General features: G+C 27.5%; 5 protein-coding genes across 6 annotated transcripts; 2 read left to right on the top strand and 3 right to left on the bottom strand.

The window, feature by feature from the left end:
* Positions 1-2,752: 2,752 nt before the first annotated feature.
* LOC107162887 (DUF1676 domain-containing protein Osi23) lies at positions 2,753-14,023 on the bottom strand. The gene is made up of 3 exons (XM_015510028.2): positions 13,699-14,023; positions 7,372-7,478; positions 2,753-3,545 (listed from the first exon to the last, which is right to left on the bottom strand). Exons 1-3 carry the CDS (start codon positions 13,965-13,967, stop codon positions 3,250-3,252), a joined length of 672 nt encoding a protein of 223 aa, XP_015365514.2. The 5' UTR covers positions 13,968-14,023; the 3' UTR covers positions 2,753-3,249.
* A 1,672-nt stretch (positions 14,024-15,695) lies between these two features.
* Positions 15,696-18,529, top strand: LOC107162898 (uncharacterized). Its single transcript, XM_089219921.1, has 4 exons — positions 15,696-16,142; positions 16,777-16,963; positions 17,330-18,177; positions 18,261-18,529. Exons 2-3 carry the CDS (start codon positions 16,786-16,788, stop codon positions 18,100-18,102), a joined length of 951 nt encoding a protein of 316 aa, XP_089076047.1. The 5' UTR covers positions 15,696-16,142; positions 16,777-16,785; the 3' UTR covers positions 18,103-18,177; positions 18,261-18,529.
* Positions 18,530-23,334: 4,805 nt separating this feature from the next.
* On the top strand, positions 23,335-72,998 carry LOC107162896 (corticotropin-releasing hormone-binding protein). The gene is made up of 7 exons (XM_015510039.2): positions 23,335-23,468; positions 50,799-50,874; positions 51,124-51,284; positions 57,621-57,831; positions 70,437-70,618; positions 70,856-70,958; positions 71,492-72,998. The coding sequence occupies exons 1-7, from the start codon at positions 23,403-23,405 to the stop codon at positions 71,626-71,628; spliced, it is 936 nt and encodes a 311-aa protein (XP_015365525.1). The 5' UTR covers positions 23,335-23,402; the 3' UTR covers positions 71,629-72,998.
* Positions 72,999-74,148: 1,150 nt separating this feature from the next.
* On the bottom strand, positions 74,149-81,152 carry LOC107162895 (neprilysin-11-like). Of its 2 annotated transcripts, XM_015510036.2 has the most exons (17): positions 80,935-81,152; positions 80,424-80,582; positions 80,147-80,221; positions 79,871-80,079; positions 79,593-79,796; positions 79,419-79,526; positions 78,056-78,197; positions 77,843-77,960; positions 77,382-77,478; positions 77,082-77,258; positions 76,783-76,883; positions 76,375-76,433; positions 75,621-75,672; positions 75,458-75,529; positions 75,256-75,388; positions 74,697-74,861; positions 74,149-74,374 (listed from the first exon to the last, which is right to left on the bottom strand). In XM_015510036.2, exons 1-17 carry the CDS (start codon positions 81,074-81,076, stop codon positions 74,198-74,200), a joined length of 2,190 nt encoding a protein of 729 aa, XP_015365522.2. In that variant the 5' UTR covers positions 81,077-81,152; the 3' UTR covers positions 74,149-74,197. The 2 variants fall into 2 exon arrangements, with proteins under 2 accessions (XP_015365522.2, XP_015365523.2); XM_015510037.2 differs by lacking the exons at positions 75,458-75,529; positions 75,621-75,672 and having other exon boundaries at positions 75,256-75,392.
* Positions 81,153-82,047: 895 nt separating this feature from the next.
* LOC107162908 (uncharacterized) lies at positions 82,048-118,471 on the bottom strand. Its single transcript, XM_089218753.1, has 8 exons — positions 117,841-118,471; positions 94,835-95,044; positions 90,368-90,484; positions 90,218-90,295; positions 89,050-89,297; positions 88,681-88,828; positions 87,044-87,153; positions 82,048-86,153 (listed from the first exon to the last, which is right to left on the bottom strand). The coding sequence occupies exons 1-8, from the start codon at positions 117,890-117,892 to the stop codon at positions 84,846-84,848; spliced, it is 2,271 nt and encodes a 756-aa protein (XP_089074879.1). The 5' UTR covers positions 117,893-118,471; the 3' UTR covers positions 82,048-84,845.
* Positions 118,472-136,256: the final 17,785 nt, after the last annotated feature.

Below are 136,256 nucleotides of genomic sequence, written 5' to 3'. Positions count from 1 at the left end.
AAACTTTGATAATATCCGTTTGTATAGATAATGTAAACTAAATGTAATGATTTAAAAATCATATAGAATTTTCGAAAATACATATTGTGCGTGTCGACTGTCAAAACATTCTAATATTGTTTGGTTTAAAGTAGACAATAGATATATATTTATATGAGCTTTTAAAGTATCTAATATCAAAAATTAAAATTTTAGATGTTAAGAGAAATATTTTATTTCTAACTCAAATTAATTTTAAAATTTTCGTGATTATGTCGATTTTTTTCAAAATCCTAACTTAATTTATTCTGAATTTACGCTATATATTTTTTTTTAAATAACATTAAGAGCAACCGCCTTATGAGACTTTGTATTACATTTTCAAGTTTATTCAAATATTGAAAGATCATTTATTGAAGAAAAAAAATTATTATTCAAAGTTCCTAATTTAATAAAAAAATAAACTAGCTATAGTAGGGTGAAAAAAATTTCAAGATGCCTAATATCTTAATATCGGTAAAAATGGAATACCGTGTAGAGGAAAGTGGTCAATATGAAGCAGCCCTATCCTAAATTTTCAAAATGTAACCTAAACATAAGGTTTGGCTATCCTGGTCATAACCGTGTTATCTCCCCTTGTCATAACCATGTTACTTTCCCTTGTCTCCTTTACATCATCAGCTCATTCCGCCCATTAATATTTTTTCTCTTTGTTTTTATTTGTTCATTTAAAACTTTTAAATAACACCTCCATACAACTTCGTCTCCTCACCAGCTACAACACCTGCGTCGCCGAACTCCATCGAAAGTTCGGTCACCCCGTGGTTCGTGTCGCGAGCTAAACGCCGCATCTATACGAGACCCAGTGGAGCCGGAGGAATCCGATGCGTTGTTTATGGTGTGGACTGAACATATTTAAATGAGTTATGACTTTATGAGTGTATAAATTAAAAATATTATTGAAAATTACATATGAGTTCTGTAATTCTTTTAAAAATCTTCTTAAATGGGAATTTTTGATTTATATGAGCATCATAATAAATGTAGGTATTCATTATATTACATTTTTATCATTATTATTTCTTAAGTATTTAAGACTTTTTTTTTTTCCGTTTGAACCGACAGCAGGGGAGGATCTGTGTGAACATTACTACTCCCCAAGTATTTAAGACTTAATGAAGAATATTATACATCGGGTGTATGTAATAGAAAATTAGGAATATTATTTACTAAATATATACCTCTGAATGTTCAATAAAAATATGTTCAGAAGTTTTTTTTATTACTAAAAGTAAGTGGTAGTAAAGCTATTTATAAAATAAGATTTAAATAATTATTGTTTAAAATATTTTGCAGTAGTACCTTGTAACCTACTGTACAGCAGAGCGAAATCCACGACTTACCTACCCGATTTTTTTTCTTTTGATTTTCAAATATCCAATACTATTCCAACTTATTAGTCCCTAAAATATCCAAATTTTCGTACTACACACATAGCCCCAAATCAGTCCAATCTAAATTATACATAGTAGGTGTACCTATCAATTAATAATAATATGTATTTACAATAAATAATTTTATTTAAATAAAGTAGAACCTCTATTTAACAAATTTAAAGGTTCTTTAAACAAATTTGTGGAATAGAATTTTTATTGAAAAAAAAAAATTTTTTTATATATAAAACTCATATTAAGTGTACAAAATGCATGAAAATAATAATACATTAATACATAATATCAGTAAATAAATAAAAATAAATTTAAATTACCTATATTAAGTATGTAAATTATAGTTTTTTTAAAATTCTTTGTGGTCGAAGAACTTACTGATATCCTGTATTAATATTGTTGTTTTATAGAATTTATAGAATATTATTATAAAGGTTTAATGTAAATAACACACTTTTAAATTTCATACTATTACACACTGAATTGTTCGTACTACACACAATTTTAGGGACTGGAGGTACACTATATAGGCATGTAATTGTGTAGCAGAACGGTTCTCTCTTTTTAGTGGGGAAGTTTCTAATATATTACAAAAAAGAATGAGTTTGGTAACTGAGTGGGGCCTCTTTACAATATATTTTGTATGGTGAATGGAATTAAACTAGTTAAATAAAAGAAAATAACGAAAAATCGTTATTCCAAAAATTTATTTAAGGTATATCGTCAATATCGAGCAACAATGGAATTAATAAAAATAGTAATCAGTATCTAACGTAGTTATAGGAGATGTTTTGGATGTTCACACTCTTATCGTTACTCTCGCCTAATTTTGTATTATTTATATTAATTTTGTACGAAAACTGTAAAAACAAAAACTTTTAATACATTATAATTTAGTATACTAGGTATATGTATTATATAATAATAGTATTAGTACTATTATAATATATTATGTTATTTGTGTATGGCATATTTAACGTTCATATACACCTACAATTGTTTTGTTATTTCGTTGCATAATTCGTTTTTAATATTATTTATAGTGTACAAGTTTCAATATCAATCATAGTTTTATGTAATATTGTACATTAGTACAATATGTAAAAAATAGATGGAATAGTGATGAGTGGAGCCAGTGGAGTGGGAAACCCCCCACCTTCTTTTTATTAATACGGCTAAGCTGCGTTTACCTTTAAGTATTTTTAAAACTACATCACTACTGACGATCATTTTGGAACAGTGTAAATTCAATAACGTTACATACGGTATACAATTTATAAAACTTATAAATTAATACTTTATTTAGGAATAACATTTTTCGGTGTTTCAACACAGTTTATTCATCTACGATTTAAAAAAGATTAATTTTGTCACAGTTTAAGGCAATAAGTAAGTGACCACTAGCTAAATAGACTACATAAATCTTACAGATAGGCATTTAACAAAATAAACAAAAACAGGAATTTGGGGTGAAGTTCAATCAAACGTCAACATGTCCAATGTAAGATTGACCGGTTACTACATAGTATTATTATATTGACAATAAATTAAATAAATAACGGGTACAATATTTTACGTACCTACGACCTATCTATGGCTAATATAAATATAAAATAACAAATATGGTATATATATATATATAATTGTTAATCATCATTCAAACTCGTCTCATGTGACATAATATTGTATTATAATAATGTATAATAATATAGATTATCATAAATTCACGGGGATTGAGTTTCGAATGGACTCATCATATTATACTTTGCCAAGGGCCGGCGGCGCGAAGTCTGATCACGCGTGCTGTGGTATTATTGCGATTTCAGTGCGCGGTGTACGACGAGTACAGCGGACCGGCGGTGGTGCGGTGCGCCAGTAGCGTCCGCTTCCAGTGGTGGTGACCGGCCGCCGGTGCAGGTGGCACGTAGTACTCGTATGAGAATATCTTTTTGATGTTGCTCATCAGTGACACCATTAGCGCCATTTTGCTGACCAGCAGCGCTTTGCCACCCAGCGTGGACATGAACATGAAGCCCATCGGGATCAGGATTGCCGACATGATCATGTACGTGCTCACAATGATCGGAAACACCCTCCGATAAGCGTGACGTCTGCGCCCTGACGGGGAAAAAAACAAACATAATACGTGTCAATATTATTTGTACAAAGTCTGCGGATCACCCCCTTGTATGAGAACCGAGCAGGATTCACTAAAAGTATTTATTTTTTTCCCTTTTCGAGATTTATTTTAGATAGTTCATTTCAACTATCCCTGCTATGATTTACGCTAACGTAGCGGCCACTATTTTTAAAATTTTTATATTATAATGCTTCGTTACGTAAAATGTGACCACTAACTATGAGTCACTATGGTTATTCATTTAGCGGAAAGTTTTAGGGCCCATTAATGTAACTAGCGAAAGGAATCCATAGAATTACAGATGGGTATATTTTTTGATCTCAAACTTTGCTAATTCTGTATTGTGATAATTTTGTGTCATCAGTTAGATTTTGTTTGCATCATCATTTAAATTATAAATTGCACAGTGCATTTATTTAATGTTTTTGATAATAACTTAATTTAAAATGAATGATGTAAATAATTTTATTGAGTTTATTGATGATTTAAATAATTTAGCCGAACAGATGACGAATTTATCTATATATTTCGTCTTTCAAAAATTTGTGTAAATTATACATATTAAATTTAGGTACTTACAGGAAAATTAGAAACAACTACTGACAGGTAAATGTTAATATTTCAGTCCCTTAACAGTAAATTTGTATTGAATATACCTGCCTAATAATGGCTAATAACCAGAAGCCTAATACAGTAATACCTATGACATATTTTATTTTTGGGAATATGGTATTAGCCCCAATGAATAACGTATTATTTACACTACGCTTTTATGCTCTGGTGACTATGCTTTTATCAATGGTATATATGTTTGGTGTAAGTGTGTTTTCCGCAAATTGTACCTAGTTCCCAGTTGGTTTTAATTATAGGTAAAAGTAAAAATTAAAAAATTGCATTAGTTTTCAAAATAATAATTACAAAATTAAAAACAGTAACTATTTTAAATCAATTTATATTTAGATATTATTTATAGGTACCCATATGATATTATAATATTAAAATAGTTTAGCTGTTTTTAAGGCTATTTACAGGCATATCGAATTTTCATTTTTTTTTTTTTAATTTGATTTATCATTTATGTTAAATATTTTTTGTTTTATTAGTATAATTAAAAATCAAGTTTTATAAAAAATGCATTATTTTTATTAATATTTCCTTAAAAATGGAGACTGACAAATTTCTGTACATATAATCTTTCTTTCGTATGCAATGATTTATCATTGAATTCAAATAATTAAACATATCATTACACAGATATCTATAATAAATTATTATACATATCTGTGTATAGTTATCAAATTTTAAAGTTAATTACGTTTAATTATTAGTTAATAGTTGTCACAACTGCTGATTGTTATGAATCAATGAAAAGCATTTTACTTTTTATAATTTATCTAACTCCTAGTTGGACTAACAAAAACATAGTTTATAATGTTATAGCCTAAAGTCTCCGCTACGCTAAACCTTCTGATAGCTTATTAACTTTCAGTTAAATAAAATTTAGCTGGACATTATAATAACGGCCCTTATATTGTAGTATATATGACTGGTACAACTGTTATTATGATTTTCAATTATGTCCACCTTGGTTCGGTGTATTAAAGAGTAACATTTAACACTTAACTTAACTTCAATATATTATAACTAGTGTTAAAATTATGTTTATGTATATTGTATTATTGTATATAAATTTCTGCAATGATTATCAAACAACACCACAATAACACGACGTACCTACCTACTGTGTTTTCTATGTCATTTATATTTGTATTAGTGATATCTTATATGTTAAGTTTAAAAGGGGCTGGAGCATAACATGTTTTAAGGAATATTATTTAGAAATTTCATATAGCATATCATACATTTTGGCTAGTTTTTCGAGTAAACTCAAAATTTTGGACTTTATAAATATTATTAAAAACTATTGACATCCACATAATATTTTTTTAAATATTTTTAATACAGGTACCTAGGTAGCTTCAAAAATATAAAAACAAAACCTATGAGGCAGGCTAGAATAGTAGAATCTATTAAAAACATCGAATGGATGGGGGGTGGCCACTGACCACAGTAAAAAATGTTGAGAAACACTACCCTAAATAATATTTTATCATTTACACTTGATAATAATTGGTCATTTCACTTTCATATAACAGAGTAAAATAGATTCTTCTGAAAGTTAAATAGTGTCCATGTTACGCGTTAATAAGGAGAAAACAGTGTAATTTAATCAATTCTGTGGTGTTTTGAACGGTAAGTGTAGTTATGTGGGCAGTGGGCATACATCAAATCAGGACGAAACAGGTGGCCAGATTATTGCAGTAGATATACAGTGTGGTTCATGCAATAGGTCTAGACACTTTTTTTCATTAAATTGGTGTGCGGCCGGCCACTTAAGTGGATACGACTTATATTTACACTTTATTGAAACTACACAAGAGAAATATCGCGGTTTTTATAATGAACTTGGACAAAGGGCATAGAATTTTCATGAAATTACAATAGTAAAACGTTTTTTCGAAATTTTTTTTTATGTTTTATAATTTTAACATATTTTCTTGTTTCATATTAATTTTTATAGAATTATTTATATATTTATGTACACCTTCATAATTTCTATAGAATAACACTGTGAATCACAGCGTTATAATCATAATTTATTATACATTATTCATTATACACACACACAGATATATATATATATATTCGTATAAATTAGATTTTTCACGGTGGAGCGGCAAATCTATATTTTCACAAAATCTGCAGCCCACCAGCTGTGAAATAAACAGAAACGAATACTAATTTAAAATGTATTACTGTAAATAAGAATCAATTCACAAAAAAATACAATAATATCAAATATATGATTTCTATTAAATTGCTTATTTTGGGAGTGTATACCTATTAATTTTTATTAAATATGTTTCGTTTAATATTTGTTTAAAAAAAAATAATTTGTATTAGTATTTATTTAAAATACTTGGATGTACAAACTAGATATGCAATAACAAAAATGAAAACATATTTAAATTTGTTATCGAATTTACAATTAATTTTAATTCCATATAATAATTAATCACTGTTTAAAAATATTTCATTTTTGACATTTTGAAATTAAATTTAAGGAAAAGATAAGAGTTGACGTTTGGAAAAGTGTGATTGTCAATATTAAGTTAAATTCATATAAAATTAAAATACATTTTTAGATTTCATATCACTTTATTGGTTTTAATCGTTTCGTGCATGTAAAAAATAGGTAAGTTTCGTCAAAAAAATTATCCTGTATAAAATGTATTTAATTAATTGGAAAATATCTAATTAATTGCGTTAAATTAATTAAAAATTTTTCATTGTAGTATTACAATAACAATCATAGTATGATGTTGCATATTATAGTTATATTTAAAAAGGACTTCAAATGTCTTCTGTTCATAAAAACGATATGGAAACTAATTTAATTTACATAATATAAAGTATTGCAATATCCATTACTTATATCATATTATACCCATATTTCCACATCCATGCATCACTCATAGACTTGGTAGGCAAAGTTTATTTGTCTATATAAAGTTTATTTTCTGTAAATATATGTTGTTATATTAGCATAGAAATGATTATACTTGTGTGCGTTTTACATGCATGCTATTTTGTTTAAAATACGTAGGTACGCAAGCGGATGTGATGTATTGTACATTTTAGCATTAATTAGTTTGTTTGAAATTCTGTAAAATTTGAATATGCACCGTAATATTAAGAATCTATAATAATATGTATATTAATTAAAATATTACTACAATATACCTTCAGTGGTGGCGTTATTAACCGGTGTCCATAAATCAATTTGCAACGAATGACTATCGATGAATGAAACCATTCTGTTGATTATGTCGAAAGTATGATTCTGGTAGCTAAATATAAAATGATTAATTATTAGTATGTGTATTTTGTGCATATTTCATATACACGTGAATCAGTAAGAATCAATTTATTAATTATATTAATTATTATTATTAATTACCATAACGGGACAAACTTGGAAATAATAACAGTATATTATATACTCCAACTTTAAGAACTTACTATCTATCTCGACAAATATCGGGTATTAAAAATGAAGAGTAGGCTTAGAAGTATGGAGGCTTGGAGTTAAAGAAGTTTTGATATCAGAGAATACTATTCTATAACTTTGCATGTACAACAGTTTCGTATAAATTCTGAAAAGGCTTCTTTCTACTGTATTGATTTTGAATGCCAATACGGTTTTCTAGGTAGGTACCAGCTATATGAAAACCATTATGGTTAATGGCATTTTATGATGAACCATAACGATAATAGGATTTTATACAATGAAGCTATAATGCTGCTACTTAAAAGCCATTATATTAAATATAAATTTAATTATTATCGGTAGCTCTTTACAGTAATAAATCGATTTTTTAAGATACAGCTAGCTGTGTTCTGTGTAAAATAGGGTTCCAATATCAATGATAGGTTTAAAAGTCATTAAACACACTAAATTCATTAAATAAATATTATTGTTAATCACGCAACATACGGCGTGAACACTGATAATTAGACGAAACTCCACAGTCCAGGGCTTTATTACACCTGCATTTCACTGTCGTATTTATTGTCATTTTATTCAGTACTTTTCAATCTCGTAACGCTTTTCTGGTCTACTGTTATTTATAAAATAAGAATATTTAAATTTTTGTTCTTGAGCATTAATATCAAATGTTATTTCTGTTTGAATTCATTGAATGAGAGGTACAAGAATACAGGTTACATAATTATGTAAGTACTTTTATAATTGTAATAAACTTATAATAAATTATTATGCTGTGAATATATTGAGATGAATGACAAAGTACTTATAGGTATAATAAGTTAAAATGCTTAAACACCTGACAATCTGTCATTAACAACGAAAATATAATATTTGTATAAATTATTAAAATAACAAAAAATAATAATATTTCTTACTTACATATTATTTAATTTCATAAATATTAAATTTATTTAAAACTTATGTTTCTCATTATTTTTTATGCCACTACAGCACATGAATGTGTCTTGATTAGATAAGTTTGTTGTTCAAACTTCAAACATATTTAAAATATTTAAAGTATTTAAGTATTTTTAACAACAACTTAACTAATAATGATTACAATAATTATCTGTTATAAATGCCTATTTTTAAATTTGATTTAGATATATTATTAATTCAGGACTAAATTGGTCCGATTTTTAAAACAATGGTAAAAATTATGAATGCATAAATCTTAGTATATTTTTTGATTGTAAATAACCTTATTCCTTAATGATCAAATAATAATATTCTTATGCATATTAGGTATACGAGTATAGGTAATAAAATGAATACAGTTTTAATGTTTCAAGTTAAGAAATCCCTTAATGCTCTCATGCTATTTAGATAATTTTCGATATCATATGAAAAGTGATTTTATAGTTAGTTAGTTTTTAAGTAAACAAATAACTTAATATTTTTAAAAAATATTCACGTTTCTGGAAATTAGTTGATTTGGTATCAAGTTATAAGTAGTTTGTATTTGGATGAATGGAAATATTAGATCAGCATATACATAACATTATAAATGATATAATTATGCATTTGGGGTACCTACACTTATTATGACACTCAAATCCTATCATCTAAACTTTTAATATCTACACGTATCTAACAAACCGAAGAATTTAATATTGATATTATAGAGTTTCTAGAACGAGAAACCTACAAAATAGTTTCTATTTAGTTCGATAGGTACCTTATATCTTATTTATACTATATCAGAATGTTTCTAATATTCTATTCACACTCACAATAAAAGTAAATTTTATATAGCTGAAGGACAGCAAGAGTAAGTTTTATCATATTTTGATTTCAGTATTGAGTTGCTTGGATTTATTTGTTGTATAACAAGTGGGCAAAATCCAGCAATAGGCGAATCGAGTTAAGTTCACCCATAAGGGTACTTATATTACTTATAATTAAATAATATTGAGAATCCTAAAAACGTAGGTATATCTTATGTAGTTATTTATTTAAAAGTATATTTTTTTTTTATATCCTAATTATTATCAGTTTTTAAATAAATTGATTTTAGGTGGTCTGGAAAAAAATTATAGTCAGTTATTATTTTTGACAATAGTTTAAAAAATACTTGATGACTAATATAGTATGATAATACCAATGAAATGAGCCATTTAAAAAACAATTTTACTTGGTACTCCTTTAAATTATCTTCCTAATTGTGCTTCCACGCTATACTAAATATAATAAATCTGTAGCATTCCTCGCTTCCTTTTTAATGCACAAGATTATTTCGAGAAAATGCTTCTCTTAATTCATTTTAACTGAAAATCCATATTCTATATATAATTAAAACTAATCATACACTCGCACCTACTTTCTATCAGTTTTATTAAATTATGTTTTATGTTATCATAATTAATACAATTTGTATATCTCGAATTCTCAAATGTAGCTCTATAATTAATTATTATATATATTAAAATATAACTTTGAACAATAAATAAATCAATCAAAATAGTTCCATTTTCATTATTTGTTATAATAGATGTCTAAATGTCCAATCACGATGCTTTCTACTGTGTAATATTTTAAACACTGTTATTATGCAAAGAAAGAAATAGGTATACTGTTAATTTCATAATTCTTTTCTTAATTGAAGTTTCGCTCTGATACCTAATAGATACACACTTCTGCGTGTATTTGGTGGGTAAGGCGTACCTATATTTAATGTTCAAATAAATTATAATTTATTCTGTGAAATCTTTATTCATTTTTATACATTTTATAAAATTATTATTTTTATTTTCAAAAACAATCTGTACAACAAGCACATTTAGTAATTTTGATATAGAATATAAACATAATTTTTTTTTTAAAAACAACAACTTTTAAGGAAGTCACCCATTGGTAACACCTAAGAACTTATAGTTGGATTTAGATCACTTAAGGAGATCTCGATTCCAATTTCGTTTGAGCCTTCGAGGGGGGTTGCCTGGGATATGCAGTGAAGCCATATCTTTATTGAGAGGATTAGTACTGGAGTTGAGTTGGGAGTGGAAACGGTGGTCATTTTATAAAATAAAAATAAAAATATGAATGGTTAGATTCGTTTAACATATTATCTTGGAAATTGGGATTAGAAATTTTGTGTAAATAAAGTTTTATAAGGATCACGAATATTGAATAGGTATGTAGGTATTTCCATTAACACTAAATTATTGTTATTCAATTTGAATATTAATAATATAAAATAATTATGAAATATATTAAAACGCAACTTATGTATAATTGTATAATTTTAACGTCTAAGTAGAAGTCTTATTCAAGTAAAGTAATAAATAAATAATTGTTCAATGAACCTTACCTATACAATACATAGTTGTAACCGTTTTAGGTACTACACTATTGATTTAATATACCTGCATATAGTTATTTTTAATAATGTATTATTAAATGATGCACATTTTCTAAGTGTGACATTATTTTCTGTACTAGTAATAAGTATAATATTTTACTAAAACTCATCGTATTAACTTGCGTCTCGTTAAGTATTTTTTAGATTAAATAAAACATTATAAAAAACTAACAGAAGTTTAATCTATATTATGTTCCTTAGTTCTAGTGGTTAATTTTTCGCAGGCAATCACACTATACTATATGACTTGGTATAACTTTACCTATACCTATATCTGCGGTTGTATGCATATAAAGTATTTTATCAAATTTCTCTCTGGAATATCGCTGTGTTATTTACGGAAAAAATATCGTGGTTGATTTTATGTAATTTTTAATGATTAACATAAGATTAATAACTGAGTGAATTTTATGTTAAAAATATAGTAGCACGGAAAAAGTAAAAAAGAGGCCGGCGAAACTATTTTAATTATGTTCAAGACAAAGGTTGTTATTGGTTTAGAGCTACGTGTTTTTATCGATATACAATGTTTACGTGCACAAATATTATTGCCTTTGGAGTATGGGAACCTTATATACAGGGAAATAAAATATGTACATCGTACATTATTATAATATTATGTATAACTGTATAGGACGAGTAAAATAGACCACATTTTATGACGGATTTCTTGTTTTTTTGGTTCATTGAATTTGTAATTAATATTTTTGTGGAACTACAAAGAATCAATCATAACGTTTACGAGATATGAATTACTGAATTAGAACTTGTTTAAATAGATGCAATATAAAATTAAAATACAAGATATTTTTTCATGACATATTATTTATATAATTATATTAATTTATAAAAAAAACTATTTAATACGCAGTATAAACAGAGTTAGACAATTGTATTTTGAACCTCTAACAATTAGGTATATAAAGTATCGAATATTTCATATAAGATTTTTATCGAAAGATACTCAATATACTTGTGATACAATTCTGTTTTTTACCATAAAAGTTGATACTAAATAATTATATTACTATCAAAAATTATTAACATGTAATACAATTTTACTTGTCACAGGTGATTTTTGGTAGGCTGTTGTAAATTATTTTAAATTTTTCAATCAATTACCGAAAAATCATAATTTATAGTTATATAATATGTGGTGTATAAATGTATAATAGATATATTATATATATATATTGATACATGCACATTTAATGCGAAGCGAATTTGTCTCATTATTAATGTTATATAGGTACCTATAGTCAGTTATTTTTAATAAATTTGTGACTGATTGTGTTTAAATGTATTGAGTATCTAACTATCTAAGTAGTATTGTTATACTCCAACGCCAAGTTTTTAGTATCTAGTATCTCGATAATTGCTTATTGTGTATCTTTCCTAATCCTGAGTGTTCAGTGTATTCACTATATACTGGAGATACTCGAACGGCGTCGCGGCTACGCGGAGCGTGGTGAGAGTTAATGAAGGGAGCCACGTAAAAGCACCGGAAACCAACATTAATTTAGATATTGTATATTATATTATTAATTATAATCATTATGAAAATGATGACGAAACATATTATCACGTGGCAATTCGAAGTTATATTTCTAGTACTAAAAAGTCGCTGTTATTATCACCCACATATTGGCCATATTGTATCTATATATATTGTTTTAATTTTTTTATAATAATAATTTGGGAGCCGTTAAGATATTGCAAACGCACAAAGAAGCCGCGGGAATTTGGTACGATTTGTGTACCTAACAGATCTAAAATGCGTAGCTATAATACCTACATATGGAAGTGTGACATTACTATGCAGTACCAATAAACTTAGTTTACCCAACAATTGTAATTTTTTGAAAACCCTATCGATATACATATTATATTCAAGTTTTTAGTAATTAGATCTTCTATGGTGGAAGGGGGAGTAATATGAATTTGTATGTTCACAGCCAGCTTTTACGCGGTAGAAAAAATTGTTCAAGTGGAAATGTTCCGCTCCGAGAACACCGATTTACCGCGTAACACAATACGGTGATTACACAAAATTGTCCATCTATTTGCCACTTGCATAAAAATATTTACCGTATCAACTATTTTTTTAATAGATTTTCGGTTTTTTTTTTTAATTTTTATAAAAAAAGTTTATTAAATAATTTGTGTTCTATACTTGAAATATTATTTTTATAAAAATTAGCGATATTTTATTGAAAAATTAAAAAAAAATCGAAAATCTAATAAAAAAATAGTTGATACGGTAAATATTTTTGTGCAAGAGGCAAATAGGTGGACAATTTCGTGTAATCACCGTATTGTGTTACGCGGTAAATCGGTGTTCTCGGATGGGAACATTTCTGCTTGAACAATTTTTTCACCGCGTAAAAGCTGGCCGTGAACATACAAATACATACTACTGGGGTAATATGGAACCCTCGTTTAACACTCTAATCCTGTGAATACGCGTGACTTCAGTGCTATTGCGTGATTTGCAGGGCCTATGGCAGTACATACATAATGGACTTATAATTTTCATTACTTTACTAATTGGGTATAAGCACTTACATCATTCGTTATTATTAATAATATTTTATCATAAAGTCCTTATGGGTATTTATATTTAGACTGCTGCAGGATGGTTAATGTGATTAATTCTTACTTGGCCGATCTGTCGGTCGTTGCGGTGGTCTTGACCAGCCGTATGCCGTCGGCTATCTGCAATCGGTCCGATCGTTCCAACAGCCTGAATGTTCTGGCTACATTTTGGGCCACACACTGTGGCCACTCGGCCGCACCACAACCATGGAACCAATCTGACAGCGGCGGTTGCATCTGACCAAGTTGTTGTCCAGCGGACGTCGTCACATCCGCCGCCACTGCCGCCACCGACGCCACTAGCAGCACAGTAGTTGCTTGTAACCGATTCATCTTCCGTGTACGGTCACTGTGCCTCAGACGGCCGTATTTAAATCGTATGCACACGATGATCGGCAGCGATCGCGATCGTAATGTGAATAATCACCGCCATGACGAACACGATTTATTTTATTTAATTTATATAATTATACAATCGTCGCGTACGAGTATAGGAATCTACCTTATAATTGGTAGCCAGTGTACCCAGTCGGATAGTTTCCCCGTCGACGTTTCCGGTTCGATTGTCTATCGGTCCGTGGAAAATTATTGACGTCGAGTTCAAGTGTTTTGTGGACTTCGTGTTACACACACGACACACACACACACGCTATATTGATAAACCAATATAACATTTGTATACTTGTTATTAATATTATTAGCCTAATTACCGTTTGTCCAGAAAATTATGTACATAAAATCATCGGTGAAAATCAGGGAGACATAGCTAAAAACCAACTGAATTATTTCCCTTCATCAATATTGTCCAAAATGTCCATTAAAATAACACTATATACACTATACACTGTATATGTACAAAATATTAACCATATTTAAAAGTGGTAAATATTTTTTTTTTCTAATTAACCTCTCATGATTAGAGATATTTTTATTTTATCATTTCTTTGTAACAACTGAAAATCCGATAGAAAACACTTTTGTTATCCTTTGTTTATTTTTTAATTATAAAAGTTGACGAAAAAATTACTTAAAACTTTACAACAAAAACATTATCCTTTATTCATTGAAAAAATGTTCTTTGTGTTTTGTGGCTAATGGAATTATATTTTTTTAAAGTTTTTTCAGCACTTTTAGCGAATTAACTATAGCTTGTCATTTTGTTTTATCGATTTACAAACAAACCAAAAAGCGAAGCATAAGCTCTAGTTTTACTTTTCTATACGTAAACTTAATAAGAGGGTCTATTAAACTCTAAAATTAAATGTTGTCATTATTTATTATCATAATGTAATAATATTTTATTTTATAGGTATATTACTCAATTAAAAATCGACATGTTAAACATTTTTATAGATGGTTACCTAACAAAATAATAGTCAACAGTGTGATAATAATGGCTGCTATAGTAGCCTATATATTATAATAATATAGATAAAATTAGTAAATAATATCATTAGGTTTAAGTATGTAATTTTATGTAAATAAAATATCGTTAGATAATATTTTGAATATAACATCGGTAATTGTATCTATATTTGGTAACAAAAACGCGGCAGACAGATTGACACAGCAGATATAAAAGGTATTCAGATTCTGTAATTGTAATTGTACATACCGTATATACTGTAATATACAAATTCTAACCCAACAAGTAGCAAAAATTACTATCTTATATAAGCTTAAATCGCTTACCTATCTGTTATTGTTGCTAAAATTATTTTACCAAATATTTCCTTGATATAATTAATAACTTAATTATTTTTACTCTAATTTTTTAAGTTCTATGTGAACTTTATTGGTACCTTGGCAGGATATTAAGTAAGGTTAGGAATCAACGTGATCTTTCGCTAGACAGGGATTAGGAACATTTATAGACAACAATTTTTGTGCAGGGGATGCTCCCTTCATCAAAAGTCTAGCCCTAAAACCACCGCCGTGGTTATGGGAATATTATGAATGTCTATTGTATTTCTAGTCAGCTATATGAATATATCGCTTTACTAAAACCAAGTGTCCAATATGGTGTGGGATAACATGCCTATTAATATATATACACACCTAATGACGTCGAATCGTTTAACTGTCCTTTCTTCGGTTGCCAAGTTTGTTGCAAAGTATTTTAAATATATTTCAAGCCAAAACGGTGACATTATTGTTCGGGTGGGGGCATGATCGCTTGGTTCAAGTATTTGGTTTTCTGCCATTTAGAGAAAATTAGGATCGGGTAAACGAGCAGAATAGTCACATATAGGATGTACCACTAAACCATATTGGAAATTATGTTTCTATCTCAATCAGCCTGACAGACTGCGACAAGTTTAAAAGTTTCCAAAGTTATTTATGTCACGCTTTAAAAGATATATTTTTATCAAATTTATTTCTTCTATTTTAATGATTTAAACCAGAAATGTAAATTTGATTAGGGGTACGACAGCACTGCGAGAATTTTTTCTAGTGAATATTCATAACGGAAGCAGAACTGAAACCTACGCTGGACGGTACAGTATAGTAAGGAAAATAAATTTAATTTCGATAAAACTTATGATACATTGATACATTATACTTGGTGGTTAATAGTTATGCTTATGTTGTATAGTTAATATTAATTTTTATTATTTACTTTTTGAATTGACTGCAACAGAACTATGTGGATCCAGTATACTGGTCTCATCAGCCATGATTTTTATTGTAGTATGGTATGGTTATATATTATACTGATTTATACTTATCATCATTTTTATTTTCGATTTCATTTTAATAATAACTGTGCAATTTACATAATATAAGAACAGTATGTAACAGAAATACCTGACTATTTATATATTATAAAAACTATATAATATACAACGAAAAAAAAAACGGAATGTATGGAGAGACTGCAGTTCAAAAAAGATGGGGGATGGAAAAACTATAATTATTTTACAGTTAGGTACATTATATAATATTGTAAAATATACCTTTTATTATTCCTATTTAATATTAGAACATTCAAAATATTTCAAATATGTTATTCAACACTTAAAATATTAATTAAAATAATTTGAACCCTTTGGATATGCAAAAAACCTCTTCCCTTGCATATAGTGGTGGTTGGATTAATTTGTTATACTAATATATTATTGAAATATTAATTGTTTTGCAGAGCTGTACAATGTTTCCCTTAACCAAGCTAGCGTACTATGTTTGTGATGACGACGAAAGAGCATTTTATGACGATTTAGAGACGTTAAAAATCGATATTCAACCTTGTTGTGTCGATGTATTGAGTTACCTAAAGAACGAGACAAAATCAAATATTATATATGACGATATTGATTTAAACAATTACGGTAAATGTAATGAATAAGTAGGTAAATTACATGGCCTGTACGAATATAAAGGTTAAAGCGGTATATCAAACTTAATATTGTCACACTATTTATGCCCTTATTTATATAACTCGACCACGGACCAATATTACTAATTTGTCGATAAAATCGAAATCGCCTTTATATCTCTTAATCCAAGCCTGCGCACTTACGACATCGATCGATCGTATTAGGATTTAGGGCAAATGATAATAACGCTCGTTAAGGGGGGGAGGGTATTTTGAGCTCTGCAAGTGCTTATTCAAATTGTAGTCCTAAGGCTTTAGAAAGCTTTTCCTAAAAATGTTGATATTATAGTCAAACGTCATATTTTTTTTTTTTTTGAAGGGTCAACCGAAATCTTATCCCACAACAATATCATTTCAAACCATCATCTCGTGTCGAACTCGTTCAAAACTACGTCGTCCAGCGAAAACGACAAATATGATACAGCCAACTCAATGAGCGAAAAGGCCGCAGCCAGTGGACATCTGGAATGCTTGGCATTCGCCGAAAGTCACGGGTTCCCATGGACGCGAACCATATGCAACCAAGCGGCCGCCAATGGACAGCTCGAGTGCCTCAAGTACGCACGCGACCGGGGCTGTCCATGGGACGTGTCGGTGTGTGAGTTAGCCGCGGCCAACGGTCACTTGGAGTGCTTGGAGTACGCCCGGGAACAGGGTTGTCCATGGGACTCGATCGTTTGTGCGAAAACGGCCGCCCGTGGCCAACTCGAGTGTCTGGCGTACCTCCGGGACAACGGGTGTCCCTGGGACGAGTACACGTGTGAGATGGCCGCGGCCGGTGGGCACATCGACGTCCTTCGGTATGCGTACGAGCACGGCTGTCCCTGGGACTCGGTCACCTGCCAGGAAGCCGCGGCAAACGGCCACCTATCGTGTCTGGTGTACGCCCACGAAAATGGTTGTCTCTGGGACAGTATGACGTGTGAAGCGGCCGCAGCCGGCGGCCATCTTCAATGCCTAATGTACGCGCACAATAACGGCTGCCTTTGGGACATGTCAACGTGCGACGAGGCTGCGTCAAACGGGCATATGCAATGTCTGGAATATGCCCAAGAAAACGGTTGCTATTGGGACGGTAAATTGCACGAATGAGATAGAAGGAAGGTACTTCCATAGATGTGTAATATATTTTATTATATCATAATTTATGATCATCGTGAATATTAGGTAAATGATATAGCTCATACAATTTATTTTTAAGCAAATATACTATGTAAGATTAATAATAATTGTAGGTATTTGTCTTTTAGGTTTTTTTAGCAACTTGACTGGACTTCGAAAAATCTCTATATTATCATTTTAACGGTTAAATGTGAACCATGAAGTTTTCTGTGATGACTTTTTTATTAATTTGGTCGTGAACTCTGAAAACAGTCAACACAATTGCCTATATAATTGGATTTCGTTAAAAAAGTGAAACTCAATTTTTTAAATATTTTTGTTTGCTTGCAGAATTCGATATTCTAGAGTGACAATAAATAATGTATTATGCTAGGATTTACATAATACTAAACAAATAAATAAGTATTTTATATTCAACTTATATGCATTATGTTTATGAATAATAATATTCATTTAATTATGATGCCATTTAATTACGATGGAAGTTATTTTAAAATTATAAAAAATTACTAAAAATATTTTTAATTTCATGTTCTATTTAAAATTTAAATGTAATACATGGCGTTTAAGTAAAGAGATAATTAAAATTGTATTATTATTAATTTTAACTGTTTTGCTGATTAATAAAATACCATATGCCCCTTTGAAAAGTCTTAAATACGCCATTGTAATCCAATTAATTATATTTTATACTTTAATTCCTTACTTGTTCAATAAATATTCTATATTTCTATGGCTTCAATTAAATTCACTTTGATTAAAATACGAGGTTTAACGTTAATTTGAAATGTATACATAATAATTTATTATTCTGATTCACATGGAAATATTGCTAACACTATTTTTTATACATTTAGTATTAACTATCGTACCTACTGCAATGTATCATAAAATTATATCATGTGTTTATAAAAGGAATCTAATAGGATATGGAACAAATTTAAAAATTTAAAAAAAACTATAAGAAATTATGGCTGTCTCCCAATAAGCGATCTACCACTGAAAATGCGGGCTACCAGAATAGACGTGGTTATTATACTAAATTATAGTATTTCAGAGACCAGCACGGATAGGCATATGTGGACATGTGGTATAAATAAAAATACCAACAAATATTAAATATGATAATAATAATAATAATGATGTGGTACGGTACGACCCGTCGCTAATGAGGCACGAGAAATCCATCCATACTCTAATTGTTTCGGACAAGGTAATAGACCATAATCTTGCAAGTATTTAACACTCGAGGCCTCAGTTAAAAAAAAATTATAAAATTTTTTTACAAGCATATTTAGTTAAAAAATAATATCATTATGAAAAAATAAGATAAAAGTGATAAAACATAATATATTTAAGTAGTAGATAATAAACTAATAAATAATAATGATGCGGGATTCTCTACTATAGGTAGATATAACACATGAAATTGGTAGACCACATACTATAGGTACTCATACTTATAGTTAAGTACCTAGTACGCAAAAAACAGGTAGACCGCATATTGGGAGATATTAATGTCTGTATCTAACGATTTTCGAATTGTTAGGATTTTATACATTATAGCGAAATAACTGCAAAGCACGATAATGGCCGTATGGTGTCATATCCATTGTCTGCAGTTTTTGGACAGCAGAAGCGCCAGAAGCTATTGACATGCATGCTGTTGTGTGTCTCTGTCTCTATACTCACTTATAACAGTTATAACGATGCAATTATCAGGGAATATTAAATGCCCGATCGCAGACAGTTGCTCCATTCGATTATCCGCATTTGACTGATGCTTCTTTTTAAGCATAGTAAAGCCGTAAATCCAACTTTCAAGCTGAGGAAATCAGCTGAAATAAGAACAAGTGCTGATTTTTAGTTACTAATCCTCGCCTCACATGCACGTATTTCTCAACCAACCGAAACCCCCTATAAAATTCTAATGATCATAGTACTTAAGTTCAATAAAAAAAGCTCCTAGTCCACAATGTTGATGCTCACCCATCACATGGTTGGTTACGGCAAAGGCGTAGGTTTACAGACTTTCTCGCATAGTTTTGGCGATGAAATTTAGGGCCTACGAACGGGCCCTTTGGTTTCGATTGAGTTGTAGGAAGTCAACTGGAACCGATAGCTCTCGAAACAGTATAAGTACCTATGCGGCTATGCGGGAAACGGCTGCCGCGCTGATCTTATGGTACATAGACCATGCACTGACTAACCCATGAATAATATTTTTAAATCACAATAATATAACTAAAATTGTTATTCTTGATTATTTAAAATACAATTTTATCTAAATTTTTACTCAGTACAACTATATAAAAAAAAACTGTGTTTGTATGGTTTTTAGATTTATTTTGCCGCAGAATTAACTACTTACGTGGATCTTGTTTTAAACTTTCAATCTTTAGCTATACAAGTTATACGTTTTATAAATTTTTAACAACTAAAGAATTCGTAAATGTTCAATTAAATACATTTTGTCAAAATCGAACTTTAAAAATTGTTCTTAAAATAATTTTTATTTGATAAAAAATTAAAAACTTTTAGTTTTACAAAAGACTTAAAGAGTGTTTATTATTTTAGATTCATGGTTAAATAAAAAAAAATGTTATTAAAATATTTTTTAAATATTGCTTTATCTAATTACTAATTAGAATAGTACTTTACTATTCCCGAAGTCAAGCTTACAAAAAAAAAATAATAATAATAATAATAATTTTTTTTTTTTGTAAGGTTTTACTTTGATTTTATTAGCTTACATAACATTTTTTACTTAAACAACGACAAATATTAATGCAGCCTGCGAATTTCGAATATGATTTTTATTATAAACTTGGCCCGGCATAAGTGATGTAAAAAAGACAATTGTTATTAGTGATTTCGGCTTTGAGTTTCCTTGCACACTTTAATATTCAACTCTTATTAAATATTAATAAATGATAGCATACCCATAATTACTTTGTCATCAAACAATTTGATTTAAATAAATACAAACGGAAATCTATACTGAACAAAATGCCTTAATGAACATAAAATAAAATAATTATATACTTCTTCCTGCATTAATCTTAATACATTTTATATTAAATAAGCAATTAATATAACATTAAATATAGTTACACAATAAATTGCTTACACGATATTTTAAATATTAATAAATGAATTTATATTAAACGAGAATCGCTACTTTTGGCCGTCTGAGAGGAAATACTAAACAATGCTAAACCTAACCATAATTAAAAATATCGAAAAAGTCACTGTTTAGCAGGATTCAACTTTCAAATGTACCTGGTCACTGTAATAGATCATATAGGTAAATGTGTTTAATGATAAATCATTAAATTAATAAATCAGTAAAAGTATTGTGACTTCTAACTATGACAGCATAAACACCCTGTATGAACATATTAAAAAAGTAATATTAAGTAACAGTTTAAAAATGACACCGTGTCGCATCAATGTGTCTACAATCAATCATTACATGTAAAATCACTATATTGGCGACCGAGTGCCACACTAAACGGTATTTATTTATTTATATTAAGCCTCGGCGTCAAAGGCCATTGGCATTGGTTTACAATAGGTTACATAATATATATACAATTATTTACAGGTTATATACAGGTTACATACAATTTATAAGCTTGGACTTAATTATAAATTTTATCAAATTATTAATATTGTTTGGGTGTAGGGCTTCTGATAAAATGTTGGATACACCTGCTTCCCGTTTGTCCGTTTCGTATATGCGGCATTCGGATATGATGTGTTTAATATTGTGAGAGGAATACCACAACTCATTTATTTATTATTGACTATCTGGTAGTGTATACTATAATAGTGTCTATAGTGTTCTACTTAATGCTAGTTAGCCAACTACCTAGACATACCTATTCAGAATGTCTACATCCTGGTGATTACTATTTACTTGTTTTTCCAACCTATAGCTTTAAATAATAATTTAATATTATATAATAATTTATCTATTATATTGATAATCATGGGCGTGCGCATCCCGTTAGGTCGGAAGGGGCCAAGGCATATAGGTTCTTGAAAAAAAAATAATTTTGATTTACCCGTCACATTACCCGCTATAATATAAGACATAAATAGCATCATCCACAAAAAAAGTTACAAATGTTTTTTTACAGCCTATAGTTGGGTTAAAGATTTATAACGGGGCATCATGAAATAACATTTGTGGATAGTTAGGCAAGCTCCCTATACCATAGATGTTGTGTACCGAATGGTGAGCGATTTCGAACAATATTACATTTTATTATCATCAATAATATTGTCACGGCGATCGTCGGTTATCACGATCGATTCGTTATCGACACGACGTACGTAGATTATACAGTCACTTATTGACCACGAAAAGCTCACTACGGTAATGCGCAACTCGTCTTACGGATAGTATCTCGTAGTATTATAATTATAATTATTTATTATTTTTTAGTAATATATTATACACAAATGCGTAATACAGTCCACATATTATAAATAAACGCAATCTTTACTATTTATTTATTTACTTACTCACCACGACCCAACACGATAGATTAATAATTTAATAATTTAATTTTTCTAAATATTTAATTTGGCAGGTTAGGCGTTATTAATAATGTTTCGTTGAATAAAACAATCAAAATGCATATCATAAAATAAGACGATACTACTAAGTAAACAATTTAAGTCGCAATGTACAACAACTAGATACTAACAAGTATGGTAGTACTGCTCGATGGGTGGGCTATGGTCACCATGCCGACCACCCCCGTTCGGACGTCTATAGATTAATAAATGTAATCATGTGGAAATGTAGTAAAAATTAAATTTTAATGATAGAAAATAAACTCGGAACGCTATAAATAATATAATATTATATCAATATACATTTTATACCTAATTATAATCGTTAGAAACACAAGAATGTTCATATTTAAAAGCAGCAATTTAAAAACGCTTTTCCCTCTCCTCCCGCCGATATTGTAGGACAATTTTATATTACAAGTTATAAAATACTGACATAATGTAGGTAAGTAATATTATGTTATTGTAATATTGTGATGTGTGGTACTATCTTCGGGATGACAAGGTTTTGCGACCGCGTGCCGTCGCCCCCTTTGCGTCATCCAAGAGGGGTTGTTACTCGGGGTGGGTGGCGATGGTAGCGGTGGTTGTATAAAAGGGTAGTCGGCATTTGGACACTGTCATTTGTACCGAAACCACGTATCGCGGGACACGTTCGTCGGGAACCACACGTTTTTACCACCATGAACCATCTGTTGCTGATTGTCGCCATCCCAGTACTCGCTACCGCATTCGCCGCTCACGTTCAAGTACGTGATACAATAATAATAGTATAATGATATAATGAATTAAATTTAAAAAAGAGAGTTGTAATATCATATCCGTTTTTTTGTTTTTTTCTTTATTACATGGATGTCAATAATCGTGCTATATTTACTGTATCGTTGTTGATGTTGTTGTTGTTGTTGTTATTTTTATTATAATAACTACAATTGCCATAAAAAATTTAAAACAGACATTTTTCGTAGACGTTTATATGGGTAAAAGCTTTATTTATAATTTTATATTATAAGACATATTAATATTACACCCATAATAATTCATCAGATAGCTTAATTGTGCAATTTCCGATTTTAAAGGGTTAATAATAGTATACAACATAATATGATACATCAAATAAATAAACAATGGTTTGTTAATAATAACTAATAATACTAGTTCGTATGAAGTATAGACTATTTAATATTTAACTTAAAAGGCCGTTCAGATTTACATAATTAATAAGAGTTTGCAGATGGTTTTATCAAAAATTTTAAATTTTTAGGTATAAATATTTTTTAAAATTAAAACTCTTAGGTAACTGATACTTTTTTACTCTATAGTTTATTATGTGTTTAAATCTAATTATTTTTTATTTGCTAATAAAACAAATCAGCGATATAGTATTTAATTTTATAGTTTAAAATCTAGATAAATGGTCAAATGTACGAAATACGAATATCAATTAAATTTTGATGAAAGTAAAATACAGTTGTCAATTTATTATTTATTTTCTTCAAAAATCAAAAAATAAATTACGTTAAATTGTTTTGTTCGTATTTATAATATAATGAAACTTGTAAATTAATTTTAAATAATTCAAAAATATTGACATAAAACATTAAACAATGAATTTATGTTAATTATTTTCATCATAACATCATGAGTTCAAAAGTTGGTTTTTAATGTAGGTATAGAAAATAACACTTTCAGAATTTTCACTTAAGACTTTACGAAAATTCACATTATTAAATTATTCAATGTTTTGTTTTTAACTAGAATTTAAAAGTTTATTTAAATAGTGAAGATTGATAACATTTTCTATTAACTAACTTGAATAGATTTAAAAGCAGTTCAGTAAAAAATATATAAATTTAATAGTTCTTAGTTGTATCTATTCTATAGTTATCTTATGCATTCTTCAAAATAATTATCTGACATAATAGGAATATTCTTTGATAAATCGTTGGAGACAATACTAACTTTATACAGTTTTCGTATCTATTTTTAATACTATTTTATAATTATTAGTATTTTTTTAGTATATTAGTAATACGGTAGAATGAACTAATTTTTGTCCACATTTCGTATACATTTTAGTATCATGTTTAATGTATTATACTTATTAACATACAACTCAATACCAATAAACGTCTTAACATTTTAAAACTGTATTATTTAAAATTTATATATTTTCTAGTCATCTTTATGATAAATATTTTTTGTTTGAATATCCAATGTTGTCAAAATTTTAACATTAAAAGCTCATAAAAAAATTTGATTTTTATAAAAAAAAATTTCCTGTAATTTTTTGATTTTCCTAATTATTTTGAAAAGAATTGAAAATTTTGTACTTTTGACTCCCTTAGTACAATCCAGACAAAATTTGGTGTCCGAAACCACTCTCTGAAGATTGAAGCTTTTTTCACTACAACATGTTTTTTCAGACAAAAAGAAACCCTTTTTATAGAACCAACACATTAGTAAAATGTTTTGCTGAGAATCTAGACATTTGTATGCCTAAGAATATATTGTAATGATCTGTCTTAAATACAAGAATATATAATTATTTTTTGCAATTATTCTTCCACTTCTTTAATCCAAATTGTCAAGGTATATAATTAGAAAAACATAACTACCTAACAATGGTATTTGTTCAAAACCATATTTTACTCGACTATTATAGATAGATAGGTTGTTACATACATCCATACATGGTGTCAAACAGAGGTGCATTGCATTTAATAGGCTTATGTTGTGTTAATTATATAATAATATTATATAAACTTATCTAATTCTCTCTGTAGTATAAAAAGTTGATAGAAAAATATAAATTTAGAAAAATATTATGGTCGAACTATAAATTGGTTTTTCTATTTATTTTCGATCAATTAAGAGATTGAAAAAAAATATTGATCCATCGATGTGTTTAGCGTGCAGTGAATGTTAGTGAAAAAAGTATTTCGTTATATTTACTGTGTACCTACTTATAGTGATGTTTACTGTTGAAATAGGGTTTAGCTAAGTTCCTATAAAATAATAGCTCTTAATACTTATATTTCTAATACTACCATACATTATATATAGTGTATTATAAATCAGAGGTCACCAACCAGACAATCGTGATCGATTGGTCGATCTTTAAAGGAATATTAGTCGGACGTATATTAAAAGTTGATTAGGCCAACTACCAATATCCGTTGATAACGTGCGTAATAATAAACAGATTTTTAGATTTTATTTAAATAGTGTCTAAAGTATTTATTATAAAATAAAAAATACAATTGAAAAAAATATGAATATTATTTTGCAATTTATTATTATTTTGCATGTACCTAATTATTTAAATATTATTTCAAACTAAATAATGGTCGATTATCGCAAATTTAAGATTTTTAAAATGGCTCACTTGTTAGAAAATGTTGGCGTCCCCTGTTATCGTTGTTGTATAAATATGTATATTATATATTAGTTATACTACATCATGACTATAATTTATTTTTTAGAATACCTATTCTTACTTACTAAAATAAATAATATTCATAGTCATACTAACTGTTAATATTTTGTAAAAGAAACGTACAAAAATATTATAGAATAGATAGGTAGGAACTTATTTTCAAAAGTATTTTAGTGCTGATAAAACAGGTAATTGGGTTTTGAATTGAAATACAGATACTTTTTGAACAAATATTTTCTTAAACTTATTTTTATCGTATCTTCACCAATTTGTGTTCAAGTTATCTAGTATGCCTACATGGTATGTACACATAGTGAATTTACTGAATTATATAAATTGTCATTGAAGTTTGAATACAGTGATGAACTGATGAGAGGAGGATTTCAGATTATAAAGTAGTCACCTACTCTTATTTTGTGATTAAAAATATAAATAATAATAATAGATTGAATAGTTTAAAAAATAATTAGTCACTTTGAAAACTTGTTTTGATGCACATCTTTAATATTAAAAATAATGAACTGTAAAGATAAATAAAATAAATACTGACCTTCATACAACACGATAATTTGTATTTAAAGTTTAAACAATAGTTTATAAGGATAATTTTTTTTTAAATTATTATAATATGTAGGTAGTATAATCATAGAAATATACTGTTAAACTGTTGGTTTTTTGCCATGACTAAAATTACAGACATATACTATACGATGGTATCCGGACATTTCCCCCCCCCCCCCGGACATCACCCCCATTTTTAATTATTTATCTTCGAATATAAAATTATTATTTTCAACACATATATTTTTTAGTCTTTGCTCATATTTATTTTTTTATTTTTGTAAAAACTGTTTGTTAACTAAAAAATCTTTAATCTTAATTTCAATAAATAAATAATTAATAATATTAAGTATAATATACGGTAAAAATATAATTTTAAATAAAAGATTGTCTAAATAATATAATATAGTACAATATAGTCAAAAAATCCGACATAAAAAAAAAGATTGTATAAACAAAATATATTTAATAACTAATACAATTATTGGCTGAAAATTCTGACTTTAAAATGATACAGATTGAAAAAAATTCTTTATTTCTGATTCATTTGTTATTCCTAAACATATATTTTTTAGTCTTTTTTAATTTTTTTTTTTTTTTTTGTAAAAACTGTACCTTTTTGAATATTTAATAATTTAATATTTGCTAGGGAATTTGATATCTGGGAGTGCTTCAATGAAAATCCAAATATTTGGATGCTGAGTTCTCATCAAACTTTTAAATTTATTTTTAATTTCGATAAAGGGCATAGCGAAGGATGCTTTTTATTACGAATTCTTCTTAGTGACCTTTTGACCGATTTTTCTTCTGTTAATAAAATCATTGCTTCGTTTGATAAATTGGATGTTTCTACTGCGAAAAGTCTGGAAGGAGTATCAAAATGGTCTTGGGCTTTAGCATTCATATTCAACATGACTTTTGTTACTTCTACTTTTGCTGGAGATGGTGGATGGTTCTTGTGTTCAATATTTTTCAATAAATTTATAATCATTTGATCAGTTGTTACACTACCTTTACAATTTTTCTTTTTTTTTCCACACATTCCTATCTAATTTTGTTATTGTCGAGATTTTTTTGTTTTGTATACATATAGTCTTTAAAAACAATTTTTAAACTTCCTCTGTCTGGTTTAAGAATTTGTATTTTATCCATGATCACAAAAAAATGTATGACAATAATTTTTATTTTAAAACGTACTCGTATATAACCACTATAACCACTAAACCACTACTAAACTGCATTGAACAGTTTTGATATAAAATTGACTCAATGCTCATGACGATGTAAGATTTTATCTTAATAGTCTTAGTAATTGACTGGGTTTTGGACAAAATTTTAGATTTTAATGTTACCCATCTAATTCAATATTAGTTTACTACTATTTTACTTTTATTTAAAATTATATTTAATCTAAAAAATATGTATTTTATATTCGAAGGTAAATAATTAAAAATTAAAAACGGAGGGGGGGAAATGTCCGCATTAAAAATATATCCGTGGTGGGGGGGGAATGTCCTACTACGCTGAAAACAATCGGAGGGGGGGAATGTCTGCCATTCCTATACGATATAGCAGCCTATATAGTTAATAAAGTATAAATTAAACATAATATTATGCTGTAAATTTAGCAGAACAATAAATAATGGAACATCTAATACATTTTTCAAAATAATTCCGAACAGTTGATACAGAATATATTTTTGAAAAGAATATTTATTTATTTAAGTCTCGGCATCTAAGGCCATTTATTGCAACAACTCAGTATATTAGTTATAAATATAATTAATATAATATGTATTGAAATACTTTAGTTCAAAAACTGTATAACACATACACACAACTTTTTAGGAGTGAAATATACTGCATGTAGGAGAGTAATGATATTTATTTTTGTTTCTTACTAAAACTATTTTTATTTATTTCAGTGGTAATCACGCCATATTTGACGGGCAATGCTCTAATCAAAAAATCTGATTTTACCATTTAATATTAAAGAAAAATCCAACAGGGTTTGACTTATAATTTCAGACGATAACACCATGACGGTCATATACTATGATTTATCTATAATACTACACCTACAGTTGAATTAGGTTTTTAAACTTCGTATTTCCAGTCAAACATAGTGTGATTGACATAAGAAGAAAATATGGGGGAATAGACGAGAAAAAATATTCCTACAAGTTTGACAATTTTCCATCATAAAATATTATTTTCGATATAAATATAATATATAGGTACCTTACCTACTATATAATGAACTGAATAAGGTTTAGTAATAAAAAACCAATAACTGTAGTTGTTGAAAGTTATGAATAATGATTTCACTTTTATTTTAAATGAAATATTGATTAAGAAGGTAGGTTATATAATTAATTTGTACTGTAATGCACCAATAGATAAATTTGAAACTTTTGTGCTTAATTTTATTTGATCTTTGTTTGAGTTCCAATTATTTAACTGAGTATCTTGAAAATTAATTATCTCGTAGTTACTTATCGAAAATGACTGGAAATAAATAAAATAACAGTTTTTTAGCTGTAAGTACTTAATATTTATTTAATGAAAACTAATTATTAAGGTATGGTGTTTTAAAACATGCATAATATAATAAATGTCTACATAATATATAATAGAAAGTATCGTAGTAGTTATTATCTATTTATGTACATAAATATAAAGCCTAATAAAGTTTTTCCTGTGTTCTATATTTTTGGGTGGTAGGTTGTTAGAATTTCAGCTTCAAGCTTATCATCGTTTTTCGAATATGACAATTTACTATTGTTACACAATATACAACTAAGAGTATATTATTTAACTGCGTACCTACAATAGATATTTAAAAATGATTAAAAAACAAAGATTTGTCAAGATTATTTAATTATAGTTTCATTGTTAAATATTATATACATCAGATTAATTCGTTTTTAGATTCCTAAATTTAATTATTTTCAATATTGTTTTTAAAATAATTTTTAGAATTAAAGTTTATTGATTGAAATACATCTATAAACTAGGAATTTAGCATTTACTATTTAAAATTCTAGGAGAGTAGGCCTTCCTTTTTTTACAATTAGATAAAATAAAATGTTTCATACTTTTAAATTTTATTACATACTCTACCTCTAAATTCAAATCTATAAGTTTGTTATTAAAACACTTTTATGTCTCAAAAAGTTAGATTAGGTTCCTAAGTATGCTAGGTTAAATATGTACCTAATGTTAAATGTGTCCATATTATTTGTAATTTGTAATTCTCTTAGAGGATTAAATAAATCTTTAATTACATATTATACCTATAACCAACCTCTGTTTCGGTTACACTTATAAAAATATTTTTATTTTCTCACTGTTACTCCTAATGTCGACATGCCGTTTCTAAGATATAATGTTTCCTTTGTTAACTTTCATATAATCGCCATAATAACCGGAAACAATATGTCGTTAAAAGAGACGTAAAAAAATATTAAATAAGATGGGGACCTTTTGCTATTTTATTTACGTTGAGAAACTTTTCAAATTAATAAAGTAAATAAGAAACACACGTCATCATGTCTTACGCGTTACGCTAACAAAAGAATCAACCAGAAGTTTTTACTGTTCTCGGTGAAAATTTATTTATCTAGGTGCGAATATTCTTATTATTAGAAACTTTATTATTGTTAAAAAACAATTCTACTGGAATATAATATGTTGTAAAAATAGAATTTTGTGTTGAATTGCTTCGTTTGTTATATAGAACAATATTATGTCATTAGAACTAAAATTATTCTTAACGCATTTTCTAGACCCATTATTATTATGTTATTAAAATTGTTCGAGAATGCCGGATTCTTAATTTAATTGTATTGTACTTAACTATTCTCCTGTACTTTTAACTTGTAATTGGTGAGCTGTATTAATTTTTATGTTAGTATAGCTAATAAAAATAAAATAAAATAGAATCTTTAATGTGGAAAAGTTATTGTATTAATACTATATGTATTGATCGTATTAAATAAAATTAAAACTATTACAATTTTATAAACATTTAATAAATTAATAAATACTTATTTGTAATAACTGCCAAATAATGTAGTGGAAAATTATTCTACTTTTGTCCTTCGTTCACACTTCAACAACTGTTGTGTAGTTATGTACATAATAGTGCTCTACAATGTATGTATGATGTGAATGTCGAGTGATCTTTTATACTATTAGAAATTATAATTGACCCTGTATGATTATCAACGAAGATTCGTAGTAATTTCAAATTTAAGCGCGTGTATGTATGTATTATGGATACGTGTATGTGTATGCATAAGTATATGTCTATGTGTATATATGTATGAATATATGTATGTATGTAACTAAGTAGATAGAAGTACATGTTTCTATAAATTACTACTTGTGACCTATCATTTGTGAAATTTCTAAGTCTTAAATTGTTCCAAAGAAATTGAAACGTTTTCCATTTCTTTGCACAATTATAGTTGATTGTATAAGAAAAAAATATTGGTGATTGTATTTTGAATAGAGCGATTCAATTAATGAATGTTGAGTTGTATCTGGGAGACCTGAATGTTAGCCAACCAAAACGAATGTGTTTACTGGATGAGCTATAATTATTTTAAATTTAACTCGTTCAGCCTAATAATGCGTTGTAAACGTTTTATTATGGTATCCATTAAAATTTAAAATTAAATTGACATATTATTTTCATTATCGTAATAGTTTTTTTTTTATGATTATAAAATATGTAATAATGTAATGTACTTGAAAGTTGAAAGATGTAAAGAATTAAATAAATTATGCGAAAAACGATTATATTGGACAAATATTTTTAATATATATCTAGGTACTAGGTACGTCAAACAATATAGTCGATACTATAATATAAACACTAATAAATCTGGTAAATCATGAAAATATGTAGTTTTATTATTTAATGTGCGCTCAAAACTAAAGAGTTTAAAAAATATATAATATAATAACATTTTATACATATTTAAGCGCAAACTTTGTTAATTCATTTTTCTTATTAAATCAACATTAAAAGAAATTTGTCTTATCTATAGACAATAATCAAATTAACCTTTCATGAATTATTTTCAAAAGACTTGATATCTTAAATAAAATAAAGTATTGAGTTGATATATTTTCAATTAATAAGCTCAGCGGCGTACTTTGACTGTGAATATTTAATGAAGTATTATTAAAATTACTTAAATAACATAATATAAAATGATTAGTTTTATCAAATTTATTATATAAATAATTTATAATATTTAAGTATAGGTACTTTATTTTTTAAATAATTTCAATTCTCAATTCTCATATTGAATTTAAGTTTTAGTTGCATAGTGTACGATTAATATTCATTGTGATATTAAAAAATTGTATATTTCTTGGATGTTTGAGTTTAAATAAAAATATTCATTCGTTTTTAAAAATAATTAAAACTATACTACCCTGTTCTTTAAAATTTAAAAGCGCATTAATATTAAAATATCTTATTCGTGATCTTGACTCTGAGCCGTTTTGCAAGAGTTTTTTTATGCATTAATTTCGTGTGTATGCTTTTGAATTTTTCCATCAGTATGATTGGTCCATAAGTCCATTAATCTTTTGAAATTATTTTTCTGATTTAGCTGATGTCTACGTTTACAGTCTAGTTGACATTGAAAATATTGAAACCATTTTGGTAAGAATAATGGAATAAAGTGTACATATTATATAAATGTCACTCAACACGCAAATCGTGTTGCTAATAAATTTTAGTGGTTGTTATTTTTCGTATACTTAATAAAAAATTTACTAGACGGTGACAGGTTCATATAATCATATTTATACTATTTATACGTTACGTTACATTATGTAATATTATATATTATGCAGATTTATCATAAATATAAATATACATATGTATATAACGTTTTTATATACGTTTGGTATTTGTTTTGACCTTATTTGAATTCGATTAAATAATTTTATGGCGTCATTTGTTAATAATTTTATGTAAATGCATAGTACGTCAACATGAAGGTTTTAGGTGTACAATGCAAGTATAATAGCAATATAGACGCAAGTAGACAACTGATGATGTTATGATGAACCACCAAGTTTAATCAATAACAATCTATTTCGGCAACATCACATCTGTGGCTTCAAGATTTTAATATTCACTTAAACGCGACGTTATGGCGTTTCGCAGCATTTTTCTTGGGTGGTTAAACCTATTACCTTCTTCTCAAATTATTATTACTTTATTTAAATCCATATTTTTGGCCAATTATTTTTATCACCTTGCTGGATGGTATCTTCTTCACTATATTTTGTTGAAGATTTAAAATTCAATACGAATGTTTATAATAATAAAATCAATTTTATAACATATGCATGCATATGTTTTAAGAGAAATAAGACACATAAATTAACATCGCATCGACACGGAAAAAAACTAATAAACTTGACCAATATCCACTCTGGAGTGCATAAAAAACCTAGGTGGAAAATAGCGATTATTGTGAACGGACATTGTCAGTTGCAGATTAAAATATAGAATATTTAAAAAAAAAAACATAAAATCTACGTGGTACATTTTGTTTTTTGAACCGTGCATGTTCTACACTTCTATGCAAAAATATAGCTGTTTACAAGACTCTCTGTTCGGTGTTATACTATATTATGTTATTTATGCATAAAAATGTCTCGCGCAGCATTGGAAAATGCGTGGACCGTCTGGCATCAAATGGAATATGGGCGCTTTCATGTCCCGGAGCGTAGTAATACATATACACAACATAATATAACATAATAATTTGCATGCATAATAAGCCTCAAGCACAGGGATTTTAAAGGTAAAATCCACTGCCCGCACTTTGTTGTACTATTTATTTTATTAATTAGGATAAGTAAAAAGATCCTACGGGGCCATTTGTCATTTATATACTCGTACATTATTACATTTCAACATACATAGCGGGTGCCTGAGAGGTTGTTAGAAATCCAATTATTTCTAGAATCATAACGGTCATACAACAATTAATAATATATTATACTAACTGCCACAGACTATGGTTTGATATCAAATAGCATAACATTTAGTTTGTATAGTTGTACATGATATCTCATTATACTTATAACATGAGCCATATGTGGTTAATCTACTTTGTGAATTTTAAAATTACGTTCTATGATTTTAATGTTTGTTGTATTTAATATATTCTGTGATATTTATGGATAATGATTGGTTTTACTATGATATTATGTTTTTTGCTAAAAACATAAATAGGACAGAATGACTATTAACAGCGGTGATAAAATATAATAGCATACATGTCATAAGGCTGTTATTGACAATTTACAAGAAATTATAATATTATAATAATATAGCGACAATATCATAAGAACTATAGAGAAATATAGTTTGTATTAATAATACTAAAAATAATAATGACGTTTTATCAAAAGTAGTAGCTGCATGGCTATTACGGAAAAACGTCATGAGAACGGACCTGTTTTAATCAAGATTGTAATAGATGTACTTGTAGGTTGTAATAAATTGAACCTGTTGAGTAATGAATTATAAACGATTTTAGCGATTTAGTCTTAAATTTATTAAGATTGGAACTTCTTTATGTACGCTTACAAATTACAATACGCACAAACCAAGGGGAATCTGCGATTATTCTGAGAACTTTACTTAGGAAGATTTGTATTATTTTTTATATCAGTAGATGCGCATTTATCCCAAATTTGGCATATATATGTGGAGGAGCTATAAGTGTAGGATTTGTTTGTATTTTAAAAGAAAGCATTTTTCATTTTCTATAAATATTTTATTTTTATTTTATACACCTAAGGTAAAATGAAAGGTACTAGTACACTTAAAACATTTAGTTTAAATATAAGGTTTTCTAGAGCCTTGTGTCAAATTTTATGCTAAGGTATTTTGGTCTAGCGTTGCCAAGGTATATTTTTGTTATCAAATTTTAGATATGTGGAATTATGGTAGCAATGTAGGCTAAATATAAATAGGGATACTAACCACGAAAGCATATTTTTCGTATTTCCAAATAACTACTTGAAGTCTAAAATATTCGCAGAATATTAATATTAATTTTAAATATTATATAAAAGGAAAGCAATGTTTGAATCATTATGATTGTTGACCATCATTTAAAAAATTGAAAAATAAGGGTTTTTATGTTTTTTGTCATAAGATTTGAAATTTTTTTAGCTTTATATTTCCCAAGAATTGAATACAAACCCACTTTCAACATAATTATAAATTAGTGTTATCGTAAATATAAAAATATTTTTTAAGTGTTGTAAGTTTGAATTAAGGTGACTTTTTCATGATTTTATAAGTTTTGGAAATGTTTTTATAGGGTGTTTATGTTTGGAATCGTTTAAGTGTATAATTTCTGAGTAACTTTACATTAAAAAAACGTTCCATTAATTCTAAGTATAGTAAAACAATTTCCGTTCAAATTCATTTTTTTTCGTTTCAAGTTTGTTATAATAATACACCATTATCTCGTGCTTAAGTGACTAGAGTGAAGCGAGACGAATGTTCTCAATATCCCGTCTCTGTTTCCTGTCTGGTTTATTTTTTTGTCTGTGTCGATGCAAATTTTAAAATTGAATTTGGTCGTAATATTATTGTACTTGACTGGCTGCAATGAACAATTATTATGGAATATATGTACGGATAATATACATATATTGTGTTAGCGGTTGATAATCAACTGTTCTATTTAGTATTTTTAAAATAAAATACACGAGATACTACAGTGTCTGCATTTAAACGATAATAATATAGGAAAACGGTATAAAATATGCTGAAAATTTTGTTAGTGTACTCATTCTTCTTGTCCCCCCCCCCCTAAAAACAAAACTATGTATAATATAATACACACATTAAAACCGTTTAACATAAAATGTATTCACCACTTTATATCCACAACTACTAATCTGTTCTGCATGATTTAAATTTGACAACCTTAGCCAATAAGGCAAATTAAATCAAAAATATATCAATGGTTCAAGTGGCGGTAAAACTGATACACTCTCCCTTCTCTTCCAAATAAAAGTTCCTCAACTTTCCATTCGTCCCATCGGCCATCGGTCGTATGTTGTCTCTATAATCGTGTTACGAATTATGGCCATAATCATCTACTTGCATCTGAATTTCATTTTTCAATCAGTTCTCATTCTAGTTTATATTCAACACTACTTCATTGAATTATAATTGTACCCTTTATTGAGTCATATTGGGATATATTAGTTATAAATAATAATAAATAAAAATTTAAAACACATTGCGTTAAGTTAACTACTTTCTAAAAATAGTACGTCTTACAAATGTTTAACGGTGTCTTTTTTACCCTTTTTTTTTTGGAACGAGAACACTAAAAATGTACTTATATTGAACAATAAATGGATTATGTTTTATATATAAGCAACTTATCAAAAATGTTTTTATTTTTTATACATAAAAACATTACACAGACATCACTGCCACGTCAATGGTGTATTTTATAATACAATATAAAACCTAAAGAATACAAAAAACTTTTACCTTCACTTCAAAACAGGGACAAGAAACAATAATAAGATTTTTTATATTCTATATATTGAGGCGGAGGAGTATACTCGAGCTCGAGGAAACTGAGTTCTTGCCTCAGGAAATAAATACGCGTCAACAATGTGTCAGTATTGTTGTGAAAACATCGAAGAAGAAAAAAACTACAAACACGAAGACAAGTAACCTTTAAAAATATGAAACTACTAATAATGCGCTGCCATATTTATATACACAGCTAAATAATGCGATTTCCATAAATAATCGTCCAATTAATTACATGAACTCATTATTTACTTATCTTAAGCATTACAGGCAGAACCCAATTACATTATTGCTAGGTACTATGATGTTTTATTTTTATTGTTGAACAAATTCATATAGGTATATCGTTATTTATTATTCCACTCAAATTTTATAGATTGGCAACAATGTTGAATTTATCTTTCTTTTTAAATTTGAATTTACAATTAATAGTATTATGCACCCCATTAAAAATGTTATCTCAAACTCTCAAAGCTATTATTGTTATTTGTTTGGCAATATTACAACGTTCGTTATCCCTTAAACAAGCACACAAAATAAAAATAAATTGTATTTAAATTATTATGAAATTCTCAACCATTTTTGAACTAAAAATGATTTCATCAAAATCTAATGTAAAAATATATATATATATTATTCAAAGAGCTATTGTGGTAGGTATTTTTAAAATAACAGCGTAACGTCACTGTGCCGGTCTCGTTATCTTCGCCTATCTTACGCGTGTACAAGTAGCTAGCTCATTTTACACAATATTTTATTTTTGATGTTTGATTTATGTAGAATTATGTGATTTATCGTGTTAAAAAGATAGAAATATCTAAATATCAGAATTTCAATAAAACTTTTGGTTTATATAAAAACACTAAAAGAGATATTTTGGTTATTTACGTTATACTGTAGTTACAACGACACAGCGCGTTGATTTATATGATAAACATTTTAAATATTTAGACATGTTAGAAAAATTCTGATTCCACTAAAGCTTTCTGTACATAAAAACACACGTCATACGCATAACAAAAATTACAAAATTTAGGTAAATGTATTGTGTGAAGCAAGTAACATTTATATGTATAAAATAGGCAATCACCGTGAGCCCTGTTTAATGACGTCACGCGTCTTTTTCAATTTCTTATAACTCATTGAATAATATGAACTGAAACATTAAATCTATTCCATTAGTCTTGAAATTGAACATTCTTTCAAATAAAAAAACTTATTTTTTGTGTTTTGTGTTATTTTTTAATATGGTTATTGTCTTTTTTTTATCTATGACAGTAATAGAAGATATTTCAATAGTAAATATATTTAATATATTATATCAAAATAAAGTTGACTTATTTATACTTTCAAAAGATAGTTGGGCATTTTATTATCTATTCCAATCGTTGACAGCGCCAAAGATACAAAATCAGAAATTTATCAAATGATAAGTAATACAATTAAAAGAGATTTGTGGATTAATGGATTGATGTTATTGACTAAAGAAATAGCAGAAATGGACGCGCTCTTAATATCACTACCTTAAAAGGCAGACTTTTTTTGAAATGTGGTCTGGAACTTGGCTTTTTTTTCATTGTTAGGTGTTTATTGGACAAGTATTTGTTTGCTAAACATAGCAAATATAATATGCATGTTGTTTGTTGTCAAAGTACACTAAAGTTCACAAGTAGTTAGTGTCTCTGATTCATTAATTTATGTAACATAACATTATTATAATATACTTGTATGGAATACACTGCTTTTAAGAACAGAAGACTTGTTGAAATCTGATTTCTTTTTATTAATAACTCATATTTTTCAACTCACGACACGCGACAATGCAGCGTTACTTATTATCATTTTAATAGGTATAAAATATATTATTTTAAGGCTCATGCCTTTAAAATATTTAAGTGAATTTGTACATGAAGACATTTAAGCAATGAAAACATAATATTAAACTTTAGTATTTATGGTAGGTATTTTTTTTTTTTTTACAATCAACTTTCTGTAGTTAACTTTAAGTGATCTCGTAACTTGCGTATTATTATTTTTTTTTTTTATTGGAATAAAAGGCTTCAACATCACAGGTCATTAGCCTAAAAGTAATTATAAGTTAATAATTTTATGGGGAGACATTTCTATAAAGGGGGATGTAAAATATGTTATGTACAATTATTGTTTAATATTCTGTTGTACCTTGTACGTTTGCATATAATATTCAAATGGGGTTTTACTTTGAGCAGTTAAAACAATATTGAACAAATAATATTGACTGTATGAAAGGATTTATGTTGAATCTCTATAGATGAATATAAATTTCTATAGATAAGAATAAAATGTAGAGATTTTGCCATTTAGTTAACATTTATAAATTCAAGAAAACGATATAATTGATTATAGAATTACCATTTTTTTTTTTTTTTTAATACACGTTTTTAATCTTATTGATTTATAAACGTTCTTAATAAATATAATATATTTATTTAAATACTTAAGTATATACCTACTATATATTAGCAATGTTAAAAATTCTCAAAGATGATATTAATTCCGATATGTATTTTTTTTATAAAATTTGTAAATGATATTCGCTTTAACAAGCAATAAGTATTATTAAATAATTATTGATGATTATTGGATACATTAATATTAAATTAAATTACTTGGTAGTTTAAGCTGTTTAATTTGTATCATTTTGATAATATGCCGTGTTATTGCATTATATTAAGATACAAATCTAAAAAAATCTAATATTAAATTATTATTTTCTGAAAACTTAAATAAGTATTTTAATTTTTAATTTTTGGTTCGTATGAATATATCGGTATTTGGTAGTTGATCGATGTAAAAACGTACCAGTGGAAAATAAAAATCACATTTACGTTTGAAGATTTGTCATCATATACTATTTACAGTAACATAATTTAAACGTAGCTATCTTCATAAACAATACCTACTTACATCAATAAAATATTAAAAAGGACAAAATAAATTGAAACATTTTTACAGAGCAGTATTTTATGATTATTTTAAAGAGTAAACCTTAATAAATTTTATTAGGTGCTGAAATACTCTTACTATAAATGCGTAGAATATATATTTAGTACCAAAAATGTTTCATGTTGTAACTCATACGGGCAATATAATATAAAAACCATCTTGATTTCATATTTTATTGAACGTTGAGGTATAAAATTGATTTTTTTTTTACTGTTATCTCTTAAAATATATTATCCGATTTCCGTATATTTACTTAATATTAATAAAACACCTATACGGCTATACCTATAGGCTATAAGTAAATTAATATGATTAAATTGTACTTATACAAACTTAATTAAATCGGTGAACTGATAAATCTTACAAATACACGAATTACGACATATTCAGGCAGTTGGCTAAGTTTACGAAGAGTGAAATCAATTAGAAATAAATAAATAGTACCTAGGTATTTATTTAAGAAGGAATCCTTAGTAATATTTTTCTTAATTTACAGTTTATGTATCGTAATATATTATATGTATATTAATAATATATTATCAATTATTATGCTTATGTAAGAAATAGTTAAAAGTTACATTAACATATTTATAAATAAAATTACTGATTTATTTGGTACATTGCGTTTACAAGTAGGTAGGGTACTAACGTGCAACGTACTTAAATAATATTATAAATGCTGTCAGTGGATAACCATATAGAACCTTCCGTGAGTCAAAGAACAGGTGTTTTCTCATAGTGGCCCAAATACAAAATACAGTCCTATAACTTATAAGTGTTGTTCACTATTATAGGTGTCTGGGTATATTGATAAAATATTAAATTCTCTTTGAAATTAAATCTCTCGAATAACCAAATGAAATACCAAACTTCTACACTCATCAAACACATACAAAATATTCCTCCACTTTCTTTAAGAATTCAATAGACTTATTTACACACAATATAAAATAATTGATTACTGATTAGTGATTAATGATGATACTAAAATTCAGTTCAAATTAAAATGAAATATGTTAACGTGAACATTCATTAGATGCCTTTAAATTTGTTAATTTTCCCAAGTAATTAATTAGTGCAACTTTATTGTCCTACCTTATCATCATTTTTGTATGTAAAATAAAATACATCACTAGCATTATGTTCATATATAATTTTAACTCAAACTACTGTGTAAAACTGTAAGCGTTACAGTTTTTTATGTACATCTATAATATTTAAATTAATAAACAATAAAAAATATAGTTTTTCTGATTTTGATACGGAACATGAGTGATGCTATCTATTGATTTATTTATAACGCATGTTATTTGTCTTTAAAAAATAAGTGTTACATAAGATACTTACAGTACTACAGAACAATTTTTGGTACGTATAGGTTAGGTTAGGTACGTATATTAGTTACGTAATCTAACTTGATAGCGTAATTTTGGTATTCAGCCACAGACAAATTAAAAGGTTAGCCCATTTTTTAATAGTTCATATACATCTTTTGACAGATAAGTACTCAAATAAAATTAAAATTTTATTCGTGGTTATTGATTAAATTTAAATATACATAATATTGAGAACATAATATATAATGTAGTTGCCCAGTTACAGTGTGAAATCAATTATTATTAATATAGCCATAGATAGATAACACAATTACTTTTAAAATATCCATGACAGTATGACATTAAAGTACACAAATGGCTATAATAGAGTTTTACTATACTACTATATTATTAGTCATGATACGCTATGTATTGTAAATTTGTAAGTAACGAGTGTGATATTAATAGATAAGATAATAAAATTCAATTTTTTAATACTCAACGTATAAACAAATAAGTTTAATATATTTATTATTATAATAATAGTTAATAGCTATATAGTCACTAAATAGTAATACACTAATAGAGTATATTTTATCCCCTATATCATCTATAGCTAAAACTAGTGTTTTTGAATTAATTATAATTATAGGTATCTAAAACTGTCGGTAATCAATAGGGTACTACAAAATAGTGTACTATAAATCAAGATTACAGACATTTTAAACCATATGTAATAGATTAAGATATTCTATACTGGATAATATATAATAATTTATTGAGTTAAATAAGAAATATTATTAAAATATATCCATAGTTTTATTTTATTTTTAGAAATACTTTCAAGTAATTTTGCACATTACGATATACGAATTACAGAAAAAGTATTTAAACTATTTCAAATTTTGATAGTGTCACAGTAAAAAAAACAGTTAATCTTTCAATATATTTTTATTTTTATAGTCAAAAACACTTTACATAATATAAGAATTTTATGACATAAAATTTCCATCGGTTGAAAATTAAAACTGACGTTATAATAATTTTATAAGTTAAAATGTTCTACATTTATTGCTATATTTTTTTTCTTGAGAAGGCTGTAGAGTTAAATCATAATTTTACTTTATAGTAAGTACCTACCTAATAGATTTTAGAATGTCTTAATAATTTGTTTTTAGCTTTAATACCATAAAAATATTTTAAACTGCAATTGTGAAGTTTGACCGATCATTGTGATAATTATGCTGCTTAGATTTGTTTGAATAATAATAACAATTGTTTGAAGTTCCTCTGTTATATAGTCGTGAAATTAAATTCTGTTTGACTAAATTATTAGCTACGATTTCCATTGCTAATGATAATAGACTTTTAATTACTCATAACCACGATCACATTCTATATCTAACCTGTTCATTGTTGACAAAGTAACATCTTTAGTTAAACGCTTGTTTATTTTCAATTAATTCTGACCACGTTCTTACTATGGCCACTGAACATGTTGTTATTATACAAATTTGTAGTAGCTGTTTATTTGTAAAACGATACCTTAGAGATCTTTGCATTATTAATAATCTCAGTTTATTAAAAGGCAAGACATTTATCACGAACGACCTAAACGTAACTAATAAACCGATTTACAAATTTATATTTATGCATTTTAATATAGTATGATAATATGTTTTTTTTTACAATGAATATCATGTTTGTTTTACTATTATAATAATAGTAATTATTATTTTATTTTTTTTATTGATCAAAATACATCGACAACTAGAGGCCATTAGTAAAATCAAATTTTTTTTTGGTTACATTTTTAGTATTTAAGTATTTAAATTTTCTACATTAAATTAAATTGTACAATTCTGTTTTTTTTTTTTAAGAATAAAATTAAGTTTTTTACATCCTGTGGGTTTAGTTCAAGTGCTTGACAGATTTGTTCGGAAATGTGAATTTGATTTCGATACTGGATGTGTTTTTGACATTCAGTGATGATGCGGTTGACGGTTAAAAGTACGCTGCATGACTCACATAGTGGAGGATCATCTTTACTCATCAAGTAGCTGTGTGTTGGTGTGTGACCAATTCGGAGGCGGTTTATTATGGTTTCATCTTTTCAATTGAGTTCAGGATTTTTCCATGGGTTTATATTATTTTTATTTTGAATTATTATTTTTATTATAGGTTTTTTATGGAAATTTAACAATTTAATTTCAAATATTATGAATTTTCATGTTAATGTTTTTAAGCATTATCTAAACTAATCATTTCTCGAGCTAATGTGATTATAGTCAATCAATTTCTAATGCATTATAGGTACCTAGTACCTATATTATTATTTACAGCTAATATACTGTATACACGTGAAAAATACAAAATTAAGACTATAGGAATAAACTAATTCTGACAACTTAACAAAATGTCACTTATGGTGATTCATTGTAAAATGTATACAGGTGCTTAACCAAGCTCATTAACTTGAAATATTAATGGTAGAGACATTAAAACAAACGTAAGTAGAAAGTATATCAAATAAAATTGTGTCAGTTAAGTGTTTTGGTAGAATTTATTTGAGTTTACGTTATTATTTTATATAATATTACAGCAACACTACAAGCAAGTACTACTACGGGCCTCTTAGGTTTGGGGGAAAAGGACATGATGTGATGCGACATACTGCAATAGACTATCTGCAGACATAATAAATATTATTTTTTGATTGAATTTTAAATTTGTTTACATTGTGTATTTGACCTAGCTGAACGGCACATGAGTACATGACTAGAAAAAATTAGTTCGTAGCCTACAATATCAATTTTTAATGTGAAAATTCAAAATAGATATAAAAATAGATGTACTTAATAAATTATATTTTTTGATTTTAAAATTATAATTTTTTTAAGTTTTGATTTAGTTAGTGTTTTGTAGTAGGTATTGTATGTAGTAGGAGTGTTATGGCTCAAAAATTACAGTACATAGAATATGTTTCCTAAGTGTAAAGAATAATCATTGAACATGCTGAGAAAAAACAGATTTATTACTTTTTAAATTTCGCGTCGTATAATTGAGGAAAATATTAATAAAACTTCAAAATTATTTGGATTATTTATTTTAGTTCTATATAATATAAACATGATGGATATATTATTTTTTGAGATTAATATATTTTGGTAAAGTGTGTACATTTAGATTTGAATGCATAAAAATTTTCATATCAATTTTACAATGTTATTCAAATACTATGTCGGACGTATAACTCTAAAAACTAAAATAAATAAATAAATAATAATCTTGATGTGAAAGTTTAATATTTTATAACGTTATTAATTATGCACACTAAGAAAACATTATTTTTTTCTCCAAAAGTAACGATAAAATATAATTTCTACAAACTTATATAATAGGAAAAACAACACTATTCCGAGATGGGAGTGAACAAGAAGAGACGAGTTGCCAGTTTACCGCATCCTGTCCAGATTTTATTGTTGTTGCAATGTTGCATAAACTTGTATCTTCTATTGTTCTATTTAAAATAATTGCAAAGCTATATATAATAATTATTTTCCCAGTTTCCAATTAATATTCATTAAAAATGGATAGTAATATCATATCATAAATTCATAGTTGAAATCAACTCGGTATACATATCATGGTAATTTTTATTAGTTTTATATGGATAATAATTAATTTTTCCTATAAAAGTTATTAAAATGTTTTATCATTTGTGTGGCAAAATTGAGATGTATCTAATCATAATAGTTTATAATAGATACGACACTCAAAACTCAAAACTCAAAGTATTGGGTTCAATATTTTTATAACAAAAAATAGACCCATTAAAATTGTTTTTTAATTACAATTCACCATTTACTCACCAACCAGCCATTTCACTTTTGTCAAAATGACGGTCTAAAAATATTACGTTAATTATTCATTAGAGACAAAATTACAAAAATATTGTTATAATAATTAATTGCTATACATATATGTATAATAATATGTAAGTATCCAAGAGACCGCATGACCTTCATGGTTTTGAATGTTTTGATCTACACTGAGTTATGAAAAACAAATTAATTTCGACACAATTAAAACCAATATATTCAAATCATAGAGTTATCATTCCAGCACTGTCAGCATTTTTTTATAAGTGAAATAATTACTATATATTATATATTAATAAAAAATACTATTTATTTATATATTAACTATTTCCAACATATCACAAATTCACAACATTATCACATTTAAAATGTTTGAATTAGATTTATATAGCAAACATCTATTATAACAAATAAAAATAAAGTCTTGTGCATTGCTATCGCAAGTCTAAATTTAAAATTGTTAAAAGTTTGAGTTTTGTCGTTAAATTGAAATGTAAATATTATTGCTAAACTTTCTAGTATTCTTGATATTGATACTAGACGACTTAAACGTTTTGGTGTTATTTTTATAAAAAAAATTTATGTGAAGCTAAATGTAAATCGAATCAAGTTATACTTAGTAAAACAATTTTAATGACATTCATTGTATTAAACACCTGTACTTTTCAATTCGATAGGTAATGAATTTATATTCTGCACATGCACACAGCATTATACAGCGGTGGACGGTGGTTACACAATTAATATGATTGTGCGATAAAGTATTATGTCATTATGATAATACTATCAAGATTTTTATTTGAAACAAATTTTAGTAAAAACAATGCAGTTTATTACAGCGATGTTTAGTTTTTAAATATATTTATTTTTTCGCTATTGAATTTCTCTTGAGAGTTTGAGACGAAAATGAACAAACAACACTGAGAAACCCACTCTGTGTCACGTACTGGTCAACTCGAAGATTAATTCAATTAAAAATCAATTGAGTACACAGAAATATCGTTTAATGGAAAAATCGGATAAATATTTGTTCATTATATTTACTAATAAGTATATGTTAATGCACCCTACACAATTTCAACAACATCCAATTTATTCAGAGAAACGTGGAAGACAATTAATTTATACAATATACATATAATGTAAGGGACACATTTATATTAGCCCTGTTGCAGAGTATTATTTTGTTGATTGTTTCTTGATTAATCAATATATTCTAATGGAACTGATGATACCACCAATAACAATTTTCATTCGTTTTGTACATGCGCATTGCGTATATACATCGCTATTGGATTTGTCCTAAGTTCAACCGAACGTTTTCTTCGTTCCGAAAGTATACTCGTAAATGTATTTATATTGTTTTTTCCACTCATAAGGAGTTATTTAGTTTCAAGGAGCCCGTTAAACTGTACAGGTTTAATACTGTTTCTTTAGTCTGTACAAATGTACCATGTATGTTGCAAGTAAAATATAAAAACGTGTTGAAAACTTACCCTTTTGTTTTTATTCTTGTACATAGATTATATCGTAGAAATAATAAATTATTGAATTAATAAAAACAAAAAAACTTGTCAATAAAGTTTGAGAACATAATATCATATTCCATACTTGTGATTTTCACCCAATAATATCGTCCAATGAGATAATAAAATCCGGTAGTTTTATACATACTCAAGGGCCAAGGCACCGATATTTCACACCGGATGGGATGATGTATTCTGTTTTTTTAAATTTAAATTTATTTTTAATCATTTTTGTTAAAAGTTAAACAATGTTAACGACTGTTTGTGTTCGTTCAACAATTTGAAAAACTACTTGGAATGTAATATGAATGGATTGTATGTTCATAGATAGTTTTAAATGCTACTTCCATTTGAGTACTTAAAATAAATATCTGAATTTATTTATAGTAGCAATTATTTTCTAATAAATATTAAAACAGTTAATAATAACTGGGAGTAACTGTGGGATGGAAATAATTCATTTATTTGGAGTAATTATTTCATAATGAATGTTAAACAATTATTCAAGCAGCACTTTCCATTTAAATCAACAAAATCAATTTTATTTCATCATCTAATTACGCAGAAATGTTTTGAATTTAAATAAAATTGTGGTCTGCGACTAACACCAACAAATAAAACTCGGTAAACTAAGATTTAGACACAATAAATAGTAGATATGCAAAATAGACAAATACCTATAAATATATATATTTATCTATGGATAACAGTATCTTCGAAACTTCACTCAAACCGTGTGGATATAAATTGAGTGGATATAACACGGATATAACCAACGACAACATCCATTAACTTAATATTGAAACTATACATTATGTTTATTATCCCGTGCTGAGGAGTGGTGTCGCAACTTGCCATCACCTACACAATACGTGTCAAACGTCCTGTGCGAACTATTTCGGTATATTAAATAATATTGAAAAGTCTCGCTATATGTATACTTTATATATTATTGAACTGACATTATTATTTTATTCCATTACTTAGTACGGTTACATAGTTTGATATATCATAACCTATCGATATTCAACACATAATAGGTACCTAAAATACTATGAGAAGGTGCAAGCACTGAGAGGCCCATAATATATTACACCGATCGATGCGTTTTATGTATAATATGATAATACATCACAAATATTTACATATTATTTAAATGTTCTGTTTATATCGTATTAGTTGTACACTCGACACTCGAACCAAGAATACGTATACAATATCCGTTATAAATTTTATTTGTGTGTCTTAAGGGTAACCAGAAATACCTACGTCTTCAGCAGGCCCGGATTAAGATTTACAGTGCCCATAGGCTGTAAAAAATTTGGTGCCCCTATTTAAAAAAAAATATTGTACCTACACATTTCTCTACTCGATACTTGATGAAATAATAAAATATTATTATAGGTTTATTAGCCACAATATGTACATGTATATAATATGTGAAAACAAGTAAAAACATAAAATTAAAATTAAATAAAATATATTTTATATTTATAAAAAAATAAAATAATCATATTATAAAAAATAACGAACCATTAATTTATACTTTTATTTTTCTTATTATTGATTACATAGATAATAAATATTAATAATATTAATATTATCTATGATTGATTATTACGATTTCAAATTTCCGATATATTAAATAAAAATTTAAAATAACATCAGGATCGTATGCGGTGCCCGTGCCCCTAAATCCGTGGTTGTGTAGGCTGAGCCTATACTGCTTAAGCCTTAATCCAGGCCTGGTCCTAAGTATTGAACATTTTTTGTAGCGCAACAAAACGTTTTTATTTTTTCGCCTCAAATTACGAGAAAATATTCATTCTGTTGAATATTTACGCGTTGCACCACCACATAAACTAAATGGTACGGAGCGTTACACGCTATGAATTTGTCACAGACTTTTTTTCAATTCACTTTTTCTCGAAACATGACTTTGTATTCTAACTGTATTCAACAGCCACGATTTTTCTAGACTCAATTTAAAATTTAAAACTTTAAAAGAATTCAAATGTTTTAGATCAAAGAAATCGAATTATATTGAATTTCTTGAAAACTACGTCTAAATTTGTTTATAGTTCGAAAATATATAATTCGAGTAATCGAATAATTAATAATTCAAGATATAAAAATCTAATTTTCATTTTAAATTAAAAGAGTTAAAATTTGATTGAATAGGACAAAAAACCAGCGGGACATTATAATCATACATATATATTATACTCGTATGGGAACCATTATCCGAATGGCACAGAATATCCTCAATGGAAATTTTTTCAAACAAACAAGTCCAAATTCAGCCCTTTGGGTATAAAAAGCGATTCATATCTCGGAGGGTCGTACAAAATCTATACAAAAAAATTATAAACCTTATTGAATTAATATATTATTAGAATTTATAAATGTATTTTCGTAGCGTTTAAAAATTGATTATATAAAATTTTGTTAATTTTGGCATATATATTTTTTTTTTATTAAACGAAATATACCCTCGGCGACCTAGGCCATTGGGTTACAAAATTTTCTTTCATTGGGTTAATATAACATTATTGACAACTATTAGCGTATATTAAAATGAATTTAAAATTTAAAACCAAGAACGATTATGCCATAATATTATAGGTAGATAATATTATGTAATATTTTTTATTGATTCTTTCTAATTATTTTCCATTGATGTTTTATTTTAAAAATGTTTACAATAGTTAAATGTTCGGTTTTTATATAGGCTAGGATTGATGTGCTTTGTAAAATGTATATATACTGTTTCTAAATAAAAATACACATAACGAAATAGCTAACATATTGTAAAAATACCGGATGTATTGACGCAATAAAAAAAAAAAGCGGGTACCTAAGTAAGTGGATATCGCTCTGCAGTACAGTAGGTTACAAGTGGGTTATTGTAATGGATGGTATTAAATTTGAATTCAATGACGTGACATCATTGTATACGAAAAACGATTCTGAGTGAAGACGGTTTATCAGTCTAGGATATATTATATATTATTAATTATATTGTTATAATTTAAAAACAAAAACGTCTTCCATAATTATTTAATATTATAAAATCGTGAAATCGTGAAATCGTACGTTTTTTCTCCTTAAACCGCTTTTATTTCGAGTAACGTTTCGAAAATCGAAAAATGACCTGTTTAAAGTACCAGATCAAGAACATTACCTTTCAGATAAGATGCTACACTTGATACTTTTAAGCAAGTTTAGAAGGAGAAAAAGTGTTTACAGAATAAAAAAGAAATAAACATAATTGTAAAACCAATACATTCCTTGCTGTGCTCAGAATCTAAAATAGCTAACGTTGATGTGAACGCTTCATATAAGCACTATAACTACTATTAACTAATAAATATCGTGTTTAGTGAAACAGCATTTATATTATGCATACTATATATAGAGTAAGTATACTGTATAGTGTTTATAGTACTTTATACACTATTATTTATTAAAATACTGTGCATATTGTATTTTTATTGGTATATTGTGATACAAATAATATGAAATAAATAATGTACGTGATTTAAGAATAAATATAAATTATTTTTCCTGATTTATTGTTTATCGTTTTTTAAATCACTAGAAACCTAATATTCTTAAATTATTTATTTCACCATAAAAAAAAAGAAAATTTAAAGTAAAACAAACAATAAAAAAGTGCGAAATGTGATATAAAAATTCATTAGTTATATCTTAAAAGGTTATATCAGATTGCTTTTTATAAATTATTTGAATTCCATTCATACAAAATATAATTATTTTTAATTTTAGTTGAAAGTTGTATTCGAATTTTGTTTACAACCAAACCTACGTTTAGTAATATCATATACTGGACATTATTTTTTTTTTCTGATAATGTGTTACAATATTGTGTTATTTTGTTACCATATTATATTATTATTATAACTTATAAGTGGCCTATGTTATAACAATATGTAAACGTACGAAGACGTTATACACTGATAATTCTCGAATGATTTAGGGGTGGCTATGTTTAAAACATAAGTAACTCTTCTTATTAATCCAGAGACACGTCCCCACGTCGCAATGTATATAAGCTTATTATTACGATTTATGACATGGTTGTATGATACTTATAATAATTACATTATTATTCGATGAAATTAGAGGTACTGAAACTATCAATATTATATAATGTGAAATAGATCATAATTAGCTTATATAATTATAATCACGAACAGGATATTTAAAACAAATAGTTCAATTACACGAAATAACACGATCATAACGCGATCCCTATAAAGTATAACCTTAATGCACCGAAATCGACATTTGTTGACGTTTTCTCAATACCCATATTATAACGGGCTTCAAAATAAGTCTACTATTCAAGAGGCTATTGGGTGGCTTACCTTCCAAGCATGCATTTCTAAAAAATTGTATGTAGATACCTATTGTTAAAAACAAAATTACAAAAAAAAAAAAACATGTAATATAATATAGTATTCTGATAATTATGACTTAGCCCCTCATCTCTTCCCCGTACAATGTCTCTGGAGACACCCTGGTCGGTATATAGACCTGCCTACCTAATTCATACTATACATATTACATTGTCGTTTTAAATAGCATGGCATAACTATAAAATCTATTTAGAAGAAATAGGTGGATTATTGACGACGATATAACGATACCATTATTAATAACAGCAGTTATACCTATAGCGATTATAATAATATAAAAATAATATTGAATACCTGTTTGTCATTTCGTTTTCAGTACCCCCGACAGACTTCGTCACTACTGTACGCGGCTCAAAGCAAACGGATCCGAACACAAGAGAAAATCATTACAGGTAAAGCATTTATATTATAATGACGTGTGCATATAGTATTATTTACATAATCTTACAACAACCGTGGTCGCTTGAGTGTATTCAAGAAGAATCCACGAAGGAGATGATAATGTTTATGTACAGACGATGATGATGATGATGATGACGATGATCATTGTCATCGTCATTATTTTAGGGTCATATGTTTATCATCGTAATAGGTTTACGACGACGGTTGATAATGTGTTTGTGTTTCTGTATATTATGTAGACTGTATGACCGTGTGGTCTGAAGAGGGTCACCTGTACTACAAATCACCGACCAACGATCCGACCGTGTGCGGTATTTACATAGTAGCGAAACCGGAGCAGACGGTCCACGTTTACTTCGATTACGTGGACGTACCCTGCAGTACAGGCGGTTTAATAGCGGTAAGTGTCTGCGCGCAAGACGCAAGTGCACACCATTAAGTACGACGTGAATATTATAAAGATAATTACGTAGGCGCGCATGCGTATATAATATGTATTTATATATTAATATATCACACCAGACGGCGAATATGTTTATCCATGATCGTCTTGTATACAAAAACCCAACGCCAAACATAATAGTTATAGTAAATTGTACGATAGTCATTATTATACAATATATATATATATACACTACTAACTAATCCCGTGCACTTTGCTTCCTATAAAAAATGGCAACTCTTATATAAATTAGGATTGTTCAATTCCTTTTAGGAGTTACTCGCTGCTTTATGTGTTATTTACCTTGGTAAGCAACGTTTAAAAATTAGATTTAATGCATACTTGTACAGTTGTACCCAGTGGCGTACGCAGGAATAAGGTTCTAACCCCCCCTTCGATATTTCTTCATTTTACAAAAAAAAAATCTTATTTACCACCATTTGAATACACAGAGCCAATCAATTGTTGGTAATTTTTAATAAAAATAAAATAAAATGTTAATTTATTATTAATTATAACTTGTTATAACTAAATATATAAAAGATGTTTAGTACAAAATAATGTGAATTATTTGCTCATGTAAGCCTTAACCGAATTAAAATTTTGCGTACGTTACTGGTTGTACCTATACCTGATCTGTCCGAATAACCAATGACAACCAATAATACTAATTTCTATTAATTATTTCTCCTATAACCAATAGCAATTATTTATAAAGAGAAATGTTCATCGAAAATTTCAAGATCCCCGTTTGAGCACATCCCCTGTAAGAGGGTGAAAAATAGTTTACATCACTCTGTCAAATCTACACAATATCACAATATCTCATGAAAATCAATTAAGCCGTTTAGGAGTTGTTTGGCGACATAAATTTTCCATTGTGACACGAGATTTTTATACATTAAGATAAAGTTATTTATTATTTATATACATTCGTACTAGTTGATCCCGTGCACTTCGTCGACCATTAAAAATGCATTTTGTAAAAAAAAATTCTAATTTGATTTTACTGGACAGATGACGCAATCAGTTGATTCCTATTTTACCCCTCTCTCAATATTTCATGAGCAGAATTTAGGCCTATGCAACTATATGCTTTAAACCTTCTCCACGATGTTGACCGCGGGATTTCGTTTATGTTGCTGTATCTAGAGAGATGAAGATGGTAAAATTACTCTTTGGCCGATTTGGCTCGATTCACCGTCATCAAGAATCTTAATGTGTACAACGTTAGTAGGTATAATGAACAACTAGCATTATATATCAAAACCTCCGATAAATATTATAAGCAATTGGACATGACTTTCAATCCAATCAATTCCAGTTTGTTAGATTTAAATTATTTTACATTTCAAAATATTATTGCTGAATAATTCAAAAACATCAGTAGCGTATTTAGTGTTTTAAATATATATTATGCATTAGTGTTTAAATGCGTCATGTACCTAATATAAATTACAATGATAATTGAATTTACGTTTAAATTTATTTTGTGTACATTTTTTTTATAACTGTGGATTATTGTAAAGATAATTTTTTTGGTCACCATGTATAAATAATTTTCTGATAAAAATATTTGTGAATAAATCAATACGAAATAATTCTACACAAATATTAGACACCTATATGTAATTTATTTTTCAAAAGTCGTTATTAATATATTTTTACAATCCAAAACTATAGTGTGATAATTATATTTAATTAGATGTTTTAATAACGTCATTATTAAGAACCTACGAGGCTTAATGTTTAATGTTAAATTAAGTAAATATTTATGTTTAGGGTATCCGATTCATTAGATAACATTACTAGTAAAACTATAATTTATGTAATGTACAAAATATACAATGGGGATTCAATCACTCGTATGTTATAAAATCTCTATATAGTATCAACATCTTAGACTTGAGAGTTCCAATCATCCAGAAACTATATGATGGAAAATCTCGAAAACTCTTTTACAATATGCAATTATTTTTATAATAGGTACATTAACGTGTTTAATAAAACATAAAAATGTAAGATTTAATATTTAAATAACTTTAAATAATAAATAGGTAACACTCGAAGACGGATGACACTCATATAGGTAGTTTTTATAACTCATAACATGTTTATTATAATATAATAATACTACAATCATCATATCCCCTGTGAAATATTAGTCTATCGAAGACTATTATTCTTATTATAGGTAGTCATAGTAAGACACTGATAGTCCAACACCCATCAGTCAAAAATCTCAGTAATCGGACACTTTTTTCACTTCATCTTTATCATATACGAGAAATGATAAATTTGTGAATTTGAGTTAAAAACATGCCCAGTATATTATAGTTTAGAAATAAAAGTAACTTAAAAGTTGAAAATTTAAAACTTTACACTGATAAATAATTATAAAATAAATTTGCGATACTATATTATATATGTAAATATTCTTGTATTAATAATATGTTGTTTTTTTATTTGTCAAACGCTCAATAATTCGATAAACTATCTCATTCCGATAACCCGGGGTTCAATGCGTGATGTATAATTCAAACTGTGAAAGTTCGTACAGTAGGTACTTAAATTTTAATACCTAACTCAAAAGCCACTCAATCAAATCATGTTTTATTATATTCATAAAAATCGTCAGATTGTAAATTGATTGTAAAAACCAAGGTTCTTATTTAAAAATATAAATTTGATTAATGAATCAAAAGTAAAAAATAAGCGTTTGAAATTTAAATTCTTACAACATAAGATTTTCACTAGCTTGAAAATTTAATACAAGACCTTTAACATGTTATTACAATAGCAATTAAAAAATTAAATAAATTCATAGTCACAATTTTTTTTATAAGCATTCAAAGTTTGAATTTTGGCAAAATACGTAAAATTACAAAAATTCGCAAATTATTTTAAGCTAGAAATTCATAAATATTTTTCTTTTTGAATCTAAAATATGAAAATTTAATACAAGATTCCTTACAAGTTTTTCAATCTTTATCACAAAAAAAAACTGTCCATCGGAAATTCAAATTAAATTTTAATGAGCGTTTGAAATTTAAATTTTTACAACTACTTGGATTTTCACTAGACTTCTCATTTAGCGATTTTCTTATTTTGGTGTAACTCTAAAACCAATGACCGCAGATACTTGAAATTTATACTGAATGTTTATATTGTGAAACGGACACCTCTCAATAGCGGACACCTCCAAATAACGGACGGAATTTTTGGAACGGTGAAATGTGTACTCACTGTATTTCCCCTCTTAATAGCGGACACCTCCAAATAGCGGACGAAGTTTAAGCGACCGAGAGTGTCAGGTATTTAGAGGTTTAACTGTATAGGCATTTTCTATTGTGCAGCAGAGTGACATTCACGACTTACCTGCTTTTTTTTTTCTATAAAAGGGTCAAATAATTAGGACTTGAACTTTTTCGATTACTTATTCATCTACTTAAATAATAAAAAATACAATTGAAGTTTTTTTAAATATAAATTCGTTTAAATAATATATTAATATATGTGAATAGTATAAACTATTATAGAGACGCACTATACATGAATATATGTTATTATTTATTAATATTATATATAAATATGGCTACAGTGATTATTTATTTATAATAAAAAATAATGGCCATTTCAACTCTCATAAGCGTATTGTACACAAGAACGAATACCAATTCTACTTAACATTTTGTCTATTGACATGTTATATTTCCTAAAAAATAGTTTTTAGATACTATAAGGTGACCACCTTGACAAAGACTCACATGGTAAACTCACATAAAACAACAATAAAGTGCAGCTAAAATATCAAACAATTTTATCCTTAAGTACTCCATCTAATCAGTATACCGTTATTATATCTACATGCTTCTAAATCATATGTCTCACTTAGATCTGAAAAATTCAAAAAGTCCTTGAGTAGCGTCATACTATATATTACAAACAAGTTTATAATAACATTTAATTTTAATAGTTCTAACTATTTGTCCATCACTCTCACCGTTAATCCATCTTGTTTACTTGAAAATAAATGGCATGGTGATCGTTTTAGTTAATATATCCATCATTCCTGAATAACCCGTAAAATTCATCTTGGTACAACCTAGGTAAATCTTACAATTAAAAAAAAAAAAATCATTCTGAAACCTATTTGATTTTCTTGTTTGTAATGCCTAGTATCGAAAGGTCATATAAATGAATAGATTCTAAAAAAAAATATTTTTGATTGTATTTAACGAACAATTTTTTATTAAAATGTCAAAAACAAAACACCTCCACATAACATAACTATCATTATAATTTATATTTTAATATTATTGTATCAAAGAGCAAAACGGGAATCTCACATAGGTATATTAATTTAAATTTTGATCTTGAGCGGGAACGGGAGCGAGAATGCCATTACAGTAATTGTTTTACTTTCCGAAAAACCTTTTTGATCATTAAATGGCCTATAAACAATTCATGTATCACTTTTATTTAATTTTAATTGGACTCACAAACGTAATACAAACACTTAGAATGTTGAAAATAGTACATTTATAATTTTTTTTTTATTTTGTACAAACCATCTAAGCCATTTCAACTCAAATTAACTGTCGAAATAATATAGACTTAAATATATTATATAATAATTTATGATTGATGTACAAAAGCGATTGTTCACTCTGTCCATGATCCAATACTGACTGTGTATATTCAAAAATATCAGGTTTATAATGGTTTATTTTTGTTTAACATAAGTTATTTGTGTTTACCTACTATATACCTACGATTTCATTCAATTATTTAGTTACCTACTTCTTTACGTAATATGTATATTAGCCATTAGGTACGTACAATATATTACGATTAAATTGTATATTAAACATATTGTGGTAAATAAAATAACGATAAAACAATAGAAATCGAACTCTTATCAGAAATTCATTTTTTATTTATCTTATTAGCCTGATATATCTCTAGACCTAACCTTGTTTGGTTATAAATAAAATATAATATACAATTTGATATTAATATTTAAAAAATGCGCTGATCGCTTTTAAGTCAAGCTAGATTGTTATTTAAAAATACTGAATATGTTGTATTCCGAACAAATCCCATATAATTTATGCCAATTTATCTATCAATTATTATTTTATTGTGTTTAACAAATAGGTAAATTGTTTGTAATTATTATCTTTTGTATTACATCGGGGTACTTATTGTAAATCACAGACAGATAATATCATCGCCATATAATTATTACAGTTAATATTTAGTAGGTTTATTTTATTAATATATGATTTGCATACCCCTTAGTATACAGTTTTAATAATGGATAGATATTGTTATACTGAAACAATAACTTTGTTAAAAATCGTTTCAATATATTTGGATTTGATGTATAGTAGTAGCCATATTTTAATATATTATAATATAAACTAGGCTATATTTAGTACCCTGGAGAGATTTGCAAGCTTAAATTGGATTTAAATATCATATACATCTATCACACTATCACATACACCCTGTATATAAAAAGCGTTCGTGATTGAATGAGTATCTTTGTTGTTTTTTTTTTCTGTAACTATTTTAAATTCAATACATTTTTATATAAAACTATTATTATTAAAATGTTTACAAACGTCATTGACTGTTGTAAAATCTTAAAACCTACCATTTATTTTTGCATCCCCGTAGTCTATAACAGGAATGGCAAAACTTTTGAACACTGCGTGCCCAACATTACATTTTCTTTTTTTTTTTAGAGCGTGCCATGAAAAGAATTTAAAAAATATTAAATATTAAAAGTATTCATGTTTTGTTATATTATAATTTGATTGTATAATTAATGTATTAGTATAAAAAGGTTAGTTTAGGTACATAATAATAATAATTATAATAATATTGCTTTGTTAATTATTTATTTTGATGGGATTTATGTTGTCGAACACTTGATGCCAATTCGTTGATATTTATAGTTTATAATTAGTAACTTTTAATAAAGTACACGTGGCACTGTATTCATCAGTTAGTCGGTTTCTTAAATCAGATTTTACAAAATTAATTTCTGAAAATAGTGACTCGCATGAATAAGTCGAAAAAAAATAGACAAAACAGCATGTGCTACTATTTTTAAAGTGGAATAATCTTTTGGAATTTCATTCCACACTTTCAAAATCTTGTCCCCTATGTTTACGATCAATTTACCTATCGCCCTATCTCACGTTGAATTTCTTCTAATTCATTTCTCAGTATAATAAGTTACAGTATTATACACCTACTATATATTATCTTACTTGTGAATAGTTTGTGGATGGATGGGAACTCAACGGGCAACTGTTTCCCAACGAACAAGATCATCCAAAACAGATGAACGATCGTTTCTTCGAGATGTGCGGGACAAAAAAACACAAACAGATATTGAAATCATCACAGAATGCTGCATTGATACAATATCGAGTTCCACGTAGGGGCAACGGATTCAGCTTTTATGTATCGTTCATCGACAATCCTACTCGTACGTATAGCAATATAATAATACAAAATAATAAAACTTTTAAATATTATGTAGGGTAATTTTGTATTTTTCATAAACCCAGTGATTATACTGAAAATTGTATAAGTATTTATAAAATGTCTGAAGGATTTTTTTTTCAAGGGTAAAATTAATAATTGAATTATGAAAAAATATAGATTGTGAAATGTTTTTTATGACGTGAGGATTTTATTTTAAACCTTTGAGCCCTCTTGTAAGCCAAAACAGTTGACTAGTGGTTGCAGGATGTGATAATGTCTTTGTACCATCACACAAATCACCATTTTTAATATTTATATATTAACGGTTTTTAAATTTCAAGAAAATGTATAACACAATTGTTTAATGAGTAATATCTGTTATCATAATCATTTAATTACAATAAACTTCACAAATTGATAATAAGATGAAAAGATTTTGTTTTCATCTTATACAGGTAAATGTAAATTTTTAGTAATTTATAATAAAAATGAATTATAATTACCATAATAACTTAATACAATTTATCTGTAAGTAAACTGGATCAAATATATACGTATTATAAGCTATTATATAAAATATTGATAAATTATACACTATAATTAATAATATGAGTTTATCGTAACTACAAACAAAAATCGTACAGCACAATATGAAATTATAATATGATATAATAGAGCAATACAGAAAATTGACATAAGTTATTGTTTTAAGTACAATAATATTTAAAATAAATATGAAGTGATTTTAAAATTATTGACATAGTATAATATAAATATTTGTATAGATAATTAAAAAAATCAATATTCTACACAAAGAATGAGATCTAACCCTTATAATCCCCATTTGTATAGTAATTGTGTTAATATTTTAATGAAAAAAAATAAATAAATTAATTAATACTTTATTAGATTATCCTACTTTTTCTTATTAAAAAAGTATTTTATTATAATTTTAAGTTAATACCTTTAAAGGTTTATTTTATAGACTTATAGTATACTACACATTTTAAATGTTTTTATTTATTTATCAATAAGTGAATACAAGAGAAAATATTTAAATATGCGTAGTTGCTAGTTACAATATTATATGAATTCAAAAGGTAAAATTTTAAAAACTATAAAGATAGTTATTTTTTTCATTTATTGAAGTAAATCTACAATGTATACATATTCTTTGTGAAAATGAGTAGTTTGATAGTTGACAAATAAAAGTAAATAACATGAATTGTGTGATTAGGGAGGATATCCAGTGGTACACCCTATATACCTATATATAGTGACAGTAATAACAATCATAATTTTGAAATTTTGAAAGATTTTACCTGATAGCAATGTCTTGCACTTATTCCGCTTGCTTATTGAAGAATAAGATCTCTACACCATTGCCTTTTAAGTCTACGGCGCGCGGCGTGGGTTACCAAGGAGTGTGTTCGTTGATAATTTAGAGATAAGTGGATTTGTGTGTTGTTGAAGTTTATTGTGGAATCTGGTATAATACAATTTAAAGAAAATTATTATTAAAAAATTTTTTTCCAACATGTTTGTTGTTCGTAATTTAATATAGTTATTCGTATAGCAGTTGATGAATTTATATAATATAAAAAAATATTTTCAAAAAACGTTAATTATTTTTGAGTTAATGAGTTTTTGATGTTAAATTAATCATCCAAACATATGATCTAGAAGGGTTAATGGTTATCTCAAATTAAAAGTGTGTATTGATCATAATGAGAAACATATTTAAGGGCGATCACCCCAAGCTGCATTTTTGCAGGACGGTCAGTTTTGTTTTTGCATATTATGCAATCTCCTATGTTATCTAAGCTTATTTTCAATTAATCGAAAAAAGTTTTCATTAATTTCCGTTACATAGAACTTATTTATTTATTTACATTTAATTATTTCAATACGCTTTTATGAAATATTAAGTATGGACTATAGTTCATTTATTGTTTAACAGATTTGTTAAATATATTATCGTAAGCAAGACTGATATACTATACTATACTCTGTACTCTACGTAGATAGGTTCACTGTCTCTGATGATGTTTCTAATACAACAACACATTATAATATTATGATATAGGATTTCAGAGACCCCAAAACACAACCCCGGCAATACGGTACAAACCTCGTGCGCAGTTCAAATCGTTATTGTCCGCTGTTTAAAATATACAATCTGATATTATATATATATATATTTATGTATGTATATACGCGTATCTAACCCATTTGAATTACCTATATATTATGTGCATATACGTAGGGGCACGTATACATTACGCCGTTATCAAATTATATTCCATTTGTAAAATTTGGTTAAGCTCCACTACCCTGTCGAATTACGGTCAGCATAATTTAATGACAATACACGAACGTGCGTCGTTTGCCCACGATTACGATACGGTTATAATTCTCACGCCGGCTGAATACGAATAAGTACAATTATATTATTGGTGCGTTTACCGCAGCAGTGTAGACGGAATAGCAGTCACATTTATCGATAATTTCTGTTCGACACACGAGTTTTATATTCTTTGAATCGAACATAATAATAATATACACAAATGCATAAATAAAACTAAATAAAATTAACGTCGTCTGTTGCAAAAGCAAATAGTAATTCCGATCGTGATAATTAAAACAAAATACTCAAATCGCCCACAACCAATTGGAGTTCAATTTTTCTTACGGTATAAGTGAGAAATAGATATCTTTAAGATTGTGTGCTGTGAGCATGGATGTGAAGAGCAACTGTGTTGATTTTTAATTCAATCTCCCATATGTATCCACAATTTATTAGGATAATAATATTACTTATATAATGCATAATTTGTCTTACATAATATTATTATAAAGAAATACTCTATTTTCGATTGTGACAATTATACTAGTATACATTTTTTTTTATGTATTCAAAATTACCTTCAGCTGTGCAGATTATTTCTAAATTTTAAAATTAAATTGTTTAGTTTGGTTTTTTTTTTGATAATTGTAATAACTTAAGTTGCATTCAAGCGTGAAGTCCTAGCGCTACAAGGTGTTGAGTATATTGCTTTCTTCGATCTCTTCTCTGTAAGTTTCACATAATACAGGCGTGGATCCAAGGGGGTGAAGGAGAGCAAGGGGACATGACCCCCCCCCTCCCGGTAGGATGGTGGATTTTCTATTATATATATTACGTATCATTATTAATTAAACCATTTATATTACTTATCAAATTATTTTATATTATACTGTATTGTACTAATAAACTGGGTTTAAATAATAATATTTGCCTATTAGCTTACATGGTATGAACAATGTTTTTATCAGACTTAGGCTGAAATTTTATTTAAGACCCCCCCCCCCCCCCACCCCCTAAAATATGTTCTAGATCCGCGCTTGATATTGATAATCTATATCTTTTACATCAGAAAACCATAATGCGTGTTTTTCTATTGTGACAGATCCTCAGTCTATTAAGTATTATTTTTTATTTTATTTTAAATTCAAGGTTTTTCAATTGTGTTTTTCCTGGTTTTGATTTATTTGAATGTGTATTAATTTGTACAACGTATAATAATTATGTAAAACTTTAAACACTGACATAACTGTAGCTGCACAATACCTTCAAGAACATTTAAATCTTATAGATAACTGAGACAATAACTGGATGATTAGTATTAACGAAAGCAAATCTTCCCAAATCACTTTCGCTCTACGTCCTGGCATCTGCCCAACCATAAAACTCAAAAATAAAAACATACCTATCTTGAACAAGACAAAGTATCTAGGAATAATTTTAGACAAATGCTTAACTTGGAAACCCCATCTCCAAAACAAAAGGAAACTTGCCAACAGTAGACTCCATCATCTCTTCCGACCTCTCTTTAAGTCTAAACTTAATCTAAAAACCAAAATGTTACTGTATAATACAATGATCAGACCTATATGGTCATGTGGTATTCAAATATGGGGGATGGCCAAACCCTCAAACATTCACCCCATCTAATCTTTCCAAAATATTGCCCTACGCACTATAAAATATGGTACTCCATGGTACATGAAAACCTTTCACTTCACAACGACCTCAAAATAATAAATGTCATTGACTACGCCAAAATGCAATACTACCGTTTCCACTCCAAACCCAACTCCAGTACTAATCATCTCATTAAAGACATGGCTTCACTGTATATCCCAGGCAACTCCTCACGCAGGCTTAAACGTAATTGGAATCGCAATCTACTTAAGTAATCGTTAATCCAACTAAAAGTTAGTAGGTGTCACCAATGGGTGACTACCTTAAAAGCTGTTACTTTTTCAAATTATATGTTATGTTTTTAGATTTTGAACGAAGTGATGAATGTATTGATTTTACAATGATGTGTGTTTTTTTTTGTTTTTGTGTCTGTGTACAGCATAACTAGTCGAAATAATGCTTCAATTTCAAACTTTGGGGGTGGTTTCCAATGTAAAAGTGAATATCCTTGGTGCATTATAGAGGTCAAAAGTAAATATTTTCCAACAGTTTTCAAAAAAATCCAGAAAAACAAAAAAAAAATGACAGAAAAACGGGAATTTTTACGCAAAACCAGTTTTCGACCAAATCGATTTTTTTATATGGATGTAATTCAAAAACTAATCACTGTAAATACTTGAAATTTTCACCAAATGTTTATGTTAGTGTTCTCTATATACAGTTTAATTTTCACAAATTTTTGACTTTTTTTTAGTTATTTATAGACCACTGAAATTTTAATTTTTTTTGAGAATTTTTTTTTGAAGTGTCGGTAAAAAAATGTTGGACGTCCAAAAAAACTTGAAAATTTAATGCAAGGTTCCTTATAAGTTGCTCTTATTGCAGCTAAAAAAAATTAAAAATCGTAAGCCACAATTTTTTTTAATAAGCGTTTATAGTTCAAAATTTTACGAAATCTGTAGAAAACGCGAAAATTTGCAAGTAATTTTGAAGTTGAAAAATCATAAAAATTTTTGCGTTTATAACTAAGGATTAAAAATACAACACTAAGTTTTCCATAAGTTTTGCTTCAAATAACTATAGAGAAAATTTGAAGCGTCATTATAGGAAAAATGTTATGAGCGTTTGAGTTTTAAATTTTTATGAAATCGCGTAATGATAACGATTTATCCTCAAACCAGGTATATGTATATCTATGATAATATAAGGTATTATGAATTATGATAACTACACTAATTGATTAACCATGCCTTATGCAAAATGTGTCTAAATTGAAAAATAAAATATTTGTTTCAAAATAGAATATATGACAATATTTAAATATAATATATCCTAGACTGACAAATCATCTCCGTTCAGAATCGTTTTTCGTATACAATGATACCTATCATTGCATTCAAATTTAATCCCATCCATTACAGTAACCTACTGTGCAGCAGAGCGACATCCACGACTTACCCGCTTTTTTTTTTTTTATCATATCTAAATTACTTAATAGTTAATGTGCTTGTTTTCACAGATCGTTTTTAAAATGAAGGAAAAAAAGCTTTAAATACATCTTAATTGTTATGTGAGAATTTAAACTTTTAAAGTAACCATATACACATAATAATATACAAATTAATATATATAGTGAAACCTCTTTTATAACAGACATCTCTAAGTAGCGGACACCTCTAAATAGCAGACATTTTTTCGGAAATTGGATCATTTTTACTATTATTATACAGGAAAATCCCTAAATAACGGACTTTTTTATGGTAATTTGATTTTGATTTTGACAATTCTAAAATATAGAATAATCGTGGAATGCCTTTATAAATATCTATCTATTTTTTATAGTTTTAAGTTAATCTTATCTGTTCACTATCTCGTTGATTAAATCATTTTTCTAGCAGTTTATGTTCTGTGAAATATCCTACATTACTATTTCCTATTCGTATTTAGTTGTGTTTGTGATTTCGTTACATACAAACGTATTCGTAAACGTATTGTCTCCAACACAGTTGTATTAGAAAATGTCCTGATACATAAAATTACTATGCATCAAGGTCTAAACAAGTTAAAGTAATTGAATTTTTCATTGAATTTTAATTTTTTAAATAATAATATGTACAATTAATATTTGCATTAAAATAATAGAAATATATAGAAATATCATTGATAGTAAATATTATATAAATAATAAAATATGCTGTAAATATTTAATTATTAATTTCTCTGAGTTATTTTCGAGAATTTATCCCCCCCTCCTCTAAATAGCGGACACCTCTAACGGACAAACTTACGGTGACCGAGAGTGTCCAGTGGTTGCATTTAAAAACAAATAATCAAACTTTATAATTTATGGAATAATATCATTCCATTTGTAATGAGTTGCATAAGTCAAAACGAATACACATATAAGATTTAAACTTGACAATTCATGGGTATTATAAATTATATGAATTAAAATGAAAATCCATTCATTATTTAATCCTTTATTATTTTTAAATTAATTTTTATAACGGTTCAGTACATTTCTGTATGACACTCAAAACATTTTACCAAATGCGTGTCTGTGAAGTAAAACTTAAAAACATATGTCCCAGTTAATATATTTGCATCATTGGTTAGACGTTCCTATTATACATACGTTAAAGTATTATATGCCTGGGTGAAAAATTATTCACCCAAGCGAATATTTATATTATTATACTGCATTAGCGTTCTCGTGTGAGTATTTCTGGCTTGATATTTTACTGTATTTAAACAATCATAATATGGTGGTACCTATAGATTATTCAAGTATAGGGAGATATTCAAATAAATGTGTTTTGATTCTCCAATATAGTCAAAGGGTTAGGTTTAAAAAGCGTATGCCTGCATAAAATATATGTATACTTAAAAATCGGGTAAGTCGTGGATGTCACTCTGCTGTACAGTAGGTTACAAGTGGGTTACTATAATGGATGGAATAAAATTTTAATCCAATGATATTATATCATTGTATATTTGTATACGAAAAACAATTCTGAGCAGAGACGGTTTATCTGTCTAGGATATATTATAGATTATTATTACTTATTAAAATATTTGACTTTCCGGTTTAAATTTTAGATTCTGAATGAAGTGATGAATGTATTGATTTTACAATAATGTGTTTTAGATTCTGAACGAAGTGATGAATGTACTGATGTGTGTGTGTGTTTTTTTTGTGTCTATGTACAGTATAACTAGTCGAAATAATGCTTAAATTTCAAAGTTTGGGGGTGGTTTCTGATGTAAAAGTGAATATCCTTGGTGCTTTATAGAGGTCAAAAGTTAACATTTTCCAACAGTTCTCAAAAAAATCAAGAAAAACAAAAAAAAAAATGACAAAAAAACGGGAATTTTTACGCAAAACCAGTTTTCGACCAAAGCGATTTTTTATATGGTTGCAATTCAAAAACTAATCACTGTAAATACTTGAAATTTTCACCAAATGTTTATGTTAGTGTTATCTATGTATATACAGTTTAATTTTCAAAAATGTTTGACTTTTTTTGAGGTATTTATAGACGACTGAAATTTTCAATTTTTCAAATTAATATTAGAAGTATTAACGCTCATTTTGATCAACTTGCAATGTTACTTAGCTCAATTAAAAATCATTTTGATATCATTATTCTATGAGAAACATGGCTTTTGAATGACCTTGAATATACTTTAAATGGTTATAAATCTTTTAATTCTTTAGGAACACTAAATAAAAGTGACGGAGTTACTGTTTTTATTAAAGAATACAAATAAAATAAATTCATATACATTAAAATGTGACATAACCGATCATTATGCTACAACATTGATTTTATCTGATATAGTTATTAATAATATAAATACTTGTCAAAATTTAAATATAAATAAGGTAAATTTTAGTCACTTAAACTTATTAATCAGCACAGAAAATTGGTGTTCCTGTTTAAATATCGATAATGTAGACAATAGGGTTGAAATTTTTAATAATAAAATAACAGAATTCATTTATCACTCTACATTCTCTATAAATAACTACAAACCTAAAAAAATTATTGAACTAAAAGAGTGGATTACTACCGGAATAATAACTTCAATCCGAAATAGGGAAAAATTATTTGCCAAATTAAAATCAAGACCCTTTGATATACGTTTTAAATATGTTTATAATATGCATAGAAACTTATTGAATGATTTAATTAGAAAATCAAAACAACTTTATTATCAAAATAAGTTACTAATCGCTCAGTCAGATAATAAACAAGTATGGAAGATTATAAATGAGGTAATTGGAAAATCAAATAAAAGTAAAGTATGTAATATAAATAAGATAATAAAGAAAGACGGTTTAATTACCGAATCAAAAAAAGAAATCTGTAACGTGTTAAATGAATTTTATATAGAAATGTTGGAAATAATTTAGAAATTGAACACGTAAACCATGATACGTTATTTGTTAATGATAATCAAATCATTAATGAATGTTTATTTTTTAAACCAATCAGTAATGAAGAAATTATAAATCACATTAATAAAATAAAAAATAATACATCTTTTACGAAAATGAATTATCAAATTACATACTTAAAAACATTTCTAATTTGATATCCTTACCTTTATCAATTATTTATAATAAATCTCTACAAACTGGTGTATATCCTCATAATTTAAAAAAATGTATTGTAGTTCCATTATTCAAAGGGGGTGATAAATTATTATCTGGAAATTATCGGCCGATATCATTATCTATAACTCTTTCAAAAATCTTTGAAAAATGCATCAAAAGCAGAATGTTTGATTTTTTAAATAAAAATAAATTTTTTTCTAAGCAACAATTTGGTTTAGACCAGGGTTATCTACTACGGATCTTCTTTTTAATGTTGATAACTTTATAAGAAAAAATATTGATAAAAATAATAAAGTTATGGGTATTTTCCTTGATATACATAAATCGTTTAATTGTGTTGATCATAATTTATTACTATTAAAATTAGAAAACACAGGTATTCGTGGACTGCCAAATAATTTATTAAAATTCTTTCTAAGCAATAGAACCCAAAAAGTTAAACTTAATGATCATTATAGTGACACTTTGAAAATATCCTGTGGAGTGCCACAAGACCAGATGCTCCTTGATGTAGGTAGGCAACGTAACCAACTACCCTGATGCGAACTTGGATAAGCAACCAAATATACCTGAACGACGCCAAGGAGCTTTAGAACATATGCGGAAACAGGATGGTACAGATTATTTTCTGGTGACCGGGGCCCTGTGGTCGATTCGGTTTGGTGCAATGACCACAGGGTATAATTACAATCAATTGGCTTTACTTAAAATTAACTTATCAACTACAGAAGATCAGCTTGCTGGAGACTGGCACGACTGTACGACCGGGGTGGCATCTCACACAGCCCACAGTGGGTGCTGGCGGGCGGACGCTGAACACAAAACGACTGGACGACCGGGTAACGGCGGATGTTGCAGTAGACCGATGTCGAACTAGACGGCCTGGGCGGCCTCTCACACAATGGACGTAAGTTGCTGGCAGGGACTACAGACGGCATCGACGGTGCCCTCAAGATCGTCCAAGCATGGCATTGTTGGGAAGAAGAGTACTTAAGAAAAACAAACTTACTAGTTCAGTGGGGGTGACTAGATGGAGGTTCTACCATCAATTAAAAACGTATTGGTTTACAATAAAATTATGGTTGCTTTATTAACGTCACACATCAATGAACTAGATCGCTTTATTAGCAGATCAACAATACAACAATTTTGGTCGCTTTAATAGCGGACCAAGAAAAAAATATAGAATAAACAAAAAAAAAGAGAGACGACAGACGATAGACAATTCGACGACAACGACAAGAACGATAACAAAAAAAAGGGCGTTGGTCGCATAATAAAGACAATAATAATAATATTAATAATTGAGACGACAAAATGATACGTATACGACAAAATCCGAAACCAAGGTGTATTTATCAGGTGTCGACACTCGGCTTATCAATTGAACGAAAAATCTACACCAGTTGAGATTGGCACCATGAGCGCTAGCTACCATCAGAGGATCGAAATCAAGGTGTATACTATATTTATCATGATAATTTATTTTGTCATGATATTTATAAAATACCTACATTGGCCGAAATTGAACTCGCCTTTACACTATATTACTATTACATATTATAATAATTTTTTTGACGGATACCTTTAATATAATTACACTTCCTTTCCTTACTGGCTTACTAGTTCTTATAATCTCTTATTATAATCTAATACTTAATCAATATTTTTAAATTTAAAAAAAACAATGCCACTCAGGTGCTTTGTACCTGGTTGTGATACTGTCTTGCTTACTGATCGCAAAAGGTTACAGAATGAAGGAAAAATATATCCTTCGATATTCCATCCCCCTAAGGTAATAGATAAATAAATCGTCGTATTAAAAACTAAAAGTGTCTGTTACTTGTTAGTGTAACAACAAACCAATTTTATATGTAGATTGTAGATGTTAACTGTTAAGTATTTGTTAGTTGTTGACTGTTGTAGTATGTGTTTTCAAACGAATATTTAGTTTTAAATACCTTACTGTTAAGGTATTTTTGTATTTGATTATTTAATATTCAGTATTTCATTAGCATTTGAAAGGCAACATTTAGGTTAATTTATTTGAATACAAGGATGATATTATTGATATTTGCTTGCAGAAAACATAACGAAATAGTCTCAAACAAAAAATAATAAGTACAATTATTGGTACGTTTACCGCAGCAGTGTAGACGGAATAAGTCATATTTATCGATAATTTCTGTTCGACACACGAGTCTTATATTCTTTGAATCGAACATAATAATATACACAAATGCATAAATAAAACTAAATAAAATTAACGTCGTCTGTTGCAAAAGCAAATAGTAATTCCGATCGTGATAATTAAAACAAAATACTCAAATCGCCCACAACCAATTGGAGTTCAATTGTTCTTACGGTGTAAGTGAGAAATAGATATCTTTAAGATTGTGTTCTGTGAGCATGGATGTGAAGAGCAACTGTGTTGATTTTTAATTCAATCTCCCATATGTGTCCACAATTTATTAGGATAATAATATTACTTATATAATGCATAATTTGTCTTACATAATATTATTATAAAGAAATACTCTATTTTCGATTATGACAATACTATAGTATACATTTTTTGTAAATAATAACCTACCTGAAGAATCTATCTAAACAAGTTGATAGAACTTATATGAAATTATTAAATTAATTATGAAATTTAAAGTAGATAATCGGCCAACTTAAAAATAAGAAATCATGGGATGTATTCAAAAATAGATTTTATAATGACGTGAATGACGTTGTCAGGAAACAGTCAAATAAGATAATAGTTTTATAGAATAATGTATAAAATCATAAATGCATTTAAATATATGGAAATACGGTCAATAGGTACCTATATAGAGACATTATTTAAATAGAAAATAAATGTACCTATAAATAATTGTGTCAAAAATATAAAAAATGAAAAACATAATATTACATTTTGGTTCTTCGTATCACCTTACAAATTTTAACTTTCCTACTCAGCTATACTACATTTCTTGGAAGCTTATACCAAAAAAAATTCAGCTTCTAGAATTAATTCGTTTCCTGGCTATGAGATAAGCGACTATAACGGTTGTTAAAAATTCATGTGATATTTGAAAAATTATTATACATAGAATAATGTATTATGGTATCAATATTTTAACAGTGTTCTTGGAAATCACATACAGGTAAAATGCATCTGTTTGAAATTTAAAATAGATTATATTATCTCACTTCGACATTAAGTTATGCCGAGAATAGTGCTCAAATGAAGTGTGACGTAAACACTTGATTTTTTATATTTTCATCATTTCTCTCTGATTTCTGAAGGAACTGAGCTCTACTACGAGCAAAGATAATGTAAACTCGATTTATGTTGTGTTCACGTATTTTCACGGTTATATTGGATAAGACGTGTTAAGATATATCAACTAAGTTTGGTGTTTGGAAAGGATGTATTCGCACTAAGAGAAAAATAATGCAATTTCCTGTTTGGTCATAGTCAATTATAGAAGACTTTGTCTCGTCAATTTCAAAAAAAAAAAAAAAAAATAGTAATGATCTTGTCAATCTTGGTGCAATCAATTCACGCCAATGGTCGATTTTATAATCAAATGTCCTTTTACTGGTACTGCATGCATTATGTATCTTTAAAATTCAAATTGTTTCTAAAATGTCTTCCTTAAATTAATTAATATTTGAACTTAGTGACTCTAAGAATGTTCTCTAAAATTCACTGTACGTGCTTGGTTGACATAATTCAACGCCATTAAATAAATATAATACAATAGCGTTGAAATTACTATCGTAAAGAGTTGTGTAGGAAACTAGGGAGTAATATATTTATACAAATACTAAAACGCTCAATTAATAATAATCTTCGACATTCCAAAAATAAGCAATGAATTTGAATCTCATTTCTAAAGATAAATTCCCGACGTTTAAACGTTCTATGCAAATACGCGAATATTATTTTTCAAATACCGTTTTTATTACAACGAAAATATTGTTATATTATTATATTACTGTGTTTATCGGTGTTTTTATGTCGTAGCTTGCAACATACTCTTGGCCGACATTACTGAAGTGTACACTCTGAGAAATTATGGAAAACCAGTGAACTGCAGTCTGACGATGTTGTACCCGGCTCAGGTGAAAATATTGGCGTTGGGCGTTGGCCTTGGACACGAACAGAAGAGGACGCTAACAGAACGCGAGACCGGCACGATTCACAAGGTATTATAATATAATCCTCACCATGCCTAATTATTATAATATGACTCGTCCGTACCTACGTGTGTACTGTCATATAACTTCTAGACATTTTTAGTACACGAGGGACAAACTTGTCAACAATTTAAAAGCGTATATGATATTATACACGATAATATAATTATAATAACGTGCCATATATTACAATTATAATATAATGACGCGTATTACTGTGACTCGTGACGATATTAAAATTAACAGTGTGACAAACGAGGGTTGCCGGATTTCGTTCAAGTCGGTGGTGGAGACGGTTTGGGCCAGTTGTCTGTGGTCGATTCGATTTGCGGCACGAACTCGGAACCAGGTCAGTAAGACAACACAACTTTAGTATCATTATACCTATACTTAATAGATTAGCGGATGACATTGGCATCAATTAGGTATACTCATTAGTCTTTGTATGTATTGCGAGAAAAAAACAGAATGTACGCATATTATATCGTAGCTTCGTTTGTGGTAGTTTTCAACTGAACTATGATGCTTAAGATATATTATATAATGGATAGCCGGATCATAAATATAATTAAGGTCAAAATTCCAAAGGAAGGGATGCACAGTTTCAATAAAAATATTATTGTGAACTATAAAATGGCATAAACTAAATATTTGATTCTAAAAAAATTCCAGTTAGTCTTTAAAACTTTAATGAATTTATTAAGAAAAAACCAGGATAATACCGAACGGGCGGAGAAACAAATATCGTAAAACGATTTCGCGATCTACGCGTACGCATACTGAAATTGCCTATCCGAGGTGCCGTGTCAGAACTTAATGATTCGTATAAAACAGTTTATTATAATAACTCCAATATTGTATATTGCTTATTTTATCCCACAGAAAACGCCGTGGAGACGATTATGTGCGGCGTGACCACTGTGAGACTTGTATCGAGTGGACAATTTCACAACGCCGTCACAGTGGCTGTGACAACACCCAACGTCGAAGCTACGCCGTCATTAGTGTGCGAGCCGTAGAAGCAGTCGTGTAACAATTTAAAAAAAAAAAACGAAAAAAAATTAACTCAGAAATCCCTCAACTCCGATAACTTACATATTATAACGATCAACTATTTGTTTTCAATATCCGATAGAAATTATTATGAAACACATAATATAGGTGATAATTAGAGTTCAAAATTCGAAAATTATATACATCATTTTTTTTCCTTGTTCGTTTTGTATACTTGAAATTAATACACATAAACACATAAAATAGTTACAAAAATAGTCGCAATAATAAATATATACATACAGTGGCGTGGCACTAAATGTCTGATATCTAATCCTAAAAATTTACACGTCCTCGTCTTTTTTTAGCTTAATAATAGTGCGTATTATAGACGGTCATCTTGGTCTTCCATTACGACCGTTTTTGTTTTAGACAGATGCCATCCAAATGTATATCCTTTTTTGCCACGCTACTAATGAAAACATACTTACAGAAATTGATAACAATAAATTGTAATACTGTACTCACGCGAATATAGCTTATATTATTGATACTAGCTAAAAATTGATTGATTGATAATGCCATAATATAAGTTAAATAATTTCATATTATGTATAATACAATATTATGTAATACTATTATTGATATCAACGTAATCATGTTTGATGTGTACTTAAAATAAATATATCGTAATATATGTATACACTGATGCGGGAACCAAGAATTATATGTTATCATATAATACAGTTATCTATTCAGGGATAGTCAAACTGCACTCCCTACCAAAATGTTTAAATTGCACTCGAATTCAGAAAATGGTAATATTTGAATTGTACTTGACTCGATCATTCTATTGAGTGTAGAGCATAATATACATATTATCTTGGTTGTAATCGTATGTCAATCGATGGCTCGAAATAAACATATAATATAAGAGAGAGCCTAATATTCTGGATGTTTTGAAACAAAACTTATTTTTTATATTATAATGTTGTATGTTTTCTGAAAACTACCCATTGAATATCGTTACTTTTAAATTTTAACTTAAATTGTTTCAGATTGTGTAAATACAAATTATTCTTTTATATTCTTTTTTCAACTCATCATTATTAAATAAGTTTTACATAATAATCATAACGAGTGCAATATTTGAACATAACCTTTTTTAACTCGAGAGCAATTTGAACGTTACCTTTTTTTCTAACCTAAGTGCAATTCACCTAATACTTACGTTTAACTGCCGTTGGTGCAATTTTACATTATCCGTGTCGATCTGACTTTTTTTAAAAATATCCCTTACCTTTACATTTTAGAAATTGTTTATAAAAATAACTTCTGAGCCTAGTACGTGACAAACTATTTTCGACAATAATAAAACACATTAGTCATCATCCTATACGATTGTTTTTTTTTTTTTTTTTAAGATAAATGCTTCAACAGCATGAAGTTATTAGCCTACAATAGTAATAAATGAGAACAGGGATAAAATATTTACAAATTAGTGTGATAGAAAAATGTGTAGATTACTTAAATGTTATCTTCGTCGAGAGAAAGACAAAGGGATGATGAGTTTTCAAAGATTTTCCGTTATTCGGTGTATTTTGGGAATTTCGTGTGGTCGATCGATAGGTTCACGTTTCATGGGTTGCATGATATTGGAGCTGGTTTATTGGCGATGAGGAAGAAGTGGTGAGGTTAGGTTAGGTGTGTGGCCTATTCTGGCTTTTTCAGTTTTATATTTTATTATTTTAACAAAATAGCTACATATTTTGTACGTTTCATGAACTTAATCCAGTTTATTTATTATTTTGATTGGAATTATTTTCAAATTTAAATCTAGTCTACTACTTACGAAAGTTAAAAATAAAAAATAAGTAAATTAAGTAATCGATTTGATATACAGTATAGGTGTCGAGTATACCTCGTTATTGGATATCACTGAATGTATGTGGTTAATTTGAATTCAATAGGTTACAAGATATTGAATTCAAACAAAAATAATCTGAGTGAAGATGGACTTTCAGCATATTTTATTGAGTACTATATATATTTTTATTTTATATTTTGTGACTCAAATGCTTATAAAAAAAATAGTTAGTTAAATAGCTTAATTTATTAATCAATTCATTTATAATATATTTTGTAATGTATTTGTGATAATTATTGAAAAATGTTGTGTCTAGAAATAAGAATGTTTACAAATATTTTATATCAAGTTAATCAATTAGATTAACGAACCTTTGACGGAAACTTTACAAAAATATCTTTCAGGTATAATGAGAGCCCTTTTATATACCTACAGTCCAGTATTCAGTCTCTTGTGATTATACAATGCGTTGTTCACAAGTGTTCGAGTTTTAAATTACAGTAAGTACTAACAACATTAGGTAGTCATTAGCCATGAGTAATGTTAATGTTCCTCAGAAATAGTCTTAAACACCTTCTCTTAAATGTATAACATTAAGAATTCTATTTTCATATAATATATAGGATTTTTAGTCTGCTAGTTACATTATAGAAAGATAATATACATTTCAATACATTAATTTAATTATACAAAATCAAAAAAATTGTTTATTCATTTATTTTAATATTTTACCAAATTTTACATTTTTCTGACGGATTCATGGGAGACCCAAGTGGACATTGAAAGGCTTTGGCAAATTCGTCAGAATTCGATAAGGTTCCTAATACTCGAATTTTACCCGGGCTATGGACGTCAGTCAATAAATCATTTAATAATGTCTGTTCAGTTGTCGATTCACACCATATCTGTAAATATTAAAATCAATTTTTAACTTAAAAGAACTTGATAATTTAAATACATTTTTATTAAACTTATAGGTATGGCATTGTGTACTAATTTTGAAGCCAACACAGCTGATACCATTATTAAATGTAACATTGTTACATCTCATTACAACATTGATTAAAATATAGGTATAATTTTTTTTATCACTTAGAAGCTTCAGTGAGAACACTGAGAACCAAAATGTCTCTTTCTATTATGTTAATTTAAAAATATGTGTTTAGTGGAGTAGGGAAATCTGTTCATATATGTCTGATATTATAATGGTGACGGGTGACAACTTACACTTGCGAATCCTACGAAAAACAATTGTTCGGGTGACAAATCCTCTAATCCGGGTAGTCGGTTTTCTGCTCCATATTTCGATACGTATTTTTGGTATGCCATATAAGCATGACTTAATCCGCCTATATCTGCTATGTTTTCATTTTGAGTCATTTGGCCATTTATCTAAAAAAAGAGATATTTTGTATAATACTTTAATTCATATGTAGATATTTATTATTATTGTTTTTGTTTTTTTCTGAGTTAAAGACGTTAAGCCTTTAAGGTTTTTAAATAAACAAGAAAACTGTAAATATTTGAAAGAGTTTGAAGAGTTGACAGTATTGAGACTGTACTATAAATAAAGGTAATTATTATTTTTTCATTTTTGATTAATATGTAGGTACGTAATTAGTTCAATCTTCATTAAATTCGTAATCATGTAGCTTTTTTTCAATCTGGTAGTATAAAAAATACCAAAAACATCCCATAATATAAAGTGTAATATTCTACACTGCTAATATAGGAACAATAATAATAATTATTTGTTTGAAGTCGAGTTGAAAATATCAAACTATACCTTAACTTGATTACCCAGAACATTCAAACTATAATTATTATACTGTTGGACGAAACATTCAGCTTTCATTGAAAACGTCTCCATTGTTTCTTGAGTCCACCATTGTCGCCTATTTCCATGTTTGTCATACATTCTGCCTAATCAGAACAAAACAACAAAAATCAATTTTTCTATGAATTAATTCACATCATAAAATGTATACAAATCGGAATCGTCAAACGCATGCATTATTTCGTGTCCTACGACTAAGCCCACCATTCCATAATTCAGGGCTCTAAAATTTTAAAAACAGAATATTTATAGCCATGTATGAGTGTACCAGCGTATCACATTTATAAATAAAAATGTATATAATATGTACTCACTGAATTCGACTTTTGTGATAAAATGGAAGTTGTAACATTCCGGCTGGCAAAACTATATGAATGAAGAGTTTTTTATTTAACATTAAAATAACTAGTAATTATTTCTAAAGATATATTGTCTACATAATAGTGTAATATAATACGCCAATGTCGTGAAAGACAACATGTTGAAATAAATGATAGCCGCGAGTCGTAAAATAAAAGAATGGGTCTCTTCTCGTATTCTCAAATCTTAATACCTATTTCATATAGTTTTGATGGGCATCATTAAGCGTAGACACATAATTTCATTCGGTTAATTTTAATGTTAGATAATAATTTGTCTAAGCAAACAAACACTGCACGGATCACTACCATAGTCCATAAGTAATATGCATAAATTAAATTAAATATGACTTACCTATAATCTATAGGTGATAGGTAAATATATTAAAGTTACACGTTTAACTTTTAATTATAAAATGTAAATTGAACACTAATTGTAAAGTCGAATCATGTAGATTGCAACTCGCGTAATTATACATTTCACCAATTCATAAATAAAATGTAAAAACAATCGAGATAACTTTGAGCAATAGTTTTTTAGGTTTTACTCTAAAATACTTTTTAGCTCTCTCAGAGAAATTACGCAGTTAACAGTTAATATTATATATTATACACGCGTATATAATATTAATAGTAAGAAACTATTAGTTATGATTTCTAAATTTACCTGGCCTTGATACAAATAATTAGACTTAAATTATTTTTTTACCTATTGCGTTCGAGTATATATCGTTGTATCCATTTACACTAACTATATCCGTCGTCCATCTATAAAAAAAAAACATATTTATGTATAACGAGAACGAAATGAAAAAATTATTATAAAATGTAAGTAAAAGTATTTTATATATTTTCGCCTCCAATAAAATCACTCATCGTAATAACTATACAAGTTCTTATTATAGTATACATTTTACATTAAATTATTATTAACACATGAGTTATAAAAGCCAATAAACTGGTAGAGTATTATTCCTTGTCGGTAAGTCAACGTTTTGATGTGCGCTGAGTAAATAATATATTATAACTGATTTTTAAGTTATCATTTGAATTATATTATAGAAAAAATTCAAAATCAAAAAGTACTAAGTTATTTTAAACATATAGTAATGCTTACTCTGTATGGTTGTGAACATTGTTTAACTTTGAAAGTTTTTTTAAGTTTGATTCAATTTGAAGAATCTCTAAGTTCATTAAATAACTTTCCGTCATATTTATCTAAAACAATAAGTATTCATATTAAGCATAAATAATTAAAAGTTAAATCATACATATCTGAAAGTTTATAACCAATAAAATTATCAGCTTTACCATATCAAAAAAAAAATTTTATTCATCGTATTCATTTTATACAAACGATATATCGTAATACAAATTAAAATAAATTAGGTAAATGCTTGTTTAATTTATTCTTACAATTTTTAATTTATTATGTGAATACGAAATGTCTTGGAACCAATCAGGGTATGCGATAAACTTGTGCATCGATTGTAATTTATCGATAGCGGATTGCCGAGTAATTGAATCCATCCATACTATGTTCTCTAATCGTTCCATGTAAGCCTCTTGAATGTTATTAACCATTTCTGTAGCCTGTGCATTTCAATTAAATCGTGGAATTTAGACTCAACGTTTTAATCATAATTAAAATATTGATTCTACAATACGTGATCAAATCAAGAAAATTTAAATGTAGTCTTATTTATAATTCCTCACCATGTCTTTCGTAGACTTGTCAAAGTACTTAGTGATGTACTTATATCCAACATTGAATGCAAAATATGAACTGGTAATCGATACGCAATCCAACCACCTACAGAACAGTTGATTAATATAAATAAAAAAATAACGAGTTTATTCTAAAGTACCTATTAAAAAAAGCATTCCTGAACTTTACTTTAATTATTAAAGTTTAATATAGCCAATACAAATTTTTTACTTGTCAGAAGAAAAATTGTATTAGAGTAATAGACACTAAAATATTAAGATTTATCACTAATTTTTTTTTTGTATTTCTAACTGATGGGTACATTTATGATAGTAAATAATAATTGACTATCCGTTTGATATAATACATATCACGCAGCATAATTTGTGTAAAAATTAATATTATAATTTTTTCAAGATTCTGGTCAGATGATTATACATCTTTAATAGGTAATTAATAATTATGTTACCTAGAAACTTCTTTAACGTCTCCAGTGAAGACCACGTTAAAGTCTTGAACGAGATTTTTCAAATCTTCTTTAATATCAGATAACATGGATCTTAAAAAGCACCACGACATATAATTTACTGCAATTATACAAAACTTAAATATTAATACTTAATGTGAAATTTCAAAGTACATTTTTATGACTAATATATAGTAATATGTAAGTATAACATACTTAAAATTCTTTTTGGCGTTTTTTCTAATAACCGTACCAGGTCTTTTAGATAATGTTCTTCTTTTACAAATATCTTTTCTGTCTTTTTGAAAAATACATCAGTGCCTTTAAACAGTAGTCGAAACATTTTTAACCAATCAACCTGTTACAAGTATTATATAAAACGTATGTGGTTTAATCACATGAACATGTGGGTATAAATAATATACTTAATGGTGCGGCAACATTATTTAATTGGGCTGGACTCTTTTTTCCTAGATATCCATATCACCTACATTTTTGAATTATATAATTCTTAGAATATTTTAGATACATTTAGGATTGCATACATTTTATAATATTTTAATATATTATTTGCATCTTTTGATGTCCTTGGTATTTCAACTAAAATAATTTTGATATAATTATCAGTTTGGACATCATTTCGCATATCATTTAACCAACTTAATATATTCTTATTCTTGGAGAATAAGAATAATAATTGTCATTGAAAAAGATGAAGAGATTCGCTTATACTCTTGTACTATTTAGTATTTAGTATAAGTATTACTGTAATAAATGTACTATCCTATGAATTAATTTTATTGTTTATTAAAAAATAACTATATATTATCACTCTATCGTTTGTTTGGCATTCTGGTATCCAATAATCAACAAAATAATCTGACATTTCGTGTGGTTCTAAATATAGTACAACAAATGTGTACTCAATCCAATAGCTATTATCTGACTTTTTTTTAATATTCTGAAACTGAATATTATAATTATAAACGTTCTGTGAAATTAAAATGATATCCACCCCTATTTTAAAGACGTTAAATTGCATATGTCATTGATAAAATTGTAGGCATCATTTTTTTTTTTTTTTTGAGTTTGCTAAATTGTATTTGAATTAAAAATTCTTCCGGCATCTCAAGCGCGGACGTTCTCATGATGCCCTTTCTCAACACCAATAATTTATACAAAAAAAAAAAATAAATAAAAAAAATACACTAGATTAACTAATTATTATGATGTCATATTTTATTATTTATTTATTCATCTTTGTAATTTACTGTAATTTACTGTATACATTGTAATTAATTTATGATTAACTTCATGTTAAAAATGTCTATTATATCAATAAGTTCGATTGCCTTGTATGTCAGAAACACTTAAAAAAAAAGAATTAAAAATTCAATAGATAGTGTACAACAATGTAACAACTTAACTATTGCCAAAAAATTTGATTAAATTGATCTTAACTAGTCTGGCTGAATTGGGAATAATAATGTAATAAGTTATTAATTACGAAATATTTGGTGAAACGGATACCTAAACTAAAGGTTATGGCCATTTAATTAATATTTGTATAGGTGCCTACCTGAAACGTAGCCGATACATTATTTATATCTTTTTGAAGTTCCTCTATTGTCATTACGCGATTTTTTAATACCTTTTCGCTTTTTTTCATTTCTCCAGTACTTTGTATCTATTAGAATAATATTAGATGTAAAATCATACAATTTATTTTTATTAAAATGTTTCAAGCATCTACTTTAGCCAATTGTGTTTCGAATTTAATTAGTTCACTGGCGATTTCGTCCCCGAAATGTCTGCTTCGAGTCATTTTAGAATCAAATTCTTCGTGCAACAAAAATACCGTACCAGAAATAAGTTTCGAATAAGCGTTCATTTGAGTCTTATACCGATCTGGATGCATGAACATCGATCTCGGTAGCATTAAGTCTGGCTGACCTATCTATACATCATAAATACTATATAAATTTGTACTATACCGATCAAAATTAATGTAAACATGCCACGCCCATTTACCATTAAAATATATTGACTGGTATTCAAATAATTAATAGATATACCAGTATCTAAAATTGTTGACACTTTCCAGTTTTTTTCCATATAAATATACATTTTAATCCAGTCCAAAGATTGTAACTTTTCACTGTAATCATTTTGTCCTATCGGCCATCCACCAAATAATGAAATTATCGATTTTAAGTATTCAATATTCATTCCATTGTTGACTATGAACATTATTAAAATGTTAAAGATAAATATCAGCTGGTGTTTGATTATAATTTTGAAATTTACCAGAGTTTAAACAGCTTTTGTAGAATTTTTGTGCTGGATCTAAAATTAGATCAGGATTGTCGTCTTCCAAAATTTCTAAAATATATTATGATTATATAATTTATGACTACAGTAATAATATAATTTTTATAGTTCGAACTAAACGTTGTATTTTATTCTAAATATTTATGTCATAAACAAAGTATAATTAGGTATTACACGCTCGTTTGTACAGCCGTACTAGATAATGTATTAATTATAAAAACTTTTATAATATGTTATATGATTTTTCACATACCTTTTAAATTATTTGTTATACTTTTTTCTGCTTCTTTGTATTGATACCAAGATACTTTAGTGGCTTTAACTTGATGATCTTTTACCCACAAACCACACGTAAACTCATAAAAATCCTCACATGGATCTACTGATCTATTCATACTCTTCAATAAATATTCTATAACAATGTGAATCATAATAGGTGAACATTTTTTTTTTTAATTTTTTAATATTCCTTTGTTTATTAAATTGGATTTTGGTTTTTTTTCATTGTTACATAATACTGCTCATCATTACTATACCCTTTTTGTTAAAAAGCTTGTCCCGTAAAAATTGTAAAAATAAAATAAAAATTAATTAATTCCTTAGTTCCTGATAAATAAATTAACAATATCAACTTTTGGAGGACATTTTGCCTAAACAATAATAATATATAGGATAATGACCTAGCTATTGAAGCCTTATACCCGATAAAAAAAACAATAATAGTAATATGTTAATAAATATTAAAACCGTTCAGATGAATTTACCTGCCGTTTGGCATTGCATCGTTGAACATTTTTGCTCTTTTGGATCATCTTCCATTGAAAATACGTCTTTTAAAAAATCATTTGCAGACCGGCATTGTAACCTCTCAACAATCAAACAAATTAAAAAAACTATCAACTTCATTTTATTAGTTGTTTCAAAATATATATATTTGTTTTAGAAGCTCTACATGTTAAATTGTATTGACTACTGTAGATTTGTATTTTATTCACGACAAAACAAGTGGGTGTCTCTAACAGGAAATCGATTTTGATATAGCTTAGTAGGACAATGTCCAGTGGTGTGTTTAAACATATTGATAACAAACATTAATATAAGAGCAATGCTCTTTTAATATAATCACTTGTCTCTATTCACCATATAAATTGTGTAGCTACACGTTTAAATCGAAATAAAAACAAGTGTTTTTAATTTTGTCAAATTGATAAATCAATTTCTCAATTTTATCGATTCATACAATTTTCTTGTGGCCTGCCAACTAATTAATCTTGATTAGTAATTATACTAATATTAAATTGGCGTGTTGATGGTTATATAGAAACAGTAGGTAATAATTTCAGAATTTATCTACATTTATTTGTTTGTCACCAGAGTTTGGAAAAATATACTCGCTTAAACTAAACTATGTTAAACTGTCAAAATTAGATGACGTTATAATTTATAATTGACTATCAAAAAATGTCTAAATTTACAACAGAAAAATAATTAATGTATTATATTAATACATTGAATCAATGATACTTTTAAATTGATACACTTTAAAAGCTTAATGTTTATTTTCAATTCTATACGATCTTGAATTATTTTTCTATCATAAATACTATTAAATTTTGGCACGATTGATGGTAATAAGAAAAATTTGAACCACGCATCGACCGTCAAAGAAGTAAGATGAACATTTGATTTAAAAATACTAAAGGCGTATATAACAGTGCCATCTAGAGACGGACATTTTATAACAGTCTATACCTATATTATACATTTTTCAAACGTTTAATTGCGTATAACATTAAATAGGTATATTTTTTAAAATTGTATTTAAATATTGTTTAAAATATAGGTACACAATAATAATAAAAAAAAACACACACACATTTTGGTTTTCATATATTTATTTAATAAACATTAAATATGCTATTTTTTCTCCAAATATTGGAAAGTAAAATATAATTAGCATGCATATATTAACCAGTACACAATCATAAATTAACGATCTTCAATGTCTTATGTACGAGACAAAGTGACGCGATGTTGTTGAACGAAAACAAAACAAATTCCGTTTCGAATAATTTCGCTTATAAAGGAATGACCTAAGGCACTTAATTATCAAAAGCCTAAACTTGTAGCATGTTGCATAACAAAATAGTAGTACAATATATTGTAATTATAAATAAATATATAATATACACACAAACCATACATATATATATACTTATTTATTTATATATAAACAGACATAATATTGTATTCTTGTACAAATTAAGCCAAACCAGATGAGGGAATGGGGGTGATGATTTTGTTATACTATAGATATTTTATGTAGGTATCTATATATATATATATATATATGTAAAAAAAGTACATAATAATAAACGTTTACATATTCTTGGCTTAATACTGATTTTTATGTGTTGATATAATTTAGTTAGTGCATCAATAGTATTACAATATAGGTAGGTATGTGGGTAATACAATTTTAAATCAGTTTTATCGGACAATACAGCGATAACATTTGGAAATTACATGTATGCATACATATATTTGTTGTCATACAATATTACTGACTGCTTTATATTTTATAAGTTAACTGCTATATTATATTTATTATAATTCTTTTACTTCAAATTATATTAATAAACCAATTCAGTATTACATATAATCATTTTTTTTTTTTTTTTTTTTTTTAATAACTAAGTCATCATCAGTAAAATGGAGATATCGTAGTCAAATAACAATAATAATAGGCTACTTAAAAAAAAAAATAACACATTTTATCTATATTTTCTAAATATTTAACAGAATAAAAATGTCCGTATTATTATAATATTTTTATTGTTAATTTTATCCTGTCTTACATCAATTATGTAGGTATGCTAAGAATTTTTGTTTACAGACGCATAAAGTACAACCAATTTTATTTTTAAATAACTTTTGTAACAACAGTGAACTAAAATCTTAATCACTAAATTTATTTATACGGTGAGGTATAGTCTGAAAAATCTGGAAGCGTGTGTGTAAAAAACATCAAACGTAACATTTTTCAAATAAAATTAAAATATTTTAATGTAGGTACAAATTATACCCATTTATTTAAGAACAGAATTATGGATATAGGACATTATATTATTAATATTATGAACCTTTTAAAAATTAAACTTTTGCATTTCATAAAAAAATATCACTGATAATATTGTTTTTGAAAAAATAATGTTTTATAAAACACCATACATGTGGAACACCCTAAACCAATTATCAAATGTTTCATAACAAATTAAATTTCTATATAATAACACAACAGTAAAATCCAGGCAGCCTCATACTATGCAAATTTAAATATCACCCAAACAATTTAAACTAATAATGTATTATTTTTATTTTTAATCAATTTTATAATATTATATTAGCTAAATATTATTAAAGTTAAACTAAAATATTGTAGTATCATGTTTTTAAGTATAAGCACCAAATTCAGACAGTGCCGTTATTATCGGCTACTATAATATTACTATTTGTTATCTTACGTACTACTTACGATAAATTACACACTAAGTATTCTAAATTATAGTATCTATTAGATAAATCTATTTTTGATGGTTAATCTGACCATTTTGGAATTTAAATGAAATAATCAACAGGTTATTTCGTGTAAATATTTATGAAGTTTTGAAATAAAGTAAATAGTAGTTGAGCGTTAGGTACTGAGATTGCTGATATCTAGTAAATCCAAATACAATTAAGTAATTTTTTCTTTTTATAATACATATTAATGACTTTAATGGGACGATACAACCTCGTCTTTCAAAATATTTATACATTTATATTCAAATAACGTAAAATGTTTTGAGTAGCAAATCCAATATTAAAATCAAACAGTCAACTTGAAAAACCGAGGTTGTATTACTTAAGCAGGGAGTAATAGTAAATCCAAATTTATTATATTTTTAAGTAAAATTTGTTTGATCTCTGCAATTTACAGATAATATATAATAGCCTATGTATAATAAAAATTATAAAAATAACAGTGTTCCATTATAATAATGCTTAATATCAGTAAAACAATTCATTACTTTATATTTAGATCAGAGATACTAAACCCATTCATATCCATTTAAACACGCAAATCAAAGATAACAATATTTATTTAACGACTACTATATATATTTAATTTTTATGCCATTTTTAAACTTGATTGTTAACGACAAAAATATTTTATTTTAATGATAACAATTAACAAATTTTATAATGAACTTATTAACAAATTACTCCTGAAGAGGAGATCCAAAAAGCAGTCTCATAATTACACCAAATTTCCATGGTTTATAAAAATGAAAGAAAAATTTGCATTATATGAATAATGAAATGACCTAAATATAATCATTTAAAAAGAATTTAAATGCAAATTTTTCTTTTCTTATAGCATTGAAAACTTAACTTAGAATGAGATATATTTAAAAAGACTATTCAAAGAAGTGATTAATTTGTTAATTTTTAATGTATGCATGAAGAACTGTACAGAGGGCCTAATTTTCAAAAGGTCAGACATTGTACGCGAATTACTCATGCCCTGTATATAGTGTCCTTATCGTATTACTCTTATTTTGTACAGCTTTTATCGTAAATAATTACAATGTGTATGTATATTGTTTTAAATATAATGACCTTGTCTAAATAATTATTGAGTTAAACAACATATGCCACTGGATATTAATCCACTTTGTCGTTGATCGTGAGATGAAGAACCAGCAACCCTTGACCCGTCACTACGAGACAGCGCAGGGTAAGGGTTGCCTTGCACGTTTTTTGGACTAGTCGTACTTAAGTGTTCTTCGAAATCGTCATATTCGCTGAGTTCGCCTTCATCAGTACCCGAATCGTCTAAACACGGGGATAACATTAATCCTCCCTGATCATTTAACCATTTTGTCACGGCTTCTGTAATCGGTCCCGGCACTGCTGCATTGATCGGTGATGTTATTTCAAGTTTTCCCACTTCGTCCTGTCTAATTTCGTTTTCTGTATCAGAATTTCCGGTGTTCACCGCCGTTGCAAACGTTTCTTCTTCCACGGACTCGCATGAGTCAAGGGATTGTGTCTTGGTAAATTTAAATTGAATATTGTCCGTTGTTGACCTGGGAGTGCATTCCAACGAACAGAATTCTTCTTCTTGGATCCACTCTGCCTCCGGACTGATCGACAACTGAATAATTTCTTCTGAAATGTTTTCTATTTCTGGTTTCGAATGATCTTCTTTGAATGATTTTGTAGTTTCTAATTTTTCGTGTTCTAGCCTAGATTTGTTCTTTTTGGCGTTTAATTTTTTTATTATGGCTGGTTCTTTGGCGATTTTTGACGATTTCTTACTTCCTTCGTGTTGATTTTTCGGTAAGTCTTTACTCTTCGTCTTAATGATTGATTCTGTAGTAGTTTTTTCTCGCTGTTTGCTCTTCTTATTTCTACTTTTTTTTGTCACCGGTTGTCCACTGCTGCCATTAACAGTTTGTGTTTTTTCATGTTTATTTTCTGTAGACCCTTTGATCATGACTTCACTGTTCGGAGAACTGATACCAGAGTCGGAGTTTTCTGCTGAATAGCTGGGAGCCGGTTCGGCATCTGGTTGGTCATCGGTGATCTCTACTGCTTCAGCTTGTTCCTCTGGTATAACTTGGTAACCAATCTGGGCCAATTGCTCCGTGTATTGTGGTATCGGTTGGTAATATGCAGCCATTTGATCTGGATGATGGTGAACGAGGATCGGTGTTCCGTGTAGTATTTCGAATGGCGGTGGACATTCCATATGAAATGGTGGCGCGCTGTGGGACAACTGGACGGGTATGACATTAACAGGAGTCGAACCACCACTATTGTTTGTCAACACACCAGAATCAGAAGTCTTTTCTGAGTCCAGCACGAGGTCACAACTAGCACCAGATTGACTTTTTTGTTCTTCCGAACTAGAGTCGGAATATTCATCTGCTGTTACCTAAAAATAATAATTTTTAATCAAATTAAAATTTGTAAAGAAATTCATTTATAGAATCACTTATCGAATTACTTAAATTTAATAAATTAAACATTTATGATATAAAATAATTCAATCAATATTTTTTATTGTAAATTTTTTAATATTTTTGATTTAATAAAATTAGGTATGTATTACTTTTTTGTATATATTAGATGTAAGTACATGGTAAAATATAATATACATAATACACAGCTTAGGAAACAATTTTTTTCTTATTTTTATTTTATTGTAATTGATAAAAACTAAAAACAATTTTAATGAAATTTAAAAATTAAATTAAATTTTTTTAAATTTTATTATGATCTAACCATATTTATAATATTTTTATTTTTATCATTATTAAAAGTATAAATAATCGCTATTTGATACTGAATACTTGCTATAAGAACTATAGTATAAATAGATTTTTTTTTTAACCACATAATTGACCTTTTGCCTTTAATTCTTTTGTGTTTGAATAGTGTTGGTGTTTGCCAGAGTAACTAATTCCTTTTTTTTTTTTTTTGAAATGTCAATTGTTAGTTATTTCCACGTCACTTGTTCCTAGCGGAATGTCAATTTGATTTTATTTTTAAATAATATATTAATTTAATGCAACTACAGTATGGTAAATCAAAATGTTTTAAACGGCAATTGATTATAGAATCAAACCTTGCATGGGCAAGGAAAATTATTTCCCAACATCGTTTGTAAGAGTAGCCTGTATAAATATTGTAAGAAGAATTTATTCTAATAATTTAACACATAATACTGATCAGATGTTCAAATCTAACTGATGCGACGAGTTAGTTGTATGAGTACTTCTAGTGGGTATATACTAAGTTAGGTTTTGTATAAAGATAACTTACATCACCACGCTTTCTACGCTTCTTTTTCTTACGTCGTTTTCCGTTGGTGAAATCACAACTGATTGAAGGTGATGGAGGAGATTGTGGTTGTGGAACTTGAATGCTTACACCTATAATTGAAAATACATTTTCATATATTAATACTTATATAATTTTAAAAACATAATTTTTATTATATACTATTTTATACTATAAATATTATAATTGTATAATTTAAAATCAATCAAAGTAAATTTTTACTATATTTCATATTTTCCTTTAAAACGTATTCTCTAGTTTTCTAATTTAATCAAATAACAAAATATTTTATTCAGTTTATCGAATAAACATCTAGACTTTTGAACTATTTATACATTTTAAATAAATTTTCCTGGATCATGATTTCTATAAATGATAATTACGTAGAAATATGTTAAATACTTATGCCTATGCGTAGTATGTGGTTATTATAGTTGTATAATAGCTAGCAAGTAACTGATAAGTATATGTACAATGTACATTATAATTTATGATGTACAAATGTAACTTTTCTAAATACATTTTTTATGCTTCACCCTATAAAATCATTTATACAATATACAATAATTATTATGTGTATATACAACAGAACGTTAAATATTCTATAGTGATTAAGTGTGGCGTAATAAAAAAAACTAAATAATATATGAATCAAAACAGATAATGTAGATTACAATAAACAGTAATTGAATTAGGAAGTATTACGAAGATCACATGCTAAAAATCATAAATCCTGTCTGCGATTTTCAAATAGTAAATTATTTTTATAAACGTGTACGTTTAAAAATTTACCTTCCGTCAAGATAGAAAAAAAAATGCTAGTTATAAAAATAGTAATTTGAAATTATGCCTTTTGGCTCCGCTCCATGACAGTATATAGAATAAAGAACAATAAGACCGGTTAGAAAACACCGTGTTCATTTTATTCAACGTTCATAAAATATATGAATAAAAAAACTCTAACTGAAACGGGAAAACTTGGCGTCGAGTTCAAACAGGAAATAATGAAAAGAATAGACACGTTGTCTATGTCATGGTGTCGGGAGCTGTGATATTGATTGGTAACATTCATCACCTAATAATATTACGGCTGTGTGCTAATCGTCGGGATGTAAGTTATGTATACCAGCATGTTTTCTGGCTATCGAAGCCAAAGTTAAATTAGACGTATGGAATGTTTGGCAATGGCCAGCACGTAATCTAAATGGACATGAACTACTATAAGTTAATAATATTCAGGTCATCATCATCGCAGATCGTAGTGTGTATTGTTAATTAGTAGGTGCTTGATAATATATATAACTATTACCTAATAATTTTTAATTGCTATCAAAACTAAACAACATCTCGGACAGTTATCACCTGTGTATAATATTCAACAGATATCATAAAAATAATATCGAAAAATCTTTTATAGACAAAGTTTTTATTGTATGCAAATTGCAAATAGCAATGGGATATAATATAATATACCTATTACACGAGCATCATATATAATACTTTATATTATATATGGTCTACGTTTGTTACCTACACATCCATTATTTTTTATTATTATCATTATTTTCATGTGTTAGACAGGTTAGCAGAAATACTTTGGTCGGAATCTCGTTACTCACCATTATAATTGTACATATGAGTGCCAAATACATATCCGGGATACATATTATACGGCTGCGGTGACTGATATAAACTCTGCTGATCGTCCAGACTCGATTCTTGAGCACCACCACCGATGCCTAATTCTGAACTCTGAGCACTGCCGTTCTGTAATAAATTCGAAATTCATTTTAATGTTGGACAATAAACGAACGTTTATAGATTCCGATTCGAAATTTCCGAATATCTGTTTATAACCGTTGTCCGTTTGCACGCTCATCTCGTAGATCATATTATAAACGATATATTATAATGTCACTAACAACCGAAAGAATTATATTGCGGTGGTGAGAAACCGATACCAACATCAAAATTAAATAGATGGTCACCTGCTGAACGTCGGCAGTCGTTGATCTCTTGTGGTGTCTGTTATTCGGTTGGTAAACTGCACCTCCGGACATCCAGTCGGAAGTCACGTTCGCATGGTTGTACCAGTCGACGGGTTGCATCGGCATCGGCTGATACGACATCGCCGCCAGCATACTAGGATGTAAGACTGGTGGATAGTGACCCGGTGGTGGCCCCATCAGCGGAGTCACGGTACCGGTGTACGGATCATAGATCTCGAATCCGCCGCCTGCGGATTCAACATAAATCGCGTAAGTATATTGTTGTTGTGTATCATCAGTCGAGGACATATTTTATATTGTGTGACATTGTGGTTGAGTTAAATCAAACGTTTAGTGTCAAAACAATTATATATACATATATATATATATATGCTTATCGTTTTTAATTAAAACAATTAAATAAAAAAAAAATCCCTCTTTAAATTGAGTACCTACTATGGTTACGTTATCGTTATTATTGTGCACCTATAGCATTCCATTCTAACACTACACTTTAAGTACCTACTTCATAGGAAAATCGTATATATATATATATATTATATAGGTAAGCCGTAAATCGTTTGAATCTTGACATGGGAGGACATTTTTGATTTTATAAGATGGTAAGTTTCATTTCTGTGAATACTTTTGAGCAACGTTACTGTACTAGTAAAACTGTCCTATACATTTATAACAGATATAGGAATATTCAATCTACGAATATTGAATTTAGGGTTGTTAAAAATGAATAAATTCACAACGAAAACCACTGATAAAATAAACACTCAAGATTAAGAATGCGATAAATTACACACGCATACAAGAACATTTCGAATTGAATGAACTTTAAGTGTTATACTATATATGATCGACTACTATAAAATGGTTTCTCTATTAGTTGGATGTAAAAATCGGTAGTCACATAGTAATAATTACATTTTTGCGTTGATATATCACATATCATATCAGTTATAATATACTATTTATTGTACAATTTGCATATTAAATAATAATTATATATTATGGTGTAAATTACAATATAAATTTATGGTATTATAAAACAAATAAGAATAATCACTCAAAAGTAATTTCGATTTTAGATTTTTATTTCAACATATTGTTATGTACCCGATAAAATAAAGTATTATAATTTATAATCATTACGTACTAGTAAGAAGGTACATCATAGATGGGTCAATATATTCACTGTGAGCACAAAACTCTTCGAAAGGGTTGATATCGCCATCTAAAACACATAGTAATATCGATTACAAATTTGGCCTTTAAAATAATATTATTCTGATTTAATGTTACTGACCTTCATTTTCATTTAAAACTTCAGTAATGACTGGTACACTACTGTGTTTGCGTCTTCCCAAGTAGCCTTTTTTGAACAACACGTCTTGTCTAGGAGTTGTTATCTTTGTGTATTCGTCTATAAAAATTAAAAAAAATTAATAATACTTTCGCAGTACTATAGTTTATAATGAATTAATATGTTAAACTAAATGTTTAATGGAAATTATTAATTATGTATAATTATGTATAAACCAAGTGGTAAAAGTAATATAGTCATATAAAATATAAAACACCCTTGTTTATTGTACCTATATAAACTGTTTATACAACCATGTAACGTACCTTGTACATTCATAAAAATACAGTACAACTTACAAATAAATATATGAATATAATTTATGTAAATATGTTTGAATATTAAATCTAAATAGTCAAACGTTATTGTTTAAAAAACACAGTTTGTGATGATTTTTTAAATTTTGTGAGTAAAAATATTCGCGTAAAGTTTTTTGTTTTCGAGAACGCTTAATAATAAACACATAGATTAAGTTAAATATAATACTGTTTGAAATATTTAAATAATATAGTGTCTATCGTCTTTCATCTTTCATCTACGTGATCTATAAACATATTGAGAAAAAAAAAATGTTGATAACATTACGTACACGCATTTGAAACAGCAGAATCAATAAGGGACTGGGTCATTGTCCTTAAGTGCCCCATGTACCACACCATTACCCACAAAAATATATAAGAGCGAAAACATGTATCATTAAAATCATTTAATGAAAATCTAATGGTTATCAACTCGCTAGGAAATATAATATTATTGTATAATATACTCTAACCGTCATACTTAACTAATAAATTAAAAATAATTTTAGTTTATTCATCCGATTTTATTTTTTCACAAACTACACAAACGAATCTCAGCTTACTTAAATTTTTGATACATTTTTAGTAAAATTGTAAGTGCTATTTAAATAAAATATAGTATTTCAGAATTCTCTAAATAATATTTATAATGTTATATTGTTACGCATTGTATTACGAATTTACGATTGTGTAAGTCAATATTGATAAGACGTTTGCTTCTTCTCTACCCATAAGGCCATAAACGTAAACAGTAATAATTATAATTACAAGCTTAAGAAAATAATATATGATATAAATATACATACTATTATAATAGCCGTTTATAAATTGAAATTATTTCTTTATGATGTTAATAAAACAATGATATTATTTGCTCATAAAATTTCAATTAATTGTTTATCTATGTACAGGACAAAATTTACGATATATACCTATTAATATTTGAATTTTAATAGATCAAAATGTATACCTTACGCTAGAATTCTTACTTAACAGTTTGAAAATAAATATTCATAAATACATTCATGTATTAAATTTAAAAATAAATATTTTTTTGTTCAGTATTATAGAAATTTAAACTAGCGATTTTTTCTATTTATAAACAATAAAATAGATACTTTATGTGTATACATATTACATATCTAATTGATATGAAACACAACATTATCCTTGAATAAATCGTTAATTATTTTTATGCATTTTAGTTATCATATATATTATAGAATATTGTTTGAGTATAAATAATAATTTAAATCAGATATCTGAAGTGTTTAATGATCTCGAGCTTTTTAAGGTCGATTTAAAAAAATGTAGACTTAAAGATATAATTATATGCAAAATGGACCAAATTTTCAGAATAACTTTCAACAATGCACCTCTTCCCACACCTTGTTCAAAACTGGAGATGCTCCATTAAAAATACTGTTCAGACCAACCTATAAATACACGGAGCCACATAAACTGATCAAATAAATACTTTTTAAGTAGGAAATTACAGAAAAGCCTAATATTATGACTGCGGAAATCCAATACAAATTCAAAAGTGTATTGTCCAGGAATAATCTACAAAGTTCCAAGAATACCGGAATGGAAAATTCTTAACGTCTACTGAAGCACAATTACAACATGGACAGAATCATTGGATTTAGAACTTTAATTCCCAAACACTAATAATTACTATAGTTATGCCATCATATTATATTATAGGTGCTTTATACCTCATCATTATATTATTTTATTTTGTATCGTGTTAACAAATTTACGTAATTTTATCATATAAATATAATATTACATTATACTAATTCTGTAGTGACTTACATGCCACACCATAAATAAATAATGAATTATAATTTAGATGCATAATGACATCTACGCCAATTTGCTGTGTATAATATTTATATTTTGGTAGGTACTTAACTCGTTTTTTTTTTTTTTATAAAATTAGTAAATTATCGCTTTTAATTTATAATTATCATTTTCAGTAAATTTGAAATTTACATCCATATACACATTTTGCTTTATGTAATTATTTATAGTCGTGTAATTTTACATTATTTCTACCTTTTCTATAAAATATGGTATAATAAATAATATTTTGAATGGCTTTTATGAACATTGTGTAAAAATAAATATCTTAATATAATATTTTAGATTCTAAAATAATAATTACAAAAAAAAAAATCAAAGAACTGTTCATTATATACACATTTTATGTGCGCAATGTTAGTTGTTTAATGTCGCCATTAAATTATCCTACACATACACTTTTATACCTATAAAATATGTTATTAACTCAATAATGATCTTTTTTGTATATCATATGAAAAAAAATTGGCTTGAATATCTTATTTGAATATGCGTTTTTGTGAAGCATTTTTACACGGACTATATAACTTTGTGTTTATTTATTTGATTATATTTTATGCATAAAAATAAATTTCATACTCTTATAGGTGAAATCAAAATGTATTAATAATAAGCTTATATTATCAAAACATAAAATTCTCAAGTAAAACATAAAATTATTATTAGGTAGTAATTTTATTTGCAGATAAATGATTATATTAAAAATAACAGTTTCTAAATGCTCTCTGGGATGTAAACAATTTTGTGTCATCCTTTTCACCAAAATATTGTTTCCAAAAGAAAAATAAAATAAAAATATATTTTTTAAATAAATTGCCCACTGAAACAGTATTATGCATAAAATACTTATGTTTTTACTGTTTCAGATTCTGAGCGACACGAGGAAAGTATTGATTTTGTGTGTTTTTTTTTTGCATTTTCTATTGTGAACGATGTTTCTAGTAGGAGTGCTGAAACATTTTTAATTAGACCAAGCGACATTTAAAGATCGAGCCTATAGTTGGTACCTACCATCTACATGACTACATTGTAGAAGCCATTTATTGACTTTTCAGCAGTTATTTCCACGAGGGCGAGGAAAACCATACCAACAATCGTTTAAGAAATATAAGCATACACTGTTTTAACCCAGTATAGCTTAGCAATTAAAAAATTAAAAAATTATTTTATGTATTGACTTAAAATCATAAAATAAATGTTCAAAAGCTATTAAACAAAATATTTTTAAAAACAATTTAAGTAGGTAATTGTTTATGTATAATGTCTTCTGTTAAATGAAAATAGCCCTATGCTATTGTATATAATGTACGCAACTTATATTATTATTACGTGCGTATTTTGTACGTCCTTGCTTAGATGAGTACATCGTCACATTGACCGTTATCGGCGAGAGCTTTTTTTTTACCACTTTAATGGGCGGTTGACTATCAGCTTTATTCATTAATTTGCGTGACCATCACTAGGTCATACTGGCTAAACTCATTATTGGTATAATGTGTACACTCCGCCGTGGTATTATTATTTTTCTTATTTTTTTTTTATCATTGTCGTTGCATGGTCCCACGAATGACGTTTATATTAAAGTACACACTACTTAATAATGTTATTTTTGTGTAGTTCGTATTGCTTATTATACGTACCGGAGTACCTAACAATTAAACATGTATATTATAATAATGTAGGTAGATATTTTGTGGTTTTAGGATCAGGAATTAATCCCAAGAGAATTGTTCCTAATACCATTAAATTTTAAGCACAAACATTTATATTAACTTAAATTGTTTTTTTCTTAATTAAAATTAGGTACCTAGTCGGTTAGAAATTTAAAATTTCCTATTGAAAACGTATAACGATTCAATTTCAAGATAGATAATTTTCAACTAGGTACCTACCTATACGTCAAAAAAATTATATTTTATTCAAAATTACAAGTACATTTTTTTTTCAATTTCACTCATTACTATTACATTAATAGTATTTAATAAGTACGCGTAAATTAGAAAATATAAATATACAGATTAGTTTAAAACTCTTATTTAGAAAAACAATACGCCACAACTCTCAAGTCATTTACATTCAAATACCTACTATAAATTATCCAACCTCTATACTTATGGATTTTATTAATGTCAACTTTATTATAATAATGTTTTAACAAGTGTTGGTGTCTGTAAATCAACAAAGGGTTTGATTTGGGTGCGGGCCGATTAAAATCAATTGTTTTATTTAAATTTTTTTCACTTACCCTCGTTAAATGTGACGGTTGAAGATTCCACGTGATTATTCTGTGGACTAACACCCGTTGAATTATTTCGGTTCGGCAATTGATGCTGTTGGTACGTTTGGTGTTGAGTGTGATGACTTCGTCGGCCTGCCGCCGCGGCAAAATTCGCCGGTTTCTGGTCCGTCGCGTGACGGCCGGTCGGTTGTTCGACAGATGCATACGGTTTGTCTGCTGTAACAGTTATGTAATGTTTTTTTATTATTTCCTGTTAGTCATAAAATATAATAATTATAGTATCCTGTAATTATTGTTATTTTTATAATTTTAATCACTGGTACAACATTATTGTATTGTTATTATTACAAATGAATTCTTTTATTTTTTGTGTATATTCGTCTGAATAGCAACGACAGACGTAATTCTGTGGCGTTACATATTTTGCGTCACGTCTTTGTACCTGCATAGTTGTATATAGGTCATGATCACTGTACAATATATGATAATATATTAATATTATTACGAAATTCTAGTGTTCATGTTTCATACATACATACATGAGAATTCACTTTGGTGGTAAATTGGTTTTTATATAAAAAAAGGGGGTAAGTGGGTATCGCTCTACTGTACATTGGGGGTGGGGTGGACCTCTGACTAAGGTAGGTTAAATTTGAATGCAATGATAGGTATCATTGTATACGAAAAACGATTCTGAACGGAGACGGTTTATCTGCCTAAGATATATTATAGATTATTAAATATTTTCAAATCTTAGATTTAAAAAGAAAATTTTTTATGAATTTCTAGCTTAAAATAATTTGCGAATTTTCGTGATTTTTACGTATGTTGTCAAAATTAAAATTTAAATGCTTGTAAAAAAAAAATGTGACTATGCATTTCTTTTATTTTTCAACTGCTATTGTAAAAATATTTTAGGAACCTTGTATTAAATTTTCAAATCTTAGATATAAAAGGAAATTTTTTTATGAATTTCTAGGATAAAATAATTTACAAATTTTCGTGATTTTTACATATGTTGTCAAAATTAAAATTTGAATGCGTGTAAAAAAAAATTGTGGCTATATATTTCTTTTATTTTTCAACTGCTATTGTAAAAATATATTATGAGCCTTGTATTAAATTTTCAAATGTTAGATCTAAAAAGAAAAACTTTTATGAACTTCTATCTAAGATAATTTGAAAATTGCCGTAATTTTTACGTATTAAGTCAATATTTGAACATCAAATGCTAATAAAAAAAAATTGTGCCTATGTATTCTTATAATATTTTTATCATTATAAGAATAACTTATGAGGAACTTTGTATTAAATTTTTAAGTATTTTGATAGGGCCAAAAAAAATTTTATCGACACTTCAAAAGAAAATTTTCAGAAAAATTGAAAATTTCAGTGGTCTATAAATAACACAAAAAAAGTCAAAAATTTGTGAAAATTAAACTGTATATAGATAACACTAACATAAACATTTGGTGAAAATATTTTCAAGTATTTACAGTGATTAGTTTTTGAATTACAACCATATAAAAAATCGATTTGGTCGAAAACTGGTTTTGCGTAAAAATTCCTGTTTTTCTGTCATTTTTTTTTTTGTTTTTCTCGATTTTTTTGAAAAATGTTTTCTTTTGACCTCTATAATGCATCAAGAATATTCACTTTTACATCGGAAACCACCCCCAAAGTTTGAAATTGAAGCATTATTTCGACTAGTTATGCTGTACACAGACAAAAAAAAAAAAAAAACACACATCATTGTAAAATCAATACATTCATCATTTCGTTCAGAATCTAAAAATTGTTTTATATATATCTAAAATCCAAAAAAGTGTAGGTATAGTTTTTCATCACTCAGGAATTGGGTTCAGGAATTGGGTAGATCGCATAGAATTTATTTACAATGTACAGAAATTCCAGAGACCGTATCAGACAAACACGGGAGACCATTTTTTTTTTAAACCTAAATATAGGAGACAATATATTATTATAGATATCTAATATGTGATAATTCCGGCAATCCACATAAAATGGTGTATTCAACATCTCTCTACATCGTCGACACATGTTTATTTTATAACCCATGAACCTATCGTCTATACCAGTGTTGTAGTCAGGTAGGTAGGTATACGATGACGGTTCGACATTAACCGTTAAATGATCTATATAATATGTAACAGAGACGAAACAATGATGTCTATTCCTTGTGTAGTTGTGACAGTTGTGTTTGTTGCTCGTAACTAAAATTAGTCGTATTTAGGTAGGTACACGTTTTATATTTGATTGTAAAATATTTAAAAACCGAGTATAATATATATATGGCACTAAACGATAGTTGAAATATTTCATTATTATAATATACAATTGACTCAGTAAGTACTAACATTTCGAAATCAGCTGAAAAAATAACTGTGTTTAAAACGCCAAAAGAACAACACGACTTTTAACTTAAAGTGTTACATAAATAACCTATTAATTAATTTTTTAAAAAACTAAAAAATTTCTTAATACAAAATAAATATTATCAAAGGTCCACGATTAAAACGGCTAAAGAGTACCTATATCATATAATGGCAAAGGTGTTCTTTATCATCACTCGACATTGGGTTCAAGTTTAAAAGAAAGTTATCGTTAGTAAATGATCACAAATTATTATACATTTATAAACTTAAATTATTGATGTATTATTTATGAAAACTCCTTGGCAACTTCTAATCCATATACCTACCGGCTATCATATATACCTATACACTACAGCGTTTGAAGACGCTCATATAAATAGCCAGTCCAAATAGTTTACGGCCCGTGCGATAGACTTATTTTTAGTGATGTCGTTCAAGTAGTTTTGACATTTAATAATGAAAAAAAGTATATTTCTCTCATTACTCATTTGAATAATGATAGACTAACTTCACAGTAGCTGGTATAAGTATACTTATAATTTTTACTACCTACAAGATTTTCTAAAATAATAATTCTCTAAATACCAGACTACAAGAGTAATTCATTTATATCTATTAAAAAAGTACAACGATGTCTTTTAAAAACGCTAAACATACGTATTATACATAAATAATATTATGTTAATTTTAAATAATAAGATTAATGCATCGGAACCGCCTTGGAATACGTGGGTTAAAAAGTGTTTTTGAAATTATAACAAGTAATTTTTCTAAAGGAATAACAAATTTCGACAAAATAAATAATTCAACTCTGTATAATAGTATGTCTTAAAAATATTTGAAATATAATCCAAGTTTCTTGCAAATAATGATCAAAGGACGTTTTCATAATTGTTTAACCTCGTTACCTCGTAGGGTAATTTTATGTTATAAAAGGAATCATCAAAATGTTTGTGGCATTGCATATTTTTGTTATAATCAATTTTTTTCTAAACTCTAAAAATATGCATAAGAAAAGAAATAATACAGACTTATTTTAAAATATATATACTATAAAAGTTTCTCTTATACTAATTTAACTATTTAAGCATAAAATAGATGTATGATTGTATAAATTAAATAATTAATCAGTGAAATCGTTAATAACTTTTTATATTGTTAAATAAATCAATTTTTAGATTATTATTGGTCACCTTGATCGTCTTCAATTAAGGTCGTCTCTAAAAAAGTCCAACAGTGTTTTTGTAACCAAATTGTATTCGACCAGAAAATAGTAAATTCATTCGACATCACGTGTACTACTGGAATACAAATAACATTAACATCCAAGCCAACTTTAACACAGCTTTAGGTCCGAAAAAAACACCAATAAAATGGTCAACCTATTTTTAACAAAAATACAGAGAAGTTTTAATTCATATTTTACCATGTATACACCACAAATCCCCTCCTCCCATTAACATCTACGATCACAAGCAAACACACTATATTCAAAAGTCCTGCCTAACAAATAATAAAAGTATTGTTTATTTTTAATAAATAATAACTGTAATATGATTATATAAATATTAATAAAATATTCATGTTTTGTATTTTTACCTTTATAATATATGATAACAAGTTAATTTTTTTTTTTATTTTAGAACGATTAGATTTTAGAAATTTAATAGTATAATTTGTTTATTGCAATTTATTTTTATTTATTATATAAAATATTACAATAATATAATAAAATAATAAATTAATAATTAAAAACATTTATTATAAGTAATTAAAAATATATCTAATTAATTTTCATCACGTTAATATTTACCATGAATGAAGTCTAACTGTTTGAACATATTAAATAAGGACAATATATTATACAAATATACATAATATAATTTTTGAATCTTAAAGAACTTTTATGTTGTCAATTGTTGAAAATGTTTAAATAAGTAAGTATTATAATTTATTATATTGTAATCGCTTTGCTATAATTATTTTATAATAAAAAGCAAATTAAAAAATAAATAAATATTATGTCTAATGGTTTTAATTTTCTAAAAATGGTATATCATTTAATGATTTCCCTTATTAATCAGAGTCTAATATTGAAATATTAATTGGTATTTTTTACAAAAGGTTAGCATCATAATAATATTATATTGGTGATAAGTATTTTTTGGTTAAATACCAGATACATATGATAAATTATCAAATTTATGTTTTTTTTTTTTTATTTATTTATTAATTTTATCTATTTTAAATTTTTAAACGACTTAATGGAATGAATGAACTGTAATATTATATTTATAATTATAAATGATGTACATATTCGATCAATCTCTAAATCAATATTACTTATTTGGTGCATTAATAAGAAGATTAAAAGTTATATGCCGCTGTAATTGTACAAATTTAAAATTTAAAATGTATGTATCTATTTAGTGGCGTAAACAGGGGTAGGGTTCTGACCCTCCATGAATTTCCTTACTTTTTTTTACAAAAACATCTTATTTACCGCCATTTTAACACACAGAGTCAATCAGTTATCAATTGTTAATTTATTATTAATTATAATTTGTTACAGCTAAAAAAAAAAAATTATTTACCTACTCATGTAAATCCCTAACTGAACTAAAATTCTACGTACGCTACTGTTTCTATTATACATACAAGTTCTAGGCATATAAAAAGTTAATGATAAATATACTTTTTTTTTTAAACGGTGAAGAATTATAGAAGCAAATACATATTTTTAACATAATCATTAAAATTTAGTTACCTAACATTGATGTCACAGAAAAACTATTATTCTGTGATAGACGACAGTACTCTTCTATTCAGAACCGGTTCCAGAATGAAATAGTTTTCTATTAATATATGGTGCATTATAAGTTTTAAGTAGGTCATTTACTTATCATAGGAATACCAGTTCATGAAAGTCTTAAGTCAATAGGTTAAAATAAATTTAACAATTATATTTTTTTAATTAAATATATTTTGTTATCTGTTTATTTATTTATTTCCCAAAACCATACTCGTATTGAATAAAAAAAACATGAAGATATATTTTTTAAAAACTTGTATGTATTTCAAGTTTTTTCGTTATAATAATTGTCTGTCGATAATCGATATTAACTTAAACATTAAAATGGTATAATATTATGAGTATGTAGTTGAATTCATTAAGTATCTTAATATTATAAAATATTATAACATACAATCTCACATTTCCATTCATTTTTATTTCAAAGTATGTATATATAAGAACCATATTTTAACTAATTATTTAAATATACAGTTAGTATTTAAAACAATTTATACAAATATACACAATTTATTTTTAAAATATTATCAAATACTTAAGTGTATTGATTTTACAATGATGTGTATTTTTTTTTTGTGTCTGTCATCACGTTTGGGGACAGTAAAAATGCTTCGATTTTTGACTTCAGTACCTACCTACCTTGTTAGATCAGAAACTGAATCTAGTTAGAATTTTGGAGGTCAAAAGTAAAAAATTCTTAATATTTTTCTAATCAGGATAAACAGATTAAAAATTAAGAAAAAAACGGGAATCAGTTATTGACAAAATCGATTTTGGTTTTTGATGTAACTTTAAAACAAATGATCATAGATACATGAAATTTTTACTAGTTTTGAGCTGTTTACTGACATTTTAATTTTTTAACTTTTTTAGTTTTTTTTTCTATTAATGTCAATAAAATTTTATTGGTTGGGTCTAAATGCTTCAAATTTTAATATAAGGCTTCCAATATAATATTTAAATAACAGTTGAAAATTATTAAAAATACATAGTCACGATTACTTTTTATAAGCATTTAAAGTTCAAATTTTTACTAAATACGTAAAAATTACGGCAATGTTCAAATTATCTTAGATAGAAATTCATAAAAATTTATATTTTTTAATCTTAGATTTGAAAATTTAGTTCAAGATTCCTTATAAGTCTGTCTACCTTTATCAAAAAAAAAATTATTATTATTATTATTATAAAAAATATTCACTGGAAATTCAAATATTTTAATAAGTATAATAATATGTAATAATAATTTATAATATATCCTTGACAGATAAACCGTCTCCGCTCAGAATCGTTTTTCATATACAATGATATAATATCATTGGATTCAAATTTAATTCCATCCACTACAGTAGCCCACTTGTAACCTACTATACAGCAGATCGATATCCACTTTCCCGTTTTTTATTAATTTTAACATTCAATGGTTTATGTTAGTTTCCTCATTCTTTATTAAGTAAAATAAAATCAACTATAACTAAATATTATTGTGATAAAAATGATTACAAGCATATTTTGGACAATTTATATCTGAATAATAAAATTGTTTAGTTTTTTTTTTTTTAAGAAACAAAATTATTATAAAATTATCACCTGCATAATTCTCTTTCTAGATTTTGTAGATACACTATCATTATTTATGCATTATGGTAAATGCATTAATAAACTAATATAAAACATATTTTTGTATTATATTAGTAAGTATTTTTTTATAATTTAACACAAAATTAAACGGTCTTGGGGTGTATTCATTGAAAATATATAAATAGAAAGTATATTTATAAATTATATAAATATAATATAAACGGTTGATCCTTTCGGCACCCCGCAGCTTTTGCGTGGTTGGCATTTAAGAAAACATATAGAACCACATTTCATAATAATGTAAACTTCTAAATATTGTCCCTTGTAAAATACAAAATGTAACTTGCGGGGGCAACGCATTTTCGAATATTTATTATACAACAACTATTAACTTATTTATGCTCTATTATATCGATTCTTCCTACCACGAATACACCTATATAAACACGCTATACTTTATGTAGAGGTTATTAGGAGCCAATCATAGTAGTACCTAATACATAATATTATAGTGTATTATTATACGTTAATGGCCAAATCAAAACGGTTCATATTTTTCTCTGATTTCATTCACCGTTAAAGATTTTCTTGTCAGCAGTGTTGGCGAGCATTTTCTCAAACAAGAACAGCTAACTGAAAAAAACTATGATGAACTTTCCACTAACAAAAAATCTACAAAGAATAATGTCTAATACGAATACTGGAGGAGATGTTTCGTATCGATTTAACGTTAAATATAACTTCGATTAATAATAAACCGTGTACATATCATACAATATTTTCTACCCTATTTTGATGGGGAGTAGGAACCTTTTCTGAGAAATCAACCCCCGCCGGGCATACAATATTACGTCTGTAAAATGCACGTGAGATGGGTGTAGGGCAGTGATAAAGACTTTTCAGCCACAGACATGTTATATAAATATTTATATGTATACCTATAACAAGTTACGACATTAATGACAAACGACGACGAGATAATAGCGATTTCAATAATTGTAATATTGATAATATAATGATAAGTCAAGCACGTGGTAAGCACATAAAATAATTTTGTTTTATTTCAAGGCATACGTATCTCAAATAGACACAACACACAAATGATACTGATGAGTTCTACAGCACACAACGCAGATGTGCGTGCTATACGTAATGTCATAATACAGGTTTATCTTTTTTTTCTCAGTATTATTATTATTATTTTTCACGTCAATGACAATCATCGGTGTATGCACACAATAAAAAAAAATCGACTTGTTTAAACACGTGCAGATGAGCATTGTATAGTGTATACTGTGTACCTATATGTATTTTGGTGGTTGTGCATCAAACATCTGGATGTCATGTTGTTATGCTGCAATGTAGAGAACGGACCACCTCACAGATAACCATTGTGGGGATGGTCGTCGAATCACATTTTATGTTTACGGCAGTACAATAAATAACAAATTATCTTAATTGATTATTTAATATTTATTATTATTATTATTAATATTATTAATTTTATTATTATTTATAAAATAGATAGGTATCAGTTGTTTTATATATATGCTTGTTGGCCTTGTATAAAAATTGCAGCTTCTCCGATATTTTGTAATACGGTCAGGATGATATAATGACACGATGTGATTTTACACGTATTATTCTATTTGAATAGACATTTGATTACACTATCTCCGTGTATTGTAAAAAATAATATGTAATCACACTAGCTTTTCTGAGCACGATATTGGATACGACGTCTGTTCGTGAAGCGGAAGTAATAATTTCATCAGATGATTGTTCACAGAACTATAATACCTAACCGAAATAGCAAAGGACATAACGATCCTATATATTTACCATACTATCACAAGTGCTGCCTTCGTAAATGTCTTTGATTAATAAGGTGAAAAAATTGCAGTACGTATAGATACATATTCGTATTGTATGTGTGGTATGGTGCTGTTATATTCGATGAAAACGGAAAATGTTATTATGTTAATAGGATATACACACGATAGTTGAAAAAAAAAATATTTGTTGGTACGAGCGTATCTATATTATCTATACGATATATATTCTGAAATCTGAAGTTATAAGACAATTTTTTTTTAATGTATACAACCATTTAGTTATGCAAATCGTGAGGAATTCTTGCGGACGGTTTTATATTGAAATTAATATAGGCTATAGCCGACGCATCTGTCGTCAGGATGTATGCTTAATATTGATACGAATAAACATATTATAAATAATATTCGTATTGTACATAACTACGTGAACGATGCATAATATTGATTTATTCTGGCTACAGGGACAGCTGCGATGACGATGGATTTACGTAACACAGACGTCTAGACGGCTGCAGTGTGCGGCGAATTGATGCGTGCGAATATAATAATTAAATAACGTATTACACGGTGCATCGGGTAAAGTTATACACTCGTATATTATAACAGTGTACGCAGTAGTTGTAAACAAATTTATTTATTATAATTATTAATTATTATGTCATTTCAATTTTTTAAACCTGACCGCCTTTATAGGAGTAGAAAGGTGAGTTCTTGGAAATGTTAGCATATAGACACTATACAGACTATTTAGGTAGCTGAAAGACTATTGTGTCAAATATAATAATTAGTGATTATTCGGAGAGATCATTTTTTTATATTTCCATATGCAGGTTCATGTCATCATTTTCCCATGGCGTATAAAGAAAAATCTCTAATTATTGCACGACATTTATTGTATTATGACAACTCACGTCTTCAACAAAATCAACTTTTAGTTATTAAGTTGCAATTTGAAAAAAAAAAATAGACAGAAATATTGGATACACTACATTCTTATTAAATATTGTATTACTATTATTTTATTTAAGTAAACCTACAATCTATACTGTAGTTTTGTACAATAGGTAGGTTTGAGAAGTGATATAGATAATAATTAACATGATTCATAATAATTCAATGAAATTAACCAATAAGTCGAGAACCGAATAGCATCGAGCTGTAATCGAATATATTAAAATTAAATGTGCATGCCTATAATATAGGGGCGTCTTTGTAGTAAAATAATGGGCTAGTAATACTGAATAACATCTTTGATTAAATTATATGTATCCTAATAAAGCCTGGAATCAGTTAATAGATAAAATAATACAATTTATGAGGTATAAATTATTACCCATTGATTCCTCCTCACCCCTACTGTAATAACACCAATGCATAACCATAATATGTTCTTAACATTTTTTTAATAGTTCACGTCGTATAAAATTAAATAAAAAATATTGGCAAAATCTAAAAATGATTAAGATTTTTTTTTTAAATCTCAGCAATATGGGCCATTAGGTTTGTGAGAAGAGTATTGTTTATATGGCTAAAACGCGTGTTTTTATGGCGAGGATCTGTCGAAAAGAACCAAGGTGGTCACCCTTCCGGAAGCCTACGAAGCCGAACGATGCTTGACCGCAGCACGCATTGGTGACTAACGAAACCACCATCACGTCCGCAAAAAAAATATTTTATTAATAATTGACTAGCTAATATTTATAATGATGTATGAACGATCGTACCAGTGAATACTATAATAATGATGGGATTTCAAGTGATACTGGTTTTTGTGGAAACCGGCAAGGACGACGTGGCCATCGGTAAGATTCGGTAGGGTTTTAAACTTACATATGGCCTGTCACAGGCCGACGACTAAGATAACCTCGATAAACCATGTTCATCATCGTCAAAATCTGTGGAAACTCGTCACCCTTTTTCAAAGTCTTACGCCTCGGAAATGTAAGACACTTATCAGATCATATTATGTCACCAATTCACGGATTAATCATAATATAATATTATTATGTTGTTTTGGTTGTAAATTAGAATTCATTAATTAATAAAACAATAAAAGTACGGAACTACAGAAATATTTAATGTACATTTAAGTATATATGAACTATTATTGCAGACTAATGTCCATTTCTGTTCGCTTTTAATAATTATCTATTGATATGAAACCAATAGGTACCTATGTGTAATACATATAATAAAGACGTGTAGTGGTATTATATATTATTTTTTCCAACAATGGTAAACAATTTTATGATAGATTTGGAATCGAAAGAGAGGAAAAGAAAAGCACCACGTCACGGGGGTCGGCTTAAAAAATGAAATGTTTACAGTGAACTTGACGTCAAATTGTCGTCTATATTTTCGTTCTCTTAGACGTACCGTAGGTATCTATATCACACAGTGGCATGTTTACATGTGGTGACAAAAAAATGAATCTCCCTTTGCTGTTTTCTTTAGGATTGATTTAAAATGTCCTCCTTTATAACAATCATCTATCAAACAAATATATTTATCACGACATCACGTGTTTGTATTTAGATGTAATAACCGTTTTAGTAATATCAATTTAAACATATTTTATTGATTTAATGACGCTGTATAACCTTGATTATAATAGTATAATTTATCTTTTTGTTATCAGTAGTTGTATTTTGTATTGAATTATAAAATAATAAAATTTGAAAATAATATAATAGTAGTCTAAATGTGTAACACGTGTCCTTCACATCTATTATATGAATTAAAATTATTGTAATAACATGTGATTCCCGTTAGATCGATATACTAGACAGTCAAGAACACTTTTTGTTCAATCTGTTAATTTTTTTAATCAGAATTTCAATACCATTTAATTTGTAATACTAATATACTATCATATCTCGCGTACGTTATATTAAATTATTATAATTTATAAGTATCAGAAATGGATTAATAACTGTGAGAATCTTGACTAAAAAATATGTTACATGCGTACTACTTATAATACATTATCTTTAAGTCATTGAGTAACACTCAAATTTTATCTTAATGTAAATTAATATTATCAATACAAGCTATTTACCCGAACATATAGTAATAAATGTTTTCCGTTTTGTATATTATAAACACGTGTTTTTGATAGCTATATTGTAAAAGCTTATTTAAATTAAAGTATAGGTACCTATATTTTATGTTAATAATTAATTCACTTAATATTTCTAATTTCACTTTTATAAAATATAAATTTAATGAAAATACGTAGGTAATAATAGTGTTTCTGCACTTGGCATCGCTTCAAATATTATTATACTACAATCTGTTTTTAAAACACTTGGATCTAAATCAGCTCATGTATTAAGAAGATACTGAATTTTTTATGTCAATAGGTATAGTTTATACTTATAATAGTGACGAAACATTGGATAAAATTATAAATTATTGACTCATGTATTATATAAAGATAATCTTGTTTTTTTTTTACATTTTAACGTTTAAATATGAAGAAAATGCCATACCCCCGCTTTTTAAATGATTTGGTACAGGCAACTTAATGAAATTTCAAAAAATAAAAAATTATTATCTTGAATATTAGTCTTGGTCTCATATTCCCATGTGTAGAAAAGAATCATTTAAGGTACAATCATAAGAAATAATATTTATACATGATATAAAAAAAGACAATTTTTGCTATATTATAGATTTTTTTACATAATTTAATATAAAACTGGTTAATCAATTTAAAAAAAAAAAAAATATTGGATTTAAAAATATATTTTTTGTACTTATTATCCCAAAAAATTAAAACGCTAGTAAAATTTCTTTTCTTTATCGCGTATGTTAAGTTTCTATTCTAACTAAGCAACTAGGTCTTATTTACAGTTCTAATTTATACGTTCTCTAAATATAATATTGATTTAAACTTGAAATATTATATATTTATTTATACTTATGCAATTTGTTAATTATTATTATTATTTTTATTTTTTAAGATTATAGCTTATAAGTGTATACGTCATATATTATATTATATAGTATAGCTGACTAATAAATTATGATTAGATGAAAATTATCTGTTTAATAATTGTACCTATGGTAGTTATTATACTAATCAAATAACTATTTAAACAATAAAAATAATTCACAAAAATTAGTAAATATTCTTAATCGTTTTTTTTACTTAAATAAAACACCCGAAATTTATTATATTTATATTATGAAAATTGTGTATTACTAATGCTTTTAAATTCAAATTTTTGTTGTAAAATTTTATATAATGTTAAAAAATAAAAATTTTGAAGTCTATAGGTCAATAATACTTTATACATTCTGGAATCCAGACTATAGGGTCAGTATAGCTGATATTTCTATGTTCCGTTTCACAGATACATCAATCAATGTATTTAATATAATATTACTTCGATTGTTGTCGATAAGACATTTCATGACATAAGTTACATTTTAAAAGTACTTTATTATTCACATTATGTAAATCGGAGATTTTCACAGTAATTTGTAAACAATTTCAAATAGATTATTATAAATAAGTTTCAGTAGTGTATCAAAAAAGCCATATCGCCTTGAACTTATACAAAACATCTCCACAAAGAAAAAAAATGGATGTTTAAAATGTTTAAATACACATTGTTTGACATAAATTAAAAGTCTGACTTTCTATTTGAAACTCTTGGTTTATAGTTTCACACCTTCAAGAAAAAAATCATAGATCCAGCACTGACTATTTTACATTAATCTTCAGATGTCAGAACAATAATTTCTGACATTAATTTTTATTCAAACAAGAGAAAAAACATATAAAGTTTTAAAACAACTCCGTCAACCATAAAGTTTCTAATTTTATTTTGGAAAATTAAAACATAAGTTTTTACAAAATTATTATAAGTTAAATACGAGTATTTTCAACAAAATTATAATCTTTCACATAACTGTTATACTTAACGATATTAAGTGCATATACGAAAGGTATCAAAATTAAATAATCTTAAAAAATTAAAATTGTAACAATCCATATTATTTTTCCTATAATTTAATTTCAAATATATACTACATAAGTAACTGTAAATCACTCAGAAGAGGCTTAGTAAAAAACTGCAATGACAACGATTACTAAGTGAAATAAATTCACGACGATCCCATAGTTACTAATTAATATCATCAACAATAATATGTACAACGCACGCATTTAAAACACTCAGCCATCATAGCCAAACGCAAAAATATATCTTTTAAATATTAATTCTAATGATAATAACATATAATATATTGCTTTTATAAATATTATAATACTGTGTTAAATATTTAAATCATACATTTTCCGATATAAGATAAATAATGAAATATTTGATATAAAATACTTTATTTAAAGATTGGAAACGTTCAATTTTTTTACTGCTTATAAGATATATTAAGTAAGCCATAAAAATTAAAGATTAAGAACCTGCTCGGAGTCCTAAGTTTGAGTTAGTCTAAAAAAATTAAAATCTTTGGAATACAATTATTATAGATATGTAAGAATCATTGTATGTTTTAAACAAAAAAATTGAAGAACATTCTTAATTTAAAACGATTAAAATACAAATCATATTATATTGTTTATCTGAGTATATTCGAAAGCTTTATGAAATAAAAAAAAATTCGTAGATTTTAAATTTCTGAACAAAATGGTATATAAGAAAAAACATACGAACACACAAAATGCACATACTTATCTGCAATTTATCGCACGCTTCTTTACTTTTTCAATTTTATTTTTGTTACTCTAATAATTTTGTTTATAGATATAACTTTTTTGATTTAACTGCTTTTATTAAACATAATATAAGAAATTATTCAAAAAGCGTGGCTAACAGTGCAAATCAAGACGTGTTAATGCTAGTAACAAATAAGACATTCAGTAGCTCATTGAAATTCATAAAAATATATATATTGGTACAGAAAACTTAAGTATGTCCACATCTGTATTTAAAATTAAAAATACAATCAAATCCGAAATAATATGGTTTTAAACCAATAATATTGTACGTAGTACACTACGAATGCTATCATAATATTATATACTTAAAAATGATTGATGGCCGAGTGTCAAGTACCTACATGATGTTGGTAATTTTTTTTAAAACTTATATTATCCTTGATACGAGTTTTAAATTAATACTGTTAGCTAATGAAATTGAAACATAAGTATATTATACGTAAATTTATGTGCTATTATGATGATTAAATTTTCATTTGAGAATCACGCGAAACTGTCGGTATTAATACTATAACGATCCGAAGAGCATCTGATTACTCGCATCTTTTTATTCGTCGATCGTGCACATTTTTACAATCGAGACTTATAAGTTTTAACAATATTATTATTTCTTATTTTTGTTTACATAATGCTTATTTATTTGATAACACTATAACGTTTTAAATTTATTGCAACGTAATATTGTTACATAATTTCAATACAATTCCCATTAGTTAATTTTAATATAGAAGCTGTTGATGACTTCCAATTTATAACTCATTTAATATTTATACCATTATCTATCAAACAAAGTACCTTTTTTTGTATAAGCGATGTTCGAAACGACTAATGCGAGAGCTTTGGTATATTTAAATATATCTTTTTAAATGCCTGACCTTCATTACAGTTCATACAATTAATTTCGTGAACTTCATTAAAAATTAATACTAAATAATTCTAACCATACACGAGTATCTGTTTATGCACACGTAATATAAGCATAATACATTAATACATTATCAGATTTGAAAAGAGTAAAATATTTTGTTATTGCACGATAATATTGTATTGAGTTTATTTTTTATTTTCCATTGCATGCAAATAAGTATATTAAAAAGTCTTAATGTACATTGAGTATATGTTTATACCTAGGTACATATTAAGTAAGTTTATTAAGTAAGTATGCACAAATAACAAAATTACCATTTTAATTTCTCTGAGGTAAATAAAATAACTAGTCAAATTATAATCTGGTCCAGCGTTTTTCAACAGTGTTTTTTTTTCGAATCGAATACAAAAATACATTCTTAGCACTTTCTAACATAACATAATTGTCCTTCAAAATAAACTTGGCCACTTGGGCTATTTTTAAATAACATTGTAAGATTAATTTTATACTCGTTTACTAAAAGACGCAAATATTACCAGTAAATTATGAAAATGTTACAATCTCAGATTCAAGAAACTATATTACATAATGATGTATATCTAATAGACGTTAAAAAGGCCAATCAAATTTTGGTGAGCAAATCGAATAGCTATCATATATATATAATTTGATATATTATTAATTTTTATGTGCAGGGGAGATAATGGTAATTGATTTAATACGTAAAAATCATTTCCCCGGTTTTTAAGAACACGATACTAATTCTGTTTATAATAATTGACACGCGGAAGCTATAAAATATATTTAACCATGCCGTTAGTGAATTAGTTAGTGAGCGCATGAACAATGAGGGAAAGAGAATAGAGATCAGTGACCGACAGTGATGTTATGTGACAAAATCATAAAATATTATATTACGTAAAAAAAATAGCACCTAGTCATTTTTTTATTATAATGAACCCAAACGTAGCATAATATTTTATTACAAATTAAATTAGTAGTTGCATTATGCAGTAAATCATAATTTATTATTATACAGGGTGATTGTTTTAAAAAACACACAGTATCTCAAGAAGTATTAGACGTATTTAAAAAAAAATGTTTCCATAATTTAGTCATAAAAATAAAAAAAACAATAATTTAGAAGAAAAAACTATTGACTATTTTATATCATTCATTATTTGTGAATTGTTATTACTTTTTTAATGACAAAGTACATTTTAAAATTCATATTTTGAAACATAATATGTTTTTAAATGTTGGAATAATGAGTGTTGAATGTTGAAAAAATCACCCTGTATAAATTATGAGTTTATGACATACAAATATACAATTTCATGAAAATATATTATTGTAGTAGCAGGATTTGATTTTTATTAAAAATACTCGTAAGTTTTACTTTGATGATTATACAGTAGAAAGATGATATGTTTTCTGAAATAAAGTATAGCAAATAAAAAAATATAATTGATTTGAAAAAACACATTGCCTCATGTATAGATTTGAAGCGTAGATATTATTATATATAATTAATGTATTACTATGTAATTTAACTTAGTATAATGTAATGGTTACAAATAATAATAAATTAATTAAGAATAATAATAACAAATAATTCATATTATAATTTAAACATGTTTGTTGTCTAAATACAGTGTTTCAATGGGAATCACAATATTTATAATATACGTATACAGTGTACAATCTATAGAATAAATATTTATTTTTTTCAAGGAAACCAAATAATAATGCCGAGAATAAACCATGGAAATGAATATCATTTACGGTGATAAATTATCTGAATTTTCCTGTCAACTTTTTTCAAGTCATTGCGTAGGCAGTCGTGCTGCTTAACTGATAAGACTAGTTGGTTGTTATACCTTATATTGGTTTAGACGATTTAGTATTTATTTTGTTTTTTACAAGTACCACTAATAACTTATCATTTTTAAGATCAACATAATAATATAACATAATATCCATAACGTAGTATAAACACCATAAAGTAAAACAAATAAAATGAATACTTCATATACACCCCTCTCTTATTTAATAAGTTATGTAGTACCTACACGTATAAAATAATAAATGTAGATGGTGCAGAACAACGTGGATCAATTCGTCAAATAAAACACATCATCAGTCACTTATCAGCCTCACCCGTAATCCTTAAAATGAAATAATTTTCACTTGGTGTAATTTTATGTTGTACAGAATACAGATACTATATACCAAAATACAGGGAATGAAGCTGTTTCCATAATAATAATATTATATACGCTTAAGCATCAATTATAAAAGTGTTGTCAAAATACGTGCTGGAATAGCATTTAAGGTTACTATAATAATATAACTATAATAATAATTATAAGTGATATTATAATAAGTATTTAGTAGATTACAGTTTTTATTTTTGATCCTGAACACACAAGCCTTCAAAGATAAGATTAGAGTAATAACACATAAGAGAAGTAAAAACAGTATAAATACTTATACCCACGCTGATCCTCGTTTACATTTTTTATTAAAAAACCTAATTAAATAATTAATATTTTTCTCACTAGAATTATACATAAGTATAATCTAATTATATAAATACAATTTTTAATTAATATTTTATGTATTTTTCCGTCATCAATATTAATTAAAACTCGTTATAAGTTGGTGTATGTAGCAATAAATGTATAATATAGGTAATTACGTTTGAATTATAGCACATATTGTATAACAATCCACATGTCATAATCGCAATTTACAATTTATAAAATATATATTATATTGTATGAAAAATAATAAACAATGAGGCCTGTTCAACATTTGAATTTTAACGAAATATAAAATTAATATTAATTTTTTCAATGCAATAAAATTGTATTAATTGTATTAATTAAACGACGGTTATTAAGTAAAAACATTTTTTAAATGGTTTTTTTTCTTAATCAATGTCAATAAATCCTATCATGTCACAAAGTCGTTATACTTTTATGAGTAGGTAAGGTAATGTATAATATTATAAAGATATGCCACTTATCCTTTATCAACATTTTTAATATTACAAAACTAAACACTTATTCATGACAGTAAATAGGTAATTAGTAAAAATTCTGGGTTATACTTTATTTTGTTTTTCAACTTTAGATTTGTAAATCATCAATAGTTACCTTCCCACCTATATTTCCTTTTTGTGCGTAATACCGCAACCATCGAATGTTAGTTTGAATGTAATAACTAATAACTATTATTTGTGCATATTATATAGACTATAGGAGACTGGTTAGAAAAATACAAAACTATATTCATGAACATTACCATAAATTATTATGAACTGCTTGCATCTTTTAACATTTAAATTTTAAACAGTTTATTGTAAAGTAAAAAAAACTATTTACGTATCATTGAGAATACATCTAACCTAGTATAACTGCGTGTTACTATGTCGATAACACGCCGCAGGTATACATTTATAGTATAATATGTATCTGTATTATATTGTATCAGTTCCTATATTAAACGTAAAATATTATAATTATTTAACAATATTATTCCACGGTCCAATTAACGGTAAACCTTTTTTTATTTTATTCATAATGAATAATGATATATCATTATGATTCCCACACTGACCAGTGGCCACACTTCAGTCGAATATCTGATGATTAGAACGTCAATTAAATGAAATATTGTGTGCAACATAAGTGCTTATACCTATAATGAGCTGATTCATATGTATAAAAAAAACATACCTACTTTCTGTAACACAAATATAAATTAAAATAATTATTATGTACCTATATAGGATCTTATTATATAATATAATGTATATATACATTTTGTAAGTTGAATAATTTAATATTATATAATATAATATGTACTTATCATTAATATTATTTCTAATATATAGTTTTTCATAACTATACGTCTATTCAACAATTGTATATAATGTATACACAATCGTAAAACATTAATCAATGCTGACCGGATACTAACTGCAATACATCAACAAAGTTTGAAAATCGAAAAAAAAATGTTTTTTTATTCAAATGGCTTCTTTGACCTTTAACCTAACGATAGAATTATCAGCAACGTGAACCCCTGCACTTGCATACAATGAAATCGATCTAACAGAGCACCGCGGCAATCCCTTATTCTTGTCCCTGAATATTGCATAGTATAAAAAATTATCTAACAAACCTTTGAATGCTATATTCACTAAAAACTCATCGTGTCAATAACGTTCATATGAACTTTTCTTTAAGTGTTAAGAAGTTATATTTAAAAGTCGAAAAATATTTTTTTTTTTGGAAAAGTTGTTTTTATTAGAGATTCGTTAAACCATTTTATGCAGTAGCAAAATAAAATAAGTAATTTAATTTGGTTTAATTCATTTATATAGATAGATATAGGTATCACATAAAATCACTATGATTTTTTATTACGTACATCAAATACATATAATATACTGAAAATTGTTTAAACATAAAATATATTCTTTTTCATTTCTTGAAACTGTTTTTGCGTAGGTACGAGCTTTATAATAATAATAAATATCAAAATTATTAGTGTTCAAAAGAAATTTGCTGGGGTTGATTTTTAGTAGAAGCAAGGAAAAACATTTAAAGTTATGGCTTATACTAAATATTATTAAATTAATACGTTGTTGTATTAGCGCATGTATAATACATAAATAAAATAATTTGTTAGTAACAAAAGCATAAAATGAGCCAATTTTAGTGTCAAAAATGTTAGTATAATGTGTTAATAAGCATTTTTATTGTTATTACCTATAGCGTTTTACTTAATATACAATAGTGTTAATTTATGTTATGCAAAATGTCAAAATGTTAAGTTTTTAAAAGTTAGTTTTAGTTGAAACGCAAGAAGAACAATTTTAATTCTATTAGCAAATTAGTTTGAAATAAAAAAAAAAACCCCTATCATATTCTTATGAATTAAAATATTTAATTTTAATAGGATGTAATATAATTATTTAATGTATAATTCAAATGTACAAATGTTTTTAATTTTAAGTTTTCACTAAAAATATTTAGTGATAAATTTTAAAAATATAGAAAAAATACATTTAAATGGCAAGGAAGAGAGTGCATAGTTATAAAATATTCACCGAAAGAATAACATGTCATAAAAATATCGTGGCTACTATTATAACCGCTAACCATATGTACAATATAAACACATTAAGAACTGCATTTTACTCCGAAAACACGCGATTTTTGCTTTATAGTTTATACGTTTTATATTAATGACGTAGGTTAGTATATATACAATATACGTATACATGATACATCATATTATATATACTGAATGAACACAATATAATATATTCGTTGTCCGCGGCGGTAGCAATGATGTAATTATACACGCGATAGTTATAACTACCGATATTATAATTTACAAATGTATACCTATTGTGATCTGTATAATCGTTAAAGCATATAGCGACGAAATCAGCTGTATCGATACACAGTCGGTTAACCGCTTTTTCTTTACTTTATAACATTCACAACGTATAGGTAAAATATAATATTATAATAGTCCTCCGCGGTTTATGGTCTGGTGATCAATCGTGTTGCTAATAACACAGACTGCATTTATACCAAAGCGCACGCGACTGGTATACACGTGTATTATGGTATATAATTTATAATATAATATATTATAATATATCTCTATGTCTACTGTGTATTGCATTATACCTATAGTACCTACGGACTTCCTGAAAATATAAATTTGTTGCATCATTAAAAATGTATTTATCTCAGCTGTCGACGTGCTTATAATAACAACAATAGGTATAGTAAAATAAAATTGGTATAATAATAAAATATATTATAACTTATACCTATAAGCGTAGCTGAAATGCATGGGGTTATGTCAACCTATAAAAACAATAAAACACCATGACCGCTGTTATAAAGGAAGAGGTACTTTATTATATTATAGAGTCAGTGCTAAATGGATGTACGGATATACCACACATATAATCGGAATATATGCTCACAAAAGGCGTTATCTAAGTATAATAGATGGAGTGTAGAAATGTCTCCCTATTTGTTATTTTATTGGAGATAAGAGGTTATGGGAGGTTATTCAAAAAATAGGTTAAAAAGGCCATATGGTCATTTTATCCCCCCTCCCCTCATTGTATGCTATCTTAAAAACACATTACTCCACCATTCCTAGGATTGCAGTATTTTTATTATAATGTATGATATATGGTTGTACGTGATGGTTTGATAAATACAAATAATCTCATCAAAACGTTCTGGATGATATCGCTCACCTCGAAAATAAATTAAACGCGGAGTTTATGAACGCAACGTTACGCAACCCAGAGACCAAATTATACTCGGACATGCAATCATATCACGCGGCCAGTGGTATAATAGACCGATTTCCCGGATAGGCATTTGATAAAACGTTATACACTTATTGCACAGTCGTTGTCTTAATCGAAAAAAACGGGAATGTAACCGCGGGTATGTGACACTACATGGTGTAATAAGTAAAAACAGTAAAATCACTATTATAATATAAGGTTTACCTTTATGGCTATTATAGGTATACATGATACACAATAAACATATACACGTACTCGTATAATAATATAGATACCATATATTACACTATAGTTAATATGCGTGGATTTTAATGATTTTATTATAGGGTATACCGATAAATAATGATTGGTTTTAACTTTTAAAGACACTTAGGTTAGATACTCGTGGCACATATTTTTTAGGCACATACATAAATATTTAAATAAATACGTTATTAAGTTTAAATTGCAGCGAATTATAAATACTATACAAATAATAATAATAATAATAAATAGGTACATTACGGCTGTCGCATATAATATGTTACTGTGAATAAAGATATACGCTGACGCAATGCCAATCGTTAATATTGTTAATCAGTTATCACGTTATATCGTCCGAATAATGATGTCTCAAACACGCTGTTTAAAAATGTAATAGCGAAGAAGAAGAGATGTACTCTGGTCCAAACGTAATAATGTTTTATACAATTTATTTTTGTTTAGATTTACGAATATACAATATGTAGGTAGGTACTGTTTATTGGGTTAGAACTATTTTATTTTTTAAGCAAATAACACGAAAATAAAATCATTCAATCAGCAGCTATTTGCTTAGGAATATTAATAATATATCGAATGCATATAGCAGATATCATAATAATATATTATACGATAAAACCTATAAAATCTACTACAAACAAGATATTCTGCTTTTAAAATCATCAATCATCAATCATATAATATATTTTACGATGTTTTAGATTTGCGGTTAGGCGCATGTACCCTGGCCTCCAATCACGTTCTTATTTTGCGTGGGTGTCCGTCCGGATCTCCGGCGACCCGGGTCACGTACATCGCCTACCCTCCCAGCCAATAAAAATATAAATAAAACTAAGCCGTGTAAATAATAAATATAGTGAATTCGAAACTGCAGACGTGCGAATAAATGATATAATAAAACAAACAAAATATAATAAGACGAGGGGACGGTCGCAGGAAGCCGTCATCGCGGTGGATCGTCGTACCAGATGGTACCCAGAAGTCTACGTACCGGGGGGGGGGGGACACGAGGTGGCACCTATCCACTGTTCGGTCGCAACAATAGTCATTGCAAATATCGCAAGTACGCGCAAAATACGACCGACTGATAAGTAAAAGTAATGTCATCGTAACGACGTTTAAAACAGTGCACATTCAGTGCAGGACTCGACTTACCCAGGGTGATGGGCAGCTCCCGCCATCTAGTCTTTTTGCCCTTCTTGCCCATTATCACCGGCGACGACTACGGCACGTGTGGATGACCGGCACAGTATCGCTCTTCTGCCCGCGGTCGGTTGATCGCTCGCCGTCAGTGGCGTGTCCGCGACCACAGTTTCCCGGCACGACACTACACTGCAGGTATTGCAGGTAATACCTGCAGTATTACACGTAATGTGGTATTACCGTGTGGTCCGTCTCTCGAGTGTAGCTCGGTATGTTGTGGTGTCCGATCGGGCGTAGCCGTTAGTCGGATGGCAGTCTCAACGCATTGCGCTCGCAGTGAGACGTAGCGAATTGTCGTGGTTGTGACTACTGTCACTCGTCGTAGCTGTTGTGTTGTTATTGTTTATTATACGTCTGTTTGGTGGCGATCGAGACGGGCGGCGCGACGCACACGGACGGAACCGCGGTATAGACGACGCACAGCTGTATCGGTGGCGGTTGCGGCGGCGGCGGCGGCGGTGATGCGCGAGCGAGTGAGACAGGCTGAGACGGTGTGCGCGCGCGACGACCGGTGCGACTGGCAATCGAGCGGCTCCGAACGGAGAATCGGACGCGATTATCAACGGGAAGAACGCCACTGCTGCCACTGCCAGCGCAGTCGCTGCCATCGTCGTCGACGCCACCACCGCCGCCGGTCTCGGTAGTCGGCATGGGCGCGACGGAGGGGGAGAGGGTGCTCCGGCGGGGGCGGGCGACACGGTGCTCCGGCGGGGGCGGGCGACACGGTGCTCCGGCGGGGGCGGGCGACACGCCACACGGCGCAAACTCGTTGCGTGCGGGTCGTCGTCGCGGATAGCCCTGCCGAATAATGGTTTTTGTTTTCTTCTTTCGGAGGCGACCCGTCGCCGAAACGATCTACTTGCGAGACCAAAGAATATTTGTCGTTTCACCACTATGGTACCATTCCCATCATCCCACCATCACCACCACCCTCTAAGTAACTTAAAAGCCACCATCTCCAACTACACGACGATTAACGTTTAAAGTGGAAGATTTTTTATTTGACTAGAGTGTTGTTGTTGTTGTTGTTGTTGTCGTCGAGGTTCTGTGTATATACATATCATTAGCCCCACTGTCGTTACGCGTGACGGATATCACTAAATCTGGCAAACGTAAATTGTACTTAACGAAACGAAAAAATTGTAAATCGCGCACGGTATATTGTTCAGGAATACATTTCTGAGTAGTCAATTGCGCCTAATAGAAATATAATTTTTATGTTAGCCATTTAGCATGACCCAGAGGGGCCAGATGATACCACGAGAAGGTGACTATCACTGTCCTCCAAAAATGTTTGTTTTTTTTTTTTTGGTTTGCTTGATTAGTTATTTAAACTAGAAAAATGAATTTTTTTTTTTAAATATTATAATATTAATTATAGTTGTTCTTTATATATATTATTATAGGTTAAAAATGTTAATAATAAAAAATACAGTTATAATAGTTATCTGCATATTCAGCCCTCGTAATACTGTTTTCATTATGTTGTCGAATACATTTTTTCCATTTTTTCAATTTTTTTTTCCGATTTGGTGTTTTAAAGTTTATAGTGATAAGCGTTCGAATTATCCACCAATAAATGAATAACAGTATTTTTAAAATACACATAATAGGTAACGACGAATTCAAGGCTAATTAGATACTATGGTGCAATTTACTATACCCATTTTAAACCCCGAAAAATTCTGGACAAAATTTATACCTATTTTAGAAACCGACAAATCCCGGGCGCAATCTGCTATAATATTTTTACTATACCTTCCAAATATGGCCGCAATTTACAAGCGCCCACTAAGTCGGTCCTTATACAGACCGGACGAAGACATACAACATACAAGCCTAAATCGTGTCGTATTGTTTTGTAAATGGATGTAAACTTTTGATTTGGTATCTATAAAAACACATATTGTGTAGAATGATTTACTAATAATCGTGCTCACCGCCATCTTTTTTTCAATAATAAATTCAACGTAAATGGTGCAGTGATTTATTACATTAAAAATTGGGCAAATTATTATTATTAACAATTATTGGGCAAATGTAAACTCCCCTAAAAAATGAAATACCTATAGTAAACTAATATAGTAAATTCCTCTAAAATAATTTTGCTACGGTATTACACTTACGTATATGTTTTGTGATATAGATTGGATATTTTCTTCTAAAAAAAAAAAATAATAATAAAAAAATAAATTTAAATTATAATTTTTTAAATTTATATATATTTATTTATTATATTTTTATTTTATTCTTCAAGAAGATAATGGGCCTCATTGACCATGTACTTGAAGACCATATTTAAAATCCATGATATCTATCGTACTACTTACAGAGAATCCTGTAGAGGTACAAAGTCAGTTTTTCGTAATAAGAGAATATCCCATTCTGAATTAAAATTAAACAGCGGTTAGTGATTTTCATTATTGTTTTGGAAATGTTGATGTATCTGGTTCTAAATTTGGACGAGAATTTTCTCAGTTATTAAAATGGCTATAATATCAATAATAATCTTTAAGAATGATTTTATAAAAAATAAATATGAAATAAATTATGTAATATTGAATCCAATACCTATTTGCTATACTTGGATCGTTGTTTTAAGTTATAATTGTTAATAGATTAAGATTGATATTTTTTATATCTTCTAATTCCATTATCGCTAGACCTTAGTTCACAATATTAAACAACTCAAAAAGTAAAAAAATAATCGTTTGAATTTTGATTTTTATACCTATACGTATGTCATAATAACTGCATTATTGAAAAAGAAAAAAGGCGAGCATACTTGGTGAATCACTCTGTATATATTGATGAATATTATTCTACTCGTGAGTCGTAAGCTTTAATTAATGTGCAACACGATGTCATTATAACCGAACCGACAGAGCACAATAAATATTTTATAGGCTCATAATAAGGGAATAACTGGATTATTGTATATATTTTGCTGATATGATAATACATTATCATGTCATCATTGCTCTCAATGTATATAATTTTCAATAAAGTAACTAATGGTAATAGTGGTTAAAATCCATTTATTAAATAGTTTCTATTATCATAAATTTCCCCAATTCGATGCATGAGTGCCCGATTTTCTATTTTTTTTGAACCACTAATTAATACCATATACATACCTTTGAGTTTATACTACTACCGCAACACATAAAATAAAAATAAAATACTTTTACATATTGTAAATGTTGATGTACTTTACATTAAAATGGTATATTGCACCATTATTGCAGAGGATTTGCTGTGATTAGAGAGGGATAGGTTACGAAATGTTGGCTTATAAAAAAAAGCGAAAAAATACATTTTACCTGGATTCGCCGTAGTGTGCTGGTGTTTCTTTAATGTTAGGTATAAGTTAAGACAATATGAGTGATGAATTGGCATAAATAGTTATGTTTATAATATTGTAGTTATTGCACAACGTCTAAATGCCAATTGTTTCAATTTCAAACATGATTCAATTTCATTCATTCGGTATTTTTTTTTTTGTAAATCACATTCCGAAAAGTGGATGCGGGTTCGGTAAAAATATATAAATCTCCAAATACGTGATATGATTATTTGTTTAATGATATCAATTATCATTGGGAGACCGCTATAGTATTGTTCAATATATTTATTATACAATTAAATAGTTCCCAAATTCGAGTAATGCGATAGTAATGTTTCTACAATAACGATGTCTATCTCAACGTTGTACAACGCTTTAAATGTAATATAATATAATGACATACCTAATAGTGCAGAGTACCAATGATCCGTTTAATGTAAGACACTTATAATTTCGTTAGTACACATTTTAAATTCTTGAAGGGATTCAAGTTATAACTAGTTACTTGTAAGTACTAATAACTATTTGTCCAAAATCTGATAATTGTAGATCAATATACTCAGAATAATATTTTGCTTAAAATATGAAATTAAAAATGTAATTACTATACTGTTTTTCAAAAAAATAAAAACTTATACAATCATAAGGATAAAAGGATATAATATGTTGTTTTCTAAAATGATGAGTGTGTCTCAGTTAAATTGTTCACCCCAATACCCCATTATATGGCTGCTACAACATTTATCATTGTTACCGTATTAAATTGAAAAAATTGATTGACGTTTTCAGTAAAAATATTTTAACGCATATTATAATAGGTACATTTCTTTATGCCTATAAATTATTTAATTATTCATACCTATTTTATAATATATGAATTAAAATAATACAATACTTCGAAGATTATATGCTCATATATGTATATATTTCACGACAGTTTAAAGTGTTTTTACGCTTTTACTAGATTTTCATCAGTATAGGTACAAGGTACACGTAGTTACTCACAAAATGTCAGTTTTCAAGGATATTTACCGCTTTTCCCGCACTAGGCGCTAGCGCAATTTATAATATTATTGCACCACATGACGTCGCTGTGAATTGCGTAGGAGCTGCTCCGCATTCACTTTTGTTTCGTACATAATATAAAAGATGAAAAATTCAATATTATAGTATGAACAATAATAATTTCTTTTTTAGTTTTAAATGTTATAATATTAAAACATTTTTTTGTTTAACTTACAACTCGTTTTTTTATTTTTATTCAAGAATAATATCGAATTAACTTTTTTCCACCCATACCTACCTACAACAACATGTTTATAATTTATATACCTATCGGAGCGTTTAAAAGGCTTAGTAAAATAAGATAAATAATAGATTCTTAAACTTTAATGAATTAGTAATAGATAAATATATTGCTTTTAACTACCTATATATTATAATATTATAATTATATTTAACAAAATTTACTTCCGCCTGTATCTTACAGCAACAGTTTTTACGTCTAAATGAAACTCTTAAAACTTATATTTGACAAATTAGATTTTTATATATTATACTTGTATTTGTTTGTTTTCTTAAGTGCTGTGACTTTTACTGTTACAATGTTACTTTATACAAAAACTATTGGCTATGCGTCGTGTGTAATTGGATTTTCCACGCCAAAAGTGACACATATGTCATTCGTATACTTAATACTGTATAGTAAATAGAAATAAATAGTGTTCAGTAACATAATATGAAAAATTATCTCTAAGCATAAAGCTGATTATTATTTTAAATTATATGAAAAGCCTTTTATATAAATGTTTTGTTGGTTAAAGTGCTAACTCTGGAATATTATTTATCAGATAAAATGTGTGTGTCGATTTGCAATAGTTTAATATTACATTATTATCATCGATTTTGGAATATATTATTTTATACATTCTAAAATCAATGATATTAATTATAAGTATGATAGCTTATAAATAATAGTACAATAATTTTTTTTTTTTTGGAAATGAATTACATCAAGATTATATTATATTATATTATTATATAATAATAATATAATTTATAATACTGTATATCTTTGAGATATCTTTCGAAACGATGGAGATATCAAAATTCTGATTTTTTAATAAGACACACAGGAATAAGAACTACAATTATTTCATATTTTAATATTTTGGTAAAAAAGTTAAAAAATATATTTAATTATTTAATTATTTAAAAAAAAAATCACTGTAGCGATTTTGTAGAGTTTATTTTTATGAAAATATTGATGAGATGATTCAAAAATTTTGTTTTTGATAATTTGCTGAATATTAATTTTTTTTTTAGTTTCTAGAAAAATTGTGAATTATTTAACACTGTAGTATTATCATGTAAAACACTGCACCACGTGCGTGCTCTACGGCCGGCCGACCGATTTCAGAGTGCCAAATTATAATCATATTTTATTTCTTAAAAACTAGAAAAAATACTAAACATCAGGAAATTAATAAAAACAAAATTTTGAAATGTCAATATTTTCAAAAAAATAAACTACAAAATGGTAACACTAAGTTTTCCTTCAAGTAGCTATGGAGAAAACTCGAAGCGTCATTATAGGATAAATGTTTTGAGTGTTTGAGTTTTAAATTTTTATGAAATCAGTTATATGTATATCAATAAAAATATAAGGTATTATGAATTATGATAACTTCATGCAATGTTTTTGGAAAAATTGATTAACCATGCCTTATGCAAAATGCGTTCTAATTGAAAAATAAAATATTTGTTTCAAAATAGAATATATGACAATATTAAATATAGTATATCCTAGACTGACAAATCATCTCCGTTCAGAATCGTTTTTCGTATACAATGATACCTATCATTGCATTCAAATCTAACCTACCCTAGTCAGAGGTCCACCCCACCACCTAATGTACAGCAGAGCGACATCCACTTACCCGCTTTTTTGAAGTGTCGATAAAATTTTTTTGGCCTAATTAAAATCCTTGAAAATTTAATACAAAGTTCCCCATAAGTTATTCTTATTGTGATTAAAAAATTATGAGAATACATAGGCACATTTTTTTTTTATTAGCATTTGAAGTTCAAATATTGACTTAATACGTAAAAATTATGGCAATGTTCAAATTATCTTAGATATAATATATATATATTATATTAATATATATTAATATTAATATTATAATAATAATATAATAATATAATATAGTGTAATATTTTAAAATTTATTATATTAATATATATTATATATATATGTCACAGTTAAAACCCGAAATCCGTCGAAACTAGTTTTAACTAGTCAAAACTAGTTCCCACAAATCCCTTTAGTCACTTCTGATTTTAACTAGTTAAAACTAGAATTTACTAAGACCATCACCCTCAAAACTAGTTTTAACCTATTTTTATTTAGTTAGAATTAGTTGTGTCTAAAATATATTAGTGAAAACTAGAATTATCTAGTGAAAATGCGTATTGTTTATACTGATAGCTGGTAAAACTAGTTTTAACTAGGGGAAAGTAGAAATATAAGTACATATTAGGATAATTATTAAATATAAACATTTATTATATTATTTATTTTGACAGGACAAACTATCGTGGCATTTAGAGTTACATAGAATTTTATTTTTTTTTACATAGACAGCGATTTGTTCCGCAGGATTTTTTACATGTGCATTTTACAAAGCCTTGCCCTGACCCCGTTGATGCTTTTGTTGCGGCTGCATAGAGGGAAATATGATTTTTCGGAACTTGATTCTCCGTGATGAATTTTTCTTCATTCATCAAAATTAAGTATAAACTTAAACTGTGCATCGGGCTGCGACTGCATGTCTATTAAATCTACTTGACATCTACTATTAAATTCAGTGTGCAAAATTGGTTTTGAAACGAGTCCTTTCTTTCCTATGTGCGTTTTGTGTAGTATACTATACGAGTTCGAATACATGCAAATTTTTAGTTAAATCTAGTTTTTACTGACTTATTTGAAGCTGCGGTTAATTCTAGTTTTAACTAGTTAAAACCAGACGTGACTAAAGGGATTTGTGGGAACTAGTTTTGACTAGTTAAAACTAGTTTCGACGGATTTCGGGTTTTAACTGTAACATATATATTATCAAATTCATAAAAGTTTTTCTTTTAAGATCTAAGATTTTAAAATTAAATACAAGGCTCCTAACATATTTTTACAATAGCAGTTGAAAAATAAAAAAAATATAGTCACAATTTTTTTTTATAAGCATTCAAAGTTTGAATTTTGACAACATACGTAAAAATCAAGATAATTTGTAAATTATTTTAAGCTAGAAATGCATAACAATTTTTCTTTTTAAATCCAAGATTTGAAAATTTTCAATAATCTATATTATATCCTAGACAGATAAACCGTCTCGCTCAAAATCGTTTTTCGTATACAATGATATAATATCATTGGATTCAAATTTAATTTCATCCATTACAGTTGGTAACCCACTTGTAACCTACTGTACAGCAGAGCGACATCCACGACATACCCGCTTTTTTTTTAAATTCAGAGTCATTCAATAGTAACAAAATAATTTTAATAATCTCCATGTAATCAACGTCAATCATCCATCACTAACTAATAGGCATTTTACCGTTTTCCGTTCTTGACATTATTGTATTATTTAATCAGCACCATCAATATTATGAAGATTTTACTATAATAAGACAACATTAACGATTTTATTTTTATCGTTAGAAAAAAAAACGAAGTAGCCTCGTCATCGCTGTAATAACGATTGCAATGTGTCCAACTAAATCAGTTTCTGGTTTTGATCACTGTCGGCCCAACTGGTTAGGCCTATTAATTGGTATATGATTACGATACTATACGCTCAGTCATTCAGTGTTAAAATAATTAAAATAGTTTTTAATGTCCAACTTTGTTTTAGAATACAAAATATACTTTCTCTCATTAGCACGCATAAGTTTATTTATATACTTATATTGAAAATTTGATATTTTAACCATGAATTAAAAAATCTTAAGGAATAATTATGATCATAACTACCTCAAATTTGTAGAGCTAAGCGGGGCTTTGAAATAATACAGTTATTTTTCAAACAGAAGTAGTCTCTTTTATTGTAAATTGCCAATTAGATAAATTTTTTTTAAATGTCGATATTTGATGCTAAGCATTTAAACCAATTAATACATTATGTGTGTAAAGTGGCGGTCGATCTACAAAACTTTAAAAAAAACTTTTTATGTTTTTAATCCACCTACAACTACACTTCAGGCTTTTTTTCTGATATGTCAACCCGATGACTTTCAAGAACATTGGTTTATCCACAAGTTGCTTCGTATTATTTGTGGATAAATAAGAAATTTGTTAGACATAATTGCCAGAATTTCGCGGGTTCGTTAGGAGTTTAGAAAGATACAGCTTTGGGTAGATTTTATACAATCTTCGTCTTCTTCTTCATCACGTAAAAGTCCCAACATCGTCTTAATTTTGAAGACTGTGAACTACACCGAATATCCGACATTTCAAGCAACATGTAGAGCCCTTAGATTATTAGAAGATGACAATCAATAGAATTTAGCTTTAGAAGAAGCAAGCTATGATTTAATTGCTTTACGCGAGATTGTTAAGCAAAATGAACACTAATTGACTGAGGAACAGTGGTTGAGTGGTTTGTTTACAAACAAATATTAAATATATCCAGGTATCGAAAACATCAAAGATAAATCAATTGATATGGTTATGTGAGAGGGCCATATTGACATCAAAAAATGATATAGACAAATGTTATTGGACTCTTTCAAAGCAAAAAATATGGAATACAGATCAGTGAATTCAGTGCTGGAAGTAGATGATGCAGTTAATTATCCAGTTGGATTTCTCAATTCACTCAACCCTCCTGAATTTCTACTACTTTTATTAATATTAAAAATTGGGTGTCCTATAGGATATAATATATATAAAATGATTTTCAGAAATCTTAGTCCACTAATATTGTGCAATGGGACACGTCTACGGATGATTAGTCTACAAAAGAATGTGATTAAAGCTATTATTATGACTGGATCTGCAAAAGTTGAATCAGTTCTTTTTCCTCGCATAACAATGATACCATCTGATTATCCTTTCCAATTCAAGAGAATGCAGTTTCCTGTAAAAGTATATTTTACCATGACTATAAACAAATCACAAGGACAAACCTTAAAATTTACAGGGATCGATATAAGAGAAGATTGTTTTCACATGGTCAATTGTATGTGGCATGGTCCAGAGTCCAACACGAATTACATCTAATGTAGCTTATAGAGAAATATTATATAATCGATAAAAATCAGCTTAATAAACAATTAATATAATATGACATATTTTTTTAAACAATCTTATTTAAATTTAATTTAACTAGACAATATTTAATCTTACCAGATAACAACAATTAATAAACCCGGCATCGACGGGTAATATAGCTAGTATTTTATAATTTATATGATTATGGTATATTATTATTTTATAATTTATTAAATTGATATAGTTAAGTATACGGTCTCATGATCATCACTGATTATCCTTATCATTTATTATCATAATAATACGACCAAACCCATAGTTAAAAATATACTTATATACTTTAAATTGAGTTTAAGTGTTTAAATTGCATTTGCTGAGCACAGGTTAGTAATCAATAAAATTAGGGATCACATTATAATATAAATTATTAATAACTATAACTTAATAATTCATTATTAATAATCAGATAATATATTGATTTAAATACATAAATACTATTTCAAACCGATGACAAAATGTAATCATAAGTTTGACGAAACCTATGAAAAAGTATGCTCATTGTTTTATTTTGATTTATTAACAATTTAATAGTTAGGTATAAAAAAAAATTAAATTATTTTATAGATATTTTTTAATAATTAATTAAAGAGACTTAAAGTTATTGTATAGACTAAACTAGGGTTATAGATAATTATTTTTTAAATAAAAATAATAAATAAACAATGCATGTCCTAAAAGTCTAAGCGATAATTTGGTAAGTCCATATTCATAGGCGCAAATCGCAGGGGTGCTAAGGGTGCTTAGCACCCTGAATTTTAATACTAGCACCCCGAATCCCGTGATTATAACATATAGTACTATTACCATCACATTTTCAAAATAATTACATTTATTAAAAATTCAAAAACAGTTTTATATTTATTTAATTATTGATAATATAATATGTCGAGTTTACGTCTGGATATATTAAACTGCAATGACGTATAAAACATATTATATAATATCATAATAATTGTGAAATCTTGGACACGTACCACGATGGGTCAGGAAAGACTATCTGACTTATCGATAATTCATATTGAGAGCGATCTAGTCATTGGTAAAGACATAATTTTAAATAAGTTTGCTGAAAATAAGCGCACATTGCCTTTACATTTTTAATAAATAAATAATAATAATAAAATGTTTAGTTGTGTTTGTTTGATTTTTATTTAATATTTTTATTTATATAATATATATCATAGTACTATTGGGGTGTGTGAGGGGCGAAGCCCCTCACGAGTTTGGTCTGTTTCCTCAAAAATTTTTGGTGCTTAAGCCCCCCTAATATTTTTTGGTGATTTGCGCCTATGTCCATATTATTTTGGAGTTATCAGTTTTTCGCTTAATTTCTACTTTGATATTTATTTCAGGATAAGTCAATTTTCTCTTTAAAAACTCAAAAAAGTTAAAATAAAAGGTGTTCACAAATGTTAGATCTAAATTTAAATATATCAGCACAAGTTTTGATAAATTTTTTGTATAGACACTTTTTTTAAGACTTGATTTATGGGAGTTAAAAACATTATTTGCTGTATCTCAACAAGACTGGAATTATTCTATTTTAACTTATCATGGCAGTGGTATCCATGGATATACTGAATGCTGAGATAGCGAGACGTTATAATATAATTTTACAATTATAGTATAATATTGTGTAAAACAATTAACATAGAATTAGTACACTAATTTTGTATATTATAGGTAAATAGTTATCGTTTTTAACTTTAAAGTGTACCATCAAAATGAATTGTACCTATACTTACGAAGTTATGAGTAATACTTATAAAATGTTTGTGCGTGATTTAATCATTTAGCAATACTTTACACTTTACATTCAACAATATACTAAAACTCGATTTAGTCGGTTATACTTGGAATCGTACAACAATGTAAGACTGTAATACAATAGTAATTATTGTCGTTGCAACCGCAACAGAGTTGGAATTCAAATTCAAATGTCTTCAAACACTATATGACTAGGCAGTAGAGAATCACTGACCAGTTCCTACATGTTATAATTAAAAATAACTTGACACTCACATACTCAATGCTTTAAAATGTTAGAAAATAAAATTACAATCCTTTGATGCGAGTTTAATGTCAGGGTTAGATAATTGTGTTTTTTTTTTTTTTTTTGTCTGTTAGCGTTTACTTATAGCGATTATTTATAGTTCCGGGACTCCGAATTCAATTACATATATATTTAATGCACACACGCATAGTATAATTGTGATGGTAATTATAACTAACCCAAGAAAAGCTAACCATTACAATACCTTCTAACATGCCAAGCTCTCTTCCATAATTTGAAGAGTTGAATTAGATACATTGGTTTATATACTAACTATAGTATCTATTGTTATCTACTCCTAAAACCATAAAAAACTTTATTATTACAACGTAACGACGTACCCATTAATGTGTGATATATTATAAATATAAAAATTAAAAAAAATTAAAAATTAATCTAAGTAGGCTACCAATGGTAGGCTATACCATTATATTTACAACGATAAAATGATACTATGATATTTTTTATCAAAAACACATAAAATATTTTTTGCTATTTATTTTTGGACAATTTTAGATGATTTCTTTCAATTTGTTTGAGCAGCCCAGTTAGACGCCGTCGTGTGCCATATAGCACAACTGCTTTGGCACATTATTAAATATTCACGTACTTAGCAAACATATTTTAGTATAACAATTAAATTAACAAAACTACACCAACTTAATAGTTATAACACATTTTATTTTTTTTTTATGTACGCTTTTATATTCAAATATATTATATCAATTTAACTCGAATTAAGTTTTTTTCTATCTTAAAAATTTACTTATTGAGTGCGAGTTAAAATTTAAATTTATGAACATTGTATATTTGTTTGGGTTAATAACTAAAATTATACTTTAATTCTAAGAAAGAAAGAATTATAAAATAATCGTATTTATTAATGATTGTGCCACAATGTGTGGAAATTATCATTTTTAACGAATTTATGCTGATGGGAATTCCAAATTAAGTTTTCAATTTTATTAATTTTATTATTTAACATAATGAGTAATTTATGCAATATTTATTTTACGATTTATAACAACACAGTACCTACATTGTATGAGTTTTTATTGTAATTGATGAAAGTTATTTTATTGAAAATATTGAATTCTTAAGCAAAGAATAAACAATATAATTTTTTTTACAACAAAAATATTAATCCTAACCATTATAATGCTTACAATTCTAATTGTAACTTTCAAGTGCGTAAACATTCTTGAACACACAAAATCATATTGAAGTTAAAACTTTTTCGATCATAAAGTTTATTTATAATCATTAAGTAGGGATCTATCATTCTATACGTTTTGTAAATGCAATTAATATACTTAAAATATGTTTGTCATATGAATATTTAATAATATGCCCTCAATATTAGTTATCAGGGAACATAATTAAAACGCTTACTACGGAGTCTAACCAGATTCGGGCATTATAGTATCCCAGCTCAATTAAAAATCCGTAACCATCACATGCGACCGGCCTGTGTGAATATAGAATCATATTTTCTTCAGTGTCGATCATCACAGTTATTTTCTTACCACAAACGCGGTTTGAAGTTTTACCCATATATTATAATTATTAGCTATATAACCCGACTTCACCAGCGAAAAAAAATGACAAATATTAGGTATATAGATTGCAGCGTTATATTGGTGTATCTCAATTTTAGTGTACTTACCTCAGTTTAGATATTATTTTAGCTCTTGGTATATTTTCGAACAATAGTTCAAACGACCCCCTAAAATTTCTTGATATGTCTAAGAACAAATCTCTGAGTTTTTCATCGAAATCATTCGAGTCGTTTTTGAGACTAAATGACGCCTAATGTGGTTGGACCTAGTTGACGGACCGCTTTGTGCTTGTACTTTGTACTGGCCACTATCGAGGACTGTGTCATATAAGCCACGAACATAATACATATAATATTTATATTTTTATAAATAAACTCTTATATTTTTTTTAAGACATAATTTCTCTATTTGAGGTCATGAACTTGACGATTTGATCAATACTTTTACCTCATCTGCTCAATCAATTAGTGGTAAAACAAATATACTAATTTATACTAGTATTACATTATTAAAATTAACAACCAATGACTCATTAAAACAGAAATATAAGCAAAATAAAAGATTTGATTTCCATCGTGAATCTCAAAATCCTAGTGTGAGCACCTCTTTAAAATGTGAATGTTGGAAAGTCCTTCCTAATTCCTTACTTCTTAGTACCCCCCTTTTGTGGCAATATAAATATATCATACAGTTTTCAAGTGTATAGCAAACATAGTTTAGGGCGTTTAGGCTCTACATTGATTTGCAATCAGGGCACGTTCGGTTATAATATATATAATTAGAATACCATGAAATGAAGGAACGCACTTTTATATTATCAGAGAATATTATGCATAAATTATAACCATCGCTCGTTGATTGTGTTTGGAATACTATTGTCAAATTATTGCGTATTTGCCATTCGGGTTGAATATAGAATTGAGGGAATCTATACAATTCCATCAACAGTCAACGTGAGTTATATTATTATTTCACCCGTCGACACATGAAAATCTTAGTTTATTCACAAGAAAGTGCATTATATTAAACTTTGTTTTTGCTCTCCTGTGAAATCCAGTAAAAAAATACTTGGTTAAAAGTACGCCCATGGTATACAATACAATACCTACAATTGTTTGTAGTACAATAGTACAATACCTATATTATATTAAATAGAGGATTATTTCCACATGCTATACTGAATTTGATATGCTTTTAAGATTTATTTTCCATAAACTATTATTAGATAGTGTAAGTGTTTTGATTTATTTTTTGGTTTTTCAAATGATAATATTGAGGATTAAGTTTGGAAAATGTACTGGAGGTTTTATTATATTTAGGTGTATTTTCGCAATAAGTTAGATACCGTCAAAATATCGCTATATTTGTAAATATAGTATATAAGTAGTTTTATTTTTCGTCCTGCAAGATATTTCTTTAATAGCAAAAGAAATAAGTAAGTAATATAAATATAAGAGTTACTTACTGTCCTACTTAGTACTTACCCGATTATACCTGTTCAATATACTGTATATAGTATACACGTAATACTTAAATACTTACATATAACTATATTTAATGTAGTTTAATATAATATCTAACCCCGGAATTTCTCTCTAAACATAACGGATCGTGTTTTTTCGTGATTATTACACGCAGCTATTAAACTATGTTCATTTAAATTAAACAGTGAACGGACTAAACATTTTAAACTCAAAATCCTTATTTCAAGATTGTACTATAACACTGCTCTATCTACGCTTTAAGGGCTTCTCAATATAGTTATAAGAGTTTTATTATATTGAAGGAATTATCGTCAATGATTAGGAATATATACGATAGTCTATATATATCTATACATATACAGATATACTATATCTAAATGGAACCTTAAAGAGGGTTCAAAGATAATAATATGATATGTCATCAATACGCACACATGTACAATTTATAAACATATACATACATATATAATAATATATTTAATATTTATACGTATATTATATAGTATCTATATAATATGATAATATTAAATAGATATATCCATAATATATTAGGTATTGATACAAATAGTATACGAGTCAACAAATACTTATAATACGTATTATATATTTATAAACATAATATATTCTACTCTAATTTTATTAGTAGTCAAAACGCGTTTAAACTACTGTTTATTGTGATATAAAATATAAATTACTATTTCATAAACAGAACACTGATAGATTAATCTTCGAAATATTTATTTTTATTATTTTTATAATTTGTTATTTATTATTGTACTTAATTAAAGTTAACATAACATCGTTTTTACGGGGCTAGGTAAATTTAGTCCGATATAAGTTTGATGCATTTTGAAGTCGGTAAATTGAGTCCCGGGGAAAAATTGGTAGTAGGTAAGTTGAGTCCCGGAAAAAATAAGGCACTAGGTAATTTGAGTCCCAGGGATAAACGATTTATATACATTTAAAATTTAAAAATATGCCCCATAAAATTTTTATTTGTGATTTGTGGAAATTCATTGACTGCATGTATATGATTTTGAATATAGCAACATGCATTTTTATTAATTATATAATTATTTTCATGCAATAAAAATGTTGCTATATTCAAAAGCATATACAATATGCAGTCAATGAGTGTCCACAAATCACAGATAACAATTTTATAGTGCACATTTTTAAATTTTAAATGCATAGAAATCGTTTTTCCCTGGGACTCAAATTACCTACTACCTTATTTTTTCCGGGACTCAACTTACCTACTACCTATTTTTTCTCGGAACTCAATTTACCGAGTTAGGGTCATTTGGGACTCAATTTACCAACCCCAGTTTTTACAGATCATGGATTGTACTTACACATTTAACATCTCTGTAAAATAATTATTGTTTCAATAGGTAGCCTATATATGCTTATAAGTTAAAATATATTAACATTTTTGTGTGGTAATAGCTGTTATATATTATTATAATTTTCGGTAGGCAAAAATACAACCATCTGCGCTCAGAATAAATTTCGTTGAGGTATATCTAATCACTTGTTCATTGTATAATTCACATTGACGGGAAATATTATTATGTAAATATATAATACATCGAAAATAATAAAAACACCCATGACTAAAGTCTCACCCTCACCGAGGACATGGGACATCCTACGCTCGTATGATTATATTGTTAATTCTTTTGAGGCCTTTCTAGCTAAAATTTAGCAAACAGTTATATAAAGCTTACAAACATAAAATTAGTACACGTACAACTCGTATATACCGCAATCAGTAATGTTCTTACTCGGTGGTCACACGCAACACTGCTCATCTACTACTACGCAACACTGTACATACCAAATAGTAATCTGTTTGAGTTAAAATCATACTATAATTCTCATAAAACCGAGATTATTTATGTTAATTTTTATAATTTTATAAAAAACGTGCTTAGACTATTATTTGGATTTTTTTTATGGAAAAATATTTTTTAAATATAATAGTTTTTCAACTAAGCCAAAACAATCAATGCCCTAACCAAAAGCAATTTTGAGGAGAGGTTGAGATATGTTCAGATTATCAATATTTTTTTACTGGTTTTTCTTATTTATTATAATTCATTGTTTGTTAGAATTTATATTTTACTAACATTTATTGTTTCTTGAAAATATTAAAACAATAATAGCTGTGTTAATATAAAATAATAATTCGGCAATATAAATTACTAGTCAATCAGTTTGATATAATAAATAGGATGAAGTATTTTAAAACGTTTTTTGACAGAGTTCCTAAAATAAATAGGAATCATAGTTTCATGGTTAAGAAAAATAAATAAATTATATTACAATCTTTTTTACCATACAAATCATTGGTACAATCATTATAGGTATGTATCATAAACATTATTACTAATAGGTAATTTATTAAGCATACATTTTTTCTGTAATAAATGGTAAAAGTAAGTGGTTCCTTAAACCTATACGGTAAAAAAATCACTTAATTAAGTTTTAATGCAACTTTAATATAAATGTAAATTTAATTACATTTTTATAGACTAATTATTATAATATCAATATCTATTCGCATGAATAAAAATTATATATACTTTGAAATTATATATATTTTTTATTACTTTGTAAAATTTCTGATTTATTTGTTCGCAAAATATATTGTATTTAGAAAAAAAATTATACACCTCTACTGACTTAAGACATAGGTTCTACAGTGTAGACAAATTTAAAAAATAATATTAAACTGTTGTTCTTATTTTGTTAGATTAATCACTATAATACATCATAAAACAGCTTTATTAAAGTATGTATCTCTATAGTTGCCAAAGTTGGTACCAATTAGATGTTTTATATTTTTTTAGCTATGTTATTCGACCAATACCGTGAAATTATTTAATAAATGTATTTTTTTTTTTATTGAGCATACAGTTATTATTTACATAACACATGCTATTATATATTAAAATAAGAAAATCAAAAATTTAACCATAATATGTTAAATGTTCGTAAAAAATACATATAAGTTACCTATAATAACTACTAAGATTGAGTTGAAAAAAAAACAGCAATTCATATTTTATATACTTAAGTTATAAAAACCATTAAACATTTAAAGAGCAATAATATTTTCCATAATATATTTCAGTTTTTATTCATCGGTAAGTACTATGCCTACTTTTATCTCATCTACGGTGACAATCGTGACACAGATAAATGAGTCTTAAGTCATTACTACAACTGTACATTTTTTTTACATCTGTATCCAGAAACTGTTGCCAGTATTATTTCACGATGAAATCTTTAAACAACTTGTTTTAATTAGCGAGTAGAGTTTTCACACAACGTTTAGTTTTAACTTAAAATAATTTAATAATCTATACTTTTTACGTCAAGTCTGGCTTGCTGAGTAATGACTATAGAGAATTATTAGAGTATGGCCGAATGTAGATAGTTACGTACACAGTATTTTATTTAATTGAATTAACGCATTATTTAATTTATCAATTTATCATATACGAAAAAAATAAACACGTTTGGTTTAATAGTATAATTTTACTATCATTTTTACGTAATAAATATATAGGTAAATGCTAGATAG

This window comes from Diuraphis noxia, unplaced genomic scaffold (assembly GCF_037042655.1).
Source record: "Diuraphis noxia isolate RWA-SAM2 unplaced genomic scaffold, SU_Dnox_SAM2 contig0002, whole genome shotgun sequence".
Taxonomy (NCBI): Eukaryota; Metazoa; Arthropoda; class Insecta; order Hemiptera; family Aphididae; genus Diuraphis; species Diuraphis noxia.
Note: the sequence above shows the minus strand (reverse complement) of the source record. Positions and strands in the feature narration are given on the sequence as shown.

Coding starts and splice junctions, on each gene's coding strand:
- LOC107162887 (XM_015510028.2), bottom strand. CDS start 13,967: ATGAATCGGTTACAAGCAACTACTGTGCTGCTAGTGGCGTCGGTGGCG. Junction 7,479..13,698: donor ACGACCGACAGATCGGCCAA/GTAAGAATTAAT, acceptor TTTTATATTTAG/CTACCAGAATCATACTTTCG. Junction 3,546..7,371: donor TAATAACGCCACCACTGAAG/GTATATTGTAGT, acceptor TTTCCCCGTCAG/GGCGCAGACGTCACGCTTAT.
- LOC107162898 (XM_089219921.1), top strand. CDS start 16,786: ATGTTTCCCTTAACCAAGCTAGCGTACTATGTTTGTGATGACGACGAA. Junction 16,964..17,329: donor TATTGATTTAAACAATTACG/GTAAATGTAATG, acceptor TTTTTTTTGAAG/GGTCAACCGAAATCTTATCC.
- LOC107162896 (XM_015510039.2), top strand. CDS start 23,403: ATGAACCATCTGTTGCTGATTGTCGCCATCCCAGTACTCGCTACCGCA. Junction 51,285..57,620: donor GTACAGGCGGTTTAATAGCG/GTAAGTGTCTGC, acceptor ACTTGTGAATAG/TTTGTGGATGGATGGGAACT. Junction 57,832..70,436: donor GTTCATCGACAATCCTACTC/GTACGTATAGCA, acceptor TTTATGTCGTAG/CTTGCAACATACTCTTGGCC.
- LOC107162895 (XM_015510036.2), bottom strand. CDS start 81,076: ATGAAGTTGATAGTTTTTTTAATTTGTTTGATTGTTGAGAGGTTACAA. Junction 79,797..79,870: donor CCAGTCAATATATTTTAATG/GTAAATGGGCGT, acceptor TATGATGTATAG/ATAGGTCAGCCAGACTTAAT. Junction 75,389..75,457: donor GCGTTTGACGATTCCGATTT/GTATACATTTTA, acceptor CTGATTAGGCAG/AATGTATGACAAACATGGAA.
- LOC107162908 (XM_089218753.1), bottom strand. CDS start 117,892: ATGGGCAAGAAGGGCAAAAAGACTAGATGGCGGGAGCTGCCCATCACC. Junction 90,485..94,834: donor AACCGTCACATTTAACGAGG/GTAAGTGAAAAA, acceptor TAATTTTTATAG/ACGAATACACAAAGATAACA. Junction 89,298..90,217: donor TATGATGTACCTTCTTACTA/GTACGTAATGAT, acceptor TTGAATCCGCAG/GCGGCGGATTCGAGATCTAT.